At 39.2% G+C, this 144179-nt stretch overlaps 8 protein-coding genes and 2 long non-coding RNA genes across 12 annotated transcripts in view; 3 read left to right on the top strand and 7 right to left on the bottom strand.

Annotated features, from left to right (window-relative positions):
* The window catches only part of LOC146454723 (uncharacterized), a 3470-nt gene extending 624 nt beyond the window's left edge, over positions 1-2846 (bottom strand). The window contains exons 1-2 of the mRNA XM_085095136.1: positions 2695-2846; positions 1-1050 (exon numbers count right to left, since the gene is read on the bottom strand). The exon at positions 1-1050 is cut by the window's left edge and continues 624 nt beyond it. Of these exons, the coding sequence (XP_084951262.1) occupies positions 193-1050; positions 2695-2790 (954 nt within the window). The 5' untranslated portion in view covers positions 2791-2846 and the 3' untranslated portion in view covers positions 1-192. The remainder of the gene's footprint in view (positions 1051-2694) is intronic.
* A 759-nt stretch (positions 2847-3605) lies between these two features.
* LOC146454724 (protein rolling stone-like) lies at positions 3606-6552 on the bottom strand. The gene is made up of 2 exons (XM_085095092.1): positions 6069-6552; positions 3606-5049 (listed from the first exon to the last, which is right to left on the bottom strand). Exons 1-2 carry the CDS (start codon positions 6141-6143, stop codon positions 4321-4323), a joined length of 804 nt encoding a protein of 267 aa, XP_084951218.1. The 5' UTR covers positions 6144-6552; the 3' UTR covers positions 3606-4320.
* A 4055-nt stretch (positions 6553-10607) lies between these two features.
* LOC146454725 (protein rolling stone-like) lies at positions 10608-16297 on the bottom strand. Its single transcript, XM_085095093.1, has 2 exons — positions 15428-16297; positions 10608-11344 (listed from the first exon to the last, which is right to left on the bottom strand). The coding sequence occupies exons 1-2, from the start codon at positions 15500-15502 to the stop codon at positions 10616-10618; spliced, it is 804 nt and encodes a 267-aa protein (XP_084951219.1). The 5' UTR covers positions 15503-16297; the 3' UTR covers positions 10608-10615.
* Positions 16298-16377: 80 nt separating this feature from the next.
* On the bottom strand, positions 16378-21666 carry LOC146454726 (protein rolling stone-like). 2 transcript variants are annotated; one of them, XM_085095115.1, is made up of 2 exons: positions 21553-21666; positions 16378-19183 (listed from the first exon to the last, which is right to left on the bottom strand). In XM_085095115.1, exons 1-2 carry the CDS (start codon positions 21625-21627, stop codon positions 18287-18289), a joined length of 972 nt encoding a protein of 323 aa, XP_084951241.1. In that variant the 5' UTR covers positions 21628-21666; the 3' UTR covers positions 16378-18286. The 2 variants fall into 2 exon arrangements, with proteins under 2 accessions (XP_084951241.1, XP_084951242.1); XM_085095116.1 differs by having other exon boundaries at positions 16378-19040; positions 21553-21641.
* A 7187-nt stretch (positions 21667-28853) lies between these two features.
* On the bottom strand, positions 28854-41042 carry LOC146454727 (G/T mismatch-specific thymine DNA glycosylase-like). The gene is made up of 7 exons (XM_085095169.1): positions 40917-41042; positions 40387-40579; positions 38011-38080; positions 36209-36344; positions 30224-30306; positions 29482-29555; positions 28854-29158 (listed from the first exon to the last, which is right to left on the bottom strand). Exons 1-7 carry the CDS (start codon positions 40958-40960, stop codon positions 29009-29011), a joined length of 750 nt encoding a protein of 249 aa, XP_084951295.1. The 5' UTR covers positions 40961-41042; the 3' UTR covers positions 28854-29008.
* A 145-nt stretch (positions 41043-41187) lies between these two features.
* LOC146454728 (uncharacterized) lies at positions 41188-45427 on the top strand. The gene is made up of 2 exons (XR_014859203.1): positions 41188-41436; positions 44443-45427. It is a non-coding gene; the product is annotated as an uncharacterized LOC146454728 (long non-coding RNA).
* Positions 45428-45573: 146 nt separating this feature from the next.
* Positions 45574-48683, bottom strand: LOC146454729 (uncharacterized). 2 transcript variants are annotated; one of them, XR_014859202.1, is made up of 3 exons: positions 48311-48683; positions 45668-46576; positions 45574-45628 (listed from the first exon to the last, which is right to left on the bottom strand). It is a non-coding gene; the product is annotated as an uncharacterized LOC146454729 (long non-coding RNA). The 2 variants fall into 2 exon arrangements; XR_014859201.1 differs by having other exon boundaries at positions 45574-46576.
* Positions 48684-48734: 51 nt separating this feature from the next.
* On the top strand, positions 48735-60224 carry LOC146454730 (ubiquinol-cytochrome-c reductase complex assembly factor 6-like). Its single transcript, XM_085095103.1, has 3 exons — positions 48735-48952; positions 56336-56523; positions 59766-60224. Exons 2-3 carry the CDS (start codon positions 56416-56418, stop codon positions 59856-59858), a joined length of 201 nt encoding a protein of 66 aa, XP_084951229.1. The 5' UTR covers positions 48735-48952; positions 56336-56415; the 3' UTR covers positions 59859-60224.
* Positions 60225-65976: 5752 nt separating this feature from the next.
* LOC146454731 (uncharacterized) lies at positions 65977-78627 on the top strand. Its single transcript, XM_085095370.1, has 11 exons — positions 65977-66076; positions 66292-66509; positions 66641-66770; positions 67573-67804; positions 69463-69812; positions 70937-71162; positions 73146-73549; positions 74636-74870; positions 75522-75712; positions 76479-76682; positions 77497-78627. Exons 1-11 carry the CDS (start codon positions 65977-65979, stop codon positions 77745-77747), a joined length of 2541 nt encoding a protein of 846 aa, XP_084951496.1. The 3' UTR covers positions 77748-78627.
* Positions 78628-78700: 73 nt separating this feature from the next.
* LOC146454732 (uncharacterized) lies at positions 78701-98446 on the bottom strand. The gene is made up of 11 exons (XM_085095013.1): positions 98218-98446; positions 95012-95223; positions 91686-91815; positions 90773-91001; positions 89202-89593; positions 88498-88729; positions 84762-85159; positions 83523-83757; positions 83186-83376; positions 81738-81941; positions 78701-80439 (listed from the first exon to the last, which is right to left on the bottom strand). Exons 1-11 carry the CDS (start codon positions 98336-98338, stop codon positions 80189-80191), a joined length of 2595 nt encoding a protein of 864 aa, XP_084951139.1. The 5' UTR covers positions 98339-98446; the 3' UTR covers positions 78701-80188.
* Positions 98447-144179: the final 45733 nt, after the last annotated feature.

Here is a 144179-nt window from a genome sequence, read left to right on the forward strand (position 1 = left end):
CATGTCTTGTTCTTTACGACTGGAATGGGTCGTCACTTTAAAAGTAATTGTAAGTGTAACTCTACAGATTTTAGCCATGTTTAGCGCAGAATAAAGAAAACAAAGGTAAACTGCATGAAGTACTCTGTAGTCTCAGTGTGTGAGATGCGCTCCCCTTAAATTCCTCTTTGAGTCGTAACGGCAATGTTTACTCTACCAAATCAATTTTTTGCTGAATTTCCTTCTCAACAAATACCGGACACGAAAAACGATAAACAAGGCAAGCTGAGCCAGTGGATGACCAAGAAAAACGAATCCTAAGATAGTACCAACGCTTTTACTTGGGTGTCCATTGTAATCGAGTACAGAGTAAACAAAAGGTTGACCCAAGCTGTTCTTCCCTTGGCTTGCCCAGTACACAACAGTAAACATGACATAAGCAATGCTAAAAAGCATCGGATAAATTACGTGAAATAACCGCACAGGAACAGTTCCAAGCAACGTTTCTAGCAAAATAAAAACAGTGTTTAATATCTGGGTGGTAACTATTAAACCATCAACTTGATATCCCACATAATCACAGTCAGTTGCAGTGATAAGTAGGGCGGTATTGGCAGCAATGTTGTAAATTACCCACAAAGTTTCATGAAACCGTGACATAGGAATTTCTTGCATGACTTCTAACGGATTAACAGACACTTTAACTTGTTCGCGGCTTCGACCTTTCTCACGCGCTGTGTCCTTCTCACGTGATCCGGAGATCTCCTCGCGAGACTTCTCGCGTGAATCTATATCTGATGAACGCGATATTCCGGTGCGGTATTTCAAAGGAATTGGTTCAGGACTGCCCATTTCATACTCTCCTTGTTTGCATTCTTCTTTGTAATAGAATGCAGTTATTAAGGTGGAAAAGATAAAGTAAAGTGTCACAAACAGGAAACTCCAGTTTGTCAGGTAGATAAACCACTTTTCATGTCCATTCGATGGGTGGAAACCGCTGTATATGATCCAGGCACTGCAGTACACGGCGACCACCAAGCGAAAAACGAGGACCACAGGAACGCCAAACCACTGTAAACAGGGAGAAAACGAACGTCAGGCCTGTTCTTTTTATTAAACAATACTTTTAAAACGTTACATATCGTAAAGTAAGCACAAGGCTTACATTTGTTATTGCAGGCACTTATTTTTTGTTTTTAGGGCCTTATTTTTAGATGAAGGGGGAACTTGTTTTTAAGACCGATTAGGGGATTATATGCTGCAAGGAATTTTGCGTTTCAAAATGATCGGGCTTAACAATAAAAACAGCTTAAAACACTAAGATAGCAGCCTAAAGAGCTAAACCTAACTGTCTATACCGGATGGCTTATTTCATAGTTGGTCCATTTTCAGAGGGCCTCAGATAAGAATCTTAAGGCATTTGCAGGTCTTGGTTCGAGTATGCACACCAGCGACTTTCGTACAACCCAACTTCTGATTACTGAACGCAACAATGAAGGGTAACAACACGCCGCGCATCACGGTGGTTCAGCGGTCCTAAGAATTAAGGGTGCGTTTTTTGGGGAGAATCCAAAAACGGATTTGTGACCTCAGATCATTCGGATCATGGTGCATCAAAGGAACCGACGAATCCACTCTGGACAAGGATTCGTCGGTTCCTTTGATGAACCATGATCCGAATGATCTGAGATCACAAATCCCTTTTTTGGATTCTCCCAAAAACACGCACCCTTAATTGAGTCTTAATTTCTTCCCAGGGGACGGCCGCCATCGTTCCACAGTACACCCTCGGTTGGCACGGTTTTCAATATTGACCTCATTGTGGTTTGTAAGAGCTCGGTACATAGTCAGGTACTTACCTCGCAAATTCTCGAATACAGTTTATCTGGATGACATTTCAATACTGGGAATTTTTTTTACTTTTCTTCCACAGAAACGTATTTTGAAGTGCATTAATTATCGTCTGCAAGTCCGAGCGCGTTTACACTGTTTATCTTAAAACAGAAGAAAACAAGGCATATAATTATCCTCGCCCCAATTTCCGGTAGAGACGTGTCAAAACACGCGAGCGCCGATGAACTACCCGATCGCTCAATGCTTTTACTAATTCCCGAGTATTAAACGTCTTCGAAGGACCCTCTCAAGTTCACAGCAACATACCGTGTACCGAATACTTAATGTGATATTTTTCTTATCAGGTGCTCAAATTTCGATTTTCAGTGTTTGAAACCTTTGAAGTGAGATTAATCAACGGTATTATAACATGCGGTTGTGTGATAAAAGAATGAAATGACATTGCGAGTGAAAGTGTATGATGACATTCATGAGCCCGAGACACACATTACCAGTAGGGTTTCGAATGTTCTTGGGGGTCTGTCACCAAAGCAATGATTACTGGTTATAAAAGCCGAAATAAAATGAAAGCGGAACTCTTTGCTTTGCTATTCAGTTGACAATATCACGTACTTTAGTCTGACAGCTTAGCGCCAGCTTGCATACAAAAAAGTTCACTTAAACAGCCGAGGAGTGGAATTCCTTCATGCCAAACCTTTCAGGATCCTTCAGCGATTCTTCAAAAGCTTTGTAGCGAAAACCAACCGTATGATTAAGAACGAATCCAGAGTACCAAGAAGCAGAAATTTTGGTCGTATGCAAATAAGCGAATAATGGCGAAATTTACGTCTGCTCTTAGTGCTCTACTCTGGCTCTACTCACCGGAGTTTCGGCAAAGTCACCTGCGTTTGAGTACAGTAACCTGAATTGAATCAGCTGAAATTCCTCTTTCAATTCCTGGACTTCTGTCCTCCACATTTTACTCTCAAAATAAAATTACCCGAGCAGGCGAGGAAACTGAAGTTGAGACATAAATATGCATAAATTTGTGTTACGATCCGTGTTTATTGATTTGGTTAACAATAAGGTGGAGTCCCTGAGGAGATTTATTGTGACACCACGTGCTTATACCCGCGGTACGTCAAACCATGCTGTTTGATGTCAAAATTTGGAGGATTACCTGTTGTCGTTAAAACAGAAAACATTTAGCCGGCGATTCTTACCAAAAACGAGGATTTTGACCGAAAACAAGAATTTCATTAGCATTCAGAAATAATAAACGTGTAAACTTTCCTACAGGTCCTACAGGCTAGGGGGTGAAACGGACTTGTAACATTTGTTACAATTTGCAAAAAGTAGTTCTCAGTCTCATTCGAACAGTTTACTACGGGAAGGGCTTGGACGACAAGAGCTTTTTCCATCTTCATCTCGCCTTCCTATTTTCGCGCGTTGGGTTTTACGATAGAGATGAAACAAGAGAAACAATACCGTTGCAAAGAGCCAGATCGAGTGACAAAACCTCAGGGTGGAAAATCCTCGGAATTTTGGTGGGGGGATCTCCAAAACTACTATGTAGGCTTTCATTTTGTTTTCAATTGAAATCGTGGTGGATCTTTCAAAGAGATACGTATTTTGCACACGATCTAGCTTCACCGATAGATGACAGCTAACCTCCAAACTTAAAACAAGTGGCAAATTGGCACTGACTGTTCGAAAGGTGCTTATAACTTACCTTTAGTTACTAAACGGCCTAAAAAGTATAAATGCCAGGAAAAGTAAAGCTCCACTCAAAATCAATAGTATCCAGCTTTATTTTAAATAACAATACCTCGCAAAGTATGTTACAACGGGAATGAACAGTTTTGCATGTATTGCTATTATCATGTTACAATTCAAACGATTTATAAGGGACCCATCACTGTTGTTGACTACATGTGCTTTGTTTATTTTTCCTACTTATTTTTTTATTCTCTTTCAATTTGGACCAAGACTTCTAAGGTGAATATCTAAAATGGCACTATTACAGTCCGTGTTCATAGCCGGATATGCTATTACAACATACGACATACGGGTGGATATATGTAGTCAGGAGGCGGGCTCCCCTCCCCCCCCCCCCCCCTTACATTCACTATTCACATTCACATATCGGTTCCGGGATTGTAAGAATGTTAACAAAAGGAGTTAATGAATTTCCTAATTTTAGAAGTCGTCTCACCAAACTTATTGATTTTCAATCAGGTGGTTTCGTGCTCTAACTTTGCTTGCTAATTCAGTACAACACCAGTAGCCCATGGGCTCCTGGCAACACTTGATGTTCAACGCCAAAGGATATTTGTGTAAACGTACAGTTGGGACTTCATAGCCATTTTGGTAATTTGTTTACATCATCACAAAATTTGATATTCAAATATAAAAAAAAGGCTTGTGTAAAAGTATATTTGGGTGCTGGTAAAATAGTTAAATCATCTGTGCCGTTACAGTTGGCGGCATTGATTCAATCTTTGGTACTTATTGCTTGCTGCATTTAAAGCTCAGAAAACCTCGCAGTTTGTACAGGCCAAAAAGGATAGCTTGTACAAGAGGCTGCCCCACCAATACAAAGCCAACAATAATGCCTGTAGACATGGCTGGAGTGTTGTTATAATCTATGTATGAGTAAATATAAGGTTCGTCACGAGCATTGGTGCCTTTTGCTGCCCAAAATATCACAGTCAACATTGCGTACAAGAAACCTAATATCCACGGATAAACAACATGAAGAATTCTCACAGGAGTCGCACTCAACATAACATCAATCACGATTAAAACACTGTTAATCAGGTGGGTTGATATGTCCAAACCACTGGTCTTCCCGCCAAAAATCAGCGTCCAGTACAACAGGGTGATCACAATGGCGACATTGGCGGCAATGTTAAAGATTGCCCACAGTCCTTTGTGATACCAAGACATGTTCTCGACTGGTTGAACATTCCCTCCTTCCACGTCATTCCTGTCACTTTCCACAGCCTTCAATTGCATAGCGGTAACCTGTTGATTTGTTCCGCTAAGATGATGGAGAACGCAAACCACGGTAGCCCAGATGAAATACAGCGTAAGCAATGTAAAGCCCCAGTTAGTGAGGTATATAAACCACTTTTCTTCTCCATTGGCGGGATGAAAGCCACTGTAGATGATCCAACCGAGGCAGAATCCGGCGGAAATAGCTCGGAATATGGTCACTACTACATCTGGAAACCACTGCAACAGAAACAATGAAATAGATTGTTAGTTCTTTGATCATTACTCAGCCTGTTATCTTTCTCGAGACTCAAAAGCGAAGACGGCAAACGTAGGCAGACATGCCCCTCTCCACTCCCCCTGCCCCTCCCCCTACTCTTGAATCCCACTCCCTTAGCTTTTTGCAGCCCCTGAAGAAGGTTAGTTTCTTCTTACCGAAATAAAATTATCCTTTTTAGCTGTCCGATCGGCCTTGCATTTCACTTTACCCTCCCCCTATCCCCAACCCCGCCAAGAAAAAATGTGGACAAGTATGAGATTCAGGTCATTAGTATACTTAAGCTGGAAAACTGACACGCTTTGACAACTATCTATTCTACATTCTCGTTGAACCGCGGAAAAACGCCCGGGCCACGCCATGATATTCCCTATCACGCATATGCATCGATGTCACCCCGACGACTTGTGAAAAAAAGAAAATTTTTATAATCCAGTGGAATTATGTATCGATTATGGATAAAAACGGAGTTTCGTCAGCTGATCCTGGAAAAAATATTACGTTACTACAAAGTTATTTGTGACGTAATAAACCAATTATTTACAACACAAGGGTCACAGTACACTGTCTAGTAGTATGGCCTTATAAATGGCCTTGTCCGAGGTACGCTTCAACAATGTCAAGTCAGATTATCTGTAGCCTGTAACTTGTAGCAAAGCAAATTATGATAAAGCAAATTCAACAGAAGAAGGCTTCATTTGTGTATTTTAACTATTTTCATCTTCCCGCACGGCGTAGTCTGTTAACACAAGAATTTGGGTGTTTCTGTTTGGTCTAAAGAGAATTAAAATAAGAAATGTGTAGGGCCTGTAAATCAAAACATACTAACAGAACGTATCCTAGTATACTAATTTATTCAAGATATTGGAAATGATTTACATTTTTTTAGTAAATTAAACGGTATATAGGGCAGTGTAGAAGGTCACGATAAAACAACACAACACAAACTGATGCCTATAAAATATGGCAGAATTCAACTTACCAGCGACCTGATGAAATCTTTAGCGTCTGAATGCTTCAGTTTAACTTGAGAAAGACGAAATTCCTCACGACACATGGCTTCGAACTCTGTTTGTTAACGTAGCCTGCGTAGACGGCGCAAACGAGCAGTCTAAGCGAAATCTGAAATGCGTAACACCGGCGAGTTTTAGCATATTTAGGAAAAGATTAACCACAATTATCAATATCAACAAACACAATTAGCATGTTCTGACGTCATCCGTCCATTGTTGTATTGATAACGACAGGCTTTCCGCACGCACTCGCACCCCCGGGCTCGCACTTCTTTCAGTTTTTCGTTTGAGTTTGATTTTGTTTCGTTAATAGGAAAAAGTTCCAAACGAAACAAAACTGCGGCGGACCGTAGAGGACATGCTGCCTATATTTCATTTTCGCGCTTAAAAAAGAGTAGACGTTTGCGTGGATTTTGCCATTCAGATATCAATCCTGCGAGCAGAGGTTTCTCCACCGGATGGTACGCTATGTGGAACCAGTATACCATGGGTGCAGAGGCAGGCACAAGACACGCACGATGGAAGGGGCGCCCTCCCGTCGTGCGTGACTTGCGCTCCGCGCTCGCCTCGCTATTTTTTCGTGAGAGAAAACAAGAGAGCCGCGAAAATTATCCTCTTGGAGTCAGGGTATGTAGCGTGGCGACCCGGTGGAGAAACCACTGCTTGCAGGGTAGATCTTGACGGTGGATTTTGTACAAGCTGATTTTGTAGCGTGGCAACTTGATTTGGTCCAATAGGCCATTTCCACGATGGCGTCATTTACTACCGACTACCAGAATCCCTCCGTTTGTTGTTTTCTCTTGCAAATTAGGGATATTGTTTATGTGTAAACCTCACTAGGAATACAAAATTTAAATGAGAAAAGAGAAAAGAAGAGGATTATAGTAGTTGTAATTAAATAGCGTCATCGTGGAAATTAGCTCTGGGTAATGTAAAGCGGAAATATCTTCGACCTTGTGGAGAATTGAACCCATGACCTGAGTTAGCTTTGATACGAATGAAAGTAACATCATATTGTTGAGCTGTACCGTGGGAGATTTGAATAATTTGACTGGCAGCTCGTTTGTACGGTGTTCGAAGAAAATCACTAAAAATATCAGCTACTTTGATTCTTGCTTTGTTTTCTTGTCACTACAAATATCGATTTCGATTTTAAGGTTTCTTCTTTTATTGAAAAAAAAATCGCTTTGATTTATTTTGTGATTTTTGATTTCTCAAATGAAATTTTGATTTTTTTTTAATCATTTTGATTTATTTTGTTTCATTTTTGATTTCCCAAGTTAGGTTTGGATTTTTCAAAATGAGTTTTTGATTTCCAAAACTTGTCCGTTTGATTTCTTAAATGAGTATTGATTTCCAAAATTTGTCTTTTGATTTCTTAAATGAGTTTTTATTCAAAAAATAAAGGACTGATGTGTTATTTCCACGATGACAAACCGAGATCACCGAAAAATAACAACACATAAATTACAGAGCACCCGTTTTATACTTCATAAAAGACCGTTTTCCCGCTAACTAAACCAAGATTACAAATCTCAGATGATATTCATAATAATTATTAATTAGCGGTCCTGGAACTCGTAATTATTACGAGTTTCAGGACCGCTAAAACTATCGCCAAGACTTGATTGGCCGAACGAAACATTAGCGATGGGAGAAGGGGAGGAGAATTCTCCCTCTGGACGAATTGTTTGTTGCTGTTGTTGTTGTTGTTTTTTTTTTTTTTTTTTTTTAGCATCGCTTCTGCAGGAATCTTTTGCGGTTGAAATCGTCTGAACGAATATTTTTGAAGATAAAATTTGCGTAAACATTATTCAGCATTTTTGGGTCCGTTCCAGCTGGGAAAGGGCTCGGTGGAATTTCATGGATCTCTGTGAAATAAAATGACCCCTCCCTTTTTATTTTTGTCCATCTTATAAACTGCACTTCCTTGGCTACCTTCTCGAACTTATAAAATCTAGGTTACATTTTGTGTATCACTGAATGCAATTCATGTTTTCTTACATTGTCTAAGGCGCGGCTGAGTGTTTGTCCCTGGTATCCTGGTGAGATTGTTTGGGGATGCGTCCCTGGTCTCTTCGGTGGGGATCTCATTACTGTAAGGTCATCATCAAGGCAAACAGGACACTTGTTAAACCCTGTGATCCCTCTGTATTGACAAATGGCCTACCATTTCTTGGAGTGTGCCTCAGCCGGCTTGAAGCCCCTACACTAACACAGCAATTTGTCTGCAGCAACTATGGCTATAATGTTAGCTCATCTGAAATAGCTCTTTCCTTAGGTTAGGACTTACTAGAAACAAGACCTTTACTGATAATCTATCAGACCAAATTTGTAATTTCTCGGTACCCTTTTTGAGACCACTGTTTAATAATAAAACAATGATAATTTATAGAGCACCAAACTCTACTAGTCGTCTGCATCAATTTTAAAAATTAGTACGTAGCTCAAGCATTAAAGTAAATTATTAGAAAATACTTCAAATAATAAGCTATGTATGGATCAAAGGACATGGTCTCTAGAATTCATACTCATGCATTTCTTTAAAACAGACTTTCAGATCAAAATGGTTGCAATATATACTCATTTTCGAACAAAAACGCCTCAAAAACCATACCCTTTGCTGATATACATAGCTTATACAGTGGGATGCCCCCAATAATAATAACACTGAACAATTATAATTAATAGAGCACCAAACTCCACTAGTCATCTGCATCAATTTAAAAAATTAATAGTTCAACCATTAAAATAAATTAAATTTCCCATGTTCAAAGACTTCTGGTAGAAAATACCTGCCAAGCCGGACACTAGAATGGCATTCTTTGTACAATCAATAAATTATGGCCTGGATATTATTTCAAATTGAGCTACCATCCCAACCTGGGGATACTATAGCGACACTGTAACTATTAATAGTAGAACAAATATGGTTAATTAGTAAAATTATACCTACAATGTAATTAGTTTACTTGTCATTAGTCCGCCTTCTGTAATTAGTCTTAGTAAATTGTGTTAATACTGCGGAGATCTTTTAAAAAGCTCATTAGAGCTTGCTGGATCTCCTGCCTTATCCGATACTACATGTGTATGATTATGATGTATATGTTTGAATGAAAGAAGGCGAATAAAGAATACCCAGAGATTGTTTATTGTAACAATCTGAGAAACTCGATGTTTGTGTTCGTGAGCGGAAGCGAACAATCAGATAAAATCACGTACACGTAAGTTACATTAAATTAACATCAGCTGTGCAACTCTATTGCCTAATATTGACTTTATAACCAGTCTAACCTTAAATTCAGTCAACAACTGAAGCCATCAGAATTGCAAATGACTTACAGTGCTTTGCCTCTTCGTGACTGAAAGATGAAAATCTGGTCGCTGACTTGATGAAAATTTCCCAGCGCCTACAAGACTTCAGACTTTCCCAACAAAGACAATCAAACATTACAGTTTTTCTCGGCTTAGTACTGTGTACAGTACATACAATACATGTAAATGATGAAAAAGACTTTTCCTTCAAATTGACTTTGAAATTTTGCTGAGCAACACGCGCAATTGTAACTTGCCTTAATAAAGACCTCGTTTCAGCTCTGACGTCACTGGTGTACAGTTGTGTTTAGTTACATTACCTCTCTATAAGGCGGACACCTAGAGCTGGTCCCGCTTTAGAGAGAATTGACTGTATTTTTTATTGAAATCGTGGTTTTTGCACACGATTTAGCCCCACCGATAGATGACAGCTGATCTCCAAACTTAAAACAAGCGCCAATTTGGCACTGACTGTTCGAAAGGCACTTACAACTTACATTTCGTTACTTAACGGCCCAGAAAGTATAAATGCCAGGAAAAGTAAAGCTCCACTCAAATTTAACAGTATCCAGCTTTATTTCAAATAACGACACTTCGCAAAGTATGCTACAAAGGGAATGAACAGTTTTGCATGTATCGCTTTTATCTTGTTACAATTCAAACGATTTATGAGGAACCTATCACTGTTGTTGACTACATGTGCTTTGTACTTATGTTTTTATTCTCTTTCAATTTGGACCAAGACTTTTAAGGTGAAGATCTGATATGCTACTACAACACACGGTGGATATATCAAGGTACACCGGCTCCTGTTGTAGTCAGGGGTCGCTCCACCCCCCCCCCCCCCTTTTTCCTTATAGGATTGTAAAAATGTTAACGAAAGGAGTTCATGAATTTCCTATTTTTTAGAAGTCCTCTCACCAAACTAATTGATTTTCAATCACGTGGTTTCATGCTCTATCATGCTTGCTATTTCAGTATAACACCAGTAGCCCATGGGCTCCTGACAACACTTGGTTTTTAAAGCCAAACGTATATTTGGGACTTCATAGCTATTGTGGTAATTTTGTTTACTTCATCACAAAATTTGATATTCAAAGACAAAAAAAACTCAGTTGTGTGAAAGTATACTTGGGTGCTGGAAAAAAAGTTAAATCATCTGTGCCGTTACAGTTGGCGGCATTGATTCAATCTTTGGTACTTATTGCTTGCTGCATTTAAGGCTCAGGAAACCTCGCAGTTTGTACAAACCAAAAAGGATAGCTTGAACAAGAGGCTGCCCCACCAATACAGAGCCAACAATAATGCCGCTAGACACGGCTGGAGTGTTGTTATAATCTATGTCTGAGTAAATATAAGGCTCGTCAAGAGCATTGGTGCCTTTTACTGCCCAAAATATCACAGTCAACATTGCGTACAAGAAACCTAATATCCACGGATAAACAACGTGAAGAATTCTCACAGGAGCCGCGCTCAACATAAGGTCAATCAAGATTAAAACACTGTTAATCAGGTGGGTTGATATGTCCAAACCATTGATCTTCCCGCCAAAAATCAGCGTCCAGTACAACAGGGTGATCACAATGGCGACATTGGCAGCAATGTTAAAGATTACCCACAGTCCTTTGTGATACCAAGACATGTTCTCGACTGGTTGAACATTCCCTCCTTCCACATCATTCCTATCACTTTCCACAGCCTTCAATTGCATGGCGGTAACCTGTTGATTTGTTCCGTTAAGATGATGAAGAACGCAAACCACGGTAGCCCAGATGAAATACAGCGTAAGGAATGTAAAGCCCCAGTTAGTGAAGTATATAAACCACTTTTCTTCTCCATTGGAGGGATGAAAGCCACTGTAGATGATCCAACCGAGGCAGAATCCGGCGGAAATAGCTCGGAATATGGTCACTACTACATCTGGAAACCACTGCGACAGAAACAATTAAAAAGTGTGTTAGTTCTTTGATCATTACTCAGCCTGTTATCTTTCTCGAGACTCAAAAGCGAAGACGGCAAACGTAGGCAGACATGCCCCTCTCCACTCCCCCTGCCCCTCCCCCTACTTTTGAATCCCACTCCCTTAGCTTTTTGCAGCCCCTGAAGAAGGTTAGTTTCTTCTTACCGAAATATTGGGCAATAAATTACCCTTGTAAGCTGTCTGATCAGCCTAGCATTTCGTTTTATCCTCCCCTTACCTCCAACCCCCAGCGCCAAGAAAAAAATGTGGACAAGTATGAGATTTTTAACAAGCAAGCGAAAGCTTAAGGTCGTGTCTTTTTCGATTCAGGCCATTAGTGTACAATACTCATCAACTTCTTAAGCTGGAAAACGTGACACCCTTTGACAACTATCTATTACTCGGGCCGCAAGGCGGCACGAGTTAAGGTTTCGGTAGCATTATCAAATTCTTTTTTTATTTTTTTGGTCGCGATGGGCCGAGAGATAAGACTTCGGGCCATGAGTCATTGTTTTCGGTCTCGTTTTTTGTACTCGGGTGGCACGAGTAAAGTTTTCGGTCGCGTTTTCAAATTCTTCGCGTTCTTTGTACTCGGGCCGTAAGGTGCCGAGTTAAGTAATCAACGAAGGGGACGGGGGGGTCCCGAACTCCCTCATTTTTTTCGCTTCCTTAGCTCCCCCCTCCCTTTCCCCGAAGTATTCTGCGAGTCACTATTCTTTAGAATCAAAACATTTGGCGTCGGTTGTGAAGCGTTTGTGAACGTTTCCCTTAGCGCATGGAGGGTTCTGGAGTCGTTAGAACAAAAAGGTAAAGGCAATGAGAGCATGTCGAGTGGCAAAGAAAGCAAAAACGTAAGGATTAAAGCCCTTGGATATAGCATATTAAGGAGAAGAGGAGGCCGGCAGCTCGAACATGGTGCATTCCGTTTCGTCTGATTAGCGAGGGTGACATGAACCTTTGGAAGGTTTGTCGCACTAGCAGCAACCACATGAATTTAACTCCGCATGATGTAGATGGTGGGCATAGAAAACGCGAATGCGAAATCACTCGAAATCGATACAGAAAAGTATAGTGAGGTTTTGCAGCTTTCTTCGGGACCCTCGCAAGACACTGCAGAATGCTCAGAAAATTAAAAGAATTCCAAAGATTTGAATAGGACATTTTCACTATGGCGTCATTTTACTACAACTACCAGAATCCTTCTGGTTTTTCTTTTCTCATGCTAATTAGAGCTATTGTTCTTTGCTCTCCACTGGGATTACAAAATTTACATTTGAAAAGGAAAACGAAATGAATTCTGGTAGTTGTAGTAAAATGACGCCATCATGAAAATGGCCTATTCAGACCTCACTGCAAGCAACGCGAATGTTTTACAGAAGAAGAATGGTCATATCGAATCGAACGATCGATCGCAAGTGCACGCTGAGGAAGAGGGGAAAAGAGAGACAGTTTCTGACTCGGCGCTCGATGTTTAGGTGACTAGGATCCATTAACCCGTTTTAACTTTCAAAGGTCATCTTTAAGAAATGCCGAAATCCACATTTGAGAAAACTGCTGCTCTTTAGCTTTTTTTTAATGTCCACGCCTTAGGTTTTTATCTAGAGACTTACAAGTTCGAACTTCGCATAATAAACTCACAATAGTCCCAAAAGAAAGTTTCGCTGAATAGCTTTGATTTGGGTGACCACAGTAACACTTAATTTTCCAATTTGACTTTATAGAGATGTAATCGGTGACGCGATCGCTATCGTGTCACACTTAGTTCTGCGATGACAATTTTCGTGTTTGATTCCTCTGCTGGAAAAAATCCCGAACCTTAATTGGTTATCGCGCGGAGCATTTTTATTACGAAACGCGAAACAAGGCACGTTCAGAAAAATTGGCAGGCCAAGGAATACATCACGCACGACAATTTATCCGAAGGTACTTGCAATTTTGCCACTGATCAGTTTTTGAATTTGTTCAAGGAAACCGTTTTGTCAACAAACTTCTTGAAATTGTGCCGTTTTGTTTGGCTAAATCATGTTTCATATCGTTGATACTTCTGACTGAGTAAAAGAATTTGAGCTTATATTGATAAGTTGATATTGGAGTGTTTATGTCAGTGTATGCTAAGTATAGGAGATTTAATTTAGAAATTGTCAATTGTAAATAAATTTTTATCCATCGTCGACAAATGCTTCCCCAAGAACCTCCCATTAAACAAGATCTTCAACATACACACACTAAAACTCAGCTACTCGTGCATGCCAAACATGAAAACCATCATCGCATCACGTAAAAAACAGATACTCTCAAAGTAGCGACAACCCCAAACCAAAATCATGACCCTAGCTGCAACTGCAGGAAGAAAGCAGAATGTCCACTTGATGGTAAATGCCTCCAAGCGAACGACGGTAAGAACAACAGAATCGTACGTGGGACTGGCATCAAACTTTAAAGAAGACCAAAGAACGATACCGAAACCACAACACATTCTTCCGAAACGCCAACAGACGCAATGCAATTCAATTCAATAGGACATTTCCACTATGGCGTCATTTTACTACAACTACCAGAATCCTGGTTTTTGTTTTCTCATGCAAATTAGAGCTATTGTTCTTTGCTGTCCACTGGGATTACAAAATTTGAATTTGAAAAGGAAAACGAAATGAATTCTGGTAGTTGTAGTAAAATGACGCCATTATGAAAATGGCCTATTCAATTTTATATACACTTATTACAACGAAATACAATATATTTTACAGTAAGAAAAAATTAAAGGTACAGAGCAATTTACTTAATGATTTTACTTTCTACGGAAGAAGTGCGTAGTGGCCAAAGGAGCAAGGCTTTCGTGTTGGCCACTACCTCTGTGTAGGGGGAAGACGAATAGGCTCGGTGATGTTAATCTCGATTAACATCGCCGACTTCACTTAAAGGGGAAGAAAGTTGAATAGTACTTATACCCGCTTAAAATGAGCTCAACCCTAGAAAGTTAAGAGAAGTTTGGAACAAAGAATTTCTGCCGAACATCCGCAGTGAAATTCGCAAGGAGTTCGACTCTCTCAACGCAAGCGTTCGCAACTTAAACCGAAGATTCGATGAGCTCGAAAAAGCGCAGAACTTTATTTCAACGAAATATGATTCTGAGATGGAAGCAATACAAGCTTTGAAGAAGCAAAACCAAAGTGTAGAAAATCAGATTGATACGATTGAGGAAATATCTGGAACTATCTGAAACCATCTGAACAATATATGGACCCTAAAGGACGCAAACAAAACATTTCTAATTAAATGGAAAGTACTCAAAAAGTGCAAACCCGATAATAACACAAACAAGAAATGTAACCTACGTCTTCACGAAAAGTTTATGTCCGTAGAAAAGATCTTAGTAGCCTGAACAAACGCAATGAATTACCAAGTTCAAGCCCCCACAGAAATAGATATGTACTCAAAGTCTCTCGAATAAAATAACGTACAGTAACCGTTTGTATCATTGCACGTGAATTGTATCACGCCACGAGCATTATGGCACGTGAATTGTATCACGCCCCGATCATTAGTATTTTATCCGCCAAGCAAGTTCGAATGATTTCACAAGTCCATGCCCTCATATAACCTCTTGTATGACGTAACGTAACCGTTTGTATCATGGCACGTGAATTCTATCACGGCACGTGGAATTGCATTTTTATCGCCTAGCAGCCGCTTGCTTTAAATCGCCAGTTTTGAGTTACTTTATATAGCCAGCTTTTGAATCAGTTTACGGTCATTCGTTGAAGTTGCATGATGAGTGTGCTCAGCTCCTGACCATATACGAAACAGAGCTGTAGCCATAAAATGATGAATCACATTTAAAGCCTGAACTTTTTTTCCTGAGTGTATACCTCTATATCTATCGATTTTGGGGAGTTACCGATGCTGGAAGTTATCACTGCCAAAAGACCACGCACCACGCACCACGCACGACTTACGCACCACGCAGTCAAATATGGCTCGAGTATAAGCTGAAAACAGCTTCTTGTATCAAAACAAACTGATACCGATAAAATATGGCAGAATTCAACTTACCAGCGACCTGATGAAATCTTTAGCGTCTGAATGCTGCAGTTTAACTTGAGAAAGACGAAATTCCTCACGATACATGGCTTCGAACTCTGTTTGTTAACGTAGCCTGCGTGGATGGCGTAAACGAGCAGGCCCAGCAGTCTAGGCAAAATCTGAAATGCGTAACACCGGCGAGTTTAAAACATTAACTGCAATTAACAAATTACAAATTATCGACAAATTACAATTAGCATGTTCGGACGTCATTATCCATTGTTGTATTGATAACGACGGGCCGTTCCGCACGCACTCGCACGCCCGGGCTCGCACGTCTTCCAGTTTTTCGTTTGAGCTTGATTTTGTTTCGTGAATAGGAAAACGTTCCTAACGAAACAAAACTACGGCGGCCCATAGAGAACATGCTGCCTATATTTCATTTTTGCGACTAAAAAAGAGTAGACGTTTGCGTGGATTTTGCAGGTCATTCAATCCTGCAAGCCCCCAGGGGGGGAGGGGTATTCAACAGATGCTTCGGTAGGGAGGTGCGGCCCGGGCGTTTAAACCCTGGCCCTGTTTAAGACACAATTCTTTGTTTTCCCTATCCCGTTTAAGACAGAATTCAACCTCGTTCAGAAGGGAAAAGCCCTGGGAACGAGGTTGGACAGAATTCAACATTTTCAGACCCTATCTAAAGGCTGGTTTCCATATGATCGCGGATCGCAGATCGCAGATTGCAATAAGGTCTGCGATCGTCTCCGATCGTCTGCGATCATATGGAAACTACTTCTGCGATCGTCTGCGATCCTGCGATCGCGATCGCAGAAGATAGAACCATGTTCTATCTAAAGGCTGGTTTCCATATGATCGCAGACGATCGCAGACCTTATTGCGATCTGCGATCATATGGAAACCAGCCTTAAGACATAAAAATCATACCCTGTTTAAGACTAGAATGAAATAAGAATACACAGTAGTTTCTTACTGTGTTTTAATGCATTGGCAATCACAATCTACTTGAAATCATTGAAGATACCCCGTTCAAGACAAAACTTCCTGAAGGGAAGAGGAAGCGGGGGAGGCGGGAAAAAATGCCCAATGCCCCCTCATTTTTCCCGCCTCCCTCGCTCCCTCTCCCCTTCCCCGATGACGCCGGCCACACAGGCTGCATCCGGTAGCCTGCAGAACAGTCACGTGCACGTGCGTTTGGTAAACAACTGACTCGCGTTGGGTGTTCTACTTTTTGCTGTGCTACACCGTCGTGACGAGTGCCACTCAGCTCGAAACAGCTGTCCACGGTTGCATTTTTTAATTCTGGGTGTGGTCTCTGATCCTGTCGCTGTCCGGTTAAGTTTTGTAATTAAATAACGTCATCGTGAAAATTTTCTCTGGGTAATGAAAGAGGAAATATCTGCGACCTTGTGGAGAATATAATCCAGTGAGTTAGCTTTGATAAGAATGAAAGTAACATCATATTGTTGAGCCGAACCGTGGAAGATTTGAATAATTTGACTGGCAGCTCGTTTGAACGGTGTTCGAGGAAAATCACTAGAATTATTATCTGCTTTGATTCTTATCTTGTTTTCTTATCACTGCAAAAATTAACATCGATTTTGATTTTAGGCTTCTTCTTTGATTGAAAAAAAAAATCGCTTTGATTTATTTTGTGTGATTTTTGATTTCTCAAATGAAATATTTTGATTATTTTTAATTATTTTTGATTTCTCGAATAAGTTTTTTAATTCGAAAATTTGTCCGTTTAATTTCTTAAATGAGAATTGATTTCCAAATTTGTCTTTTGATTTCCAAAATGAGTGTTTGTTTTTCAAAAAATGCCGGAGGACGGAGGATGGTTACTGCTGGAAAGGACTGATGTATACCCCGTCTTTACTTATGAAAGACCGTTTTCCCGCTAACTAAAACCAAAGTTACAAATCTCAGGACCACTAAAACTATCGCTAACACTTGATTGGCCGAACGAAACATTATCGATGGGAGAACGGGAGGAGAATTCCCCCTCTTGACGAATTCATTTTTATGTTCGTTGTTGTTGTTGTTGTTGTTTTTTTTTACACATAGGTGATACTCCGCATTCTTATAAAAATCTAGGTTAGATTTTGTGTATCGCTGAATGCCATTCATGTATTCTGACACGGTCAAGCCCGAAATTTTGTCCCTGGTATCCGAGTGAGATTGTTTGGGGATGCGTCCCTGGTCTCTTCGGTGGGGATCTCATTACTGTAAGGTCATCATCAAGGCAAACAGGACACTTGGCGCATGGGTAAATTTTTAAACCCTGTGATCCCTCTGTGTTGACAGATGGCCTACCATTCCTTGAAGAAGACCAAATTTGTAATTTCCCAGTGCCCTTTTTGAGACCATGGTCTCAAGAATTCTTACTCATTTCTTTAAAACAGACTTCAATAATAACAATGATAATTTATAGAGCAGCAAACTCCACTAGTCGTCTGCATCAATTTAAAAATAGTTCAAGCATTAAAATAAATTATTAGCAAATACTTCAAATAATAAGCTATGTATGGCAGCAAGGATATGGTCTCTAGAATTCATACTAATTTCTTTAAAACAGACTTTCAGATCAAAATGGTTATAATCTATACTCATTTTCAACCAAAAACCATTCAAAAGCCATGCCCTTTGCTGATATACATAGCTTACATGGGGGAGTACCCCCAATGATAATAATAAAACAATTATAATTTATAGAGCACCAAACTCCATCAGTTGCCTGCATCAATTTAAAAATAGTTCAAACCATAGAGTAAATTATTACAGACTACTTAAAATAACATATTAAAATATAAACTTTGCATTCTGTTTGGTTCATTACATTGCTTGCATAATTTGCAAGCAACATGATTGGTATTAACTGTTTCGCAAAGTCTTCAAATAACTTCGAAGTCTGAATAATCCAAAATGAATCAGTTGTGCCACAGGAATCCCCACTAACCCATACAGGACAACCAATACAACAGTTGCATATGGTTTACCTCCATAGTCAAGGATTGGATAAATAAACCTATCACCATTGTCATTAGTCCCTCCTAGCAACCAATACACCACTGAAAAAAGTACGTACAAAACTCCATACAGCATGGCATATACCATATTAACAACGCGCACAGGGATGTTACTTAAACATGTTTCTGCCAGCATGAAAACTGAGTTCAAAAGATGAAAAGTAATATCTATCTCTCCAACCTGAAAGCCTGTGTACAACAGAGTCCAGTATACAACTGTAACAGGAAGAGAATTATTAGCAGCAATGATGAAGAGCAGCCATGATAATTTGTGGTACCAGGCTTGTGAGTAGCCCAAATCACATGCATGATCCGCATTTGTTGAAGTATCACTTTCAGTTTGTCTAATTTCCTGATCAGTATCATGGAGTTGCTCAGTGTCTTCAAATACATCAACGTATTGTTCTTCTAACAAGCCATCACTGCTGTCCAGACTAGCTGACTCTCTGGGTGTCAAATAACGGGAGCTTGCACTTGACTGTTCTCTTCTGAGGTTTCCTCTCTCTTCTGGAAGGCGCTGTTCCTCTGGTTCATGACTTGTAACTTTGCAGTTATGTATCCAGTGGATAACAGATATTACAGTGCTCCAAATGAAATAACTGGTAACACACAAAAAAGTCCAGTCTGTAAGGAAAATGAACCACTTCCCAGTGTTATCAGCAATTATGCTATAGATGATCAAACTTAAACAGTACAAGGCCAATAGCAGTCGATATCCCACCACAGCTGGCAAAGGAAACCACTAAAAAAATGGAACAAATTAAATTAAATGACTGGTGTAATTTATAAGAAGGCAGGAAGGAAGGAAGGAAGGAAGGAAGGAAGGAAGGAAGGAAGGAAGGAAGGAAGGAAGGAAGGAAGGAAGGAAGGAAGGAAGGAAGGAAGGAAGGAAGGAAGGAAGGAGCAAAATAGAGCTTATGAGATGCAGTTTTGATCTCAAGGCAAATTACACCTGTAACGTAGAACTACCTTCAGTTTGTAATGAACAAGTTGAAGTTTTAACACATTAGGATTATAAGAAAATATTGATTGAGTAGTTTTGGACTACAGCTTCTGCAACAAAGACGTTACTGTGAGAACATGACTAATGACTTCACCAATGGCAATCAAATTATGTTAAAAGCAAATTTGATGAAACTTTCATCTAATTATAAAGCAGTTCTATGCTGCAGGTATAATATAGAACACAAATCATGTTTCATTGAAATGGATAAGAGGGTTAGTTTCCAATAAAAGAAACTGTAGTGCTGTGTCAGTGGGGAGTAGAAACAGATGTTTGGTTTAATATCAACAGAGTTATAAATAATGGTAATTGAACTGAGTGGAGTGCAATTTGGTCTGAAATCATACACGTGATTTCAAAATTGAACGAGCGCGCAGCACGAGTTTGATTTGAAATCACAAATATGATTTCAGACCAAAATTGCACGACACAAAGTTCAATTACCACTTTATTACACCTATTTTGAAATCACAGAGTATCATTGTCAATATTAATATTCTATTTTTGTTACTTCATAATTTTCCATTTCGATGAGCTACAGAAAGGATGCGATTTAGAGCAAAAAATGGTGCAATTTGGGAATAAATCGCACTGTTGAGAGCCAATCAGATTGCAGGGATCACCAGTGATTTCAAAATGGGTGTAATAAATGTGGTAATTTGGCCACTGTAAAGAGATTTGAGTGTTGACAAGAATAAGTTCGTAAAATTATCATTCCACCAATTTATTCTTGTTTTGCATGTTACCATGCTCTCACCAATAGCACAGGTGCACTTCAACCGATCACTGTAAAACCACATACAACCCATAATTCCTTGAATCACTCTGACAAAGAGCTAATGCTCAAAATGTGAGGACCCAAATCTCGACAGTGGCCAATTTTTTTTATCAACTCTGTTGATAAAACCAAACTCTTGTTTCAGTGACTCAGCCAGGCAAACACTCAAATCAATGAAAAAATAAAACAAAGGTGAATCTGCTATTGTTCACTGTTTTAAACGTTGCAGTCTTGTACAGTGGAACCTTGATATATATATACATATATATATATACAGGGTTTGTTATACAGAGGTTTGTTAAATCAAGTCTCCACTGTAGATTTACATGTGGCCCATCAAGGCTGCCTAGCTTAGGTCTAGATGTAAAAAAAATAATTGAAACTAAATGTACCGGTATAAGAAATGATGTCTTTACTATGGAAACACCAATGTCAATCAACCTATCTTTTTGGAAAGTTCAATCAATTTTGGTGGCCAACTATCTCTGAAAGCAGGGTAGTAAAGGGGGGTGGGGGGGGGGTGGGGAGGGGACAAAGCACAAATCATGTGATTGTGTATTTTATAGCATTTCACGAATCATGGTGTATCATGGTGTATCAAAGGAACAGACGAATCCACTCAGAGTAAGGATTCGTCTGTACCTTTTTAAAAATATACATGTATGTTCCAGTTTATAGGACAATTGATTTTCTTTTTATTTGCACTTAGCAGCTGCAATGTAATTTTTAAACTAAAACAATTTGCATGCAAAGCGTTTAAATAATTTGATTGTTACGTTATAAGAAAAAAAAAGTTTAAGTGTATAAAGTTTAAATACAATGTCCAAATTCCCGAGTCCATTCCATTCTATAATTATTGATGAGGCGACGAAATTTGAGGATCATTTCCCGTCCGGGGATCATTTGCAGTCCAATTTGGGGATCATTTCCGGTCCGGGGATCATTTGCGGGCCGGGATCATTTGCGGGCCTGTACAGAGCTCTTTTCACGTGTCACGAGCTTTTTTTGCTCAAATCACGTGTCACGCAAAACCCCTTTACCACGGTCTTTACCACCGTGTGAAAGTGAGGTAAGCTTATCAGCCATTCCAACTGAGTTTGCGTACCAGTACTCCTTTAAAAATCTCCTTCCATAAATTTTCCTTTAGTACTTCGGAGATTCCCTACGGCTGAAAAACTGTTCCTTTTGCTATGAACTTTTTGGCTTAATGATTGTCAAAATAAAAATGCTACTGTTCGGGAATGCGCGACAAATAATTATGGAAGGCCTTCAATTCCTCCTCGATGTTAAAATTAAGGTTTCTACAGGTTCGTGAATAACAAGTACTGACCGGTGATACAGCAAAATCTTGTCCATTTGGATACGTAAGCTTGAAATTTCGGAGACGAAACTGATCGTTACACATTGCAGATTCGTCCGTGCCAGGCGTAATGTATATTTTAAAAGAAACACGCGACCACGCGAGAGTCATGAGGCACCTAGTCCCCAGGTCCCCCCGTCGCCTTCACGTGATGTGCGCACGGAGGGAGGAAAGAATAGCGACCTCTCTGCATGCGAACAGGCGTGCTACAAATTCTTTTCCTTCAGTGAGCGGGCCTATTTTTTTTTTTTTATGATAAATTTTGCGCATGTATTTTGGGGGATTTGGAAAAATAGATTCATCCGCAGACACCGTTTGAGCTCGTTACGCGATCTTTCCTCTCACGGACTGATTTCAAACAATTTGCAAATTCCCATAATTCAACCTTGGAGGGTTGTCCAATACACCCGCACTGTAAAGTCTGTAAAGGCTGGTTTCCATATGATCGGGGATCGCAGATGATCGCAATAAGGTCTGCGATCGTCTGCGATCATATGGAAACTATTTCTGCGATCGTCTGCGATCCTGCGATCGTGATCGCAGACGATCGCAGAAGATAGAACCATGTTCTATCTCCTGCGATCGTCTGCGATCAATTGCGATTGTTTGCGATCTGCGATCCGCGATCATATGGAAACCAGCCTTTAAGCCTGGTTCTCATATGCAGCCGACCTACCTGCGATGACCTGCGTTGTAGTCGCCGGTTGACGTGATTTTTCGACCCAGGTGCATCGCAGTGGTGGCGCAGATGTACCTGGGACGTGCCCCCGGTGAATTTAAAAAAGCGCGCTAAAATGATGTCGTTTGGCGCTCTTTTCAACAATCCTTCGAAAAGATGGATAGAGCTCTGGTAATTCGCTGCCAGTTTTCACTTGTTTTGTTGCTCGTGAGGAAATACATTAGAAGAAAACGTGAGGAAAAAAGAGAAAATCGAAAGCGGAGGTTTTGGGTGCGGCCTATGCTCAGAGAAAGAAGCCAGCACGGCCAGTTTCATACTTTGTTTGCCGAGTTGAAGCTTCATGACCGGGAATACTTCTTCAGGTAAATAGAATGGTTAATTTGTCTTCTTGAGTTTATCGTCTTATTTGGTAGATGATTTTTGTCTTGGTAGTATCTGACACGCTTATCTTTGCTATCATTAGAGGAAACACGATTGTATGGGCGGAAGAGAAAAAAAAGCAAAAGATATGGCTCAAGAAAAATGTATCCTTTATATATATTTGTAATTTTTCATTTGTATTTTTGTTTCTTCCTCTAGATACTTACGCATGTCTCCTGAAAGATTGGAGCACCTCTTAAGCCTGGTAGGACCCCTTATTACAAAGAAAAGTTGCCGAAGCAGGGACCCTATTTCATCGAAAGAAAGGCTGGTGTTAACTTTGAGGTATTTAGCTAGTGGAGACTCACAACAGTCTCAATCCTTCAACTTCAGGATTGGCAGAAGCACAGTCTGTGCAATTATCAAAGAAACTTGTGATGCCATTTGGACAGCATTAAAAGACCTCTATGTGAAGCTTCCTCAAAAAGAAGAAGACTGGAAACAAATTGCTGAAGAATTTGAAGAAGAATGGAATTTCCCACACTGCCTAGGGGCAATAGACGGGAAGCACATTTGCATAGACTGCCCGAAAAATTCAGGCTCAACCTTTTTCAATTATAAGAATTACCACAGTGTAGTACTAATGGCATGTGTTGATGCTAAGTATTGCTTTACATTTGTAGATATAGGAAGCTATGGGCGAGACAATGATGCTGCTATATTTTCCCAAACTGAATTTGCCATGGTATTTGAGAGTGGAAATTATTCTGTGCCTGAACCATCAAGTATTGGTGGTTACATGCTACCCTACGTACTAGTTGGGGATGATATTTTTCCTCTTAAGATCTGGCTGATGAAGCCATTTCCAGGGAAATCCCAAACAGAGGTTCAAGCCATTTACAACTACAGGTTGTCACGATGCAGGCGCATAGTAGAAAATGCATTCGGGATTATGGTAGCCCGATGGAGAATTTTTAGGCGCCCTATTCGTGCAAATGTTGAAACTGTTGACAGCCTTGTTCAAGCATGTGTTTCTCTGCATAACTACCTGCAACTCACTGACAATGCACATTATGTACCCAGAGGATTTATTGACTCTGAGGACAGTACTGGAACTTTAATTCGTGGGGAGTGGCGAAGCACAGTAAGCCATGATGAGGGTGCACTTCAGCCTCTAAGAAGGGTGGGAAGTAACAGTTACCCATACACAGCTAAGTCTGTTAGAGACAGCTTTGCAGCCTATTTCAGCAGCAAAGAAGGATCATTACCATGGCAACTCAATCATGTAAGAAATTGTGGCGCAACAATTAATTAGTTGTATCACTCAGAGGCTTGCTCTAAACAGTTGTGCCTAAGTGGCTTTTCATGTAAAATATCTCCCATAGAAATTGCTTACCCCTTTAAACACAAATAACAGCATGCATACAGTGTATTATCCGCAATGTTCTTCATACATTTCCTGTGGTACTTATGATGAGAATTCGTTCAACAATCGAAACTATTTTTACTTGGTGATAATTTCCTACACTTTCTTGGCCTTTATACTTGATTAAGTAGTGTTAATGAGAAAAATTGGATGCTGGTTATTTGGGTAAAAGGGTTTATAAGAAAAAAAGGTGTGGTAATGCTCTACCTTATATTTTCTTGTTGGGTTATCTTTATCATTGCCTTAACTGTAATCAGTTTGCTTAAATCTTAACATTGTGGTGTTTATTGGTATTCAACGTCTATTAAGAAACATCCATGCCATAATATTAATTTTATATCTTCTGTAAACTAAAGTGCATACCAAAAGTCTGAACTGGCCTACAGGACCGGTCATTTATGAAATGAAGTATTCTTTTTTAGAGTTTTCACTAAAAACCCATCACTTCTGTGTATACTATTTAGGGATAGACTGATCAGCTAGCTGGACAGTTGTGATTAATAGAGGAATTCTCCTTAAGAATGGACTGGTCTAGCTGGCCGGTTCTGACAAATGGTAAGCGCCCTAAGATTTATGACATAAATTAAGCTAAATCTGCTTATTTATAGATAACAATAATCCAACACCTTAGGCTCTGTCAAAGAACTAACTTAAACAGGGCCATCAGGATCCATAAACACAACTGTAGTCATGTTTAGCTTAGAGCTTCGCTTTCCCACATGTAAACATGAACATTAAATCATTTAACATTATGGTAAAGTTAAAACCCTACTTATGAACAAAACTAGCCCAAGGGAGCCTATATAAAGGTGGCATGGATGATCAACCAAACAGAAATGCTGAACGGGAGCAACAAAAGCTTACACAGTATTGCTTATCAATGTAAACCATCTAAGCTTTTACTCTGGTCCATAAACAGGAATGTTCCATTCATTTGTATAAGGAAGTGATAGAGTAATCAGATCATTTTTGTACAATGGGAGGTGTCTTGATAATCATGCTGAGGTTGATACAGCTGCTGTTGATACCACTGTCCCTGTGGTACCAGTGGTGCAAACTGATGTGGAGGTACAGGGGGTGGAGGAATTCCACTACCCTGGTCTATGGCCAGTTCCATATCATGAAATGCCTTTAGCACACTCAGCTGTAATGATGATCTATACTTCAATGGAATTCTTTTAAATTTTGGAACCAAGCTTAAGCAAAACAATGTATCCTCATCTTCATCATTACCTGGCCTTTTTTGGTCACCACCTTGCAAAACCGAATTAAATTGTTTCATTGTTTTGACAACTTCATTCTCAAAGGAAAAATCTGACCCACTTTGTTTGGACCATGGTCGTTTTCCACCTTTTTTTGTTGGATACTGACCAGGCTTGTTTAACTTAGTACTACTTGAATCACTATCCGTCGCTGTACTAGTACTGGCGTGTCTTTCATCGGAAGTTGACGCCCCATCGTTTGGTAGAGTTTTTTCGTCATGGACTGTCGCCATCATTTCATGTTGAAAGCCACTTTGAGTATCAATGATTTCACATGATGAATATTCATCGTCTTCATTTACGCCATCATCGGACTCCTTAATCGCGCAGGACGTTCCACTCGAACTGCCAGTGGAGATCGGAGAATCTGTCGATCTTTTCATGTTTGTACGGGTCTCCCGGTGCTTAATGTGTGAAATTAGCCAACGAAGGTACTCGTAGTCGGGTCTGATTTCCACTTCGTCTCGTCCACAGCCCGACTTCCCCTTTAAATTCTTGATATGCTTGGAAAAGTTGGTGCGTATTGTGTTATATCTCTGTTGAGCTGAGGACACCTCTATGTTCAGCTTTGTTGCCACAGCCTGCCAAGCATTTTTTTTTACCCTCTGGTCTTTATAGTCGGGACAAGATTTGTCGTAAATGGCCCTGAAATGCCTTATAGTATCCATTAAGACTCTGTTACTTGGGTAATTAGATCGCGCTTGTTCATCATCGTGTTCTACAACATCCGCCATTTTGGACGCGATGAATTGTGGGCTACATTTTCCGCTGATACATCGCCGACGATCGCCGGCTCCGTTCACATACAACGTTTTTTATCGCCGGCGTTCCGGAAGAACCGCCGACCTGCCTGCGAAGTTGACCTCAAGTCAACTTCGCAGGCTTGTCGGCGGCAAAGGCCTGCGATGGTTGTTGTTGCCGCCGGCGTATGTTCTCATATGTCGGAACAGTATCCCAGGCAGTACCGGCGGCTGTGTCGCAGGTAGTTCGGCGGCATATGAGAACCAGGCTTTAGATAGAACTTCTGCGATCGTCTGCGATCACGATCCGGCAGGATCGCAGACGATCGCAGAAGTAGTTTCCATATGATCGCAGACGATCGCAGACCTTATTGCGATCTGCGATCTGCGATCTGCGATCCGCGATCATATGGAAACCAGCCTTAACGGTCCTAACCGGGGGGGGGGGGTACTCCCCTATATGGGCTATACGGGGACGTGCCGCTGGATAGGGTATGGTTTTTGGCCCCTCTGCCCTGAACAGGGTATATAATTTCAAGCGAGTCTGTCCTGGTCCCGTCCTAGACAGGGTATGGTTACAAGACTGTCGTCGAGTATTTGTCAAGACGTTACTCTGCATTTATTTTAGTGAACAATGCTTCACGTCAATTGAGTTTCCACTTAAGGTTTACCGCTGTTAATGCGAAAGTTTGGGATTTTTCGCCATCACTTCTAGGAAGTGTATTATTTTATCTGTTGTGATTGGTATTCGCGTTTCAATGCGTGGAACATCACGTCCGGTAAGTGACAGTGGGCCTTTAATGTTACTACTACCGCCAATAAACACTTGTGTAACACAAGAGCTAGATGTTGTCCTTTGTCCTAAATTGGGTCTTAAAATAGAGGACATTGTCCTACACAGGGTAGGTATTTAAGGTTATTTTCGTCCTAAACAGGGTCAGAGTTTCAAACCCCCAGCGGCACCCCTATACCCAAACATGGGTCAAGTGCCCCCCCCCCCCCCCCTGGGGTAACACTATGTTTTCATGAAATGTAAATATATGAAACATATAATATTATGAACTGCGGATGAAAGACCAAATAGAAGAAAGATCCTCGCAGTTAGGACGCAATTTAATCAGTTGCGAAAAGAAAGCCTGAAAAAAATTCAGGCTTGAACGGGATTCGAACCGCCATGACCTCTGCGATGCCGGTGCAGTGCTCTACCAACTGAGCTATCAAGCCAACTGGGAGCTGGTCATATTGTGAGTTCGTAACTGTGATACCCGTACAGTTCGTTCGGTCTGTGAACTTCACTCACGGTCCGTAAGGAAGAGAGACTTAGAATATTTCAATGTCTTGATTACGATCAGAGTGGTAGCCTGTTTATATTGTTTTTTCATTGGAACTGTTTTATTACAAATTACGCGCACCAGTTACCGATCGAAGTGAAGTTTTTAAAAACAACTTTAAGCCGAGGAGCGGAAGTAGCTGTGACTCGATCTATCAAGACAGAACAAGACGCAGCTTCTTCTCTTCGCCTTCAAAGAACAAGAGGACGGTCTTCTTGATAAAACATGGTGCAAACGTGCAGCCTGTGGGCTGCCTCATGTCTCCTTATTATTTCTACGGGAATCGCCGGCTAATCAGACGTGATGACTCTGGAGCGTGATGCACATCAGCACGTTTTTGTTTCATTAAGGGTTTCTTTGAGAAAAGTGATTCTTCTTGCGTCCTAAGATGACCAATTTCTCGTTGGAGGTTTCTGTAATTTGACGTTTTGCTCGTGTGAACAGTTACCAACTGCAAGAGAAAAATTACAAAACCTACAAACAGACACAACAAAATAAAAGCTAATAAACATAGCTAAACTTGCTGCTGTGCAATACGACCAGTTGACAAAAAAACCGAATGTTGTTCCCGGGAAGTGCAGGATAGAATGAAAGGTATTTATCAACGGACAAATTAGCGGAAAAACGTTAACAAGCAAAATAATTGAGATTGAACTACATGATATTAGTTACGGAAACGCGCGAAACACGATGAACGATCAATGATCCTGATCTGGATCATTCCAAAGGAACGCACCCTAAAAAAAAACTTTTACCTCAGCATTTCTGTCGAGACAACGCTCTCTGTTTTTTTCACTTATGCGGCGTGTGCAACTCATAACCGGAAAGGCAATTGATCGATCGATTCAGTTCGTTACTAATCGATTGATTTCGATTGGTTTGAGCCAGTCCAGTCATACACAGTTGAAGTTCCCGTTTGTTATCGATTGCTAAAACCTCAGCATACGCGGCGCCTCCAGTGAACTGAACAGAAATTCTGGTTCATTTATTTCAGAACATTATTGTATCATGTAGTGGTTCCCAGGGAGTTACGTTATCATGACGAAGCAAGTTAGACGCAGACTAGCAATCAGACACCTCAGGTGTTTGGTGCGTACCAACTCTGTTTGTTTTCAGATGCCGTTGGTGCCTTTATAGAAGCTCTTGTGTACTGCAACTTGTTTCCTAGTATTTTAATCTTCTCACTCTCTCCTCCCCAGAGGCTACTTCATATAAAAAAAAGGAGCGAAAAGTAGGGAAAGGGAAGAAAAACAGAAATGGAGAAAAAGAAACCCAGGGGACGTTCCCATCGTTCCCCGCGCCCCTCGTTTTTTTACTTTCCCTGACTCTCCTTATTTGCCATATTTATCTTCGCTCACGCCCGAAAATTTAGAGGCCTCTGCGGAGGAGAGACATGTTATTTGCAGTACAGTTTCACTGTTTCAGGCCGGGCTCACACTTGTTTGTCCAACCAAGTTATAATGCCCATCACAACAATTGATACCCAAAATAAAAGCTCTTTCCTTCTTTTGAATTTTATTCATTTTAACTGCCTTCCCGCGACAAATAATAGTTAATAAATAGCTTAAAATGAGACTAAGATTGAAATAAAATTGTTTTGATTTGTCCTTCGTGCTTAAATTGCTGTTTTACTGTCCTTTGTCAACACAGGAATGGACCGCAGAGTTTCTCTTGAGCTCGTCTCGAAGAGTTTTAAGTTCCAAGAAAAATGGAAGTTTGTCACTTGCACGCGGGTAAGTTTGTGTTCTCCCGGATGTGGACGGCATGACGTAAACAACCTGTAAGATGAAAGCAAATAAGGTAATTACAAAATGGTAAACTTTAAAACAGGGAACCGCAGCCGTAAACTCCGTGATCACAAGCGTTGCTGTTACAGCATAGGAAAAAAATTCAAAACGTAAAAATAGCTAACTCTTACGGGCCAAAAAAAAAAAAAAAAAAGCGAGGACAACACGGCTGACAGCCCTGTGATCCACGAACCAGAGGAAACAAACAGTAACAAGAAAGAAAGGATGGGTGGGCTTTCGTGTTGATACGGCTGAATTTATTTCTGTGAAAAATCACCACCGTTTTTTTTACAGTCAACCTTCAGCTCACTCACCGAATTCGTTCCAGGGATTGGATCTTTTTGCCGGCCAACTGTACACTTGGAACCAGCGAAGAGTTCGTATATAACTGTTAAACAACAACAACAAAAAAAAACAACAACAACACTGAACAGTGTATCATGGAACTAATATCAATTCTGGCCCTGAAAAAGGTTTGAAACATTGACTCAATTAAAATTCCCCTTTGCTGTAGTGTCGGCCCTCCAATCAGTTTGGTTTGTTTACACGTGAAGTGACGTGTGGCAAGTGAATCTCCACAACAAGAGATCCAGCAGCGAAAAGTATACAGCACAGTTGACTTGTGCGTTGTGTGATCCTCTGCATTTAAAAGTTTCGTAATAACAGCCTCTGCGACTTCCTTACTTCAACTCAGCCTGTGTAGCAAGCCTTTCCTTGGGATTATAGTGTTTTTCGCTGTTTGAACGCGCGGAAATTGGGATGCGAGCGACACAAAAAACTGAGGAAGGGAAAGAGGGAACCCACCTTTAACCGGGTTCTACTGTTCAAGTGCCAAAGTTGTATTAAATTGACCCCCAATATGTCATATTTTCCTTCGTCGTCTCTCGTTATCTGCGGGGGTCCATACTTTCAATGCATGGGGAAAGGAGGAGTCGTTTTTGTTAGTAGCCCTTAGCCAATCAGAAAGGCGTAATCATTCAGCCATGAGATGAATCTTAAATCTTGTAAGGCAAAACAAAATAAACAAAAGCAACCGCTCATTGTAGGAGTGCTCACCTTTTCCGTTAAAACACACTATCGACGGCTTGTACTGCTGCACTTTTCTTATAAGTCCTTCCTTTCCATCTCTCATTTCCTTCCTTTCAAAGAACAACAAAAAAATCGAGTGTTGTCCAATACACACAAACGGAATCCAATGGAATGGATTGGCATTCTATTGGTACACCATTGGTAAATTGCATCTCATTAAGGAGCTTAGACTATTTTCGCTACGGTTCGGTTTGAGTACAGTGGGATTCCGTTCGTCCATTGATACCAATGGTACGATTGGTACCAATAGAATGACTTGGCATTCCATTGGTACACCATTGGTGAATTGCATCTCATTAAGGGGACTTAGACTATTTTCACTACGGTTCGGTTTGAGTACAGCTGGATTCCGTTCGTCCATTGGTACCAATGGTACGATTGGTACCAATAGAATGACTTGGCATTCCATTGGAACACCATTGGTGAATTGCATCTCATTAAGGGGACTTAAACTATTTTCGCTACAGTTTGGTTTCAGTACAGCTGGATTCCGTTCGTCCATTGGTACCAATGGTGCGATTGGTACCAATAGAGTGACTTGGCATTCCATTGGTACACCATTGGTGAATTGCATCTCATTAAGGAGACTTAGACTATTTTCACTACGGTTCGGTTTGAGTACAGCTGGATTCCGTTCGTCCATTGGTACCAATGGTACGATTGGTACCAATAGAATGACTTGGCATTCCATTGGAACACCATTGGTGAATTGCATCTCATTAAGGGGACTTAGACTATTTTCGCTACGGTTCGGTTTGAGTACAGTGGGATTCCGTTCGTCCATTGGTACCAATGGCACGATTGGTACCAATAGAATGACTTGGCATTCCATTGGAACACCATTGGTGAATTGCATCTCATTAAGGGGACTTAGACTATTTTCACTACGGTTCGGTTTGAGTACAGCTGGATTCCGTTCGTCTATTGGTACCAATGGTACGATTGGTACCAATAGAATGACTTGGCATTCCATTGGAACACCATTGGTGAATTGCATCTCATTAAGGGGACTTAGACTATTTTCGCTACGGTTCGGTTTGAGTACAGCTGGATTCCGTTCGTCCATTGGTACCAATGGTACGATTGGTATCAATAGAATGACTTGACATTCCATTGGAACACCATTGGTGAATTGCATCTCATTAAGGGGACTTAAACTATTTTCGCTACAGTTTGGTTTCAGTACAGCTGGATTCCGTTCGTCCATTGGTACCAATGGTGCGATTGGTACCAATAGAGTGACTTGGCATTCCATTGGTACACCATTGGTGAATTGCATCTCATTAAGGAGACTTAGACTATTTTCGCTACGGTTCGGTTTGAGTATAGTGGGATTCCGTTCGTCCATTGGTACCAATGGCACGATTGGTACCAATAGAATGACTTGGCATTCCATTGGAACACCATTAGTGAATTGCATCTCATTAAGGGGACTTAGACTATTTTCACTACGGTTCGGTTTGAGTACAGCTGGATTCCGTTCGTCCATTGGTACCAATGGTACGATTGGTACCAATAGAATGACTTGGCATTCCATTGGAACACCATTGGTGAATTGCCTCTCATTAAGGGGACTTAGACTATTTTCGCTACGGTTCGGTTTGAGTACAGCTGGATTCCGTTCGTCCATTGGTACCAATGGTACGATTGGTACTAATGGAATGACTTGGCATTCCATTAGAACACCGTTGGTGAATTGCATCTCATTAAGGGGACTTAGACTATTTTCGCCACGGTTCGGTTTGAGTACAGCTGGATTCCGTTCGTCCATTGGTACCAATGGTACGATTGGTACCAGTAGAGTGACTTGGCATTCCATTGGAACACCATTGGTGAATTGCATCTCATTAAGGGGACTTAGACTATTTTCGCTACAGTTCGGTTGGAGTACAGCTGGATTCCGTTCGTCCATTGGTACCAATGGTACGATTGGTACCAATAGAGTGACTTGGCATTCCATTGGTACACCATTGGTGAAATGCATATCATTAACACATGTAAGCCGTTTGAAACTTCAGAAACTTGAACGAATGGTCGATTGGTACCATTGGTACCAATGGTACAAATGGAGAAGTAGTCAGTCGATTGGTTAACCATTGGAATCTGCATCTCAAAACAAACGTCATGACTAGAATATAGGTCGATCTATAAGCAAAATACCCAGATTCTTTAATGCCATGAGCCGAACCAAGCGCGTACGCATGAATATAACTCGTTCTTTAATCCATGAACCGAAACAGGCGCGTTACGCATGAATATAACTCGTTAAAAGCGCGCTCCACATAAATATAATTCGTTCTTTAATCCATGAACTGAAACAAGCGCGCACGCATGAATATAACTCGTTCTTTAATCCATGAACCGAAACAAGCGCCTTGCGCATGAATATAACTCGTTCTTTAATCCATGAACCGAAACAAGCGTGCTACGCATGAATATAACTCGTTTTTAATCCATAAACCGAAACAAGCGCGATACGCATGAATACAACTTGTTATTTATTCCGAAACAAGCGTGCTACGCATTAATATTACCGGTAGTCGTTCTTTAATCCATGAATCGAAACAAGCGCGCTACACGTGAATATACCTTGTTCTTTAGTCCATCAACCGAAACAAGTGCGTTACACATAAATATAACTCGTTTTTTAATCCATGATCCGAAACAAGCACCCTACACATAAATCAAAATCGTTCTTTAATCCATGAACCGAAACAAGCGCGCTACACATCAATATACCTTGTTCTTTAATCGCTGGGCCGAAACCAGCGCGCAACACATGAATTTAACTCGTTCTTTAATCTATGAACCGAAACAAGCGCGCTACACATGAATATGACTCGTATATTCATGTGTAGCGTTCTTGTTTCGGTTCATGGATAAAGAACGATCGAGGTATATTCACGTATAGCGCACTTGTTTTGGTTAATGGATTAAAGAACGAGTACCAGTAATATTCATGCGTAGCACGCTTGTTTCGGTTCATTGATTAAAGAACGAGTTGTATTCATGTGTATCGCGCTTGTTTCGGTTTATGGATTAAAAAACGAGTTATATTCATGCGTAGCGCGCTTCTTTCGGTTCCTGAATTAAAGGACGAGTGATATTCATGCGTAGCGCGCTCGGTTTTGGTATAGCGCGTTAAAGTTTTGGTTCATGGATTAAAGAACGAGTTATATTCATGCGTAGCGCGCTTTTTTCGGGTCATGGATTAAATAACAAGTTATATTCATGTGTAGCGCGCTAGTTTCGGTTCATGGATTAAAGAAAGAGGTATATTCATGTGTAGTGCGCTTGTTTCGGTTTATAGATTAATGAACGAGACCGGTAATATTCATGCGTATCGCGCTTGTTTCGGTTCATGGATTAAAGAACGAGTTATATTCATGCGTAGCGCGCTCGGTTTTCGGTTAATGGATTAAGGAACGAGTTATATTCTGTGTAGAGCGCTTGTTTCAATTCATGGATTAAAGAACGAGTTACATTCATGCGTAGCGCGCTTGTTTCGGTTAATGGATTAAAGAACGAGGTATATTCATGTGTAGCGCGCTTGTTTTGGCTTATGGATTAAAGAACGAGGTATATTCATGTGCAGCGCGCTTGTCTTGGCTCATCGATTAAAGAACGAGGAATCTTCTTGTGTAGCGCGCTTGTTTTGGCCCATCGTGCATTAAAGAACGAGATATATTGATGCGTAGCATGCTTGTTTCGGCTCGTGGATTTAGGAACGAGATAGATTTATGTGTAGTGCACTTGTTTCATGTTGTTTCGGCTCATGCATTAAAGAACGAGGTATTTCGCTTATATATCAAGGAAGATTCAAGTCATGACGTTTGTCTTGAGATCCAGATTCCAATGGTGAACCAATCGACTGACTACTTTTCCATTTGTACCAATGGTACCAATGGTACCAATCGACCATTCGTTTTCGCATGGCTCACAAGCCAGTTAATGAGATGCAGTTTACAAATGGTATACCGATCGACTGAGGAGCTTACCATTCGTTCCAATGGTACGAATCGTAACCAATCGACTGACTACTTTTCCGTTTGTACCAATGGTACCAATCGACCATTCGTTTTCGCATGGCTCACAAGCCAGTTAATGAGATGCAGTTTACAAATGGTATACCGATCGACTGAGAAGCTTACCGTTCGTTCCAATGGTACGAATCGTAACCAATCGACTGACTACTTTTCCATTTGTACCAATGGTACCAATGGTACCAATCGACCATTCGTTTTTGCACGGCTTACAAGTGTTAATGAGATGCATTTCACCAATGGAATTCCGATCGAATGAGGAGCTTACCATTCGTTCCAATGGTACGAATCGTAAGGCGTCTTTGACAAATCGTAATCTTTTACCAATGGTACGATTGGTGAGGGTGTTTTGACGATTCGTATCCGTTTGTGTATATTGGACATGAGTGAAAAAATCTGAATGTTTCAACTAGATTTAAAGGATACCTTTCAACAAGGCAGGGGCACCTAACGGATCGTTTCAGTAAATTATCTGTTCGGAAGGCCCTTAATCCCCTACAATTTTCTACAAATAATTTTCGCCTCGAACTTTCGTGATATGGGAAATTTAAGGCCTGGTGTTTTCAGATTTTCGGGTACCGAAAAAAGGTCAGCTAAGATTTTCGGAAAGGAAATAAGACCTAAGTTTTTTGGGAAATGGACAAAAATGCCCTAGTAATTTCGAAAAGACTTAAGTTCACCTAGAATGACCGAACAGATAAAAATATTATAGCGCAGCTTTTAATGAATCTACAGAGCTTTAAAGGCACTCCAGATAGCCTAAAACAGCATTTCAAAGGATCTGAGAGAAAACTCCCATTGGGTGCCCCTGACAAGGATCCAGATATGTAAAACAGCCTGTAATAAATACCGCTTCGGCCTTGTTTTAAAAAACTTACAACTTACTGCTCTTAACTGTAAGCTTTGCCGGGATCAGTGCCTTAACTGTTTCTTCACATACTGTACGTTCAGCTAGAAATTGATTTATGAAACGCATTTCCTGAAAAATGACTATTTCATATCAAGAAATGGACGGCTTTTAGATCGTCTAGTCTACACCCAGATGTTTCAAGTTAGCTAAGATTGTGGTATTCATCGACGGTTGTTTTGTTTTTATTGTTTGCCTTCAAACAGTGAAAAATTTATTTATTTTTCACATACACAGTGAAACCCACTTGACGTATTCCATTGTATGGGAACCTTCATGCCTGATACGGCAATGTCTCCCCCGTTATGGACCAAACTTCGCGTTAAGAAAGCTTCCCTTCACTTTTTACGGGCACACTTGACCATCCTGAATTTGAACTACTGATACTTCACCGTCAGAGAAAATTCAGCCAAGATATTTCATACATTTACAAAAAGTTGATACAACTTTCAAATAAGCGTAGGTTTGATTGTAACCAAGGTCACAGGTAAGGCTACACTTATTCAAATCGGTAAAATTGTGAGAGTGTTCTTAAGAAAAATCACATAAAAGATTTCTGTTCAACAAAATTAATTCAAGATTAGCCTAAGTTTTCATTGATTCCTTAAGTCAAATGTTTACCAAACTGACTGAAACAAATGATGCTTTTATACCCTATACTGACGTAGAATTGGACCATACTGTTGATGAAAGTTTTTTCAAACTTGCTTCATGCAAACGATGTGTTCTTGAAAATCAAGGGGAGTCGCCTTCTGTTGAGCGTTTGCAGATTCCCACATGTCAAAGTGGTTGCAGGACATTTGAGCTTTCAAGTCAAATGTAGTTAAATGTGAAATAAATGTTTTTAGTATTCATAAGGAGGCCTAGAAGTTTATTAAGCATCACAAGAAGTGATTTGTATTATTACCTCGGCATATCCATTCCTAAGAACTGAGTCATATTAAATGAAGTGAATGATAATTATGACCTATTCAGTTTCTGAGAAATTGTAAAGTTTTTTACCTGGACAAATCAGCACTCCCTCTAGTGGTGCGTTCCACCATATTTGTTAAACCTATACCGAATGACGCTGGGCATCTAACATCATCAAGATATGTCAACTTCTCAGGAACCAGTCCTGATTCATACAGACACGGCCCTGTAGACACAAAGAAATTCAATTAATGGCTAACAAGTGCATACATACAAGAGGAACAAACAGAGCTGTTGCACATATATGAGAGTTGTTATTCATGCACCTCTCCACTCTGGTATATGTAATATACAGTGAAATACCAGGTGAGCTTTTGCGCGAAAACGTGATATCTTCACACGTGAAGATAACACGTTTTTTCCACACATGAAAATAACACCGTTACTATGGTTACATAATAAATCGCGCCTTTCGCAGCGAAAAGGAAATGGTTTGGTATTTCATTGGCGTTTATATAATAAATAGAATATTACATGGCCGCTTGGACATACGAAATTTCTCTTCTCGTGTTTTTTTCAACAATCGAAGAGAAATTTCGTATCTCCGCGTGGCCATGTAATATCTTCTATATTCTATGTAAATATTGAGTTTTACATGTCAGTAACCTCTGAACAGGCTTCCAAGTGTGGTATAGGGCGAAAAGAAAACCCGGCAAGCCAGCGAGTGGAGCACGGTATGGGGGTGACAAAGAAAGAAGGGAGCCTGTGGACATTCTTTGAATGCTGCCGTTCCATGATACCAAATTCTCTCGCACTTACATGAAAAGGTACTAGTAAGGAAATTCAATTATACCATGTTATTTATGAGATACTATATTTACGCCAACAAACTACACAACAAACCACTCCAAGACTACATTGACAAAGTGATAATTAAATACAGAATTGAAATGCTATAAAATAGGCATGAAAAATAACTCCTCTGACTTGATCAATGGAACTTATTATTTCTTGCGTTATTTCCTTTTTTTAGGTGTTTATGTGGGTGTGTGTGTGTGTGTGTGCGTGTGATGTATTAGAATTGTAAGTAGTGTAAGCATTGTAATTATTAGTAGTACAAGCATTGTATGGATGGTATTGATAGTATAGCTAATATTGTAAATAGTGCAAGTATAGTGAATGTTGTTAGTAGTATTTAGTATCAGTAGTGTTTAGTACTGTAAACATTTAATATATGTCTGTGAGGCAAATAAAAAAAAATGATACCAAATTCTGGTATCATGATCTGATTGGTTTGATAGATGATCGTTGACAGCTTTGCAAAAAATATTGACACATTGAATTGTTTGAATGTCACGCAGTGTACATTTGCATAAAATAATAAATTTCCTAAGAGTTCATGTATGATGAGTGGATATTTTGTTTTATAGTATACTCAGCAACAGGATAAAATGACAGTTACGTGAAGGAAAACAAGGGAAAGCATGCATTAAAGAAGAGAAATATATTTTTTCTCATTTCTTTTCATCATAAATATGGACTTTAGAAATAAAGTAGTGATAGTGTAACAATCATCATATTTTATTTCTTCATATACGCTTAGTGGGGAATAAATCAGATTGCTGAAAACTACAATATTCTGTACCTCTCTCTGTAGTGCTTTGTAATTAGACAAATTATAATCCCTTTAAGACGTGAACAAGAAGACAAATTAGGTTTGAAAATGCCCAACTTTTGTTTGAGTTATAAATGTACACTTTTCCATGCCACCAAATTTACAGATCAGATAATCCAAAGCTCTCTAATTGCATAATTATACATGTACCAACCTACATAAAATGGTGAAATATTATATAAAGAAATTTGATTGAAATAAAAGAAAATTTACCCACAGAAATGATTATTAGCTCCTGGATAGTGATGCCCTTTATAAGCTGACATTAAGCCTGGATTTATTCCTACCTGCAGCAGTAACAGAATTATTATAAATTAGTTTCACCTTCCACCAATGAGGACTGGGTTTATATCCCACGTGGACTCAGTGTCATTATAACCCAGTAGAGTTGAGACTTGCAGCAAGAGGTTTGCTCCAAGAGTTTTTCCACAGAATGCTGTTTTTCATCTATACATTGAAACCTACAGTGATTTCTAACATTAAAATTCATGGGAAGACCCATATACACCAATGCAAACTACAAAGGGGGGGAGGGGGGTTCTTAGCAGAAAAACAAGGATTACTTACTTCTTGTTAAGCAGTATTCTCAATAATTATTATAAATTATTTGTCAAAAGTGAAGAGGGGGATATTTATACATTTTGCTTTCATAACTGCTCAGACTGTAAAATATTTAGTTTTCATAAGCAGTGAATGAAACAAAATAGCCAGGTGTCTGTGAACAAATGATCACATACATGACTAGCTAACAAAATAGTTTTAAGGTAAACCTCCAAAGTCAGTCATTCCTTAAATAGAGGGGAGAGGAACGGGCAGTTAAATTTCTTTTCTCCCTAGTTTTTTTCCCTATTTTCTCCCTCCTCCCTAATTTTTTCCGCCGTTTCTCCCTCCTCCCTGATTTTTCACCTTTCTCCCTGATAAGTCTTTTAAGAGGCTTATTTTATTTGCTACTTAACCGCAGTGCCTCGTTTCCACACGTCTTAAAAAGAAGGAAAACATACGAAACACGTTTGTTATGTCGTTATATCTTGTTCTTCCCATACTACCTTTCGGTTTTGTCACGTAAGCTTGAAGCTTTCATGTTTACAACATATTACTATCGTGTAAAGATGGTAAAATAATGATTACAGGCCAAACACGGCTCCTATTGGTCGAGATAGGAAGAATATGATCTTCAAAGCTAATTTGCTCTCACGAGTACGTCTTTCTAAGATCTCCGTTTTCTGTACGAAAGTAGGGAAGGGTCTTTGTAGATCTCTCTTAGAAGATTTTGTCTTTCTATCGAGTGCCATTTACTCATCTGAATGGTTTTTAGATTAGGCACAGAAGGGCGATATTCTGTAACAAAGGGCAAAATGTTTTTGCGCCTCTTTTGTTTGTTTTGTAGGGCCGACATTCTTTCGGTGGAAATGACTTCTGAGAGAGTTTTATCTGTAAGGTTATCGGGGTAACCTCTGTAGCGTAGTCTCTGATTAAATAGAGTAATATTTTCTTCAAATGTTCTTTTTGAAGTGTTTTTTTAGAAGTCTTAAGGCTTCGCCTTTCACAAAGACTGTACTGGAAAGTTTCTGTCGGTTTGAAGTGCGTGCGCACGTCAAAAATTGATTCCTTTTTTTTTTTAATCTTTCGCCCTTGTGTACACATGTGTAAAGGAAAGTGATTTGGATGTTTGAAATTTTTTCCATATGTTCATTTAGTTTCGGTTCAGATGGACCGCATAGAGTGCCTTACTCGTAGTTTGTTTTACATCAGTGCTTTTCCGCGATTCAAGTCGTTGAATTCTGCGAAGTTTGATTGCGGTAATGTCTTTTGGAAGCACTGATGTGGATGCAGTGAGTGGTCCTTCTTCATTCATAATGTTATTTTCCTCCATAGTAACTATCAAGCAAGACTGCAGTTTCGATTCTGTCAGTGAATCTCATCAGTTGCTACTGTGTTAAGGTTTTGAGGAATGATTGTGAAGGATGGCCTCTTTCCGTAGAAAGTGAGGTGTGCAGCCGTTTAAGGAGACTTTTGTGATTCAATTTTAAATCAATCTTCAGTAACACCGTAAACAGCTTTCACATAAAAATAACATACACTCACCGTGATACTCAAAAACTCTGAAAACTTCAGATTCGCCAAAACCGACACCAAACAAAAGAAGTCACAAAAGCCCGGAAATCAGACAGATCCGAGTGCTGTCGTTACCGCTCGGTACGGTGAACAAATGATGATCTTACAAGACTCACAAGGGAAGGGCAAGAAATTGTTGAGACTACATGCGAGAAGTCTTACATACATTTTAACTTGCAGTTGAGTAAATGAGTCAGTAAGGTCCTTGAATTAAGAGCTACTAAGGCCTTAAACATTCATGCCACATTTATTTAAAGAAGATTCTCCGTCCTCCCTTTTTATGCTGGTTCTCCCGTCTCCCTATTTTTTTGCTTCCTTTCTCCCTCCTCCCTATCTTTTTTGGCCGTCTCTCCCTCCTCCCTAAACCGTTCCTCTCCCCTCTAAATAAACTTTGTTATGGGCTGTATATATACAGTCATGTAACTTGCTAGTATTAGTTCAATTCATAACTTTTATGTCCTTTAAATTACACTCTTACAAATAATATATCCAGGTTGTGGCCAAGATGTTCAGGTAAAGTCCGTTTGAGTACATCTTCTTCAGACATCTCTCCAAATCTATTGGCCGGTCGCCTGGGTTTCTTTGGGGATTTCCCTGACTCTTTTTCTTGCCTTCCACTAGCATCCTCCTTACTAACACCAGCTGCTTGACTTGCTGGTGATTTTTTTATACTGCATCAGAAGCGAAGGATCACAACTTAGATAAACAATCTCTAGCACGTATTGTGAATAGTCAACTGCTGTTCTGTATAGTAACAAATGAACTACAACAACAGCAATGGGGGCCTATAAACAGTACAGACACCTAAACAAGTTTTTAAGCCATTACAATTCTTCTTAAAGATAATAAATTGATCAATCCACATAAAGCGTATATTGCGTTTTGTGCGGAATGCTGAATAAAATAATTCATGAGTGCGGCTGTCGAAGAACTGATCTTGCCGGGCGTGATCGCTTCATTGAAGTACTAAAATTCAAATAATATTAAGACAAAACGTATTCCACTTACAAATATGGGCTGTATCGAACACTATCTTCTGGATTCTGTGTCATTGTATTGCGTTAAATTGTCGAAAATATGGATCGAAAACAAAATGTATTCTCCGGTGATCCTGTCTTGTTTACATCAACTTTTGAGACTGCAGTCATGAGATCGTTGAGAAAAGATAACATCGGCCTAAGGGAGGTGACGTCATCGAGTTATTCTTCGGAGCAGCCACGAACCGAGATCCGATTATACCGGAAATTGACCTGCATTCACTCTCTTTCAGTATGGCGGACGACGTCGGGGAAATAAAGACTTCGAACGTTTGTTAGGATTCGTTATGGTAGAATACAGAGTTCTTTCTACTTTCGTTTCTCGGCGTCTGAACACTGACCTCAAGGATTTTACGTTCGATTTGTGGAAGAAACGTGGAACTATGAAAACAGTCAAGACTTGCTCAGGTAACATCGGCCTACGGGAGGTTAACATCGACCTAAAGGAGGTTAACATCGGCCTACGGGAGGTTAACATCGACCTAAGGGAGGTACGTTTTATAGCACCACGTTTGTATCGTATGTGTTATACTGGCACAATCGTACACATGGAAAGCTTATTTGCAAGCATTAAAACTTACAATCTTGCAGGAGCTTTTCTAATCATTGACCTGAGTGTGATTTCATTTATTGCCAACTCATAACATCCACCTACAGGAGGTTAACATCTACCTAAGGGAGGTACAGTGGCTCACAGTGTACATTTTATAACTTATGTATTATAAAAGTCAATTCATAGGCATAGAAGCTTACTCTCTAGCAGGGAAACTTGGGATCATAAGGATCTTTTCTATCATTGACTTGAATTTCATAATTTTCATTTTTACCAACTCATAACATCCGCCTATAGGAGGTAAACATCTACCTAAGGGAGGTTATGGTATTATAATAAGGAAGGATGGACTTGAAGAAAGCTTACGAATCTTAAGGGGCTTTTGCATTTCATGTACATGCCATTTTAGAATAAATTTATTTATAAATAATCATAACAATTATTAATATTATTATTATTATTATTATTATTTTTATTTGAAAAGCCTTTTAATCTCACTAGAATGAGATAAATGAGAGTTTTCTCATTTTTTTATTTACACTCATAACATGGAATACAGTGAAATGCAATTGTTCTCTTGTTGTTGTTGTCATTTTTTTCTTGGTTGACCCCATCAACCTGTAATTTCCACATTAAATTTTGCTAGAAGTGACTGTTTATGACTGTAGAAATGATAGATCATTTTTAAAAAATATAACCCTTAATATGTCAGAATTTATTTTAATTTAATTTGTGATCACTTACAAGAGGTTTGACTGTTTGACTGCTTCATTTTTTATTTGCCATTAACAAAAAAATACAACATAAATACATTAAAGATGATACACAATATTCCTACTAAACTATTAACAAGATGAAATTTGTTAAAGGCTAGGAAGCCTATATAGAAGCCTGGGGCTTATTAACTATAGGTGTCCTGGAACTATAGGATAAACCATAGAAGTTAATGGTACTGAATGAAAATTCCAATTAATTTTTTTTAAAAGAAGAAAAAAAAAAGAAAAGAAAAAGGTGTGTAGCTCAATAAAGAGTCAATTTAACTTAGAAAGAAGGAATTTTCTAAGTCTTTTGCCAAACTGATACTTTCACTGTTTTGAATTTCACGACTAAGCGAGTTGAAAAGCGTAGGACCTTGAAACCGAATTGAGAATTTTCGAAGCAGGCCAGTAGCAGGGGGGAGGGGCGGGGGGGCTTGAGCCCCCCCAGAATTTTTGGAAGTTACAAAACAGTTTGCCAAAATAATAAATAATTAAACAATATTAATGTGCAGCAATCAGTCTTAAACTCTGAAGCTGCAAATGCCTTTTCACAGCCCTTTAAAAATGTGTTTACTACCTTTCAGTTTCCTTCGCTAACAGTTTGTTTTTATATACAACAACAACAATAACAACAACAAAGGTACTCCTAGCTTGTGAATCATAAATAAGAACCAAAATGGATCGAAATCAACCAATCTTAAGCCCCTAAAAGCTGTTAAAATAAACTACTTGTTTATTAAGGCAACCGCTCAATACAAATGTCCTTAGACCTCCTTAGTGTATAACAATTTAGTGTTCGCGCGTTTTCGAAAGACTCACAAATATTTCCTCTCAAGAGCCAGAGAAAAAATTCTCCCACAGTCGGATTCTTACTGCCCGATTACACATGTAAAGCCAAATTTTAAAAGAGAAAGAAAATTTTGTCGTCGTTTGTATACGGTCCTCCTTCAAACGTGAAATTAGGAAACTTCACATGGTAGTCCACGTAAAAGAAACGGCCAAAAAATAATGTACCAAAAAGTGTGATGCAGGTGCAAAGTTATTGTTTTACTTACTAAATCTACTTTTTTTTTTTTTTTTATGTTCTGATTTTTGGGGGGTGACGGGGGGGGGGGGGGGGTAGTTTTGTTTAACCATTTTGCTGAGCCCCCTCAGTTGTTTTAGCCTTGCTACAGGCCTGCGAAGATTAGTTCGACAATAAGGTATATAGAAAAGGTTGGAATTTCTTGTATTATAAGAATGTATCTGGCTTGCAAGAGTAAACATATCGCGAAAATAATTTGGAAGTAAGCTTCTTTTAAAAAGATACATAAATTTACCTATTTGGTATAAAAAAATGTCAGAGAATTTTAAAATCTCCTGTTCTTTAAAAAGAACACCAGTATGAGCATCAAAAGAAACTTTAGATATTATTCTGATTATCTTCTTTTGCAGAACAATAATCCGATTTAAATTAGACTGATATGTCGATCCCCACACAGAAACACAATAAATTAAGTAACGGTAAACTAGACCATAGTACAAGGAGCGTAAGGAGGTTTTGGGAAGGCAAAAACTAGACTTATAAATAATACCTATTGATTTTGAAATTTTTCTAGAAACACTAAGAATGTGAGGCTTCCATGACAAATGCTCATCGAGGATAACACCTAAAAATACTGTCTCTTTCACACGTTCAATTGCATTGTTGTCAATTTGAATAGATATATCAAGTGTTTTCCTCCTTTGGGGTGGTCTAAAAACCATAAAATTTGATTTTTTAAAGTTAATGGACAGCTTGTTTGCTCGACACCATTGAGTTAATTTAAGCATTTCAGAATTCAAGATTCCAGGAAGCAAGTTAAAATCTTTGTGGGAGAAAAATATGTTTGTATCATCTGCAAAAAGAATAAAATCCACGACCGTTGACTTGAATCAAAATGTTATGATCAACGATGTCAAAGGCCTTGGACAAGTCTATAAAAATACCAACTGTGCATTCCTTATTGTCAATGGCGGAAGAGATTTTGTCATATAAACAAGTAAGAGCATAAGCGCTAGCCGTGGAGTGATGCTTGCGAAAACCATACTGATTGTCAGAGAGAATGTTATGATTATTAAGAAACCTTAAAAGACGATTGTACATTACTCTCTCATTGCTTACTACAGTACATTAACAATATTGGTTTTATTTTATTTCTTTTCAGAATGCAATACTTAAACTGCACAGACCGCTGAAGAAACAGCTACTTCAAAGACACCTATGACTCATTAATTCCACAAAAGACATTGTGTACTCAATTCATACGCACAGAAGCTTACTCTTCAGTAGGGAAACTTGGGATCATAAGGAGCTTTTTTATCATTGACTTGAATTTCATTTTATTTTTACCAAGTGATAACAATTCCACCTACGTATACAGGAGGTAAACATCTACCTGAGGGAGGTCATGATGTTTATAGCACCATGCAAGTATGTATTATAATAGGGAAGAAATTGACTTGAAGAAAGCTTATGAATTTTAAGGGGCTTTTGCACTTCATGCACAAGGCCCTCAAATTTGGAATGACAACCCTCTTGATTTAGGTAATTCGCTTACTATCTCGAATTGTAGACAAAAACTTAAAGATTACTTCCAATCAAATTGTGAATTCATGTCCTTTTGAACTCTCGTATGCACGGCTTAGCTTAATTTAATATTTTATTTGTTATTTATTTAATTTTTTTTTCATTTAAGTTATTATTATTATTATTATTATTATCACCACTATTATTAACATTAATATTTATCTATTTATTTATTTATTTATTTGTAAACTGTAAAGTAATTGCACCATTTTGACCAATCTCCTGTATGAATTGTGCCATATAAGCCCCCGGCTTCGGCATCTCAATATCGATTTACAGGTATTACTTATTACCATGCACTCTCTTGTACTATCATTATGAATAAAGAGCATTGTATATTATATTGTCTCAGTTGTTCAATAATTATTGTATTCAAACAGAAGAAAAAAAAAAAGAGAAAAGTCCAAATTCTCCAATGCCAAAGGTACAGGGTAAATTCAGTTCAATTTCTCTACCCCTGCCAAATTCAATTCCCTTCTTCCCAGGCATGGTACATGGTCAAATGCCATGTGGTAGGGGGGGGGGGGGGGGGACAAGGCATTTATTTTTTGTTCAAATTTGACTTGTTCTCCAACTCATGACAAAGTTCCACCCGTATTTAGAAGCATAGAGCTTACTTGATAACAAATGACACGTCATGAGCTTAAAACATGAAAATGAAAACATTTAGGGGTGGTCATTTGGATCTTTTGAAAAGCACACTCAAAGGTTCATGGCATGGCTCAATTTCATTTTGACCTTTACTTGAGGTACAGATTTGTTGACTTACAAAATAATAGCTCTTTATGTCATATCTTTTTGACTCAATAGCCATAAAGGTTAGCAACCATAACTGTAATTGAATATGGATATTTGAAAGATACATTTCAATATCAGGTGAAAGATTAAGTAGAAGAAAGACCCTCAGTTATTTTTTTGGGATTTCTTTTCACAACTGCTTAAGGACGGTGCCTACTAATAGCGAAGTATTTTTGCATGGTTTATCACTATGCGGGAAAAGCAGATCTTGGTAGCGGGTATTGAAAGCCAAATTTAAGGAAATTGGGGGCAACCACGCATTTTTTAGAGATAACCAAGCAACAACTTTTTTATTATTCTAAAAAGCAGCAAAATACAATGCAATGTATGGCGCTATTTTCCAAATTGAAGCTTTATTATCTCTGAAAAATGCATGATTTCCCCCCAATTTTCTTTTTGGATACCAAAATCACTTGCCAAGTTCTCCTTTCTCCGCATAGTTTTAAAGTGCGCAAAAATATCCCTGTAATAGTAGGCACCACCCATAGGAAACCCGAGTATCTCCAGATGCACAGAACGTATGCGCAGTAACAATAGTAGGCACCGTCCTCAAGTTCTAGAAAGGACTGAGAATCTTTCTTCCAATTAAACATTACTTAAAAATGTTGGTCATTTTGTATCTTTGCACTCTAAGTGGTACATATATACCAATCTACACAATTTCCTGCCAGAGAGGAACAAAATTATGACCATTTGCATCCAATCCATCATTATATGGGAGATCCTCCGTCAATTAACCCTACAAACTTGAATATCAAATTTTACATAATTTTGCCACATGACGAGAGGTCAAGCTTGACAATAACAGTTCAACAACATCTGTTGTACACAATGTCTTTTGAGGAATTGATGAGTCATAGGTGCCTTTGAAGTAGCAGTTTCTTCAGCGGTCTGCACAGTTTAAGTATTGCATTCTGAAAAAAAATAAAATAAAACCAATATTGTTAATGTACTGTAGTAAGCAGTCAAACAGTCAAACCTCTTGTAAGTGATCACAAATTAAATTAAAATAAATTCTGACATATTAAGGGTTATATTTTTAAAAATGATCTATCATTTCAACAGTCATAAACAGTCACTTCTAGCAAAATTTAATGTGGAAATTACAGGTTGATGGGGTCAACCAAGAAAAAACGACAACAACACAAGAAAACAATTGCCTTTAATCATCATAACAGCTATTATGCTATTTTAATGCACCTGCATTTTTTCTATTTAAACCCATAACACCTCTCACAGCAAATCTTTATGACTGTAAAATTGTTTCATTAGATGAATATAAATGGCCCAGCATAGGTCAGTGTGTTGCCAAAAAATAATATTCATTTGATAATAATATATTTTAGTATATACCACACAAGTGAATAGTGCTTGTAGCGCGCGCTGATTGGCTAGCTCGGAGGTGATTAGCCAAGTACTATTCACCTCCGAGCAACCGAAGAGAAACAAGATGGCTTCCCGTTTCGCCACGGTCACTTAAGAGGAAAATATTTCTTTAAAAAAGACGGCTATTACAAAAAATACAAAAATGGCAACAAATTTTGGTTTGACGACATTACATGGTAAGTTATTAAATCTTTCAAACCTCATATTCCTAGGCGAAAAATAAAAATACCATGCATTTTTTACGAAACGGTCGAGCACCATAATTACAATGTAAACAAAGAAACATCTAATGTTTTGCAGTGTGGTTTCAACAATAGGACAAATTTCACACAACAATCGAAAAAAATACATGTGAGCAACTAAACAAGTGCCTCCAGAAGTTTTAGTTGTCTGCAAGAAAGCGAGACGGAACTTTCTACGATAACAAATCGATTACCGCGCGGCGCGCGAGATTTAAAATTTCCTGCCATTTGTCGGTATATTGTCAAAATTAAAGTAATTTTTGGTCCACTTCTTATTCAGCGGGTGTGGTATATACTAAAACAATTATTCACCTCAGTGTCGGTGAAGGTGACGGATATTTACCTTGCCGCTTCGCGGCTCGGTAAATATCCATCACTATTCACCTCCACTTCGGTGAATTAAATTGTTAAATATTCCATGTTATGAGTGTAAATAAAAAAATGAGAAAACTCTCATTAATCTCGTTCTAGTGAGATTAAAAGGCTTTTCAAATAATAATAATAATAATAATAATAATAATAATTCTTTATAAATAAATTTATTCTAAAACGGCATGTACACAAAATGCAAAAGCCCCTTAAGATTCGTAAGCTTTCTTCAAGTCCATCCTTCCTTATTATAATACCATAACCTCCCTTAGGTAGATGTTTACCTCCTATAGGCGGATGTTATGAGTTGGTAAAAATGAAAATATTTATGAAATTCAAGTCAATAATAGAAAAGATCCTTATGATGAGTTTCCCTGCTAGAGAGTAAGCTTCTATGCCTATGAATTGACTTTTGTGATACATAAGTTATAAAATATACACTGTAAGCCACTGTACCTCCCTTAGGTAGATGTTAACCTCCTGTAGGTGGATGTTATGAGTTGGTAATAAAATTAATGAAATCACACTCAGGTCAATGATTAGAAAAGCTCCTGCAAGATTGTAAGTTTTAATGCTTGCAAATAAGCTTTCCATGTGTACGATTGTGCCAGTATAACACATACGATACAAACGTGGTGCTATAAAACGTACCTCCCTTAGGTCGATGTTAACCTCCCGTAGGCCGATGTTAACCTCCTTTAGGTCGATGTTAACCTCCCGTAGGCCGATGTTACCTGAGCAAGTCTTGACTGTTTTCATAGTTCCACGTTTCTTCCACAAATCGAACGTAAAATCCTTGAGGTCAGTGTTCAGACGCCGAGAAACGAAAGTAGAAAGAACTCTGTATTCTACCATAACGAATCCTAACAAACGCTCGAAGTCTTTATTTCCCCGACGTCGTCCGCCATTACTACTGAAAGAGAGTGAATGCAGGTCAATTTCCGGTATAATCGGATCTCGGTTCGTGGCTGCTCCGAAGAATAACTCGATGACGTCACCTCCCTTAGGCCGATGTTATCTTTTCTCAACCCATGAGACACGCTCCAAGAAGTACTTTGAGTAGTATCATTAAAGTGTATCGTAAATCCAACATGGCGGCCATCACGCTTGAAGTGCATACTCGGTTTTTACATGGTTGAAGGCGTAATTTACAGTTTGAGTTCATGCTGCAGAGGAAACTATCAGCATTTAATAGACGGCTTGGTGTCTATAAATTTTTACCAATTTTTTTCTTCATTGGAGCTGGTATTGAGCTGTTTATGATAAAGGTCCGCGTCGGAAGAGAGACTTTCTGTAAGTATTTCAGCTGAATGATGCAATCTTTACTCCCGGCGATTCTAATCAATGAGAATTAATAATAAATATAATCAATAGTTATCAATTAAAATCAATAGTAATCCATTGATTGATTTTGAAAATCAATAATAATCAGTGATTTTCGATTTTCATTGAATGTCATTGAATTCAATGGCGTTGATTTTTATAGATTTTCAATATCAATCAATTATTGATTACTATTTATACTATAACCATTGATTATATTGATTATTGATTCTCATTGACTGGAATCACTGGGGGAATAAGCAAATTTGAATTGAAATTACATTTATCAATCTCTACAGGCAATGTGTGGTTCCAGAAAAGATCCATACCCCACCCACCGAAGGGATATTTCATATAGCCCCCACTCCCCTCTGGATTTTCCAAAATCAGCCCACAAAATTCACCCCTCCCCCCCCCCCTCCAGAAATTTCAATTTTTTCCGCACACCCCCTTAAAATATTCCTATTTCTAGTTAAAGCACAAAATAAGCTCATTTATTGTTCAAGAGGCTGAATTTTGATGCTTACGTGTGTTTTCTAGTAAATAAACATATACTGTGACTAACATATGAGCAGAAGTCGCGTGGTAACGCACTCATCAAAAATGCATATCTTCATTACAACCAATTCCGCTTCATTATCCTGACAAAACAGCAACACTTCAATATAAACGAACAGATATCAAAATGCAAGTTCACATTCAAGGGCGCTGGGGAAAGAAACGCTTTCCACTGCACCAGTAAAAACAAAACAATCAAAACAGTATCAAATTTCCATGCCAAATATTTACGTATTTCAGAAAGAATATGGTGTCTCAGATTACATGGAAAATCTAATCTTTCTTGGCCTTTAACGAAGATTCTGCTGTTTTTAATGTTTTCCAATGAGATAAGGTTCTCCAAGCCGTTCTTTTAAACTGTTACATTTGTGTCACGAAATAAAACCTTCCATCTTTGATCTTGTCGCGTACAGTTGCGTACAGTCAGGTACAGTGTAATTCAATCTTTTTTCCGCAACAATATTTAGCGCCGTCTGATGGTCAAAATTTGACATGTCGCCGATTTCGGAACTTGCATAAGTTTTCTTTTATTTATGACTGTTTGACTATGGTAAACTGCCTACTCTGGAGACCTGGCAGAGCTAGAAAATCGTTATACTAGATTTTTTCCATTCAAAGTTTAGCCGAAAATGACGTTGCAAGCAGCACGCCTGCGTTTGAAAACATTTCAACGCACGTGTTGGAATGTTCTGTAAACCAAATTGTGTGAATAATGTTCGTGTTACACAGTTACCTGTAAATTACTTGGGATGCCTTTTGTAATATGCAAATGTAATGATTTAATCATTAACACAGCGTGATTTGCCATGGGTATCGAAGAAATTTTTCCCGTCTGTTATGCGAAAATATATTTAATGTTTTGAGTTAAAATTCGTGAAGCAACAAGACATTGTTTATTTATCTGATTTATATTGCACGTGGCTTGTTAATTTTGACAAATAATATTTGCCTCCTGAACTATAATTGTCTTACTGTGTTTTTACTTAGTTCTCGAAAAATTATTTTTATCGGGATAAGAGAACTGTTTTCTGTTGATTCCAAATTACTACAGTCACTGTAGTTCAATGTTGATCATGCAATAATTCAGTTCAAACAACATGTATCACGCTGGCGAATGGCAACGAAAAAATGCGACGTAAATGTGTGCCAGCAGAGACAATATAGTTCGAAGTGACAGAAGTAGCTAGTTAAATATGTGTGGCAGATCAAGCGAGTGTAACTTACAGGAATTATTTGTCTTATTTCCACAATATGGGCTTCGCGTACCAGCCGCTGTTCAGGAAAATCACCGGACTCGAGCAGTGACAGAAATCAAGCCAAACCACAATGAAAATATCCATTTTGTGCTGTGCACGATTTATTTTTGCTTCCGCGGCTCGGGAGCAAAATGCAAACAAACGAAAATTGAACATACCGGTCGGTCTGGAAAAAACAAATATATTATTGATACAACCCCCCCTCCCCTCAGGAATTTCCTAGACCGTTGACCCCCCCCCACCCCTCTGGAATTTCCAATCCCTTCCGTGGGGGAGGTATTGATATTTTCTGGAACCACCCAATTTAACTTACGCTGAAATATTTGTATTATGTGGACAGAGTGGGCTAACAAGATCCACCTAGAGGTGGCCAAGCTGGCCCCTTCCATTGAAAACTTTAAATACGTTCCCGCATTCTCCCCTCTTTTCGGAGACTGAAAACACTTGGCCTTCCTTTACTTGAAATGGACAGAGTTAATATCCTTTGACTACACAGGATATAGAAATCTTCACAGACATAGCATCGTTGTTGTGTTTACAAATGCGTTAAATCTAGCAAATGCCTTTGTAGCCAAGATTTTACTGTTGCACAATCAGCTGTTGGTTATCAATAGAAATCAATAAAAATCAATAAAATTAAGACGAGAGTAATTTTGGTTTTTATTGATTATGCAAATTAATCAATATTAATTGATTATTATTGATTTTTATTGATTATATTGATTGCAATCAATGATTGATTTTAATTTATTGGAATCGCCGGGCTTTACTGTCTCCTCAAGCTGGATCGAGTCGTCTCGATACAAGTCACACAGATCAATTCGATACAACTTTGAAAATCAGCCAAAAAATTGACCTACAAAAATTGTACAGCTCTACACTATCACCTAACTCTGACTGATGGTTGCCAAAAAACTTGTCACTATTTAGCAAAATAGTTTATTGTGTAAGGTTGTACAATTTCGGTTGACTTTATAAACTTTTGACGCTGCACCGTATTGAAAGTAAAATTCCAAGCTTTTGACTCTGCTAGAGTCTTGTTCACAGTGATTTTGTCAGATATGTGACCTGACCAGCCTTGTCCACATCGCTGGAAGGTTGTATCTCACCCCGTCTTTATTTAGGGTCAGCTTGTAGGCTCGGCTGTAAATTGCCTCCCGAACTCCTCTCGAAACCAGTCTGAATCTCTGTTCAAAATCTGTGCCTTGTCGATGTGGACATCGTGTTCTGGCTTGTCTTTGTTGATGTGTCAAGACACTTCTAAGGAGGTGTAGCTCGCTCTTCTATGTTCTAAGAAACGCACCTTGAGTGATCTTTCTGTTTCTCCAATGTAGGTTTCATTGCATTCCTTACCTCCGCCTCCTCCACACACGATCTGAGGATTTCCTTGGGCTTTCTTGTTGGCTTGATGTATGACTTAATGCAGCACAAATTGATCACTTTTTTGATTTTCTCTTTCATGCCTTTCATGTAGGGGATGCCGACTGTTGTTCTTTCCGTGGCCCATCCTCAACCGGAGTTGGATGCACCCGGTTTTGGAAGCTTCCCAGGGTTGTAATGCCTTGTTAAATGCCCATGTTGGATACCCACACTCATGTAAAGCTTCATTGATGTGTTGTTTTTCCTGATGCAGGGCTTCAGTGTCTGATATTACACAGTCCGCTCTATGATGTAATGTGCATACAATGGAGACCTTGTACTCTAATTGGTTGGTTTGATTTGAAAATCAAGTACTGGTCCGTGTGTCTAGGTTTTCTGTACACTTCAGTTAATCTTTAGGTTTCCATCTGGCTCTCTAACTTTCAGGGTGTCAGGAAAATAAAGTGCATTGTTTCCTCCAATTCATTTGTGAACTTAATGTCATTGTCTATTGAGTTTAGATGGTCTGCCGTGGTAAACTCTTGCACGTATTGCACCTTCTGCTTCGTGTGTGTGTCACCCACATAGCAAAACCACCAGCTCGGGGATGTGCTGCTGTGTTTAAGGCCTTATTTTCAAACTCTTCCATAAAGACATTGCAAACAACCGGAGATACTGGTGAACCCATAGCCGCGCCATTAACTTGTATGTAAAACTCACATCTGAACACAAAATAAGGGTATTTTTAAAAGATACAGTTCCAGGAGGGATGTGAATTGGAGGAAAAGGTTGGTCCTGTCCGCCAGTGTTCTGTCCTCCTCTAGATGCTGTCTGATGATCATGAGGGCTTTATTTACTGGTACACTGGCGAATGTCTGCGTCATTCGGTGTACTGGCACATGATCATGGTCTTTGGCATGAAGCAGTGTAAGATGGTGGTAATGCTTTTGATTATGACAAAAAATTACTTAGTAGGTTTTTGGAAACAACTTTTTTTGTCCAAACTATCCAGGGTTTCTCCCCTGGTGCAGGAATTAGAGTCCACTGGCAGTCAACATAATTAAAAACAGTTTCCAACAAACAAGCTTGAAAGTAAAAATTTCGCTGAAGCTAATAATAATAATAATACTCGAATATTTATACAGGATGATCCTTCGGTATAGAATACTGTTATCAACGGGTTCCTGGTGACTAAGAATTAAAAACTTACAAATAAGAATAACTAAAATATGTAAAAGCAAAACATGCACTGAATGTCACGATTTCTAATTGGACTATGTGCATTCAAATGAAGTACAGAAAAATTCGGGTTGAAATGCTCAGTAGAGATTTTAGCATTAATTTCATCTTCGACAAAATAGTTACTAGAAGTAGAACAGAATGAAAAGTTTCCGCCTGGGTCAAGTTGACTAGTATAAAAGTCAGAAGACTTCGATTGATCAGTTGGGTTAAATAAAAGACTGTTTAATTGTTCAGTGTCATAGTTTAAAGGTCCATGAGATAATTCGTATAAAACTGTGTTGAAAGAAGCATTGTCTAAGTGACTGAAAGGAAGAGATGACAGATCAGAATCATTTGCGATCGACATATATACGCAAAATGTTGATAATTTATAAATCAGTCAACTTATCTTGAGCTGGTCTGCGGTTCAGCGAGACGCTGAAGTTCAGTGTGGTTGCTGATCTTTACTGGACGGGAAGCTGCAGACTTCTGCAGGAAGATACATGTAGAACAGTTCTTCACCCAGCAAAAACTGTAGCGATGTTGCTCTTAAAACTTCATCGCATCAATGAGCATTCTCTGAGTCTTCGGGGTTAAATGATCATATACCGCAGCTTGAGATAAGGACAGTTCAGTTGATAGTCCAAGGAGACTTGGAGAAACCACTCTGATTTCTCGACGCCGATTGATAACTTGGTCTTGTGAACTTAATAAAATGATCGGGGTAGAGCCTGAAGAAGCGTTTCTGGTCGGAATACGGTGGGTGATATCGACATCTTGCAGGGAAATTTCAACTCCCATATCTTTAAATAATTTGACGCATAAAGTAGATGTATCCAAAGCATGTTCAGGAGAATTCGCTTCAGGAATCCCAACTATTTTGACGTTGTACTGATAACTATAGTGATCAATGGCATCGATAGCTTCGCCAATTTTTCCTACTTGCTCCACTAGACTGTTTAACTTCTTTGTAAGACCCTGAAGTTGTTCTTTAGCTTCCTTTGAAAGGCAGACAGAGAATCATAACCTGCACTAAGAAACTCAAGACATTTAACTGACTCGAGGTCGTCGTTGTTGTGCGAGCCGCCATTACTCTCAGATGCAGCTTGTACTTCTCTGTCAGCGAGGGAAGATTCCAAGTTCTTGAACTCATTCTGTAGCACCTCCAATTGCGCTTGTAATTTGTCGTTTCTCTTCCTGAGACTTTTAACTGTGTCTGTAGGCATCCCTGGCAAAGTAGTGTTAAGTTATGTCAAAATACTTTGGAGCGGTTAACAACACGTCTGCAGCGGACAACTACTTTTATGGATGTATGTCGTGGTGAATAAATATGTATATATAATTTAGAGCTACAGTAAAAATTTACAGGTAAAAATCGTCGAAGGCTTTCCTGAATAAAAATCTAGATATAATTGATTGAATAGAATTGATAGAATAGAATTGATCCTTGCATCATATTTGATCTGCCAGCAAGGACATATGTTTGTTATGTAAGATTATGTGATTATACCATTAATTTTTTTCCATTAAAATAGAAAGAAAAACAGACAAAAAGCTTTCCTAAATGAAAAATTGATTCAGTTGTTTAGGTCTAAGTCTATGTACAGTTTTTCGCTCGAAGGCAAGCAACACACAAGCAGTTTGAAGGAATTGTAAGTTAATGTTGAAGTTAATTTATCGACCTGTGCAGGCACAGTTTTCAAAAATTTCTTGGAAACTGTTAGGGGTATGTTGGGTATGCAGAGTATGGCAAGACTTCACAAGATTTCGCTAAGCAGAGCCATTTCATAAAAGAAATCAGATAAACAGGAATTTCTGAAAACTCATCAGCACACTTTCCATTACTCTGCAGACTGGCTGAGATCTAAATCACCCTCACAGTGATGTCTTCAAGCACCCTTTGGAATTATTAGGAAGATACAATCCAGGCTTGTTTTAACCAACTCAGTTTCACAAGAGGAAAAATTATGGGAAAAGAAACAAAAAAATTCATTGGGTTGTCTGGCTTGGCTGATTGTTCATTACCTTCTTCTTTTCCCATTTAAGCCTGAATAGAAAACAATATGGATTTTGAGAATGATGATTATTCTAGAAAGTGACGCAGGCATACTCGGAAAAAAGAAATCCAAGTGCTCCTATCAGGAGTCGAACCTAAGACCTTCCGATTACTAGTTCGGATGCTCTACCACTGAGTTACAGGAGACTCGTGGGAGCTAAGGCCATTAAACTAGGTTCATGGGACAAACATCCTGCATACTGCTAGGATTTGAATGTCAAACGTGTGGTATATGGAAATATACCATCACATTTCTTTCATATACCACACGTTTGACATTCAAATCCTAGCAGTATGCAGGATGTTTGTCCCATGAACCTAGTTTAATGGCCTTAGCTCCCACGAGTCTCCTTTAGCTCAGTGGTAGAGCATCCGAACTAGTAATCGGAAGGTCTTAGGTTCGACTCCTGATAGGAGCACTCGGATTTCTTTTTTCCGAGTATGCCTGCGTCACTTTCTAGAAAAATCATCATTCTCATTCATTCACCAGGCTGGAAATATACCATCACATTTCTTTCATATACCACACATTTGACATTCAAATCCTAGCAGTATGCAGGATGTTTGTCCCATGAACCTAGTTTAATGGCCTTAGCTCCCACGAGTCTCCTGTAGCTCAGTGGTAGAGCATCCGAACTAGTAATCGGAAGGTCTTAGGTTCGACTCCTGATAGGAGCACTCGGATTTCTTTTTTCCGAGTATGCCTGCGTCACTTTCTAGAAAAATCATCATTCTCATTCATTCACCAGGCTGGAAATATACCATCACATTTCTTTCATAATATGGATTTTTTTCATAATAAGTCTTGCCAGTTTTTGCAGGTACTAGACCAATGAATTCAGGATGGGTGAGCTTGTACATGTATCTGCATGAAATGATTGTGCCTTTGTCTATGTATTTTAGATGACGTTTACGTCAGAAAAGAGTCAGAAAGACAACTGGAAAGAAGAAATCAAGAAGAGGAGGAGTGTTGATTGATCATCATGCCAGCTGGAGTTTCATGGACAAGATATTTAACTTTCTTTGCTGCCGCCTTAGCATCAGCATTAGCAGGAAGTCAAATGGTTCACTTGTACTACAAACCAAGTCTGGTAAGTTTTTATTTTTCTGTTAAATTGTGCAATTCCAGAAAAAAGGTCATCAGAAATTCCTAAGGGGAGGGGGATCTTAAAAGTCAAAATTTTAGAAGCAAAGTACAAAGTTTAACTGGAATTTCCTAGGGGGAGGGGTTGCAAAACAAAAAACCTTCCGTGGGAGGAGTATGGATAATTTCTGGAAGTGCACAATTTACAATAATAATTATTTATTATTATTGTTAATTTAAGCTTAATATAAACCAAACTCTGGGATCAAAGCACACAGAGGTAGTGAGGGTGCCTACCCTTTGTCAACTTCTGTTAAAAATAATGTTGGCTTCTCACTAGTCTTAGATGTAAGAAAAAGAACAGCCCTTGCATATATAACTATTGGTAACTTGCAACTGCTGGCATTTTAGTGACAATTCAGCAGGGCTTTTATTAAGTATTGAGCCATGCATTGAATTGAGCTTCACTCCTGATACAGACTTGTTGCTTTGAACGTACAATAGTCATGATCAGCCATAACATCAAGGGAGTGATTAAAATCTGCGGGTCAGCGAGCCATGCGAGCCAAGGTGTGAGCCATGCGAGTCATGTGAGCCGTGCGAGCCATGCGAGTCACGCGAGTCATGCGAGCCACAGTACAAATGTTAAGAATTTTTATTTGTTATATTTACATTCACATGAGAACAAGAACAAGTTAGAGCATCGGAACAAGATGAATAAGATCGCAATATTTAATTCTTACAGTAGGACAACGCAAACCATCAAGAAGGACGTTTTTTGAATCAGCCAATCAGAAGCCAAGATGAAAACAATCAAATACAACTGTAGGTACCAATTTTACTTCTGGCTAAAATGCCTCACTGAAAACCGTCAGTTGGGTATTTTTAAAGGAAAAGTGTATGTAAGTGTATGCACAACTGTCACCCTCACTAGTTTGTTAATCAGACGAAACCGGATGCACCATGTTCAAATTACCTCCTCTTCTCTTATGCTATGTCCACGGGCTTTAAACCTTATATTTTCGCTTTCTTCGCCACTCGACAAGCTATCATTGCCATCACCTTTTTGTTCTAACGACTCCAGAACCCTCTCTGCGCTAAGGGAAACATTCACGAACGCTTCACAACCGACGCCAAATGTTTTGATTCGAAAGAATAGTGACTCACAGAATACATCGGGGAAAGGGAGAGGGAGCTAAGGAAGCGAAAATAATGAGGGAGTTCGGGACCCTCCCCTCCCCTTCCCCGATTACTTAACTTCTCGGTGCCTCACGGCCTGAGTACAAAGAACGCGAAGAATTTGATAACGCGACCGAAAACTTTACTCGTGCCATCCGAGTACAAAAAACGAGACCGGGAACTTAACTCATGGCCCGAAGTCTTATCTCTCGGCCCATCGCGACTCCAAAAAATAAAAAACGAATTTGATAAGGTGTGCCGCCTTACGGCCCGAGTAAAAAATTCGTGCAAAATGTTCTCATACGAATGTAAATAAGACAAATAAAAATTCTTAATATTTGTACTGTAGCTCGCATTACTCACGTGACTCGCATGGCTCGAACGGTGGCTCGCATGGCTCGCACACTGGCTCGCAGATTTTGCAGACCCACATCAAGGTCCCATCAAGGGTATTTTGGTGGTATACTGTAGGTTATAACCTGTAATGACAGTTCTGCTGTTGTTATCAGGTGCATCTATAACACGGACATGTCATATTTGTATAATCATATAGCCTAAAGGGTGTGAGTGATGTTTTAAAATTTCTCAAAATTGAACAAGTCTTTTTGGGGAAGTACAATAACCCTCTCAGTTGATTAATATGTTCCCAGCCCCACCCCCCTCTCATCCCTGCACTCTCCCCTCACCTCCCTTACTCTGATGACAAATCAAATTTCTCTCAAGATTTTATGAAGCATTTGTTTGTAGCTGGTAAAACTGACATTGCCTGTCATCTGACCACATCAGATGTATGACATTGCCATACATCTGATGTAATAAAATAATATGCTTGACAGTTGCCAGACCAAATATGTAATATAATATTTCTAATATTTATTATCAGTACAAACATAGTTAGTAGAGTCATGTGATGATGATGTTTACCGAGCTTCACAACCAGTCTCCTTCAATCATTTAAATATCAATGTGTCTTAGAAAGTTTATAAATTCCAGTATACCTGAAAACTGGGATAAAATCCATTACTATGTTGCATAAACTTAGCATGGTCTTGTATCAACTTAACAGTAGCACAGGGCCCTCACATCTGTTATGAATAAAAGTTTGAGTGTCTTTGTTGTTGTTTGTGTATTTTGAGCTACCGGCAGCCATTTTTGATTAACTTAGGCACAGTTGTCTATTGTGAGGAATGGGAGCAAACTGTGTAATATTTGAATTTCTCAGAGTTTTACCAGCACTTATTTCATGAATCACACATTTTCTTTTGTTATTCAACATCCTTTATTTAACTTACATACTTCATGAAATTATATTAAACTAACTGAAACGAGGGATTTATACAGATAAATCCCTCATTTACTGTATAAATCCCTCATTTACATTAGCAGTACTGCAAGAAACGCACACATCAGGTTGCTTCTATTGTTCTCCGTTTCTCACCTAAGTGTGACGGTACTAATTAGCCGGCGTTTGTCCCCTTGAACAAAGGAATAATTTCATGAAATAAGTCAGATAAATACCTCGAACGTCGGTATTAATCCATATACATCCCTCGGGCCTACGGCCCTCGGGATGTATATGGATTAATACCTCCGTTCTCGGTATTTATCTCTTACATACCAAGAATAATAAAATTACTTTATTAGAATTCTGAATGGTTTCCAAAGGAAACTATGTCCCATTCCTCGTGACAGTTGACTACGTCTAAACTTTTCAAAATGGCCAGCAGTTTGCAGCAACTTTCGTTTTGCACTTTTAACAGAGTTATAAAAAAAATGATGTGAGCACTCCCTCTGTGGTAAGGAAATAATAAGTTTCCAAAGATTCATCTTCTAATATTCAATAAATATTCTTAAAGCTCAGTGTCATTTCCTTGTTTACTTTAAAGTAAGTGGTGGTCAACTAGAAAGCCTTTGCTACTTTGACCACCACACACATTTTATAATTTGTACTGTATTTATTTTTATCTTGTAATTATCTGTTGTAATACTTTACTTTCTATGTTAATGTTGTGTAAATAGTGCGAAATAAATGAACCTTGAAACAATAATGCATTTTCTCTATTCAAACAGGAAATTCCAGAAGTTCCACCAAATCCTAAGGAATTACCTGAATCTCAGCAACAGACTGGCTGGAGAAAATACGTTTCAATAAAGAAGGACTAACAGATAAAATATAATTTGCCTTGTGGGTCATCACAGTACATCAGTCCAGCAAATTTGTTTCCTGTTCAATTTGACAGATTATGTTTGTTTGCCGAATTTTTGTGACACGGTCAGTGCTTGATGGCTCAGCCTATTACAGTTTTTGTAAATAATATTAATACATTGGGGATTGAGTGATAATTCTCTTAGTATGCACTGAACTAAAATTCCACTTTAAAAAAACTGCAAAACCATCACACGTGTAAGTGAGAATTTGAGTAAAGAAAATCAGTTTTGAATCGGAATTGTTGTATTTTTAAGAACTTAGCAATGCAACATTTTTGCTTCTAAACTTATAGTTTGGAACAATATACCTTTACATATGGTTATGGCCACTTCTTTGCCAATAAACTCAGTCAAAGCAGAAATGATTTTGTTTGGTTTGGTTTGGTTTGTTTGAGGCAACAGGGCATGAAGTTATGGACAAAGTCTCCAAAATTATTGGATTTGCCTAATAAGAATTCCTAGCCTTGTAATGTATATGAAACGCATGGCAAAAAATTACAATTCTGGACCAAAAAAATCCTCAAATGACCCTACAATAATACTGTGAATGCTTGACCTTGGAGTCTTAAACAATTGTATGGAAAACTCTTCTCTCTAGGTCTACTAATGTTGAAGCATTGAAGCTTTCGACTGTTCCTCACAGTCTTCATCAGTAAATGCTGTCTTCAGTGTTGTCACGTTGTCAGTATTTCCTGAAGAAATTTGTGAGAAACAGTCGAAAGCTTCATTGCTTCAATATTAGACCATATTAGTAGACCTTGAGAGAAGAGTTTTCCACTACAGTAGTTTGCAGAAAGCCTTTCAAGTTTGTTAGCATTATTTCAACCACTGTCTCAACCATTTACATGAACAATATTATTTTGTTTCTGGTGTGCCTGGGAATCCAGACTTAATGAGATGTGAAATGTTGTTATGCAATCAACTACGTACCCTGATGTGGCGAAATAAAGCTACCACAACAATCTCTGTTTTCCTGTTTAGATTGGAAGCAAAATGAAGGGAGGACACGGTCCAATACTAAAGACTAAAAAAAACATCTTATTAAAGATCTTCGTTTAAAGTGCCCATGTACTAATTTTTTTTTTTTTTTTTATTTTCTCACCTGAGTCTGCACATCACCCAAAGAACTAATACGAAAAACATTTGCGTTTTGCATGAAAACCCGATTTTGTCACATAATTTTTTTTTTTACATCTCATAATACGGAGTATGTGAACTAGATTTTGCCATATAAAATCCTGTTTCTTGCGAGGATGGTTGCAGACTAAGTAAACTATTGTTACATTGAGGATAAGCTAAAAATGAAAAAATTTGCCATTTTACAGATTTTAGCGTTAGTTTAGTGAAATGCGGTCGATAGTAAAAAGTTAAGTTAATTTGTGAAGTAGATTTTACTAAAAATTCCCGCTATCTCTACGCCATTAGCTAGCACTTTCTACGATGAGAACGCCGTTGTCCAGTAACTACGATCAAGGAACCAACGAATCCCTGGGGGACTCTCATATGAAAGGGGCGAAGATGCTCGTCGTCTCGCTTAGGGGTGTAAATTTGGGATTTTGGTCTCACTTAGGGTGTTCTGGGCAAAACGCCATTATACACCTTTTGCTGTTCATTTACGCAAAATATACATTCATTTACGCCAACAGTTGAAACTATACGGCAAATATACGTTCATTAGCACTTCCATGAACTTCATTAACGCGAACGAACTTTCAATAACGCTACTTGAATATGTATTAATATTCAATAGCATCAACGATTGAACAATTGCACCTTTGGACAATCAAAGATAGCAAATACACTTTCAATCTCGCGCAGTGGTTAATCATTAACACCAATAGAAAATCAATCGCATCGGTATGACAATCAACTGCGTATTAGAGACAAACAAGGTCAAACAATAATGCAATTTGCATAAAGACGCACAATCAATTGCACCTTCATACAATCGTTTATTCGAAATGGTCAATCATTAACATGAAGTGACAAACATGTGTGTAGTAATAACAATCAACTATGGAAAAAGAAATTTCAAAATTGTTCGATAGTAGCGGCAACCGTCAAATAATCTTCTTTAACATCTTCGAAGGCTTGAATAATTCTTTTTCGCTGTTCAAGTAAGATTCTGTTCCTTTGTGGCTTGATTTTCTTCGGTTCTTTCTGTCTCCAATGCGTCTACTTGTTCACACAGCGTACTCTGTTTGTTACAGTACTGTAGATGTACAGTAAAATGTTTGTCATTTTATATCTGCTTCAGCAAAAGATTGTGCAAAAAAAAAAAATGTTCATGATAATGTATATACTCTTGTGTTTTTGTTCAGTATTTTAAAATACATGTAACTACAATGAATGACCCTAACGAATATTTTTTTCTCCCTATCGCAGAGATGCCAACCTCTGAAGATCTGAAATCTGGAGATTTTATCTTCTGAGCCCCCCCCCCCCCCCCCCCCCCACCTTGAGGGCACAAAATTCGCACAACGCTAGAGCTTTTTTTGTCCTGCTCTTTAATTGGTTGAACGTTTATCCAATCAGAAAGTCGTTTATATTGCAATGATGACAAAAAGCGTATTTTCTTTGGTTTCCGTCAAAGTTTGTGGCAGACTGGGTAAAACAGGTATAGAAATGAAGCCATGAAACAATATTTCGTAAATTTATGGAGCATTTGAGTTGAAATACTGGCATATTATACAAATAAGACGCCAAGTCGTTTTTATCCGGGAGGTTTAGTCACCCGTACGGGAGACCGGGAGATTCGTTCCGTATCCGGGAGAGTTGGCATGAGTGCTATCGTTTATTCGAAAAATACTAACGTTTGTCAGTTCATGTTAATGATTGACCATTTCGAATAAACGATTGTATGAAGGTGCAATTGATTGTGCGTCTTTATGCAAATTGCATTATTGTTTGTCTCTAATACGCAGTTGATTGTCATACCATGCAACTAATTTTCTATTGGTGTTAATGATTAACCATTGCACGAGATTGAGAGTGTATTTGCTCTCTTTGATTGTCCAAAGGTGCAATTGTTCATCCGTTGATGCTATTGAATGTTAATACATATTCAAGTAGCGTTATTGAAAGTTCGTTCGCGTTAATGAAGTTCATGGAAGTGCTAATGAACGTATATTTGCCGTATAGTTTCAACTGTTGGCGTAAATGAATGTATATTTTGCGTAAATGAACAGCAAAAGATGTATTTAGCCGTGAAGGCCTCGTTTAGGCTTGCACGCGAAGAAATATAAAAATATATATTTGTCTGTGTTTTAAAATGGTCTATTTTAGGGGTCAAAAAGAGCTTGGACCACGCTCAGATTGGTCTTCTTTAGGGCTTTTTAAAATTCAAAATTTCCGATGAGCATCTCACCCGCACCTCCCCCCCCCCCCCCCCGCCCCGGGGGCACAGGGGCAGTGAATTTCTCTTTGAACATCGCGCATCGTCAAGTCAAATACACGATTTCGGTTGAAATAGAACCAATAATCTTCAGTGTACCATGTGTGGACAACAGCAGATGGGAATCAGAGTCGTATATCGTAATTTCTGCCCTGTACGACTATAAATTAGAGTGGTGCATTTATAAGTATGTTGATAGTATTGCATAGCTGGTAAGTAGCTTGTTGCCGAGTGACATTGATCTGTTATTTATTCTCAACGTTGTTTGTTCACATAGCACAGTATGATGGCAATCTCAGAATACATAAACAGGTGCTATGGTATGTAATAAAGCACTCCCTGTGAAATCCGCAAGCATTAGCTCTTAAAATTTCAAGATACTTAATGGCCAATCGCAAACTGCTAATCGTACCTCGCTTAAGACTACTCTAACTCTCGATAAGTTCGTAATGTACATTCGTATAATTTGTTCTTCTACAAATGGCTGCAGTTGTTATGGCAATCTACGGTGAAAGTATGTCCCTAACCGGCTGTGGAACTCTCTGCCAAAACATATTAAATCGTCCGAACCTTTAATTTGTTAATATAGGAAACACAATGACACTATTCAGATCAAAACTGCGCCGCATAAACTTCGCTATTGTTATCAGTATTAATTATTGTATGCATGAATCAGAATGAAGCCTTATGATCCACGGGGGAGGATGAACTTGAGCTGGTCTCATGACTGAGTGCCAGTGCATGCACAGCAACATGAAGAATATAGCTTCTATAGCGGCTTTCGTAGTCTATATTGCAGTCGTCGAATCTTCACCTTACAGAAGTCCCTGCAGCAGGATAGGAAAATTTACTTCCATTGTGAAAGGTTAGAAAGCAGCTGTTTCTTAAGGCCTGTTTAATCGGTTTCAACATTTGCCCAACATTCGTTCGATAAAAGTTGAACGGATGTTGGGCAAACTGTTGGATGAACGGAGCGTTCAAACGGTTTCAACGCCATTCAACATTTTCAAGAACAAAGAAAATGTTGAATCGATGTTGAGTGAAAGTTTTAACCAATTTAAATATAATTCGAGACACTTTCAACGAGTTTTCAACATTTTTTTACGCTTTCAACAACATTGAACGACCTGTTCAAACGCCCCCGACATTTGGTTCAACAACTGTGTTGAACGCATGTTGAAGCAAATGTTGAAACCGTTTAAACGGCCATTTAGAGAACTAAATAATGATGCATTACAAAAAAACAGAGGGAATATTAACTGAGTCAGGTTATCAGATATCAGTGTAAAGAAGAATGCAAGGGCAGAACAATTTATTTTAGTTCTACTTACATAGATGCTTATTTTACAGTGAATCTGTTAGTATTCCGCAGAAGTGATGATCTGGCCAGCCAAGACATACAGTATCATTTCATCTGGGGGAATGGCATGACAAAGAACTTTGATTTTAAACGTCAGTCAATCGTTAACTCGAAGCAATTTTGCGAAAATTACTCGTTTGGCCGTTTCGTAATGAAAACAATTTACTAAAATATAAAATGTTTTCCGTCAAAAATGGTCATTTAAGTCTTGACTAACATTCACGATCACCTGGATCTTTCGCAAAAGGTAAACCGCACGAAGTAATTACTGTACATTATATTTGATTCTCTTATTCTTGGTCATAAAATCAAGATAAATGTGAAGTATGAGCCAGCGCTTTACTCCTATCCCATACAAATACAGCAGGAGGAGAATTGAAGCAAGAAGACGAGGTCTCTTACAGGGAACTTAATCAAACCTGTGAAAGCCTAAATTGCGCCTGAAAAAGTAAAACTGAGGATCTTTCGGGAAACTAGACGTTGGTTGTAAGCTCCTGTATGACATTAAAGATTCTCGATAGTTGTATTGTTTCATAAATATTGTTAAAATATACTTTAATAATTCATGATCATATTATCCTATCAGAAGTTGGAAATCAGTCATATGCATGCATCTTTATACCCGGTGAAGAATGGTCATTCTGAAAAGCCCGGAGAGGGTTTTGATTGTCGGTCTCTGAGGAAATCGGGGTTCAATACAGAAAGGAAAATATCACTGAATTATTAATGAAAATATAGAGAGTAATCTATATATATAGAGAGAGCACTAGTGATCTATATAGATGGCAGACTGATCCTAACGGTGGATGAGGCGAACTTGATCGAAATAAACAAAAAAGTCTAGAATAACTGAAATATATTTTGGCCCATATTTCAGTTTGCAATACTTCCTCGGAGGCTGAGTAGTCTATACGTAAAATAATATAAGCTTCAAAAAAATATATAAAATAACAGACAAATACCAATATAAACACCGAAACTTTTGTTCCAAGGTAGACCAAAAATATGTTTCCAAACTTTATAATTACTTCAAGAAAAAAGAAAAACACAGGGATTCTACGCTGATGTTTACAATATTCGTTTCTAAAGTTTAAATGTCGTCCAGTTCGACTGAAAAAAAACCCTGCTTCTTCCAAGGTTGGGTACATTAATTTTTTCTTGATTTTTGCCACTCACAAAATATTTTGAAGGACCACTTTGTGAGCATACTGCGTAGCTCGTCTTCGTCTTTCGCCTACACACTAGCAGTACTCGCCTCTGCTTGCAGGCTACAAAGCGCCAAACGAAGTCGCGGCAGATCTTCGGGTCACAGGTGTTACATGGGCTGCAGTGGAGTTAACTGCGCACAAAAGGAGTCGTTGGGAATCACTGGAATCATACTTAGTTCCATAAGGAGCAGACAACTTGAAAGAGGAGACAGTAAGAATAAAATCTGCAGGGATTTATCAATAGTCAAGTCAAACTAGACGGTTATATGAATAAACTAAGGAAAACGACCACCGAGAAGAGTTGTTCGACAATATAATGCAATTCTATACTTGTAACTAAGCATTGCAAAATTATTAGCGGTCAAAAACGTTCACAGAACAATTCCTCGATTAGCAGCTTTGATACTTATTTTGATGTTTTAATAGGTTATGTTCTCCATGGTCATGTGATCTCCAAGTCGCACGTGACTTCAAGGATTGACTGCTCGTTTGACTGTCTGAGTGACCAGCGGTGTGCTTCGTACAATTATGAAGAAGGGGACAAACCAAGCCATGAGTGTGAACTAAACAGCGAAAGTAAAGAAACAAAGTCATCTGACTTAATAAGCAAGCATGGTTATTCATATTATGGAACAGAAATAAACGTAAGTCCACAACTGTAAGGTTGCTGTATTATTTAGGAATATTAAGGAAACTAAACATTTCAAGAAAACCGAACTAGATGAGCTTAGTGTAGAAAGCTGTTGGTTAAATTTTTTACGATTTTTACCTTCAGGTTCCTGCCGCATGTGCCTCATCGCCATGTATTAATGACGGTACTTGCGTGGATTCTTGCATGAAAGGTTCTGGGTACAAGTGTTTGTGTATTGCTGGAAGGATTGGTGACAAATGTCAGAACTGGGCTGGTAAGAGAGTGCTTCGTGATACATACGACATTTCACATTCACTGGCACTCCATTAAGTTTTAGTAAATTAATTTTGACATCTTTTGGAAAACGTTTTGGTAAAATAGCAAATCCTTTCTGACACCACTATTTTCATCTTTAAAGTCAAAAAATTTATCTGAGAAACAAAGAAACGACCGTTTAGAAAAAAACTAGACGCTTAAATGTAATTTATCGACTAGCGGAATCTCTTCACTTGGTTGCTGATTGATTTGTAGCCGAAAAGCAAGGATGACGTTTGGCACAAAGTCAGTAAACAGGTGTTGTGCTTTAAACTGTCACTTAATTTGGATTAATACAAGAGGACTTGAATATAAGTTGTATGTTTTTCTAACGTAAGGATCAGTTGCCCTTTTTTAATTCTTCTATGGCTTTTCTGCACCAATTAGGTATGAGAAACACTTAATACAGTTTACCGTTTGAGAGAAATTAATTCATAATGCAGTTAATGTTACAGCTGAGGTTAGAATTTTGTTCCGTGTCATTTTACATTGGCCAATGGGCAAGGCGTGGACAGCACACACGCATTGGCAAACAAAGACGATCATTATCATCTTCGTCCCAGAGCCTAAGATCTTTTTATCAGCGGTTGAATCGTAGCTACAGTTTAAAAAAACCCCAGTCATTCTCTGGAGTCGAGAATGATATTTGTGTAGTAGTGCATTCTCCTTTCAAACAAAGACTCGGGCTAGCTTCTTCTTTTGAAGGTTTCAATTGTCTAACCTTGTTTTCTTACATCTTATATGTCTCATTTTGCTTTCAGTAAATGCCCATAATTACACAGCTGTATTCCCAAAGAAGAGTAACAGTGATTACCTTGAGACCGACATTCATCAAGCGCTGTCACAGTTTACTGTGTGTATGTGGCTTAAGACGTCGACAAGGTCTATATGGATGACATTCCTGTCTCTTGTTACGGCGAGCAACGAAATAGATTTGAAAATCAATTGTTTGGACACCAGACAGTGCAGAGTGGCTATCAAAATTAACAGCAGGTCAGCATTTAAGAAATTATTGATGTTAAATGAATAAATAGTATGATTAAAACAAGGAAGAAAAAATGATCATTTGAACTGTGGATGCGAGAATTAACGAATGAGAGACCATCGCAATTATGTACGCAGCTAAGGCTGTTGTGAAAGGAAAGCCTGAAAAATGTTCAAGCTTAAACGAGACTCGAACCAATAACATCAGCGATACCCGTGTTAGGTATTTCCACTAAGTAACCTATCTAGCCAACTGGGAACTGGTCATTTTTTGAGCTCATACTATACCGAGGGTCCCCAATAGGTTTTGTCGGGATCCGGGATTTGGCTTTTTTAAAGGTCGGGATTCGGGATCTTAATGGAAAAGAGCGACAATATTCGGGATTAGAATTAGTGACGGGACGCGGGATTTGACGCTTTTACAAAGCGGGATGCGAGAAATGTTACTCTAAAGAAACGAGATCCGGGAACTCCGGTCTGGAAAATGTTCAATGAAAATCTGTTTGTCACCGTGCTGGAAGAGAAAAGAAATTCATTACGACTTCTATGTCTTAACAGATAAAATCTCTATACCCATAGAAGATGAAGAAATAAAGATAAAATGGTTTAGTGAAATAGTTTGAAAAGAGATGGTTTTTTTTTTGGCGTTTTTTAATCTCTTCTTGTTTAATCTTTTGTTGGGAGAAGAAGTATCTGCTATCTGAATCGTTTTCGCCAACAACATGAACGGATACTTCTTCTGCTTTATGAGTTTTCGCTGGGACCAACGTACATATAGAACAGAAAACTAGTTTCATGTGTTGTTAATTTTGAAAAAGTAGGCTCGTGAGCACCATTCTAATATGAAGGAAGTAAATCAATCTTTTCTTTCATCAGCCCAGCTGGATAACTCTGAACTGAATTGGCCAATAATGGAAAACTTCTAGGGTAACTGTAATATTAAGAACAATCTTACAGCCGAGGGAATATTATACAGTATACCAGCAAGCCGAAGAGGAGAATATTTTATAATCAACCAATTATTTTTTCTGAAAAGTGCGCGGTTTATTGTGGAAGAAACAAAACCGCTAGTGATGGTGCGGAGTGATTACCGATAACTAAATGTAAAGTGACTAGTTTCTTGATTTTATTATGCTGTGCCTTTCTTCCTTCGTCTTTTTCTCGTCGAAAAAATGGGACGACGGTTAACTTCTGTTATTATTCAACTAGGAGCCATAGTCACGGCTCCTCTATTTTTAAACACAACGTAACATTGCCCAATTATGGACATGGTGCACTGAATATTCGTCGTCCGCAGTCAACAGATATTTCGTGCGTCGGGGAGAAAAAAGGCAAAATAAAAATCGTCTCCACCTTTTCTGCAATGAAACTGTGCTTTGTTATCAATGCGTTGAATAATACAACAATTCAAAATCCTGCGAAATCGCGCGGAATATCGCCTGATACTTAGCCGACGAGGCCGTTGGCTGAGACCAGAGGATATTCCGCAAGATAACCGCTGTATGATTTTATACCACGTGGGGTGTTTCGTTCAATGAGAGCGTGCGGACAGTTATCAACAGGTTTTTAAAACCTGACCGGATAAACGATTATTTCAGCTGTTTTGGTCGCGGGAAGACGTTCAGTTCGATTTTGCTCAGATTACCTGGCTTTCTATTATGTCTCAGGCGTATCGATGTGTTCCCGTTCAACAATGGCTTATGGCATCACTTATGCGTGGCTTGGGCGAGTGTCACTGGTGACTGGAGTGTCATCCTTGATGGCTCCATTATGGGAGCCGGAACAAATTGGGGGACAGGAGTGGTGGTTGGCCCGGGAAGGCTCATTGTTGGCCAGACACACCTTGGAGAAGTAACATCAGTAAACTTATGGGATAGAAAAATGACCAATACAAAAATCAAGGAGATGGCTCGGTCATACAGTCAGGAATTAGGAAATGTCACGGATTGGAGGATGTTTAGACATGGTGTTCGGGGAGACGTCGAGATTCGCTACCCTGGAAGCCCTGTTTCCATTGGTGAGCAGTTTCTTAACACGACACAGCACAGGCGTAAAATGAAATAGTCATAGACGTTAGCTAGGCAAAATGGCTAAAATTTTAATACAGTCGGACCTCCCGTAAGGGACCACCCAAAATGTCTAAACTGAGTGGTCGCTAATGGGAGGTGGTCGCATACGAGAGATCAGACCATAGGGGGTCTAAATTTTTCTTCATTAGCATATTGGTAACTGCAAAGACTTACCCCATGCACCAATTCTCATTCAAACCCATATGATAATTTTTAGTAGCCACATAAACGAATTTCAAGATCAAAACTTTATTGGGTTGCCCCTAATTATCTTAACAACCTTACCCAAAATGACGAACGGGATGAGTCTCATTATAGCTACAACTTGAATCTATTGATACCTTTGTGTTACCTGACTTAAGTCTGCGTTGCGTTGAGAATGCGATAATTTTACAGCCACACATTATTATCCGTTAAGTGGTCGCTTACAAGAGGTTGAAAAGAAAAGAAAATTCCAAACTTTCTGCTCTAAAAAGTGGTCGCGGATTCCAGCTATAGTAATTTGACTTGGATTTTTGGGGTATTTTAGAAGACTGGTCGCTTTAGAGAGGCGATCGCAAAGGGAGGTTTGACTGTATTCTTTTGTCTGCATTCAAATTAGCCTTAGACTAGCCTCTACATCAGCCTGTCAGCTTAAAAATGTGCTTTTAGAATTAGAAAGACCAGAAAACAAGTATGTTGCTTAACTGATATTCTCGTTTGTTAGTACCCTTGTTGCATTAGCTACATCTCAGTAATAAAGATAGCCAGTCAATGACGTCGTAGCAGCCCGAAAAATACACCATGGGCCGGTTATTAAATGCATCCGTGTAAATTACAGAAAAGAATCCAAAATAGAGCTTGTTCTACCATTTTAATTTTATAATTGTTCTACTATTTTACACAACTCGTTGAACAACGGTTAGATTTTCTATTAGCATTTACTGACTTTTCTTGTAGCAAATGAATTTTCCCAGCTTTCAACCCTTCTCGGGAAGGCTACAATAAAAATAAATACCAAAGTGTGATTTAGAGGATGTCACTTCACTTCATGACCCTGCACTTGAATGCTAATGGAACATTTTTATTTTAGTTTCAGACACTGAGTTTGTCCTGGAATTTCCATCACGAAATATTAACAGCTACGTACAGCCTTCCACTGTATCAGGATCATTTAAACAATTAACGGTGTCATTTTGGATCAGAAAAGTGATCATCAATAAAATGGCAATTTTTTCTTATACAACCAGTCAAATTATTAGCGCGCTCCAACTACGGATTGGTCCAACCGGTTCGTTGAACCTTCTTGTTGTGTCAAGGTAAGTCATGTTGTTGTTTATCTTGACATCCTGATAATGATAACCTTGTATTAAATTTGGCTAGTGATCAGCCTTCTCGGGATTGGTGAAGTTTTCAAAACGTCGTCGTGTTTATTAGTTTTCTCCTGCATAAAGTCCTAAAGTGATCACGTCACAAAAACTAAATTTTGGAATTTATGGGATCATGATTAGACAATATATTAGAAAAAATTATGATGAAAATCGTGATGCCTACTTGCCACGCAAAGGCATCTTGTTGCAATTTGGGGATGAGATATCTGCACTTTTATACTCAGATTATTTCACACAAACCATTTTATTTTGCCTCAGTTTTCTTTTTATTGAGGAGTTTCTTCCATAGGAGTCGCGCCGTTCCATAAGTATCGGTAGTTCTTTACAGGATGGACCGGAGTCGTCTTCAAGTTGTACGTTATAAGTTCGAGCTGGACTACCTCTAGACCTTTTTCCATGCAATGGTTCTCAAAGTAACAAGTCCGAGCATATTCCTGTTCTGTTCGCCAGCAGTGACCACAAAAGTTAAGTCTATGTTCCCTTAGCGTTGCTGAGATTGGAGAAAGGTCTCTGTTAAGGTCTCCGTCGGAAACGTTATCTCGCCAACTCACTTTTAACGCAGCTCTAAGGAGCTTTGTGTAACAGCCATCTAAGCTTTGCTTTAGTGACTTGCTTATAATCCATGTCCCTGCTCCGTACAACAGTGCGCTTTCCACAGATACTCTAAAAAACCTGAGACACTTTCCTTGTTGCGGTAGGTGACTGACCAGAGCTTCCTTTCAGAGTTTTGGAAACGGGCTAGCAGCTTGCACTCTTTCAGTAGCTTGCCACCAACATCGAATGAACCGACTTGGGCGTTCAAGTCATCTCCAGTTACCTTGCTGTTTTGTTTTGGTATTGCGCTAATCTGGTAACTGCTTCATCATTCGGGGAGCAATTTGTTGGTCTGTAGCACATTATCACTACCATAATACGTGAATTTATTTTGTCGATACACTCAAGGGTATTGTGGGCAGTAGGACTCACGTGCATACCAATGCCAACCTTCTGTTACTGGTATTTTTTGTGCAGGAAGCAGTACCCAGCATCCAACCTTAAATGCACGTCTATCGAGTCATAGAACCAGCAATGTTCCTGCATACACGTTATGTCGATTTTTTTCTGTACTGTTCACCTCGCTTCTCGATGGGGTTGGGAGTTCTTACGTTCAGCGCTGAAACAATTGCGTATTTCTTGCAACTGATTAGTTTGGAACCAGTAACCATCTCCCACTGAGGGAGGCGGCCCTTGTTGACCCAGGAGACTTCTTTGGTAGATTACTCATCAACATCAGTGTTTCAGGTCAAATTGGACAGTTCTGTGAATTGCAACAGCCAAATTAAGTAATGAAGAAGGGCTGTTAAGAACCAGCCATTTTGTTATTGACACAATTATGTAGAGAAGCTCATATCTTAATTCAACTCAAACCTGCTGGAGATAAAAGAACAACCCTACTTACATCCAGAAACATTAGTAATCGTTAAAATGATTGGCAGTTTGTTTAGAAAATTATCACGTTTTTGAAGCAAGTCATGTCGAAAACATTTATCTGCACATTATGGGACTTATCGGTCCGAGCAGTTCCAAACTCTCAGATCTCACAAATGAGAAGTTTTTGTTGTTTGTTGTTGTTGTTTCCACAGTTATCCGACCGCAGAACTAGTTTTTGTGCCACGCATGCATCATGCATCATATGCTGGTTATTTTCCCTTTTTCTCCTTCCTCTTGTCTCTCAGTTTCAGTCAGGTTATCTCTTCCAATTGAACATAATAATCTTCAGTTCGACTACCAAACCGCACATAGATGAATTAATTCAATACCAACAACTGCATTGGAAACACCGTTCGGCTTCTATCCGCTTTAAACAATGATCAATAGAATCTTGAGTAAAAACGCAGGAGCATTGCTTTGTATTTACTTATTGAATTGCAGTGAATACACACAATTTAAAGTACCTGAGTTAGTTGATGACATCTGGCATCATCTGAGTGTTACCTGGACAAACGTGGACGGTAAGGTGCAATGGTTCCTTGATGGAGTTCTTAAATATTCCGTAACAGGATATCAAAGTAGCGTTACTGTCCCTGGTGGCGGAGTTTTACGACTTGGGCAGAGACAAACGGCGTTTGGTGGAAGTCATGATAACAATTTTCCGTTTCAAGGAATGCTTACAAGAATCAACATCTGGAGCACACTCTTAGCGGATTCAGCAATCGAGGCACTAGCAAAAGAGCCTGGGCCCGAGATTGGAAATTTAGTATCCTGGAGAGACCTGCGTACATCTGCATTCAACGGAGAAGTGACAGCAAAAGATGGCGCTGGCTTGCATTTAATGGGTAAAAGCACAACATAAATAGTAGATGAAAAAGTTACACATTAATTGATGCAGCGCAAGTGGTCAAAAGGTCCATGTAAGATGGTTTGGAATCAATGGAAGAACCACGCGGGATACTGCTATTTTCATAAATTCATAAAGCGTACATGAGAGAAACAATGAGCATGTATACCCTCAAATAATGGTACTGTCATATCAACTGAAAACCCTCTTTAAATTCTCTTCCCATTGGACAAGGGACTGGAAACCTATGATTCTATTTTAACCTCGTCTAAGAATACAAGATAAGTGGTAACATGTTATGTACACAGAACACAAGATTATTCAAACCGCCTGTATCCCTTGGGGATCCTCCACTGCAACGTGATAAGATGGTTTTGTGTCGTGCATCGTATATTTGATGCTTAGATGCTAGGCTCCCTCGTCACCGGGAAAGAAAATTTCCCAGGAGGCCACTCCTGGAGCCACATTTATCACCTGTTTGACTGCCGCATGTTATCGCATCCGATTGGTATGCGGGAGATGTGGGTTCTAACCCCAATCAGGGCAAATTTTCTCCCTAGAATTTATTCAGTAGATATGAGTTATAATTGCAGTTTGAGTTGTAGCCAAAGTAAAATTGTGGGACTAAAAGAGATCAACAGGAATCCACAAGATTCAAAGTTGCTGCTAATTCTAGATTATTTTTACTCTGTTTTGAACAACAGACCCCAGTTTAACAACAAATGTCACAAATTTAATATTCACTATGTCATGATTATAGGCCAAAGAAAAAAAAATAGGAGTTCACGAGGGGAATTCAAGCCATCACTGACCCATACCCTTGAGCACACTGGTCAGATATCTAACTAGTAATCGACTGGGAGACTCTTAACAAGCTGGGTCATTTGCTAGGTTCATATGTGTCATCCGTCCTGCATATACTGCTAGGATTTGCATTGACGGTGCAACATCGCACGAAATTTCGTGCGCGTTGTCGCATCGTGTGTCCACCGTGATTTCGTCGTGAGATGTTGCATGCTGTACATGTGCTGTTGCAGTGAGAGAACTGGGCAAAATCCATTAAACTCAATTATTCTTTTTTTAGCCAAAGAAAGTGATTTCGACATTGTGTTCGCCTCAAAGGCGACTACCAACTACGCAACCTACAGCTCGTTACCTTCCCTGACAAAGTTCACTGCCTGTCTGTGGATGAAGACATCTCATCCCGGAGTGCATTATTTCTTCTCATACTCCACCAGTTCTTACCCCGATGCTTTGGTCCTCGGGTATAATTCTAATGAAAAACAGCTTGATTTTAATATCAACTCAGCTGATTGGAAGTAAGTGTTGTTTTGTAGTAATTCGTGGATGAGCGTGAGCATGCCAGCAAGTGATCAGTTGTGCTATGTGTCGAAGCTTGAGATCGAAGGCGCTGTTACACTTGGCAATTTTTCTTGTAACCTGTCTCGCAATTTTGTTGCGACACAAGTTGCACGAATCGTTGCTTAATGTAGCATGCCCTGAGAGGAACATTTGTCGCAATTTTTTGCTGTCGCAATCATTGCGAGAAGGAGAAGTCGGTTCTACTTCGTGCAACACTGTGACTGCAACAAAACGTTGCGAGGCATGTTCATTTTAGGGCATGTTACACTAGGTAACGATCCGTGTAACTTGTGTCACAACGGCGCAACGAAATTGCGAGAAAAGTTGGCAGAAAAATTGCCAAGTGTAACAGCGCCTTAAGGTGGATAACATAAACTTCAGCCCACGGGAACATTGAATCCAATAGTGCAGCGACTTTGTACAAAACATCACTGCTACAGTGGTGGTTGCGTGAAAGAAATATTTTGTAACTTAGCGATTCAGCACTCGCACCTAACACAAGCACCGTCTAGCGACACAGCAGAAAACTTCTCATTCCTCACTGAATTTTTTATTCCTGTAACTACATTAACAGCAGCTCATTTTCCTGGGTTTTTTTTTTTGTGCAGGAAACGGCCTCTTTCAAGCTCCTTTATGCATGACAGCGGGTGGCATCATGTGTGTGCAACGTGGAAAAGTGATGATGGCAAATGGTGCATATATGTGAATGGTGATAGGTATTGTGATACAAATTATAAAACAGGACAGACTATCCAGGGAAATGGAAAGTTTTTCCTCGGACAGGAGCAAGACTCTTATGGTATTAAAGTTTGCTGTACCTTTTTTGGCCATGTTATTGTTATTTTGTATGGATCCTTGGTCTGTAGATTCCTGTAGAACTTGTTTCTCTACACGTTTAATAGAATAGAATTTTATCAGTTATCTATAGTGAGGGTTCTGAAGGGGTAATATAGGATTCCAGTTTGATTTCCAACTATGATTCCAGTTTAATTACAAACTAATAAATTGTTCTTCAAAAAGATTTTTGTCCCTCAGTTTTGACTTGGACTTTTCTTTACCATTAGCTTAAAAGTAGCTTTTAAAAACATTTTTTAACGAGTGAGATGAAAACCTCGGTTAACTTTTAAACGTGGATTTCGAACAACCGGGCCCAGCAGTATAGCGATGGAAACGATCAACACCTATGCTACACAATCGTGAGACAAACGATTAATTTGAGCTATCATCTTTTATCTCGTACGAAACTGTTAATAATGAACATCTTTTTCTTGAAATAACCTGACAATACTCTCCCTTGGAAATCAGCACGTCAAAGAGAGCGAGTTTTTCCGTTTTTAGGATTGCGGAGGAAATATAAATATGCTAGATACAAAATAAAGTTGCGAGGTAGGTACACAAAACTGGAATCCCATTTTCCAGGTCATTAGCACAAGTGATCCAGCTTTGACTTATTCATCAATGCAGTTGGTCTACACCGTGACTTAAAAGCCTAAGACTCGGACAAGCCAAAAAAGCTTGATTTAGGCATCTAAAGATTAATATTTATTTGTTACTTTATTCGGAAGGTGGAGGGTTTTCCCAGTCTCAGGCGTTTTTTGGAAGGATAAGCAGAATGAATATTTGGAATGATGTACTTCAACAAGCGGCGATAGCATTAATATCCAAGGGCTGCGGATCACTGGCGGGAAATGTAGTCGCTTGGTATCATTTTAAGAACAGGATTTTTGGAAACGTGAAAGTCGAGACTCCCTCTTGGTGTTCAGCAATTGGTAAGGTCATGAAGAGAAACGCTTTAGTTTAGTACTAACTTAAACAAGTGTCTTCTCTATAATATCCTTTGCTGATTAGTAATATCTAAGTAGATGTTCCTCAGTAGATCTAGTTATGAGCGATTTAGAAATATTAATATTTGGGGAGGAATTTTTTGCAATTCTTGTTTTCCCGTTGGATTATCAGAAAGCTGCACCCTCCGGAATTGGTGACATTCTTCGTTGCGGTTGATTTCACAAATAGAGACTGTTTTTGAGGTTGCCGGACTGATCGCTGTGTGGTAAAGTCAAAGGGACTTGTGTAATTTCGGAGGAGAAAACTGGGAAAAATAATCACATTTTACAAATTGATATCACAAGATCTCACAAGATCACCAGATATCACAAGGCTCAAAGCACTGCCGTAATATGCGATCCACTGGATTAAAACAAGCCTGGTGGACTTCAATCATTACTCAAAATTTCTATTAAGTTTAAACGGAATCAACTCCAAGCGTCTAGAAAATATCTTTTACAGTGCGACTACTATTACCGGGGTCTCTTTTAAAAACAAAACTGACCAGTCAGATTACAGGATACGAACAGTGAATAACGCAAAACTTGGTTCAATCGGCTCTGCTTGAAATTCATTGTTCTTATTCTGTAATCTGATTGGTCAGTTATGTTTAAGTGACCCCGGCAACAGTAGTCGCACTGTAAAGTGAGACCCTACCACAATTCTGTCTTGTAGATTTTACATTTACGGTGAGAATAATCCGCGACCTTAACAGCATCAGTTTGTCTTGCACTAAAATTTATTGTATTTTCCTTACAGGTCCTACACAACAAACCAAACTGGACGAGTGGTGTCAAAACACATACTCGAGTTCATCCTGTGACGGCTTCTCTGGAACAACCACTAGAGCAGTTTTTTCGAAGAAGTTTAATCAAGTTGGAAAATTGTGGAGGTGTTTCTATACACATGCCCTCGTAATGGAATCAACAGGATACGAATATGACACAGGAAAGAATTCAGGTTGTTTACATACAAAGGACAGTGAATTACGAGGCCTGATACTCGAGTAAAACTTAGTTCCAAAGTACCCAGCTGCAGGCTCGTACACACTAATGCCTTTTCAAAACACTTCGTTCAGTTTCATTTTACGCAAAACGTGTCAAACCTTCGCATCAACACTATCGTTGTGCAGCCTTTTCCTCAGTCCACACGAAAACGCTCGAATACGGCGCTGATATGAGGAAATGTTACAACAGTCATCAGCGCGTCTTCGATGTTTTTAGCATTTTCCGTGTTAGCGTTTGTGGAAGCCTCCATTTTCGCTGTACTCCCCGGCACTGCTACGATAGGGCTTTGTTTTCAAATGTCTTTACCCTGGAGAACGTTTCCGAATGTTTGAGTTTTCGATCGTTTTATTGTGGATGCAAGGCCAAAATACACCGAAATTTTTCTAACGGAATCACGTTTTCAAATGGAACACATACTGTGGACGGTACCTCAGTATTTTGGCATATCATCTATTTTACATTGTTTTTCAGACTCAACCATTGAAAAAACGCTACGAAAGTAAATAGGCTTTTGAGCACAGATTTACCAGAGGTCGGAATTTCCCTTTAACCAAATGAAGGCGAGCCGCTGATTTCACTGAAGAGTAAAGATGTTCACAGCATTGTACTCGCATATCATACCAACAATAATGGTTTTCTTATTCTTCTATTCTTAAACACAATCATGAAGCACTGAAAAACGCAAATGCAAATGCAAATGCAAATGCAAGCACAAAATTGCGAGCGGTGCCAGAACAACGCAATACCAGAAATACCAGAAATTCAAAAGGTTCTGAAACTAGTTTGTTGAAAGTGAGTTCCTGAGATTTTTCGCCTGTCTTGTAAACTTTCGCGCTTTCAATCCGACCTCGTCCCTTCCAGACTCCCCCCCCCCCCCCCCTCCCCCGGGTCTCCAAGAAAATAAAGCGGCTCGTTAATCTGGAGCGTACTTCAGTACACCACTCATCACCATTACATAACTGTTACATAACTGTTTATTATAAATACTATGTTAACTATACTATGCTACATAACTGTTTATTATAAATGATAAATCACAGCACTATTTATCAGTGAAAAATTGCTCTTCCTTTTGTTGTTTTTGTTCTTGTTGTCGTTTTTACAGAGGCCAAGAATATACTGTTCTGTCATCTTCAGTGTTACTAAGCCTTTTTGAAAGCTTCTAATCAGTTAATTAATCCAATCTAATGAATAAATTAAATGTAGAAATAAACAAACTTTACACTTCCCAGCACGTTTTTCTATTTCAGTCAGCGATAATCATATGCTCATCAGCCCTTTTTATCCCTAAGTTTCTAAGAGTAAACAACTTTTAGAACTTTTTCTTGTTCATGGTTTGTTAAAGAAGCGTTTAAAATAACTGTCGGCGTGCGTATTTCCACACATTTTTTTTTTTACATAGCCCCCCAGACCTTGTTCAAAATTTATCTATAACAAAGTTTGTCCGTGACAATCGCTTAACAAATGCCTCACATATGACATGTTATGTATGAAATAATATAACAAAATTTGATTTCCATCTATTTGTTTCCTTTATCATTGCCCCAATAATGGAGGCATTATATCCTTCTAAAAAATGTTCGGTTAAGTTCGTTTATTTGACTTATCTATCGATTTCATTCCGTGCCCTTTTCATGCTAAAAAATTATGTTGAGCTTCCGTACTCTTCGTTGTTTTTTGTCTGTCTTTTTTTTTTAATACCTTCCCCATCTCAGTACTTTTTATTGAATAAAGATTAGTACTGGTACCTGCAGAGTACTATATTGGTATCTGTAATTGCCATTGTATTTATGATATCAATTTTTATCAACAGATACATCTTGGTCTGCTTGATAAGAATGAAAACAAAAGCCACGAAATGCTTTGTCTTTACAAATGAACTCTCCCGCGATTTCTTATCAAATCATACTAAAGACATCCCACATTTTGCTTACTTTTGGTAAAACCTGACGTCGCAAATATAAAAAGAAATTGAAAATAAAATAGCGGAGACCTATCAATCAACCCTCTTTTTCCCAGAATAACTTAAACCACATGTTTTTGTTAGTTTACCAAAAGGCAAAAAGTGGTGCTATTTCTGTGATTGCTATAACGATAGTTCTTGAATGCTTATTTAAGTCTCCGAATGAGAAAAATAGGGTTGAAAAAAAAAAACACGCAAAAAATACATAACTGTCCAATAAACGACAGGACATAAATTAATGATAAACATCTGCAGACAAAAAAGTCGGGTCTTGAATGCCGTGGAAGGCAGCTTTGAAAATCTATAGGAGGGGCGTCGAGGACTGTTTAAAAAAAGGCAGCTAAGGAAAAAGGAGCTCGGGCTTAAATATAAACGATGGGGAGTAGTAGACGCATGTCGGCCGCAAAACACGACTTGTGCTGCACGCTAACTAGGCCTAGTGATAGGTCATGATGCCGGCCTTAGTCATCATTTTCCGTTACTACTCCACAAGAGCCAACAAATCACCTTCAACAGAATGCATGCATGTAGAACTGTTTGCCGTGTCGTAAACATAGAGATTTGAGTGTGAGTCCTGAGTGAGTGCTGCATCATAAAAGCAGCGCCATAATTTCCCAACTTGCGAATGTTTTCTATCAAAGACTGCTCTCAACGTCGTCCCACAATTTGGTGAAAGGTTGCTTGAATATCGGCTTTGACAGTAAGCATCTCTTTTGGCTTGTACTGTAGACACTAAAGACATAAACAGAATGTAATCAAGTTTTAGCTTAAAATAAGTAATTAAATATCCCATCAATATCGGGTCGATTCAGTCTCTCTCTCGGCTGCGAGACTTTCTACCATTCCGCGTGAGGAACGCGGACAGCGGCTGATAATCGAGCCTAGATTTTCCCACTATGTCTTGATACCTTAAAATAATTAATAAAGTAGTATTTCAGTTGAATCGAGAGTAATTATTATGGTTGGAAGGCAATTTGAAGCGTTATGAGCGTTAGAATCTTCTTTGACCGTCAAGTTGTCTACGAGGATCTGAAAAACTACTTAAGGGGAGTACGTAGCACCGAAACGCAACACAATTCGTTAAAAGGATACCCAAAACCAATCGGCTGATGACAAGTTTTGCTAGGCGTGCTGGTTTTAGGAGAAATGCAAAACAAAAATATAGAGGATGATAGGATGGGAAAGCTAAACAATCAAAATAGTTTATGACAGTCAACGAGGTTAGAAAAAAGTTCGTAGTGTCACTTCAGGAGAATCGCGAATGAAAACACCCAATATCTGACGTAGTTACGCATCAGTCAATGCCATCAGTGCCCATCCCCCCCCCCCCCCACAAGGGCCGACCCCCGGGTATTAGGATATTTTGAAAATCAGCTGGCAAATGCCCTCACGGCCGGGACAAAAACGTTGTTCAAATGCCTCGGGGTAGGGACTCAAAGATGCTTTCTTTTCTTCCTTTCTTGACTTATTTTCAATAAAATGTAAGGTAATTCAGGCCAAATTTAGTCCTATCTAGGTCTTGTTTCCCGTATTTAGTGTCAAAATAGGTCATTCTGCAGCTCTAGCGTCCTTCTAGACGTATTATAGGAGAAAATTACTCAATTTGCCAATGAATTGGTCATTAGAAGAAGCGACAATGTTATAAGGTAAAAAAGTGAGATGGTCAAATGCCCCCGGGGTAATTGGGTGGAAGGCTAATGCTCGACCCCCGGGATGGAAAGTGTGGGAAAATGCCCCACTATTGCCCGGGGGAATGGGCACAACTGGAATTGACTGATGCATTACGAAAGATCGTTTTTATCGTTCGACAAATCAAATTCGTTTCCTCTCTCCATGGAATCGTTTAACTTTATTGTTTTCCCTCTACTTTAGTTTCCCTGAAACAGAAACAAGTCTAGGTCGTCTAGGGGAAAGGTATTTTCCACAAATCCAAGTGAAAAAATCTGTTATTCCATTATTACAATTAACATTTTTTCAAATCATTATTACAAATAGCCAGCACTTGACAATCAACAAAACACTAAACTTACCTGCAAGTGAACATGATGAAGGCTTGATGACCTGCAAGTTTCCAACAATGCCACTCTTAAAGTTGAACCAAGCGATGGCATTTCCACTCCATAACCCACAACCCTTGGACATCTCTCTTACAACCCCATCGTACACTACATAGCTCCATACATTTACTCTGCTCATCCTTCCGTAGAAGGCCTGGCTTGAGTCAAATGCTCCTCCTTTTGATAGAATACACAACATGATTTTACAGATTTTTCGGCTTTACAGTGCTGTTAGGAAGGGCGGATAAAGGCGGCTGGATCTGGTTTCCATCACCTTGCAGCACTTTTACTTTGATAGATTAATAGGACCATTCTTGATACAACAACAATGGTGTCAAAAACTTGCCGATGCATTTATGAACAAACTTTAAAATTTTCGAAAATTTAAGGTGACCCTGAACCTCCCTGGTAGAATTTTTTTAAACTTTGCAAAAAAGTGTATTGCAACATGCTGATTACAGTTCCATAAAAAATGGGGGTCACTGAGCTATAGCCACATAGCTAGATAAAATTTGGGCTGTCTTTACAGGTTGTACTGTTGTACTTCGTTTTTCGATATCATTATTGTTGTATCAACTGATAAAGAATGGTAGTATCGATCCGTCAAAGTGGTAAGTGTTGGAAAGTAATGGGCACCGGGGCCAGGCACCTTAATGCAAAGTAAGGAAAAAAGCTAACCGAAACTTCTGAGTAAAAAATATTAAATGCCGTATTTACCTCCTCGAGCCCCTCGGAGAATCTCCCCTCCCCTCCGCTCACATAATCTTTAACTTAACTTTTGTGGAAACTTTAAAATTATTATTCCTTTGTCTGGCTTTCATTGGAATGGTTACCCTTGAGTTCACCTCAGGGCACACTCAAAAATTAAAACCACCTTTCACGGCATAACGACACCACACTGAGGAAAGCACAACTCGAATTTTGAATGGTTCGAGGTTTTACTTTGGAAATGAAGGATTCAATCAACCAATTAACCTAACTTCGTTTAAAGCCTTAAAGGAACCAACGTGCGTCACTGAATACCCACCGAGAAATTGACAATCTTTGCTGGTGACGTCGTGCTACAAGTTCATCCCTTCAGGGAGTGGGGTTAGGAAATTATTGCGAAAACCACGAAAACTGACATTTTTGTCAACATACCACAACCTAAAATTCTGCCGGAAAATTGAGAGGATTATTCTCCGTAAAAACATTGCGACGCAATCCACCATACCGATTAAGATGGGGACTGGTACATTTTCCCACAATTCTTAGCGTAAAAATGCTCATTAAAACGTACAGAAAAATTCTTAAAACCTCAAATAAATAATGTTGTTAGTACAGAGAGGAATTTCGCCAAAAAAAAATCTGGCTTATTGCCCCTTTTAGGCTCGCAAGGTATTGCGGTAAAATGCACAGCCGGCATGTTTTTTCGTACATACCGTAAGCGTCTTGTTCTTGACCAAGAATAAACTTTCCATTTCCATTAATAGTCTGGCCAGTTCTGTAGCTATTGAAACAAGCCAACTTCTCGCCATTTACAAACGGACACAGTTTCCCATTAACGTTTGTCCACGTAAAACTCAAGTGATGCCAACCATTGTCGTGCAATGCATTTGATAAAACAATGGTTCTGCGAAAGAGGAAAAATAATTAATTTCTTCAAAAGACATTGACACTCAAGGAAATCAAAACAAATTTATTGATGAGATTGTTTGTTCGTTCATTAAAAGAAATTGTTTTTTAAAACTTAATTGAAACAGAAGAGAGGGGACGTACCTCCAATCAGGGGCTTTGATGTTGAAGTACAGTTCAGTAGTAGTAGCATGATAACCTAAAGCGATGGCTTCTGCGGACGTGCTAGAGGCGTAGGTGAAAATGTAGTGCACAGACGCATGTGTCAGCCTGATCCACACACTGGCCGTCAGCATAGTCAGCGAAGGCATGGAATTGTACACAGCATAATTAACAGTAGATTTGGTTGGAAAAACCAGATCAAAGTCATTCTCTTGGGCTAAAATAACAAGCGAAATAAAACACTTTAAAAATTACAGATCGATGTAACGTCAACTCCCGATATAAAACCAAAGTTAGGTTTTTGACAAATCATCTGTGTTGGAGACAAATAGATTATGGTAGAACACAAAGTTCTTCAAAAGACTGATAACTGAAACGAAAACACTGAGAACGCCATCTGCTACCATTGTGTCAAGCTTTCCCTTTAACGTAACCTCCAACCTCCAACCTCCAACCTCCAACCTCCAACCTCCAACCTCGAACCATTCTACCTCTTACGAGTAGAATGTACCGAAAAAATGTCGAAATACCCGTTTCAGTGGAGGACAACTTGTAAGCTGTTTCGTTTTTTAAACTATCTCTGCCTTATCTTTTTCACAAAAAAGCCAGACAAATGCTGACCATGCATATTACATATACCTATATTTAGTCAAATCAGGATTAGTGTTAAGGGGGAACTAAGTTAAATGCCATATTGTTGCTATGGAAAGTTCCTAATCGTCATATTGTGGATACCGTAACCTCCACATATAAGAAAGGTCTAAAATTCAAATGGCGTACACCTGCAAAAACGTTAGAAACAGTTAAAAATCGCCAAGATGCAAATCGTGAGGTTTTGATTTTTTGTAAAATTTGAATTTTTATAAAAGTTATGACGTGCGTGTATCAATCCATTTTCGTCAGTAAAAGAAGATTGAAATATCTCTTGGAATATCCCCGACTCGTGAAAAAATCGGAACCCTTCTTGTTGTTCTCCAAGTTTAGAGAATTTTCTCTCTGATGCGCGGTTAGTGACTGGCACTAGTTACATGTGCACAATAACGATTTTTAAAATCCACATGTTCGTCCTCAAACATTTCACCAATCTAGCGGCACAAGACCCTGTAAAACATAGTATGACAAGATACCATCCGTAAATATTCCTTAGCAACAACTCTTGGTTAGTCCCCCTTTAAGGACACTTTCTATTTTGTTAAATAATAGCAGTGTTCAGTTTTTCACCTGTAAGCTGTAAGTTTGAGGCCTCTTCTGTCGCAACATTCCCATGAGTCATTGCGCGCAAGTTTCTCCAAGAAACGACATCTCCATTCTCAGCACCAGGTCCTTTTGACAACGCGACAATCATCGAATCAGTGAACACATTACTCCATATGTTTAAGTGCGCCAGTTTTCCATGGTACATGTGATTACGGTTTTGGTTTCCACCTAAAACTTCTTGCCTTTGCCCAATTAGCAGTATCCCACCACTCGGAATAGTGAAGTTGATCCGAAATCCCGTCTTGGATTTTATCAGAACACCGTCAAAATATACTGGGCTTTTGCCATCCTCATTTGACCACGTGACACAGATATGATGCCAGAGATCATCAACGGTTGGCACTAAGTAGTAATGATTGGGCCTGTGATCAAACAGTGAATTGTGTTAGTCGACAGACAACTATTTATTCGACATTCCTCCGTAAAAACTAAAATCTTAAACTAAGATTTTACCTTACGTTTCCCGTCTTATGCAAGACCACCACCACATTAAATTGAGACGGTGATCATCTTATTTTAACACAGGAGATCTTAAATGAAGACTATCGGAGTCTCAGTCAGTATATAAGATAAAAGATCGTCTTAAATATTGTCTTTAAATCGTCTTCATTTGAGAAGCGCTTATCTTAATCAACATTGAGGCATCTTACTTTAAGAAAGACCAGTCTTAATTATATTAATCTGAGTCGATGGGGTCCTTATTTTAAGATGTTTTTTGGTCTTGTGGAAATTTTAAGACGTCGAAGCAGGCTATAAGATACTGCCATCCTACGTAAGATGTAATACGCCTTAAGCTGGCGACACACCTGGGCATTTTATACGACGATCGCAGCGAATTTGATCGCCAGCGAAAATCGCAAGTGATTTTCGCTACCGATTGATGCGGACACACCTGGCGATTTTGTTTTCGCCGATCGCGGCGTTGTTCATGTGATAAAACCGCCCAACCTGACTGATTGACTTTACTGGCAATTCGCAGCGATGAGCGTAAAAAAATCGCGGGAACGGGCACACTTGGCGAATTTAATCGCCGATATCTGACATGCCAGATATCGGCGATTTAATACGCCGATCTCTACTCTCACCATTTTAGTTCTCGGTAAAAAATATATATATATAAAAAAAGGCTAACTTGGAAGAAATAGAAAACGCCATTTTTCGCGCGGTCCTTGCTCGGAAACAGCACGGAAACGCTTGCTATGCGCGCAGGCTACAACACAAAAGGATCCAAATTTTGCAAAGCCCTTCCTGATTGGTTCATTTAAAAATTGCAGACCTCATAGGAAACAGGACTTCTTTTCTGATTGGTTGATTTTGATCCAAACTCTGCAGACACGGAGTCTGGAGGTTTGATCCATCGCAAACTCTCACCTTGCTTGGAACAAGCTGATTTACCGTAATATACTCCTCATGATCAAGCAGCGGAAAGTGGAGAATTTACAAGAATTTCGAGACAGCAACTTCAATATTCAAATAACAAGACATCTGGACGTAAAATACGGGCTAAAGCCCCGGTAAACGTGGTAACTTACACGAATTCGACGGCATGCGCGAGACAGAAGATTGAAAATGGAAATGAAGAAGTTACTGTCGCTTTTTATTGAAAACCAAAGATGAGTCCAACAATTCTACTGCATCACCGATCAGAGGAATGAGTGTAGTGACAATCTGCACCCGGTGGGGGGGGGGGGGGGGTACTTGGGTTCAGTTTTGCTGGGTATGTGCCGCTGGCCTCTCAGAGCCCCTGCCCCATTATAGTCTTTTTTTGTGGCCAGCTATAGACCCCATCTTAGTCACTTTTTGGGAAAATGTAATTTTCGCGATCCCAACTAAGTCGCTTTCTATTTATTTTTTTTTTCTTACCCCAAAAATCCGAAAATGTGCGACCCCATTCTAGTAACTGTACTGAAAATGCAACCCCATTCTAGTCAATCCAGTCGTGAAAATGCGACCCCATCCAGCGGCACATCCCCATTAGCCTCTTATAAGGAAGTACCCCCCCCCCCCCCCCCGGGAATCTGCATTCCCTGCTATTAGAGGTCTCTATGATTTAAAGGACTTTAAGACCAACAAAACAGTAGTTATTGGCCGCGGCCCGGCCTCTGTTTTCCAGTGAATTTACGGTAAGCTGACTTCGATAAGTTGTCTCATTTAAATTAGATTTGGTGTAATAAAGTGCTATGGATTGAAATTCGTTGTGTTTTCGTTGCTCCATATATCATGTTCAAGCTTAATGGTATTAAACGCTCTCTGTCAGTTTTAATGTAGTGACCGTTGCAGTTAGATTTATACCTTGCTTCGAAACTTAAATCAGTTGAGAATCTAAAGCATCTAGAATAAGATTGTTCAAATCTTGAGTTAAGATGAAAATATGACTTATCACTGCACTTTGAATCTAAGAAAAAATCATCTTAATCTAAGACGCCATCATCGTATAAATAAGAAGAAAGTCGTCTTATCCTAAGATGAATCGTCTTCAAATGAGATTTACGCGCTGTCTTACCACAGCACCAGAATTAAGTGTAAAAAAGGTCTTAAAGTAAGATTTTAGTTTTTACGGAGTCTTTTTACCATAAACAGAACACCGGGGTTCCATGCCATCCCCATCACAGGTCTCAAATTTCCCAGGTAAATTAATTAAAGGGAGTATCTCAAACTAGTTTTAGTATCGCGTTGAAAAGAAAAGAAATTTCTTCAATTGAAGTCCAAAAATAATGTCCCAATCTTATTACAAATGGTTGTACTAATGCACTCCATTTGGGGGCAGGTCACTATTTTAGTACGAAAATAAAAATTAAATAAGTAAGGATTTAGACAAAAAGTTTGAAATAGAAATTGGCGCAAAGAGACTACCAGTTTCAAAGACATCCTGGCTTCATTTTCAAGTCAAAGAAGGGTCAATGTTTAAGTGGAGTTAATTTATACAATTTGAAGCGTCAAAACTTGTTGCGGATTTCACGGGCGTCAATGATTGAACGTGTCGGTGCTGAAGAATGTTAAAAATACCCGTAGAAGATGAAGAGATAGAGCCGAAATAAAGATCATATATTTGGAGTCCGGATAAAATAATTTTAATTTTAATTTTATCCGGACTCCAAATAAGTGAGAGACCATCCTAGTTATGTACACAACTTGGGCAATTGCGAAAAGAAACCCTAAAAAAACTGAAATCTGCGATACCAATGCAGTGGTCTACAACCCGACCTGTCAAACCGTTTCGGAATTCGTAAAATACCCAATGATTATTGTATTTATTGTATACTGACGCAGTTGAAATACATGACATTTCTCGTACACTTTATATCTTTGGCTATCGATGGCCAGGATGAAAATGGATTTCGCTCGACCGTTTTTTTTTTTTTTTTACCCTGTGTCTTACACAAAAGTTAGTAAGCTCGTTTAATACACTGGTGGGTGGTGAATCGTTGGTGGTGTAATAGCATTTTATCTTGGAGGCGAGGAAAAATTGATAAAAGTTACCAACGGTTCCATTACAAAGAAATAAGGATCCGGAATGCCAACAAACCCCAATCCCCAAGGCTATCTTAGCACCTGGGTGGAGAAAGACATTCTATCCCAACGTCTTCCCCACCCCCATTCTACTCCACGTGGCCCCCACTTCCTCCCTTTGTGTTATACCGCTTACCAAGCAGACAGTAACGAGTTTTCTAAAAACAACAACAACAATACAATGACTTACTCACTATCCAAGATCCTTAAATTGAAGCCGCCATGGGAACCCAGTTGAATGAACAGTGAGTCAACACTTTGTGTTGTGGCGTACGAGAAGATTCCAGCGGTGAGATCGCCGTCGTAACCTCGCTTCATCCAAAACGAAATAGTAATCTTGTGCAGGGTCTGTGAAATGGTTGTTTCGACGTAGCTGGAATTCTCACGTGATGGGAAACTAAACAGAAATTCATTGTCTGCGGCTGCAAGTAAACAATTTTCAGAACATCAATAACTTTTACAGCAGAAAGAAACTTTTATGGAATAATGGAAAGGATAAGTGCCTTTATTTATTTATTTATTTATTTATTTATTTATTTATTTATAACAACTTTATTTAAGAAGAAGAAGAAGAGGAAGAAGAAGAAAAGGGTTACAACAAAGAAGAACGAAATCCCCATATTGAAGTTGTACTCCTTTGATGAGTCACTTTGAAATTTCTATCAAAGTTTGCGATGTTTTACTACTTTGTCAGAGCAGCAGAAAATTGTTCGTTTATGCTGTGAAGCAGAGAGTTTCCCTAACTTGTTTGTTAGACTGTTTGTGTGCATCATGGGCGAGTAAAGGGTTTTACCGAAAAAAGAATTGAGGGAGAGAAAAAAAGGAGCACGAGGAACAAGGGAGTTCTGAACATAAATAGCCTGGTTTCCACTATGCAAGCAAAACTGTACATACCATGAGATACACAACTGGTAGGGGAGTGAATCTCGACGTCCCCCTGAACACCATGTCTAAACATTCTCCAGTCTGTAACATTTCCTAACCCCTGCCGACTGCAGTTCCTCGCCATCTCCTTGATTTTGTTGTTATCTATTTTCGTGTCCCAATAGTTCACGAAGGAGACTTTCCCCGAAAATGACTCACTCAAATTAAATCCTCCGCCATAAATGGATTGCCTTTGACCAACTACTAATTTTCCTGGACGAAGGTTGAGATTCTGTTGCCAGGCGCGTCCGTGGGTTATTACTCTACCATCTATGATTACATCCCATAGACCTTTGCTATTCTCCCAGCTGATACAAATATGGTGCCACAAGCCATCGTTGAAAGGAATCACATGAAAGTACCTAACAAAAGATGGAAACAAACAGGCTTGTGTAAGTTTTCTGTCCGTTTGATTATTGGTTGATAAATTGAGAACTTTATCAATCAATCAATAAATTAATTAACTAAAAAAATGCATGATGGAGTGAGCGCTTGAGTGAGTGAGCAAATGACAGATTTACAAGAGAAGGCATCCAACAACCAGAAGAAAAGCGGTTAACATTAACAGGCCTGTTGTAGAATTTTATGCTCATCGAGGAGAGGAAGTACTTGTTACTACTTCTTATAATATTTTCAGTATTCGATTAACCAACATATTCAATCTTGCAAAGCTACATAGACGCAAACTCAGACTTTGCAAATAAAGGTCATCAAATTAGAAACAGTTAAATGTGGAATTTCAATCTAGTCTTTGTGGAGTTGTGACAAACGCAATTTACAGTTTCATTAGTACCTCGGTAATTGAAAATAGAAACTTTAACAAAGAGAAATATAACTGACAGCTTTCAAAACGATCGACGATTAAAGGACGAGTGATAAACTTACATGCAAGCGACTGTACACAGATTTATTGCGCTTCTTTAGCTAATCTTTGTTATACATACCACACCAGGGATAGCTTTTTTAGCGCCCTCTGATTGGCTGCTCAAACTCACAAGGGTTGACAATTAATCTCCCTGATATCCAGTGATAATCAACGCGCTTAAGCCGGTGAACATCGATTAGTAGAATAATTGTGTTATTAAAACTCTCGAACCCAGTTGCTGAGAGTCTGAACAAACAAGTGAAAGAAAGGAAGCTGAGACAAAAAGAAAACAAGTGTCGAGCAAACTTAAGGGGCGCCAAAAATTTGCGACAGCGTTTCTTGACATAACTTAATTGACTCTATTAAACTGCTCCAAGAGAAACGAGGACGTGTAATTTTTAGAAAAAGTGCTCAAATTATCGTTCCCCTTTCAGCTCCTGTCACGCAGGCTAACATTCACCAGACAGAGAACTTGGCGTGTGAACTGGCTCCCAAGTGGGGTGTAGGGCGAAGAGAAAAATCGAGCTCGGTCTGGGAAGAAAAATAAAGACCGCGCTCTTTTCTATCCACTCCGTTCGTTCCGCTCCCTTCATCTTTGTCCTATGCTCCACCTTGGGAGCTTGTTCCCAGGCTACAGAGAACTGGGCTTTTTAAACAACCGGGATCTGGGTCTTACTTTGTCTCGTTAAGCAATCCAAACTGACACCTCGTCATGTTGTCACATCTGAACATCAACTCTTCGTTATTTCTGGGAGTCACGTGGGAAATCAAAGTGCTCCATCCGGTAGAAGTAAGGTTCACCCACATGCAACAGGTGAATTGGGCCAAAGTTTGGTTTATTTCACTCTCAATGTAATCTGTGATACTTTCTTTGTTGAAAACAACTTCGTAATCCTGGGCAGTGCCTAAAACAAGTGAAACAATTTATAGACTCTTATAGATTCTTAGGACTAACGAATGAGTTATAAAATATTTTTTCATACTTTCATCTACTTGAATGGTCTCAGAATTCAGTCTTGGTATGATTGTCTATATTGCTAACCCTGGCAGTCTTAACCGAGACTTGATTAAAAATATCCTTTAACGTAAAGTATCGCCGAAGCAATGCGGGAATAGAGATATATTTTTTTCAAATGTTTAAACAATTATACAACACATCTGTTTGTTGATTGCTGATAGCTATTGTTGACTGGCAACTTCAAGTGGGACTTCTTGTAAACGAAACCAGTCAACATCGGACATCGATGAATCCTGTCCTAATGTAGCGCTATCAGTCTACGACGATGATAGCGATAATGACGATGATGATGATGATGATGATGATGATGATGATGATGATAATGTCGTAATTCCCGTCCTCGTGTCCTGTAGACTTTCTCATAGTCTGAAATGTCAGCCGTCTCCTCCCCCCAACCCACAGGGGGCTTTCCGACGGCTGATATTTAAGACTAACTTTCTCACAGTCCTTCGCTACTCTTTTTAGTCTAGAGGGTTCCTTCCAAAATAAAATTCTCCTGAGCTCGACTTGTGGCCACGTCTACATGTACCAGTACACCAAGGCACAACCCATTTTAGTATCACCTACTTACCTGTCCAGTCCTGACACTTGTTACCAGTCCTGCCATCTACACACAAACACTTGAATCCAGACCTCCCAAAGCATACATCCTTACACGTTCCATCATTTAAACACGGTGACGAGGCACATGCACTAGGAACCTTGAACACAATTATAAAAAGAAACGAGTTTTTCCTAATTTTTTTATTTATGTCTTATTTTTAGACATACGTATACAATTTAATAAAAGTAAGTAAGTAAGTAAGTAAGTAAGTAAGTAAGTAAGTAAGTAATTAAGCAAGTAATCGGTCTATGAACAGGGTTTCCACGTAGTGGCTCTTCATCTGTTACTAACTAAAAGAAAAAATATTTACAATGTTCTTATGAATAAAACTTAAAAACAATCAAGATAAGCTGGCCTGTGCCCGATTCTTTAAGAATTAAAAAACGCGCGAAGAAAATAGATTAAAATCATCACACTTTTAAGATTATCAGGAAGGTTTTTTATAAAAAGGGCAGCATGGCAGGATTAAAAAAAACAAGGGACTCTCCTCGGTAATTAAATATAATCAGCAAAACGTGCATGCAACAATACAACAACAATAATAAAACACATAGCAATAGAGGGGTTCTCAATTGATTGCCGAAAGTAATTTCGCGTTTGTTTGGTTTTTCTTTATAGCGATCCGTGATTAGTCAGCAAACTTAGCGGCACTTTCTCGAACAAGAACAAGCAAAACCTAAACCAATCGTGACCTGCTCACACGCGTTTGGCGCTGGTGAAGCGTAATCACCTCGAGTTCTGATTGGTTTATTGCGATGTCTGCGTCTGTTGTGATTGGTGTTGTGATTAATTACCTTGGTTTTGGTTTTCCGATGATTAATTGGAAACATCTCTAAAAGATGACCAAACTCTAGTCTTGAAGAGAGCAATGGATCATGAAAAATGATGACCCGCCTTCAGGCACTAAGTTTTGTTTAAAATGTTTTCTCACCTCCCACCAAGAGTCCCGAAAAACCGTATTTTCTAGACAGTGAAGTTAACGTGTCTCTTAGTTTTTAAACAAAAGTCACTCAACGAGTAACCTGAAAACTGTCCGAAGTGACAAGTGCAGATTGTTAAAGGGGCAGCGTCATTGCTTTTTACTGTGCCTTTGAGTAGAAAAAAAAACATATTTGTATCGATGGAAATGTTGAAATAATGGTTCAGTATTGTTAACAATTACCCCACATGTATACATAAACTAGTATATGTTATCTTTTGCTGCGGATGACTTTTTTCAAGTTTTTCATGTGTATTTTCGAAAAATTGCTAAAAATTGTTTTACAGTATGTTCTTCATAAGTACGTAAATTATGATCATCCGGGTGAGTGTAGTCCTCAGAAGGACTGTTTGTGGTGACTCTGACTGACGTTTCGACAACCTGAGCGGAAGTCATCTTCAGAGTCAAGTGAATTGTGGAACGTCGGTAGGTGGTATATACGTCTCTGGTTGTTAACCTGATTGGTCAACGAAGCCCAGATGTTATTGGTCGTTTGTCAGTAAGCCGTGATGTTATTGGCTGTGAAGACTGTAAAAAGTGATTGGTGCGTTTCGATCCGTCTTTTGTTAGTCAAAAAGTCCGTGGGTCTATTGTTAGTAAAATGTCTATTGTTTGTCTGTTTCGTTGTTGTTGTCAATAAGTCGTTTGTATGGTGCAGGTAATTGTACGGAACGGTTGAGTGGCGTTTGTTCTAAGTTAGTAAACCAGCTTTCCAGAGTGAGTCGTTGGTAATAATTTGTACAGTAGGTGATGCACTTGGCAGAGTCCCAGTCGATTCTGTGGTTCGTTTGTAAATGGTGCTCAGCAATGTGATTGTTGATATCACCATTTTTAGTTGCTCGTTTGTGTTCAGTCAGTCGTACGTTTAAATTCCTGCCGGTGGCCTGGCAGTCGCAGCATTTGATCTCGTAAACTGCTCCCTGTCTGCGGTTCGGTTCGTCTTTGTCCTTTACTTTCGTCAGTAGTTGTCGTAAAGTGGTTATAGGTTTGTGAGCTACACGGATATTGTAGGGTTGTAAAATCCGTGCGATAGTCTCAGAAGTGCCCCTTACGTAAGGTATAGTTACAGTGGTTACGGGAGTCGGGTCGTTGTTTGTGACGTTAGGTTCAGTGTTCTTGTAAGTGTTACGTCTAACAAAGTCCTTGTTGTAGTTGTTCTTGTTGAAAACGTTGTCTAAGTAGTTGTTTTCGTCTGCGAGTCTGTCAGGTGAGTCACAAACCAGTTGTGCTCGCCTTGTTAAGGTCTGTATAGTCGTTGCTTTGTGAGAAGTAGGGTTGTAGGATGACTGGTCCAGTAGTCTGTCAGTATGTGTTGGTTTCCTGTAAACCGTAGTACTTAGTTTGTTGTCGTTACGGGTAACTAAGCAGTCTAGAAAAGGTATTTTACCATTTTCTTCGATCTCCTTAGTAAACTGTATGTCAGCGTTCTGTCTGTTAAGGTGTTCGTGAAAATCGTCGATTTCGTCTTTGTGTACTGCTGTAAAGGTGTCGTCTCCGTATCGTAACCAGAGCGGTAGTGTCCGTTTGTAGGTTGCTAGGGCTTGTTCCTCGATGTTCTGCATCTGCATAGCAGTACAGTCTAGAGCCAGTTGAAGTGGAATACTAGTGAACAGTGATTTCACATCAAAAGACACAAGTTTGTGGTCGTCAGGTATTTGTACCGTCTTGATAGCGTCAATAAAGGTCTCGGTAGACTGCAGTTTGTGTCGGGATTCGTTTGTCAACGGTTTCAGTATAGTAGTCAAGTTTTGGATAGTTCGTAAGTCGGGGACCCACAGAACAAGACTATGGGTCGCATGGGTATGTTAGGTTTGTGTAGTTTTGGTAGTCCGTAGAGTTTAGGTGGTTGCGGTACACGGCACCTCAGTCTGTTGTAACGTCGTATGTCAATAACGTCAGTTTTCTTAAGGTCAAGTAGCTTACTGTTAAGTTTACGTTGAAGTGATGGCGTCGGGTCTCGTTTCAGTTGTTCGTATGTCTGTTTGTCGTTAACTAGAGTGTCCATTTTGTCGTAGTAGTCTGTCTTGTCCATAACAACAGTCACTCGTCCTTTGTCAGCGGGGAGTATGACGATGTTTTCGTCAGTTTTCAGTCGTTTCAGTGCTTGTCGTTCGTCTTTAGTCAAGTTACTGTCAGTTAGGGAGGATGATTGTATAGTAGAAGTATTTACAAGTTTTTTCTTCGTTGAAAAAATCTCCTTCCGGTGCTCTACGAACAATTTCATGTTAGAGGAAAAGTTCTATGTAAATCAGTTTGAGTAGCTTTGGTCAAAATACAGCAAAATCTCCTTTAAGCAAAAGGAGTAATCACTTACGTTGGTGCCATAATATGAATAACCGTGCTTGCTTATTAAATCAGATGACTTTGTTTCTTTACTTTCGCTGTTTAGTTCACACTCATGGCTTGGTTTGTCTCCTTCTTCATAGTTGTACGAAACACACCGCTGGTCACTCAGACAGTCAAACGAGCAGTCAATCCTTGAAGTCACGTGCGACTTGGAGATCACATGACCATCGAGAACATAACCTATCACATCAAAGGAAATAAATGGAGTCAACAGTAGGGTCAACCCTCAAGGAACATAATGGAGGCACTCGGGGGAAAACTAGACTGACTGTTCGTATTTTCAATCAAATTCATCCACAAATTCTTCAAGGTTTCCAATTTTGCAATTTGCATAACAGTGACTCAATTTACTTGTCTGTCTCAGAACAAATAAACACTTAAATTTGCGAGTTCATAATAAATAGGTTGTAATTTTTTTTATTACTCCCTACGTCTATCTTTATTTCCTATATATATTATAGGTTAGCCACCTAAAACTGTTCATTCCTATGCAGTGACAGCTTAGTTGTGGTTAATTTCCTGTAGGTTGCTCTACTAGAGAAAAACTACTTTACAAAGTAGTTCCTGAGAGTTTCTGTGGTTGGAAAACCGAGTACGTGGAATAGAGTAGCCGATGACTAAAGCAACACTAGAAATATCAGCATTGAGGGGTTAGGATAAGCCTGCTGCCACTGTGAAGTGATTCCTGAACATCCTATTTAGAGTCAAGTGTTAAAACATGACCAAACATCTAAAACTGTAATATTTTTGTCGTTACAATACACTGCTTGGTGTCACAGCAGTGACAATATCAAGCGTTTTTCGTTAAATTGCTTCAGGGCCAAACCTTTGTAATAAAACACCTTCTAATATTACAATAGCACACAACACAAGAGGATTGAAAACAGCATTCAAAAAGTATTAGGTGGAAACTTAAAATCATTCCTAGACTATACATCGATCACGTAGACCAAATAACCCTGTGTGCACGGTGTTAATTTACAGGTCGATCCCCATCCAATAAGCCCTCGTGGATTCTAACGGATTCCCTGCCTTTAGTTCAGCATAAAAGTAATTAAATTTGTGTGGCAAATGAAAATTTAATAAAGTAAAAAGTTACAGTGACGTAATTTAACAGAAGCAGCAAAGACAGCCGGAATGACAGAAAACGTGCAACGAGGAGCTGTGGGAAAATCGAATGAACTCAAATAAATTGTTGGAAGAAGCATCGCCCAGAATGCTATTGTCTTTCGTGATGAATTTTTGTGAAAGTTTCCTCATTAAAGATTGTCATTATTATTATTATGTGTACTTACAGCGCCCAGTTTTTTCATTGCGCGGTATAATAATTTGCATATCCAGAACTAGTCGGTTGTGATTGGTCAATAAATTCAGCTTTGGGAATACCCGAGTCTCTTCAAGATTTCTGCTACTGTCAATCAAACGCTTGAATGCGTGAAGTGAAATCCCAAGACGCGATGTAGATAACAAAGGCACTCTGGTTAAAGGCGGGATGCGAATCGATCTAAAGCACTTATTCAACAAGTTTGCGTGCAGCGATATCTTTTAATTTGTCCCGATGGACTCCCAATGGTGAAAACGTTATCCGAAATTTTACATAGAATGAGGGTGCTAGTTTTAGTGCAAAAGCTTAATGGGTAACTGCAGAATACACTGCCACTACAGCTTTTCGGGCTCGCGACATTTTTGGGGGAGTTTTTAAAAACGCACGCCAAGGCTGAGTCGTTTGTAACTGCGTAGCTGGTGGTTTTGTTTGAGAGCGCGCGTGCGAACGGCGAGGCTAAATGTCATACAAAACGTTTTTATATGACATTTGGCAAGGGTAAGAGAAAATACTGCCAATAAGCCTTCAAACTGTTCCTAAGCTGATAACCTGTCAGCTAAAAAGATTGTGGGAGTTTACTGGGAAAAGGCCCATAAAATAAAACCCATTATTTACCAGAGAACGTTGCCAATCGCCGAATGGAAATAACATTCTGCTCAGCATGGCTTTACTGAAGACACTAAAACGAACTTAAGATATAATTACTGTATACCTCTGCAGTGCACGAGTATAAAATTCACAGTAAAAACAACATAATGACACATAACTAGAGTGGGGCTTTTCAGGAATAATGGAACAAACTGGACACAAACAAATATTTCAAATAGAACATAAATAAATGTCCGGTCCCTAACAGAGATATGAATCTGTCTCATTATTTTAAAAAAGAACTTCATCTCCGAAGTTCACCTTGTCCATGTAATTAACAATCCTCCACTTTTAAAGCAAAAGTAGTTTGATTAAACTTCGAGTCTTACACTTGTCGACGTCTATTAATACTTTATCTACGAAAATGTTCAGTCTTGTAATTTTCGGACGATAAACTACGCACATTTCGGACGTTTCTTTTTAACGTTTTGGACATAACTCTCTGAAAGTGTTAATAATGTTTGGAATTGACATTCAAATACAGTGATGTATTTATTTTTTGTTAATTCTTCTGGACACAGTGCTATTAAGACAGTTCAGTTTCTAAACAACAATCTTCACGACTTAACAAAGAAGATCAAAATCTTCTATGTTGTTCTATAAAATTTCAAAACTCGCAGTTTGAAGAAGAAAACGATCATTAATTTTTAAATTTGTTATCAGGGCGAATGGAGTGACACTTTCCTTAAGCCTTGCTTGTTGTAAAATGCTTAAAGCTGCAGTATTTTGCACATGATCGAAAACGATCGGACGGTAAAATATTCGGACAATGTTTATGTATAGACGGAAACATTTACGGACATTTTCCTCGTCCGAAAGCTTATTCCTTTGAACATTTTTATGATTAAAGTAGCCGAGTTCTGCATATAAATGGTGACTGCTTTTATTGTACAATGGATTTTCACTCTCATGAGCTAACATGATGAGTGCCAAACCGATTTGAATCAAACTTGTCTACCCCGGCGGCAAGAGCTAACTTTGCTGCTAATTTAATTAACTACGATAGCATGAAACACTGAAATATCATCACGGGTAAGTTCCTTGTAGTGGGTTTTGATATGAATGGTAACATTTTAATATTTATATACAGACTTCAAAGGTAGAAGATTGCTGGCGGTTATGTGAGTGACTGGTTGATATTGTGTGTTAAAGGGTTGATATTAACAAAACTTGACCAGCACCAGATTACTGATATGTCTTACCTTTCGTGGGAGATGGGAAGTTTCCATTCTTAAAGTGTGTGCCTCTGTATGGTGGACATACTGCACATGCAAACGACACATTGGACAAATAAAAAACAAACAAAACAGCCACAATCTTCATGACTCTTCTCGTACGACGAAATCTTTTCTACAAACTAGATTCTGTTATATTCCAGCACACGATTACTGCATTCAAATATCTATAATCAACTTTTACGGCATCAGTGACGCCCAGAATTGCTGTTTTGAGAAGCAATCCGTGATGTAAATTATTTATGACTTTAACTATTCTTAGAAAACAAAATTAGTTGTTTTATTAGTTATACCTTAATTAACCAGCGCACTAGGGTGGAATAATTTCAAACATAATACAACAACCCGATACATAGGAGTTTTGTGGTTTAATTAAAATGCTAACGTCCCACGCTAGCCACTTTCCGTTTTTTTTTTTTTTTTTGAAACTCAGAGAAGTCATGATATGATCTATTTTCCATCAAAATTCACCACGAATTGCCACGACTGCTAAACTTCAAAACAAAAATATGAAATGCAGATTAATTTGTAAAGTATTCAAAACGGGCCATGATAAAACACTCCTCAATGGCTGTCAGTTTAACAAATTACACTTGCAAGTGGCAAATGAAAATTTAATATTTGCATCTTATCATTTGACTCAAGGTTTAACTTTACAGTGAAAGCATTAATAGAAACATTTCCATGGAGATGTATTGAAAGCCAGCTGAGGAATCTTGAACCAGTGGTCCCACATCTTAAAGTTAGTACGGAAAAAGCGATGTAACACCCCAACGCACCTGCTTCTTAGCGCAGTTTGCAAACATTCATTTTGTTATTTAAATAAGTCTCTGGTTGGTATATCAATATCAATAGGTTGATGTCAACATTCTGACACGACAACGACGCCAGTTGTGTCTATCAATTTAATCTGTTAAATTAGCTTCTGAGACGGCGCTGACGCCCAGTTTAAATTTACCTAACATAATTCTAAGATTCAAATGGAAGAATTTTATCCATTTGAATGTTTTACACAGACTTAGATGTTGTTCTGTAAGGATTTTACGAGAGCTGGGACATAACGACCAGGAACACGTTAACATGTCTTTATTTATATATTAAATAAAAATAACCAGGGGAAGACCCTCTGCTAATGGGGGACTAGACATTGCAAGGTGGCACCCATTATAACTGTTGTCTCAAAGACTGATCAACACTAACTTTTTTCAAGCCTTGTTGAAGAACCTGGTTTATTGTTTGGAATAATGACACCCGCTGTGGGTTCTCTACGATAAGCGACGAAATAAATAACTTTCGGAGAAAGAGAACGTTAGTACGAAAAAAAAATTGCAAAATTTGGTGCGTGTTGGTTGAAGATGTGCGCGAAGACAAAAAGAATTCGCGTTGAAGCCGCAAGAGAATGATACTCCCTCTTCACGGTTGCACCGCCCGGCTGCCAAAACTTGGCCACCACCCGAACATTGCCGCCAGCTACACAGGCTAACTATATAGTCGAAGACAAACGGAGAAAATTAGTAAACCTTGTTTATCGGAGCTTTTGTGCAAGTCATTTGCTGAAATCTTTGAAACAATCATGGCTGCTTTGGTTTGTGGGACATGAAATTTTTCGTAGGGTAAGAAATCTTGAAGCTAACCCTGTGAAATGAAGACGTTGCAATGTTTTATAGCCGTGGAGACTTGGTAGTGACTCTCGTAGAGCACTAGAGCGCAGAGTTAATCTTTGGTATGAAACCAACAAAAGAAAGATGAGCGGGTCGGGGACCTGTTTGAGGCGTTTGCAATTGAAGCCCGCCTCGAGCGAAAAAAACACTTCGAAAAATCTAGCACGGGAAGTGCAAAGTAAGTCATGAAAAGAACATAAAATTTTAGCCCAAAGATGTGAATTTTATGTTCTCATAGCAAGTTCTTAGATCTCGTACTGTCCTTGTCAATAGAACTAAATTACATCTTCCGTCGGGTAATACTCTCTCTCTACGCTGCAGCCAGTGGTGATTGCAATCTCTTCATCAAGGCCTTCGTGAGGCTGGAGACGAGGTTGTGGTGATTGAAGGTACTCAAAGCCTGGTTAAGAGACCGCAAGGTGATATGGGTAATTTATTGATGCCTTTAACTCAGCCATGATCCACACCTACAGAAAATAAAGCACAGAGGCAAATATTTATGGTATTTTCTGCTGTCAGGCCGTCAAGCTGCCTTTAGCGTCATATTATCGTACGAATGGGTACACTTAAATCACGGTCATAAATCTCGTGTCCCCTCACTCTGGTGCAAATGAGATTGACATAAAACGAGAACACAGAATCGCCTGTTTACAGCTAGTCCATGAATTTTCCGATTGATTTTATTTGCTTTCTTACGTTTAAACCGCTTTCGCTTATTTAGGTTCAAAACCCTAACCAAAATCATATAGATGGCTAAGAGGGCGAGTAAAGGTCGACAAAGATTGGAGACTGGGAGTTATCTTGATATTTCAGGCTCCATTTGAAAAAGACTTCATGTATTGGTACATTGCCTCTAAAGGCAGCTTGAATCACTTTCGTTCAGAAAAAGTAGTCGTTTAAAAATATTGGTTTCGGTGCAAAACCAGAAGAGCTGACAACGGAATGGAGAACGAGGAAAAGCCGAAACATTCCATCGCAGTCTAGTTCTCCCTACCCGGCATTGATGTTCAGAGAAACGACCTGAAAAATTTTTGCAGGAATTTCAAGTACTGTTACTTCCGGTGATTTTCAGAAATTTATCTGGGAAAAATTGGACAAAACATTTCCGGAAATTCCGTAACAGCATCAAATGAAACGATAATTTTCGAAAAGTCCGTTTCGAAAATTTTGTTTTGAACGTCTGGACGTTGCAGTTTTATCCGGAAATTTAGAAATTCATGACGTTTTCTGTTCCATTAGCGATTTTTATTTCGGTCAGACACTCGGCGCAACTCGACGCTGGCTAGAGAAGCCGTTGAAACAAAAAATCCACGAAATTGCCTCAGATCGACCCAAAAACCACACAGGACACAAAAGGAACCACAATAGAGTTAAGGTGAGGGGTGGGGGTGAGGAGTGGGGGTAGGGGGTGAGGGTAAGGGGATGCCTTGTTAGGCAGGCAACTGCCAAACGTTTAATTGGTTCATGGGGCGCGCTGTGGGGATCTGCGATCCACAAAACATGCCGTGAGAACTTCAACAATATTGAATTAAGCAAAGTTCGAGAAACACATAAAAGTAATCCAAACTGTGGCTATCGTTTATTGTACTGCTTTTTTTTTTAGACTCGTAAGATCTAACATCTGACACGGCAAAGCACGCGAGTATTTGCTTGGATCGACTAAATGATACAACCTTTGTTACATATGTGTAAAAATGTAATATCGAAATCAAAACATTCATCGAACAAAAACGTTGGTCAAAGATCACATAACTTGAGCGCTAAACGTTCTAACTTTGTTGAACCAACAAATGTTGCACAACATTAAGCCGGTGCTTACCATCGCTATATTCACAAGCGTTCTTCTTTTGAGTTATGAATCGTGTACTGTCATATATATTGGTTTTGATTCTTCAAACTGTAACAACACTGTAACTGTATATATACAAATAAACAGGAGTGGAATAGAGCTGGCTGGGAACTGAATACCCGGGGGGGGGGGGGACTCCCATATGGAACAGACGGGGATGCTCGTCAGAAATTTTGAATTCAACCCCTAAAGGAGACCATCTGGGCGTAGCTCAAGCTTTTTGTGACCCCTAAAGGAGACCAATCTGGGCGTGGCTTAAGCAAATTTTGACCCCTAATGCGGTAAACAAAACAAGTTAAAAAGAAGTTACGTGGGTAAACAGTGCAGTTAAATGCTGGCGTTTCCAGTTCCAGCTTTATATGAACACTGAGTGGTAACTTCCGTACATCCTCCTTCGCAATTATCAAATACAAATCTTTTAGTTTTTGGGGTGCTTCAGCCTTCCTCATTGAGCGATAACATTTTGCTTTTACAACACAACTGAACACAACAATCATCAGAAAACAAGATATTGACTCCCTCAAGGTACATTTCCAGGTAGTACTTGTCCCCTTTTTTCTTTCGACCCACCTTTTCGAAATGTCCACAATATCTCTAATGAAATTTCCATTCTGTGCCACTTTCTCCTCCATACTTTCTGCCATATTGAAAACTCTATACACTCAGTTCCCAGTCCTCTCTCGGCCGGCGCCAATTTGGAGAAGGGTCTATTACTCAGGGTTTCAGTAATCAAGAAATGGACATTAGGTCATCACAATATGAAGGGGAAATTAAATTAGTCAACGCCGCTGAGCGCTAATTTCTACGGCCTACGTTCCCGTGAGCGATGCGGAAAGAGTGGTTTAATTGCAGCGGCCAATTTTGGCGCATAATATGCAGTGAATTGCTTGCATTGATACAATCCTCTGTAAAGCTGTAAATTTGCTTTCTTCTAAAGCGAGTGATGGCAGCCGATGGCGAATTACAGCGTGAATTTCAAGGGAAAATCACCGTAAATGGAGGTCCATGTTGTCTTTCAAGAAAATTCAAGAAAATATGTTGCCTATTTTACCCATCAATTAAGATGGCCGAAACACTGTCCACTTCATTGACCGTTTAGTTTATTTACAAATGATAAAACAAAAGCCACATATATTTTTGTAGAGTCGAATAAATGTTTTAACTTTGGAGTAAGTCTTAAGTTGTAGGGTATTAATAGACTTAAGAAGACTTAAGAAGACTTAAGATGTAAGACTTTATCTTACATTTGGCACTCAGTTTCACAGCAGGTTCTGAGTTCCAAATTGGCGTTTGTCGTGCCAACAAACATCTGACGTTACCATGGCAACAATGAAGTTAGGACGTTAAAGGCGAAGTATCATGGGGTTTTTGATATCTTTTGTTCAAAATGGTGAAATATGAGCTTAAATCAACTGCCAAATAATTCTAGAATGACGAGAGGAAAGAAATCAACTCAATGCTTGACAGGAACAACTCGTGATCTGTTCTAGCGCATTTTGGAAACAAAATTGGGAGAACTTGTTAAACATCAGCCTAACATTTTTCAAGTTTCAATCCATACCGGCCTACTCTGTCTCTGGCCAGAGGCACTAATCGACAGTTTTATTACACTGGGGTGATAGTGTATAAGAAACTTGACAATTATTTCGTTGTTTTTGCTGACAGACAAACATTTTTGGGTTTTCAAATGACAGCAAGTAAGAACATCCCCCCTGAAGAACTATTTGCATGCCAAATTTGAGAGTGGGGTAAAAAGTTTTCATTTCCCACTTTGTTTGATTTTACAGAGAAGTGTTCTTTAAGGTGTAAAAGAAAGCTATCGAAGATTATTTTACTAACACATACTGACTCGAAGAGAAAATATGACACTTTCCGATCAGAAAGAAGTAATTAATTGAAAAGCCTACTGTACAACACAACGCAACTTCAATACAGATCCTCCCTACAAATGCGATTATTTCTCGTTTTAAACGGTTTGATTTGTTTATACCGACGATATTTAAGGGATTTTAAGGTTCATTTTATGTGGTTTATACAATTTATCACTTTCAAAAAAAAAAAAAAAGTTTGAGGATTTTGATTGGCGGTCTTATCCTTGGAATATATTTTCGAGGATGTTGCAGATTGCTTTTAATATCTCCAAAGATTAAACTTTTAATTCTTTCGACGCACACGGTGCATCAAAAGTTAAAATGATAATCCGTGATCATATATATTATATAAAATATTTTATGTATATTAATCGAAGATTATTTTACTAACACGTATACTCGAAGAGAAAATATGACGCTCTCCGATCAGAAAGAAGTTATTAATTTAAAAGCCTACCGTACAACACGACAAAACTTGCTATGAAGATCCTTCCCTTCAAATCATTTGCTCACGTACAAATGCGATTATTTCTCGTTTGAACGGTTTGATTTGTTTTTACCGACCATATTAAAAAGATTTTAAGGTTCCTTTTATGTGGCTTATATAATTTATCATTTTCATAAAAAACACATGTTTGATTATTTTGATTGGCGGTTTTATCCTTGCAATATATATTCGAGGGTGTTGCAGATTGCTTTTAATATCTCCAAAGATTAAAGTTTTAAATTTCCCTCGAGGAGCACGGTACATCAAAGTGAAAATGATAATCCATGAACATGCATCTAGACTTTAAATAATCAGTTTACACTACTGAGGCGTTCAATAATTGCTTGCTATTGCTTGCTGTTGTAACATCAAAAGCAATCAAAGAAAAATGATGAATTCGAGCGCAACGTCTGATCCCCAGATAACACCATCTGAATGTGAAATACTAATTTTTCTACAAGGCCGAGGACATGGCCAAACTGCCTTAGAGGTTTACGTGGTGCTTGTGTTAATAGCATTCGTGAACGTAATAACGTGCCCATTTACAATTGTCTTGAACACACTTGTCATCATGTCTGTAAACAACAAACCGCGACTGAAAACCAACTCTAACCTTGTACTTGGTTGCTTAGCGACCACAGATTGGGTTATGGGAATCATAGGACAGCCTCTTTTCGTCGCTTGGGTCGCTATAGTCTTACAAGGAAAGGCTTCTAGCGTAGACTGTTCTGTAATGCAGCTTGCTATATCTGCTATCAGGGTATTGGCTTTGACATCAATCCTTCACTTGGCCTTGATGAACGTGGAGCGATGCATAGCGATAAAACACTCTTTCAGATACATAGCCATGATAACCAAAGCCCGCATAGTTGTGTGTTCAATTCTTGTGTGGATCACAACTTTACTTTTAACTATACCCGTAGCCACTATAGACGAGGCCATTTATGGTAGGATAAGTAGTTATCTCCTGCTCTCTTCTATAGCAATAATTATTTTCATGCAGGTCGTGATTTTCTTCGAGGTTCGTCGCCACAAAAAGGCAATAGCAGTCCAGCAAGTGTCATTGGATGCCAGAAAAAAATTCTTAGAGGAGAAAAAGGCTTTTAAAGTAACAACTATTGTAGTTATTACCGTGCTGCTGACTTATATGCCTATACTTGTCCTCCGAATACTAGCAAGTTTGTCTGTCATTAGCTCAGTAACTGTTTTACAGATTGCCTATTTTATAGCAATCTGTATGTCAATTCTGTGTTCCACCATGAACCCAATAATTTACTGTATCAGAATAAGACAGTTTCGGATAGCTTTCATTGAAATACTTTTAAGAAAGAGCAACGCACTGGCTGAAGAAATTGAAATGAAGCATTTTGGAAAATTGAACGCTGTTGTGCCGCTTGAAGTAGGACCACCAACATATCAAACAGAAAATGATGAACTCGAAGATTTTGGCTAACACCGACAACAACAACAACAGAAGCAACAAGAACGATTGCAAAAATTGCTGCGAGAGAACGACAATGGCTGTGATAATAGCAATGACAACAGCAACTTTTTTTCCGATCACAAAGAAGCAATTAACTTAAAAGCCTACCGTAGAACACGACGGAACTTGCAATCAAGATCATTCAATACAAATAATTTGCTCACGTAGAAATGCGATTATTTCTCGTTTAAACAGTTTGATTTGTTTTTACCGACGATATTAAGTATTAGATAAAATATGAGCGGGAGATCTGTATGGGCGTTCACAATGGCGAGCCGAAGGCGAGCCATTGTAAAGCCCATACAGATCGGACGCGGATATTTTGTCGTACTTGTGAAAAGAAGCGATATAATGAAGGCAAAGTATTTTTATGCGATTCGGTCATTGGACATACATGTCAAAATATCATAGGTCCCACAGGAGAGAGCGCACGGGACAAAAAACTATTAACAATTCATAATCTTCAGTCACTGGTAAACCGTGGGTATGGCGACAGGTCGTTTTCGGAAGAAATTGCCTTACTTTCTGAAACAGTACCTAAAAATACGAAATGCAATACAAAATGGACGGTGAACCTAGCAGAACACGAGATTGAACAAAAAAGCGCAGTTGGAAACAGTTGGAGGGAACGGACTTGAGAGAACTGTTGTCGAGGACTTGTCAACTCCACTCGAGCACATGTCCGGAAAAAGTTTAAACTTCTGACTGTGCAAACTAATTTGTGAAGTAGCGAAGCAAACAGGGGAAACGGTACCCTCCTAAGACGCCCTACCTCCTTGTTTGCGGAAAGTAAAATTAACGGGAAAATCAATGAAATTATATGATGAAAATATGTCCACTGTGTTTTTCATTTTAAGCAGTAGAGATCTGTATCAAAACTTAATGAATAGTAATTAGCTGAGCAGGAGTTTGCATCAACAATTAATTCTACTGGTTAACCATTCATCAACCCCAGCCTTTCCCTGCTACCTATTCAATCCCTCCCCGTGCTTTCAGACATTTGATTTGTATTGGGATTTACAGAGGTGTACATGTGACTCAAATACTACCTATTGATTGCTCATAACTTTGATGAATAATTTATGATTTTTACAAAGGGATGTTAAGTTTCATTTTATGTGGTTTATTTAATTTATCATTTTCATAAAAAAGACATGTTTGATGATTTTGATAAGCGGTTTTATCCTTGCAATACAGTTTCGAGATTGTTCGAGATTGCTTTTAATATCTCCAAAGATTAAATTTTTAATTTCTTTCGGGGCGCACGGTACATCAAAATGAAAATGATAATCCGTGAACATGTATCGAGTAAAAATATCTGACTTAACGACCTTTAAATGATCAGCTTACACTGAGAGGCGTTCAATAGGTAGCTACTGCTTGCTGTTGTAACATCAAAAGCAATCAAAGGAAAATGATGAATTCAAGCGCAACATCTGACGCCCAGATAACACCATCTGAATGTGAAATACAAAGTTATCTACAAGGAGGACAAGGCCAAACTGCCTTAGAGGTTTACGTGGTGCTTGTGTTGATAGCATTCGTAAACGTAATGACGTGCCCATGGTTACACTATATAGGCACAAGTACGCATCGCGTACTTATTTTACAATACTGCTGCGAGCGTCTCTTTTAGTAGCACATTTCAACCCATACTTGGAGCGCGTATGGAAATGATTTTATTAGCTAACTGTGTACGTTATCAAAAGAAACAGTGCGTTTCGCTTTTCCTGAAGCGGCAGGGAGGCTTGATGAGTTAATTGGCACAAAAGAGGAGGAAATGAACTAGTAGACATATCTTGCTTAAGCCTGGTACTGCAGAGAAGCTTCACTTGCCTTTTTAATTTCAAGCTGCGACTCCGTGAGATTTTTTGTGGGAGTTTCATTGGCACAAAACGCGCAATTGATTGTTTAGGATTGTTTGGGAAACCCGAAAGAGCAGAGACGTTTTGAGCTTCCAAAATTCTGTTTGTCTTTCCAAACTGTTTACGGCCTCCAAAATGAGATTGCTCAGTCAACGATATTGCCACACGTGGCATTCCAATCCTATCAGTATGCAGGATGTTTGTCCCATGAACCTAGTTTAATGGCCTTAGGTAGAGCATCCGAACTACACTGTAGTAATCGGAAGGTCTTAGGTTCGACTCCTGATAGGAGCACTCGGATTTTTTTTCCAAGTATGTCTGTGCCACTCTGAATAATACGTCATTCTCAGAAATTGAAACTGTTACTGACAGTTATCAGTCTCAGCAACTAATTTGAATTTGCACTCGTTTCTCGTGAGGAGGCATTTTAAAAACGGTTAGCCTTGGGAGACTAAGGTACGCAGAAAAGAGCTTAAACCTCGCTGTCGATGTTTTCCAGTCCAAGTGTAAAATAGCCACAGCAACTAAACCACCATTTCAGAAGAGCACGTTGCTTTTGTCATAGTTTGAATCAAAATAATTTTGCTTTCAAACAAACATTAAGCCGCAGCTGGTTAGACGAGTATACTTGCTACTTCGTTAAGAGAAGATAAATTTTAAAAGAAATCTCTCACAGTGAAGGCTAGTTTTTAGGCTTTTATTGTTATCTACTTACTATTTTTTTTTTTTACTTTTTGGGTAGTTGAATACATGCACGCCTTAAGCTCTCAAACGTTTGTATTTTTTGATGGAGTTGACAAACACTTAGCTTAGTATACGAAGTAGGAGTCATAGCAATTCGATTTTTAGCGGTGCAACCAACGAGAACAATTATGGCAGACACTTAAAATACTTATTTAAAAGCATTGTTGTGTAAACTATCCCAGTTTGATATGTTGGTATTCTTTAGTTAAAATAAAATAAATAAAAGTAAATCATCGAAAATTTTAGAAAAAGCAATCTTATTTTCTCCGAATTCCGAGTTTGTTTCGGCTTTCGAAGCTAGCTGACCTAGAATGGTGAATTATCCTAGAAAGTAACACAGGCACACTCGGAAAAAAGAAATCCGAGTGCTCCTATCAGGAGTCTGATAGGAGCACTCGGATTTCTTTTTTCCGAGTGTGCCTGTGTCACTTTCTAGGATAATTCACCATTCTCATTCATTCACCAGGCTGGAAATATACCATCACATTTATTTAATGGCTGACCTAATTTTGCTTCTTAAAAGACATTTTTGGCCCTCCGAATACAAATAATACATTTATTTATTTTTGCAGTGCTGTGGAAGTTTGCGAAGATCTTTTCGGGGAAAAGTTCCCGATTTTCCTTACAATTTATTTTCAGATTTTTTTTTAGGCTTCTTAGGTCTTCCGAACAGATACTCCACCAAAACAAACCATAGGGTGTCCCTATTTTTAACGTACTTCTCAGGAGAAAGTATTTAAAGACCTTTCATACTTTTTAAGCGGCGATCTGGGGGAAAAGCTAATGGAAAAAGAAAATTAAACGTAATGCCGATGTTTTACAGTTGAATTGTTTAATACCGACAGGGGTCCTTGATTTAAGAGGCGAGTGAATTTTGTTAGTCGTAGCATGAACCTAATCATTTTACTTTCCAACCAAAAAGCCGTGGTAATGGAGATAATAATAGAATTTTAATGGTTAAGAGAAATTATGAAATTATTTAATGAATAATTTAGCAATAAAGTAAGTTTGTTTATTTACCTACGGAGAATCATCCGTTGAGCTAAAAGTTAAAACTAAAATCTAATTAAAACTGCCCTACCTGATTGCTGTGTGAGAATCCGATATGTCAGATACCTTCTTGAGATTAAAGTGCCCAAAAGAGCGAGCGTTTTTTAAGTCTCGGGGCAAGTTATTCTACAGATGACCCCGCTATAGCAAAAGCTTCGTTTCAGGTTATTGGTATTTAGCTTGGGCAAAGAGACTTTCCCTTAGTAGTATATAGGCTGCAGTATAGCCGGTAGCCAATCAAAGAGCCGTATTTGGGTCACATGATGCTAAAAATGACCATATATGGTAAGCATGATGACGTCAAAATGACGTATTGCATTCCAAAGTATGATGTAATGTTGTTAGTATGTAAATGAGGTGTGTCAAAAAAGTTTTTAGCCCGTAACCAATCAGAAAGCAGGGTCAAAGGTGAAATAAGACGACACGTAATGTCCAAGCAGCAACAAATATTTTTAATGACGTTTTAACAATTGTGCAAGCGGCACTTTGGCCTATGTTATCTTGGAGATGAGACTGTGTAGTGTGGCTCTGCTGTCCAGCCATAGTCCACCTTTGCTACTGTTTTTCAGGATTCTTTTGGCCTTTCTTCTGCCGATCTTTTTTCTTGGGAAAACAGGTACGTCTAGTGTGGCCAGGGTACTCAAAGCATCTAGATCATCTTGGATGGTTTTTGTCTTCTTTCCTCCATCAACGCTGATTTTGGGTAATCCTCGTCTTCTTTTTCGTGAAGTAGGACCAGCTACGACGGCCGTGGTACTCATGGTTCGTCATGGTTTTCTTTGTTTCCGTCGTGGTTGTCTGTCAGCTTCAGCTAAGGCACTCATCAAATACGCGGTATCTTGGTCAGATCCGATGGTGGGAATGTCACTCAATTGATCGATGTTGGTGTACAAATCTGCGCAAAGAATACAACTTGCTGTTGAAAACTGCGCTTTACTTCATTTTGGGTTACAAACTGGCTTTTGCCAAATTTTAAGCATCTTTTGCCAAAAAATTCGTTTTGCGTCGAATCTGCGTAAACAATACAACTCGGGTGGCGTCCAACCATTCCGTTCAGAAGAAGGTTTCAACTTTTGAGGCATATAACAAGTTTCGTTTTGTGTGTCTTCTTTTTATAGTAAATCCTCGAGTCTATGGGAAACCTAGCCCAGCGACTCGAAAGACAGACTGACTACTTAGTGATTGTGTTGTGGTGTTTGTGGAATAATCATACCTTTGTTGGTTATAGACTTTTGCAGATTTGGTTGAGTCCGAAGACCCTGGGTGGTTTTGTTGTCCATTCCACGAATCACTGGTCAAAGCATTGATGGCATCAAAATCTCGTCTACGTTTGACATGGATGATCTGGTGTCCAAACACGCTACATCTCGAACATATGAACACCATAGAAGATGTCGGTTCACATGGACTGTTCCAGGGTAGGGTCGCATACTGAGTGTAAGGACAAACCCATAATTTGTGAAGTTCTTTCATCACAGCTTTCATCTTATCACGTTGTTCGGCTACACTTTTCCAAACTAAAATATACTCTTGCATCTCCAGTGGCATGACATCCCAATAACTCATCATCTCTTTTGTCATCTTGACTGACTCACTCACTGCAGACTGAGGGACTCATTTCACTCCTTCGCTTAAATAAGATTCTCACTTCTCTCCTCGAATTGATTTGTGGGTGAGAGAAAAGAGGGGGGATAGGGGGTATCCCCCTTTGAAAATGAGAGGGGAATGGCACCAGGAGGGGATTGGTGGGCGAATGGCATATGAAAAGCGCACGATGCCCCAACGGGTCAGTTTCTTAGTCGATCACCATACCTTACGCTTCGAAAGAGAAGGAACGTGAGAGAGATAGGAGAAGAGGGAAAGAGAAAGGGAGAAGAGAGAAAACGATGGAAAGAAAAAAGAAGTGGAGAAAAGCGAATCCGGAAAAGCTGCGAGAACAGAAGAGAAGATAGAGGGAAAGGCAGAAAGCCAAAGCTCGTGGGTTCCTTATTGACGATCGTGTACACCCCTTGCTATGCGTGAGCAATGCTCAGAAAGGCCTTTTAGATCTAGCCCTAAAACGGTTGAAGAAAAACGAACTACTGCAACGAAAAAGAAAAGAAAAGAAACAAACAGTACCAGTACCCTGCTTTCATTGAACTCAAAGAAAAGCGAGGCCAGTGCAACCTGTGTCAACTGTACAACCACTACAAACAGTACAACTTGTGAAAACTGTAAAACAAAAGAAAAAACAAAAGAAGAGAAAAGACTGTGGTGACTGTGGAGTGTGCATTGGGTGTGGTGGGTTTGAGGCCCTTTGGAAATCGGTTGATGACTGGGCGAGGCAGAATGCAGACACCTTGGACACCACGGACACCTTGTCCTCCTGTTCTTCCTCGGAGGTGGATGACGATATGACAGGGCGCCTGGATCGTCTACTCGAGGACTCATTCAGCTCCGAGGATGAAGAAGAAGACAAGGTGCCACCTGCAACTCCTTCTCATCGATCGTTGCGCCTTTCCTTAAAACCACATATGCATTACGAGGAAGAGCCGGAAGATCATGTTGCTCGTGTGCGGCAACTACACCCACGAGCGGTGGAAAAGACCCTGGAGCGTTGGCGAGACAATACCTATATGGTAAAGATCCAAAGCGAAATGCAGTCCCTTGAATCCAACCGGGAGCTGGATCGTTTTGCTGCCCAACTCGAACGAGAAGTTGAACCCGTTCCGTTGTATTCAGAGGAAGAGATGGCTGTGGAATGTATAGTGGACAAGGAACTGTTGGATCAAATCGAACAGCAATTGTGAATTGTATGTAAATAACGACAAGTTGTAGAGTAAAGAATAACAACAATGTAAATATTTATTTTGTTTTCCAAAAACACGAACTGAAAGGTGTTTTCACATTAAAAAAAAAAACGTCTTTCTGCTGGGTAAACGACCAATGGCTTTCACCATTTTTTCATCCGCTTTCCAGTTGTCACGAATGTTCTTGGCTTTCGAATAGTCAATGTCGTGTTGCTTGGCAATGCGATCCAATCGATTCTTGCCTGGGTCACCTCGCTTCAATCGTTTTTCCAATTTGGTGCCAGGACCCATGTACTGGTAACCAGGTGGGTGAAATTTGACGCCCAGTTTGGTTATTCATTTTTGTACGTCCACACCTCTACCGCGTTGTTGCTTACGTCTTTTCCTTCTTCGTGGTGGTTGCTTTCGTCTGTTGACCATCTTGTTTTAAAAGTCGTCTTTCAACTTGTGCTTGACGGGTTTGTCCCAGATCGTCCAACCAGGAATGGTTTTCAACTTTTTGAGTTCTGTCTTTCTCGCTCTCACTTTTTTTCGCAATGCCTCGGTCTGCTTATGAAGTTCCTCCGAGTAAGAAGAAGACTTGGGTGTGGCAGGTGTTGCACTCTTGCCAGAAGCAGGTGTTTTGATTTCTTTCTTCACTTCCTTCACGATCTCCACGACGTCTTTTTTCGAGGGCGTGGCTTTTATCAATTTTTTGATGACCTGTTCTATGGGACCGGTGACCAAAGCATCTTCGTCCTCCTCTTCCCCCTCTTCCAGGATGCCACCCAGACCGCGTCTGACTCTTTTGGTTGGGTGGTGTAACTCTCTGGAAAGAGGTTTGACTTTGGCCTTGATGATGCCAGCCGGTAGTTTGCTTTTCAACAGAAGATCTCGTTTGGCAGCCAGTCTCGCCGCATTGTTGAGCAAGGCATTCTCGGTCTATTCTCCCTTGTAGTACCAAACTAATCTTTCCATTTCTTTGGGAGGAACCATTAACACTTCTTCCATATCTTGTCGAACTTAGTAGAACACTGTTTGCAAATTTCACCTTCTCTCATACAGCAGTCTTCGCACAATAGAGAAAATTTCAGGTGAATGAGTTCTTCCTCGAGTCTCTTATATCGTCTTTGCAAGTCCCTATGTTTCTCTGCCAAGACGTCGTACTTCTCGTTGCTTTCTTGTAACAAACCCACCAAAGACTTAAATGTTTCAGCAAACATTGACAGAGCAGATGGTTCATCGACGTCCACAAACCACTCCCTCTCTGTCTCATCAACACCTCGCGTCGTCGCTTGACCGAGTTTTTCTTCTTACCTATCTCACGCAGCGCCCTTTTATGTCGTCTCAACTGGGCCATCAAAGGCGGTTGAACAGGAATCTTGTTTTTCAACAGGTTAAGCACGATTTCACTGACGGCATTGATCTGATCCTTATTGGTATGCGTCAACATCTCTTGTCTCTTGTAACGATTGGCTTGACGAAAAATCGATTTGATCAAGGGTAAATTACGTTTGATGGTCTTCATACTGCCCACGGTCTTGGATTTGACTTGTAATGGCCTCTGGCTCCGATGGCTCCCGTTCTTTTATAACGTTTATCTCTTCCTAGTTTCAAGCCCAACTTGACAGCAGCCCCCAGTGAACTCAACAATCCACCTCGTCCCCCTTGCCGTTGTCGCCGTTGCCTCTTTCGTCGTCGCCGTCGTCTGGGTTGGTTCGACATCACGCCTTTCGTCTAAACTTTCCATCGGCTGAGTAGATGAAACCACCTCTCTTATATTCTTTAGGTCCGGTCCAAAATTCTTTGGTGAAAAGATGGTCCTCTCTCTTGAGATGTTTTTTGAAACCGTGACCTGCAGCTGCACTCACAGCACCCGAAGCGGCCGCCTTGCCGATCAGAGCGACCAATGGAATGAGAAAAGGCGCTATACCCCCTTCCTGTTTTCCCCTCTTCCTCCTACTGTTCTTGATTCGTCGTGCCATGCTTTACATGTGGGTCAGAGTGGAAGAAGTGCTTTTATATGTCTTCCAAGGGGACTTACATGAACGTGGCATCGTACTTTTGAGAACATCGGTCGGTGACGGGTCCCGCAAAATCCGAAATGGTTTCGTCCAAGGTCTGCACTTGATAAGAAACCCATCCAATTCCTCTAGCGGTAATCATCTCACGTGGGTTCTCAGTTCTATCAAAACTTTTTCGTAGGTCGTGAAAGCAAATTTGGACATGTCCACTTTCAAGGCAATTTTTTTGAAATCGCTCCAACCTTTGATGACCGTACCTACTGCTGACAAAATGGTAACGATGATACTGTTCTGGAACACGGATCCCACAATCATGCCAATGGCCATGACCAAGAGCGAAGCCCCATTGAGAAGATCGTGACAACGTCTGAAATGATAATACATCCTGGGATGACACCACCACTGCTTGTGATAAAAACAATACAACGAATCTAATTTTTGAAGGAGGTCCGGTTTCAAGGTCTCGTCCACGCACAAATCCTCCGTCAGACACACTTTGGTAGCCATTGTTTTCAACCGGATACTCTCGAGGACGATCTGCTGACTGTTGGTGCACCTCTGTCTTTATAGGTGGTCGTGATGGTATTGGTGGTCGTGATGCCAGCAATTCGACGTCCCGCAGCCGTTTGTCTTTGATCGTTGAGCAACATTTGAAGTTGTCGTTGCATATCGTCTTGATTCATGGGTGATGTTGGTGTGGTTGGAGTACCACCAGCCGTGGTACGTGGAGTTCTTCTTCTTCCTCTCCCTTTTCCACCCACAGTCGTCGTAGTGGCTGTCGTAGCGGTTCTACCTCGGTCCTATCTACGTCTTTCCCTACGTCTGCGAGTTGCAGTCAGGGGTGATGGTAATTGACTTGGACTTGGAGCTGACCATGGCCCACGGGTGGGAGAAGGATTAGGTTCCCTGGGACGCATAGGCACCCCGATGCCAGCTGGTCTGACAGTAGGCGTAGCTGTTGATGTCAAGGGTGCTATAGGTGAGGGTGACCCCAATCCAGCTGGACTGTAGGTTGATGGATCGAGGTCAATGTTGGCTTGTGACAAGGCATCTTGAAGAATGTTTCGGGTCACCGTTCGTCTCACTGCTTGCGTACCACCGGTTCCCACCCCAGCTGGATGAAGGGGTGTGTAGATTCTTGTTACTCGGCGAGTGGAGAGGTCTGCTGCCGTCCCAGTGGCAGCTGAAGCCAGGGTTCTTTCTCTCTCTCGTTGCAAATCCAGGTCGAAGTCAGAGGGTGATGCGTAAGGATCGTCTGCCATTCCTCTTTAGCTTGTCTCTCTATTCACGATACTCTTTTTCTGAAGAGATAGGATTGTCTTTCCACGTACGGTTTCATCTGTTCTTATCTCTGACTCTCGATAATACGTTTTGGAGAGAAATGTGAACGAAATTCACAAATTCGTCTCTCTCAAGCTTGTTGCTGTTATGCCTTATGGATTCCATGTAACTTTCCATCTGTTTCATCAACACTTTCTGGTAAAGCAGCTTCTTAGCTTTGTCCATCAGAGTTAGCACGAGTTCTCTCAAGTACGTTTGGTTAACGTTTTCCACGTAGGGACCTATTCTTTCCCACTGCTGAGTCTTGATGAGATTGAGGATGTTTTGCATGTCCCAGTAATCCATAGCCTTAGTAGACGTATTTTTGAGATAAGCTAAAAAGGTGTCTTGCAATATCTGTTCAAACGGACACAATTCTTTGATGATGATATCGTCCCACTCGTGTTCACTCCTCTCCATGTTGACTTCTGTCATAGTTCTCTGTTGGAGTGGGGGTGCATCCCGTTCCGCGATGAATTAACAGCATGCTAGGCCACTTAATCGATCTTCTGTCATTGATCACCAAGTCCAAAGGGAGTCAGGCAACCCAAATTACAAAATCATTATTTTCACTAGAAAACTAATACTAGCGTTTACCTCGAAAGATTTTTCAAAATGATTATCCAATATGCTTACAAGCAAACTCGAATACTATGTTAGAAAAGAAAATTCAGTTTTCCTGGCGAGGGCAACTGCCCCTCTGCCCTCTCGCTATGTACGGTCCTGTGTACAGTCTTAGGTGTACTTTGCGAGGTTTTCAATCGATTCGTGGTTTCACAAACTCGGAGGTGAACCACCTCTGTGGTTCAAGCCACAGACCTCGAGGTTTATGCCACCGTTGTGGATGTGAGGTTGGCGAACCGTCATCGTGTAGTTTTACCGTTACGTGGTTAAACAGTGCAGCTAAATGCTGCAACGGCCAATAGCCCATTTTACAGTTTCGTTCTTAGTGACCTGGCCTTTGATTGAAAGCGAGGCTGGGGGTGACCTTGTTTTGATACAAACCTCACTGCTTTTCATATGTAGATCATGCTGTTCTTATGCTAACTAGTTTGCATTTACATTTGAAAAACACTGAGTGGTAACTTCCGTAAATCCTTCTTCGCAATTATCAAATACAATTCTTCGTTTATGGGGTGCTTCAGCCCTCTTCGTTGAGCAATAACATTTTGCTTTTACAACACAACAATCATCAGAAAACAAGATATTGACTCCCTTAAGGTACGTTTCCATGTAGCACTTGTCCCCCTTTTTCTTTTCCTTTTTGCTTTCGACCCACCTTTTCGAAAAGTCCACAATATCTCTAATGAAATTTCCATTCTGTTCCACTTTCTCCTCCATACTTTCCGCCATATTGAAAACTCTGTACACCCAGTTCTCAGTCCTCTCTAGGCCGATGCCAATTTGGAAAAGGGTCTATTACTCATTACTCAGGGTTTCAGTAATCAAGAAATGGACTTTAGGTCATCACAATATGAAGGGAAAATTAATTTACTCAACGCCGCTGATCGCTAATTTCTATGTTCCCGTGAGCGATACGGAAAGAGTGGTTTAATTGCAACGGCCAATAGCCCATTTTACAGTTTTGTTCTTAGTGACCTGGCCTTGGATTGAAAGCGAGGCTGGGGGTGACCTTGTTTTGATACAAACCTCACTGCTTTTCATATGTAGATCATGCTGTTCTTATGCTAACTAGTTTGCATTTACATTTGAAAAACAGTGAGGTCTGTATCAAAACAAGGTCACCCCCAGCCTCACTTCCAATCCAAGGCCAGGTCACTAAGCACACAACTGTAAAATGGCCTATTTTGGCGCATAGCATGCAGTGAATTGCTTGCATTGATACAATCCTTCGCAAAGCTGTAAATTTTCTTTCTTCTAAAGCGAGTGATGGCAGCCGATGGCGAGTTACACTGGTTACAGCGTGAATTTCAAGGGAAAATCACCGTAAAAAGAGGTCCATGTTGTCTTCAAGAAAATTCAAGAAAATATGTTGCCTATTTTACCCATCAATTAAGATGGCGGAAACACTGTCTACTTTTTTGACCGTTTAGTTTATTTACAAATGATAAAACAAAAGCCACATATATTTTTGTAGAGTCGAATAAATGTTTTAACCTTGGTGTAAGTCTTAAGTTGTAGGGTTTTAATAAACTTAAGAAATGATATGTTACATTTGGCACTCAGTCTCACAACAGGTTCTGAGTTCCAAATTGGCGTTTGTCGTGCCAACAAACATCTGACGTTACCATGGCAACAATGAAGTTAGGACGTTAAAGGCGAAGTATCATGGGGTTTTTGATATCTTTTGTTCAAAATGGTGAAATATGAGCTTAAATCAGCTGCCAAATAATTCTAGAATGACGAGAGGAAAGAAATCAACTCAATGCTTGACAGGAACAACTCGTGATCTGTTCTAGCGCATTTTGAAAACAAACTTGGGAGAACTTGATAAACATTATCCTAACATTTTTCAAGTTCCAATCCATACCGACCTACTCTGTCTCTGGCCGGAGGCACTAATCGACAGTTTTATTACACTGGGGACAAGCCCTTTATATAATCTGAATCTGTAAATAAATTGTTGTTGTTGTTGTTGTTGTTGTTGTTGTTGTTGTTGTTGTTGTAGTAGTAGTGTATCAGAAACTTGACAATTATTTCGTTGTTTCTGCTGACAGACAAACATTTTTAGGTTTTCAAATGACAGCAAGTAAGAACATCCCCCCTGAGGAGCTATTTACATGCCAAATTTGAGAGTGGGGTCGAAAATTTTCATTTACCACTTTGTTTGAATTTTACAGAGAAGTGTTCTTAAAGGTGTAAAAGAAAGCTATCGAAGATTATTTACTAACACATACTGACTCGAAGAGAAAACATGACACTTTCCGATCAGAAAGAAGTAATTAATTTAAAAGCCCACTGTACAACACAACTCAACGTCAATACAGATCCTCCGTACAAATTATTTGCTCACGTACAAATGCGATTATTTCTCGTTTTAAACGGTTTGATTTGTTTATACCGACGATATTAAAGGAATTTTAAGGTCCATTTTGTGTGGTTTATATAACTTATCACTTTCATAAAAAAAAAACATGTTTGAGGATTTTGATTGGCGGTCTTATCCTTGCAATATATTTTCGAGGGTGTTGCAAATTGCTTTTAATATCCCCAAAGATTAAACTTTTAATTCTTTCGACGCCCACGGTACATCAAAAGTTAAAATGATAATCCGTGATCATGTATATTATATAATATATATATTATGTATATTAATCGAAAATTATTTTACTAACACATATACTCGAAGAGAAAATATGACACTTTCCGATCAGAAAGAAGTTATTAATTTAAAAGCCTACCGTACAACACGACAAAATTTGCTATCAAGATCCTTCCCTTCAAATCATTTGCTCACGTACAAATGCGATTATTTCTAGTTTAAACGGTTTGATTTGCTTTGACTGACCACATTAAAAGGATTTTAAGGTTCCTTTTATGTGGCTTATATGATTTATCATTTTCCTAAAAAAAACACATGTTTGATTATTTTGATTGGCGGTTTTATCCTTGCAATATATATTCGAGGGTGTTGCAGATTGCTTTTAATATCTCCAAAGATTAAAGTTTTAAATTTCCCTCGAGGAGCACGGTACATCAAAGTGAAAATGATAATCCGTGAACATGCATCTAGACTTTAAATAATCATTTTACACTACTGAGACGTTCAATAGGTAGCTATTGCTTGCTGTTGTAACATCAAAAGCAATCAAAGAAAAAATGATGAATTCGAGCGCAACGTCTGATCCCCAGATAACACCATCTGAATGTGAAATACCTAGCTTTCTACAAGGAGGACATGGCCAAACTGCCTTAGAGGTTTACGTGGTGCTTGTGTTAATAGCATTCGTGAACGTGATAACGTGCCCATTTACAATTGTCTTGAACACACTTGTCATCATGTCTGTAAACAACAAACCGCGACTGAAAACCAACTCCAACCTTGTACTTGGTTGCTTAGCGACCACAGATTGGGTTATGGGAATCATAGGACAGCCTCTTTTCGTCGCTTGGATTGCTATAGTTTTACAAGGAAAGGCTTCTAGTGTAAACTGTTCTGTAATGCAGCTTGCTATGTCTACTATCAGGGTATTGGCTTCGGCATCAATCCTTCACTTGGCCTTGATGAACGTGGAGCGATGCATAGCGATAAAACGCTCTTTCAGATACATAGCCATGATAACCAAAGCCCGCATAGTTGTGTGTTCAATTCTTGTGTGGATCACAACTTTACTCTTAACTATACCCGTAGCCATTATAGACGAGTTCATTTATGGTATAATAAGTAGTTATCTTTTGATCTCTTCTATAGCAATTATTATTTTCATCCAGGTCGTGATTTTCTTCGAGGTTCGTCGCCACAAAAAAGCAATAGCAGTCCAGCAAGTGTCATTGGATGCCAGAAAAAAATTCTTAGAGGAGAAAAAGGCTTTTAAAGTAACAACTATTGTTGTTATTACCGTGCTGCTGACTTATATGCCTATATTCGTCCTCCGAATACTAGCAAAACTGTCTGTCATTAGCTCAGTAACTGTTTTACAGATTGCTTATTTTATAGCAATCTCTATGTTAATTCTGTGTTCGACCATGAACCCAATAATTTACTGTTTCAGAATAAGACAGTTTCGGATAGCTTTCATTGAAATACTTTTAAGAAAGAGCAACGCACTGGCTGAGGAAATTGAAAAGAAGCATTTTGGAAAATTGAACGCTGTTGTGCCGCTTGAAGTGGGACCACCAACACTTGGCATACCAAGAAGAAAATGATGAATTCGAAGATTTTGGCTAACACCGACAACAACAACAACAACAACAACAGAAGCAACCAGAACGGTTGCAAAAATTGTTGCGAGAGAAGGACAATGGCTGTGATAATAGCAACGACAACAGCAGCTTTTTTCCTACAAGAAAGAAGCAATTAACTTAAAAGCCTACCGTAGAACACGACGGAACTTTGCTATCAAGATCCTTCAATATAAATAATTTGCTCACGTAGAAATGCGATTATTTCTCGTTTAAACAGCTTGATTTGTTTTTACCGACGATATTAAGTATTAAATAAAATATGAGCGGGAGATCTGTATGGGCGTTTACAATGGCGAGCCGAAGGCGAGCCATTGTAAGGCTCATACAGATCGGACGCGGGCTTGTGAAAAGAAACATCATCTGGAAGGCAAAGTATTTTTTATGCGATTCGGTCATTGGACATACATGTCAAAATATCATAGGTCCCACAGGAGAGAGCGCACGGGACAAAAAACTATTAACAATTCATAATCTTCAGTCACTGGTAAACCGTGGGTATAGCGACAGGTCGTTTTCGGAAAAAAATTGCCTTACTTTCTGAAACAGTACCTAAAAATACGAAATGCAATACAAAATGGACGGCGAACCTGGCAGAACACGAGATTGAACAAAAAAGCGCAGTTGGAAAGAGTTGGAGGGAACGGACTTGAGAGAACTGTTGTCGAGGACTTGTCAACTCCACTCGAGCACATGTCCGGAAAAAGTTTAAACTTCTGACTGTGCAAACTAATTTGTGAAGTAGCGAAGCAAACAGGGGAACGGTACCCTCCTAAGACGCTCTACCTCCTTGTTTGCGGAAAGTAAAATTAACGGGAAAATCAATGAATTTATATGATAAAAATATCTCCACTGTGTTTTGCATTTTAATCAGTAGAGATCTGTATAAGTAAAGGTTTGGTTATACATAGACAAGTAAAGATAAACGATAAAAAGGAACAACGTTTCGGGGTCGTCATGACGCCATTATCAAGTTCGAAGTGATAGAAATAATTGAAGTCAATGTCAGAAATAGTTCACCAAACATTATATATTCAGACATTATGTTAATTTTTTGGTGAACTATTTCTGACATTGACTTCAATTATTTCTATCACTTCGAACTTGATAATGGCGTCATGACGACCCCGAAACGTTGTTCCTTTTTATCAGAGATCTGTATCAAAACTTAATGAATAGTAATTAGCTGAGCAGGAGTTTGTATCAACAATTAATTCTACTGTTTAACAATTCATCAACCCCAGCCTTTCCCTGCTTCCTATTCAGCTTTCAGACAGTTGATTTGTATTGGGATTTACAGAGGTGTACATGTGACTCAAATACTACCTATTGATTGGTCATGACTTTGATGAATAATTTATGATTTTTAAAAAGGGATTTTAAGGTTCATTTTATGTGGTTTATTTAATTTATTATTTTCATTAAAAAAAGACATGTTTGATGATTTTGATAAGCGGTTTTATCCTTGCGATACAGTTTCGAGATTTTTCCAGATTGCTTTTAATATCTCCAAATATTAAATTTTAATTTCTTTCGGGGCGCACGGTACATCAAAATGAAAATGATAATCTGTGAACATGTATCGAGTAAAAATATCTGACTTAAAACGACCTTCAAATGATCAGCCTACACTGAGAGGCGTTCAATAGGTAGCTACTGCTTGCTGTTGTAATATCAAAAGCAATCAAAGGAAAAATGATGAATTCAAGCGCAACATCTGACGCCCAGATAACACCATCTGAATGTGAAATACAAAGTTATCTACAAGGAGGACATTGCCAAACTGCCTTAAAGGTTTACGTGGTGCTTGTGTTGATGGCATTCGTGAACGTAATAACGTGCCTATGGTTACACTATATAGGCGCATGCACGCATTGCGTACTTATTTTACATTACTGCTGCGAGCGTCTCTTTTAGTAGCACATTTCAACCCATACTTGGAGCGCGTATGGAAATTTTTTTTTAGCTAACTGTGTATGCTATCAAAAGAAACAGTGCGTGTTTCTTTTCCTGAAGCGGCAGGGAGGATTGATGAGTTAATAGGCGAAAAAGAGGGGGAAATGAACTTGTAATCTCGTACCCTGGTCTTGGTCGTAACGGGAATGTCGAAATGTGAGATCTTCCCTCCGCCTGACCGTGGGAGATCTGGGTACGAGATTAATGAACTAGTGGACATATCTTGCTTAAGCCTGGTACTGCAGAAAAGCTTCACTTGCCTTTTTAATTTCAAGCTGCGACTCCGTGAGATTTTTTCTTGGAGTTTCATTGGCGCAAAACGCGCAATTGATTGTTTACGATTGTTTGGGAAACTCGAAAGGGCAGAGACGTTTTGAGCTTCAAAAATTCTGTTTGTCTTACCTAACTATTTACGGACTCCAAAATGAGATTGCTTTGATTTCCATCTGTCATTGATATTGCCACACATGACATTCCAATCCTAGCAGTATTCAGGATGTTTGTCCCATGAACCTAGTTTGATGGCCTTAGCTCCCACGAGTCTCCTGTAGCTCAGTGGTAGATCATCCGAACTAGTAATCGGAAAGTCTTAGGTTCGACTCCTGATAGGATCACTCGGATTTTTTTTCCGAGTATGTCGAACGTGTTGTATACTGATAGGAGCACTCGGATTTCTTTTTTCCGGACATGCCTGTGTCACTTTCTAGAATAATTCACCATTCTCATTCATTCACCAGGCTGGAAATACACCATCACATTTATTTAATAGCTGACCTAATTTCGCTTCTTAAAAGGCATTTTTAATCCTCCGAAAACAAATAATACATTTATTTATTTATTTTTGCAGTGCTGTGGAAGTTTGCGAAGATCTTTTCTGGGAAAAGTTCCCGATTTTCATTACAATTTATTTTCAGATTTTTTTTAGGCTTCTTAGATCTTTCGAACAGATATTCCACCAAAACAAACCATAGTGTGGCCCTATTTTTAACGTATTTCTCAGGAGAAAGTATTTAAAAACCTTTTCGAATAAGATTACATTTAGTTAAACATCTAATGAAACGTAGTGTGAGACTTCTTTCGCTAATTTTTATCATTAGACGTAAAAACCTTTTATATTTTTTAAGCTTCGATCTGGGAGAAAAGCTAATGGAAAAAGAAAATTAAACGTAATGCCGATGTTTTGCAGTTGAATTGTTTAATACCGACAGGGGTCCTTGATTTAAGAGGCGAGTGAGTTTTTTTAGTCGTAGCATGAGTTTAAAACTCCATTTGCAGTTGACAGAAAACTGATATTTGGGACTGAATAGAGAACAAGCAAAGAGGAACTCAGACGAAGGATAAAATGAATTCAAGCACGATTCCTTAGAGCCAAGCAAATGTTTTTGAATGTGAACTTTACAATCGACTAGGAAGAAAAATTGATCATAATACAAGGGAAGCTTACGTGGTTTTACTGCTCATAGTGATTATAAACATAATCACTTGTCCCTTCACAGTTGTTTTAAACGTACTAGTCATAGTCGCTGTGAAAATCAAACCACGACTCAAAACAACAAGTCCAACATTTTTCTGGCTTGTTTGGCGACCACTGATGGGTTAATGGGACTGATTGGACAACCTTGATCTTTATATCGCAGAAATAACAGCAGTCCTACAAGAAGAGGTCTCCAACTTTCACTGTTCTGTAATAGAGCTATCAGTGTAGTAGCATTCTAAGGTTCTTAGCTGGGGCATCACTCTTGCACTTGGTATTCATGAGCCTGGAGTGGTTCATGGCCATTAAGAACTCGTTCATGTACACAACCATAGTCACTAAATCTTATATTTTTTTCACTCTTCTACTGTTGCGTGGATCACAACCTTGATCCTTACAATGCCTTCTGTCGTTACAGAAGAAATTATTTTCAGAATTATTTGCAGTGTTATCGTTTCCTTAAGTATAATCATTACAAGCGTTTTTCAAGTCATTCTTTACTTGGAGGCTCGACGTCATGAGAAAGAAATCGCTTCACAACACGTCTCAATGGAAGCCAGACAAAATTTTTTAAAGGAGAAGAAAGATTTTAAGGTTACAACAACGGTACTTGTTTTTCTGTTGTTGACTTATTTACCTGTGATTATGGCTCATGTACTAGTAGGAAAATCTATTATCGACTCGGTTAATCTGCGTTACATTAGTGTCTTTATTGCGAACACTATGACAATTCTAAAGTCGCTTATTAACCCAATTATTTACTGCATTAGAATAACACAATTTCGCGTAGCGTTTATTGAAATACTTTTAAGAAAGAGTAAAGTATAAGCTGAGACAAATGAAAAGCACGTTTTTGGAACATTGCACGCTGAGGTACCAGTTGAAGACGGGTTGAAAGGAAATGAGACAAAATAATCAACAGGAAACCTCTAAAACTGGTACTGGTCCGGGAGTAATGGAAATCTGAGTGATGATGACCTACCAATGACTTAACAACAAAGGGAATTAAAATAAAAAGAATGACAAGAACAAGGAATACTAATAACAATAATTACAGCCACAGAAATGCTGAAAATAGAAAAACAACTGGAATCCCAACAGGAATAAATGAGCATAACTAGGACAAGAACAGCAGTAAAAATGATTTTTTTTTCTTCTCCAGAAGCAACATTAAAAACACTAAAAGAAGTCATCCAATAAAACAATAACAGCTGGGATAAAGCAGAAATTTAGAACGAACTAAATATATAAAAAAGAAACATTTTGTTTCAGTAAGCATCCTGGGGACAGGTCCAAATGGCATTTCCCAGCTCAAATTTGTACTAAATCCCAGTTCCCAGCTTCATTCCCATTCCTAGTGCTACAAATCTCACTGCATCTTGAGAATGGTCACGCTGCAAACCTTGAAAATATCGTCAGTTTTTCCCTCTAATGCAAGCAAGAGCTGCAACAGCTTCACGACTGGATTTCGTTATCCCGAACATTAGTTGAGAAAATCTTCGTATACACCAGGTGAGCCTAAAACAATCTACTTCTTAGGATATTGCGAACATTCTGGTGTGAATCAGTCTCATCTGCCACCAAATTGACTAACTGATCAGTCTGTCCAGTCTTTTTACATTGCAAATCGTCTTCTTTTGTATTCTTACTTGCTGTTACTTTTGCAGCGTGAGTAACTTCATTTAGTGATCTTGATGGACGCCTTAACACAGACCCTAAGCCCACAGGATTAAAGAGCCGTCCTCTATAAATATCGACTATCGTCGTTTGGACGAAGAAAAATGAAATCCCTCAAACTTTCTCAGAAGAATGGTCTATTTTTAAATAGGAAAATACGAATCGAACTGAGCTGAAAGTAATATTTGTGTGAATCACTTTTACCATCTTGGTTTTGCCACTCTGATGGCTTTCAGTGGCCGTCAGAATAATTATTGACTTAAACCTGAAGAGTAGAGGGGAGGGGAGGAGGAGGAGGAGGAGGAGGAGGAGGAGAAGGAGGAGAGGGTGGGGGATTGCTTAATCAGTAGCTATCTTGTTTTCTGTTCTCTTTCCCGTTGGCCGGCTGCACACACGTCAAAAATTGTCAGTTTTTTTCGTTGAATGGTGTTCCGGTAAAAACTGAGTAAACTGGGAGACTGGGAGTTGAACGAAACTTGTAAAGGATAATAATGGCAGTCAGGTTGAAAATGTGTTCGTGTAAACGAACAAGTTTTCGATAGCAAATTTACTTTTCTCCTATATGCAAAATCTGGAATGCTCAATAAGTTAGACCGATGCGGAAAACACGACGGAAAAACGTGTTTCCAGTAGGGAGAAAAGAATGAGTTTCATTGATCGATGGGTATAAGAACAAAATTAAAGGAACGCAAGAAACAGTGGTTTTGAAGAAGTCTTACATAAGGCAGCATACTTTCGATTGGCCAAAAAAGCTAGTCAGAAACGGATCGTTATGGGCAAACAGACTCAATATCGAAATGTAAATTTATCGACGAAGATAATTTAATGAATATATGAGAAGGGTTTTCAATAATATTTCTAATGACCTCTCATCAGATTTTTCTCCTACCTTTCCATGCACAAGAAAGTGATTTTCTTCGACGAAATTCATTCTTTCAACTATATTTTTCAGTCGTATTTGTAAATTTTGACCGGAGCAAAATGTAAAACATGGAAAATAACCTTTTTAAGATCATCGATCGGAATTGTGCCATTTACCTGAAAATAGTTGAGGTACAAAAAGATGAACTATTACATCCAAAGTAAAGAGTAGATTTTAAAGAATCGCTGTTCACTCGTAGCACACAAAACGTAACTGAACGAAAATTATTTTACAAATTTGCGACCCTAGGATCTAACGTAAAATACTAGCGCTGGCTTAGTTACGTTTGCAAACTTCTGAATTGAAATCGAAATTCCTGGCCACAAAAGCAATGTTCTTCAAGAACAGACAAAGAGGATGTTTTTCCTTGGAAATTATTATTTTAATAAATAATTTTTACATTTTGTAGCAATTGATTCTATATGCTCCCATGTTTGTCTCTGAATATTTTGAGCCTGTTTATGTCTAACTTTTGGCAGTTTCAAGTGCTAGGGGCACTTTATTAGTTAGTCTGTTTCTTTTACTGCCTTTCACAAAAGCAGTCTCTTTATTAAATCAATTTCTCATGAGCATCTTTGTTCATCAATGTCAAAACATACTGCACTTTAAAATACAGAAATTTAGAGATGAAACTGCTCAAAATAGTTTGCTAAATGCTCAAAACAAATCGACTGATAAGCTAAAAAAATCATTTTTGAGCCACCCATTTTTAAGTGGTTTCAAAGAAGAAGTTTTGCATGAGAAATATTGGCAGCGGAGGAAGCAACTTGAATTTGCGTGCATCTTAGGTGAAAATATGAGAAAAGTCCTCTTTTCGGGTGATTTGTCTTTTCCGCACTGCTTTTCACAAGAGCGTAAATTGTTGTTAGAAATCATTAGTCATTTCTGAATTTGCTTTAGTCTCCTTTCTTTCAAGTGAGTCCAGCTGCAAAGCTTTTCATTTAATTGGAGATTACTTCTATTTGCATGTGAATGAAAACTCGTGTTCAAAAGAAAGTCTCTGCAAAGCGTTTTCCTGGCTTTGAGAAGAGCGCTTGAAATAACTTGGAAATGGCCTATTTAACGAGCACTTTTGCATTCATTGGGAGCCTCTAGCTAAAAGCAGGAATATGTGGGCTTGATTTGTTCCTATCATGCAAGAGATTTTTAACAGAACTGTCGATTAGAAGGAGGAAGATCGCAAGCAGAAAACATAAGTGGAGGGGACGAAACTGAATTTAGGCGCAATTTCCTATCCCACAGCCAGGCAACTCCTTGAGGATGCGATCTTTATCAGTTCCCTGAAATGTTGCCGTGGTAATCATGTGTTGACAGCAATTATAAATCAAATTACTTGTCTGTACCACTTCTGTAGTCAAAACACTTCATGCCGTGGTCGATGGGGTAAAAGTAAACCAAGTCCAACGCTGCCTGTCCTGACTGGCCTGGATTGGTGAACATTTTTTGAAGGAATCATTGCCTTTGAAGGCCTATATCAACCAGTTACTTAAGGATTTTGGAGGTAAATTTTTATTCAGATGCAACCTCGATCCTTATGATTGAAAAACTTATTCCAAATTTTACAATGAGCTTCTTCAGTGGTGGGTGGATTTTAGAGCGTCTTTCGCAACAAATCCTTTCATCTCCAAAAGTATTATTTGAAATAATAAAGATATTAAAACAGACGGTAAACCTATATATTATCCAAACTATGTAAAAGCTGGGATTTTATTTTTCTACCATCGCAATTTGATAATAATAAATAATCACTTGTTAGTGTCCGAAAAAGCAAAACCTTCCAGAGCCTTTATAAAACTGACAGAGGATTTTAGCCTTGATGACTCCACTACTTCGAAAGCATTTCTTAATATAAAGTCACTTTCATCTTAAACTTCTATCAGAAGCTTTCAATTCAAAATAGTAAACGACATTACTTTTACGAACTATCGCCTAGCTAAAATAGGTTATGTCAGGAATGATCGTGGCACTTTTTGTGAAACTGGATCAGAAACGGTTCATCGCCTACTTAACGGATGTTCTTTTTTTGATCTCTTTTGGAAATATTTGGAGAGTTTCTGAGTTTACGCTCTCAGGTCAACATGAAGATTTCACCTTTAAAGATGTTTTTGTTGGAAGGTTAGCTGAGGATTACGACTTACTGAACTATTTTTCCATTCTCGCAAAATTAATCCCCAACATTGAAACTTTAATAGGAATGGCTGATTTTTAAAAAATACAGAACAGATATGTAAATAGCGACAAAGAATAATAGGATAAAAAAATTTCAGACTAAATGGCAAAAGACCATTGATACCATGTAGGGAGGTCGTTGGGCCTAAGAAATTATTATTATTACATGGAGACAATTTTTATTGTCATGTAGGTGTCACTGGAAACAAGTTAATCATTAATTTTTATTGATAGTATTGTACTTGTAACTATAAATGGCTCTTCTGGAAATAAAATGTAGGAAAAAATAAAGAGAAAGCGCCAATTAAAAAAGATAAGTCCAAAGCTGCACTCGCTTATTATGCCAACACAGTTGAGGGTTATGGTAGGTTTTCATACGGCATTCACTGTTAAAAAATAGCCAGTGCTTAGAAAATAGACCTCTAAGCTGTAATGACTTAAAATATGTGAATTTTTTTCAGTGAAGTGAATTTTAGTAAATACATATTTATTTGGAAACTTTAACAATCTTTATATGTAACTAAGGTAAAGGAGGCTGACAGTTCAAAGAAAAAAAAGTTTATATTTGAGTCGAACCGCTTATATCATCATCGTACACCTCTATATCAAGATTCAATGGCCGGCATCATTCAAAACCCTCATGTTAACAAATCATTTATGCAACATTCAATTAGTTTGCCTATCTATTGATCAGATCAACCGTAGTCACGGTCTCAAAGTTCGTTTAGGACTTGATCATGTTGTTGAAACATAAAAGCCGCTAGTTTGACAGAACAAAGGAACCTTGGCTTGTTTTGGATCACTGTATTGTATTTTGAGATGATGCATTTTAAGTGCAAGTGATCAAATTATAAATCATCTGTGAAAACAATGGAAATGTTCGAAAATGTGCTGCAGTGGCAATAATTTGTTGCTCATGACAACTGAAGAAGATTATGCGGTCAATTCATTTGGGACTTTTCGATCAGAACGGCCAAACAAAGTGTCGACTTGCATGCATCGTTCAAATAAAATTAAATCCGGTCTTCCTATATTTGAGTTAATGGATTTCGGAAATGGCAGCTCTTAGCTTTGTACTCTCACTGTTTTTGAGGACGAAGGGGCTACAAGGCCTCTATTAAGGTCTCTATATATTTTTCTCTGCCCTTGCTGTTACTTTGAGGCCTATTATTGGGTTAACCCTCCTTTTTTCTGATAATTTGTCTGTTTTCTTTTTTCACAGGGCCGTAATCAGTTCATGGAGAAAATGATTTTATCCCCACGAATTGTTGACTGAGTTGCAAGGAATTATTTAAAGCAAACGGAGTGTGATTCAGATCAGATCAAATCAAACCTACATTAGGCAACTGACGGAAAACTGATGTCTTAGTCAAACGAAACAGAGAACAAGCAAAAAAGAAACACAGACCAAGAAATGAATTCAAGCGCGCTTTCTCCGAGACATGAAAATGTTTTTGAATGCGAGTTTTTTACTCACCTGGGAGGAAGAATTGACCCTGATTCCACAAAAGAAGCTTACGTGGTTTTAGTGTTAGTAGTGATTATAAACATAATCACTTGTCCTTTCACAGTTGTTTTAAACGTACTTGTTATGGTTTCTGTGAAAATCAAACCACGACTGAAAACTAACTCCAACATTGCCCTTGCTTGTTTGGCGACCACTGATGGAATATTGGGACTGATTGGACAACCTCTTTTTATCGCGGAAATAACAGCAGTCCTGCAAGAAGACGTCTCCAGCGTGCACTGTACTGTAATACAGATATGTAGCAGCACTCTATCGGTTTTAGCTGGGGCATCACTTTTACACTTGGTATTGGTGAGCATGGAGCGGTACATGGCCATAAAACACTCGTTGACGTACACAACCATGGTCACTAAATCTCGTATATTCTACTCGTCTTCTATTGCGTGGATCACAACCTTGATCATAACAGTGACCCGTACCATAACAAAAAATTTCATTTCCAGATTTATTTCCATGATTATCGTTTCCTTAAGTATAATCATTACAATCGTTTTTCAAGTCATTCTTTACTTGGAGGCTCGACGTCATGAGAAAGAAATTGCTTCACAACAAGTCTCAAAGGAAGCCAGACAAAATTTTTTAAAGGAGAAGAAAGCTTTTAAGGTAACAACAACTGTTGTTGTTTTCCTGTTGTTGACTTATTTACCTTTTTATGCGGTTGCGGTACTATTAGAAAAAAATGTCATCGACTCGCCTAATATGCGTTATATTGTTCTCTTCATTGCGAGCAGTATGGTAGTTCTAAACTCGCTTATTAACCCAATAATTTACTGCATTAGAATAAGACAGTTTCGGGTAGCGTTCGTTGAAATACTTTTAGGAAAGAGTAATGCGCCTGCTGAGCAAATTGAAGAACAAGGTTTTGGAGCATCAAACGCTGTCGCACCACTATAAGACTTGTGGATAAAAGCAGCTGTATTCAAAACAACAGGTGTTCTTCTGGATTTTTTAAATTTAAATCGTAGCGTGAAAAAGGGGGGCCCACTATCTCCCCATCTTTTATTTTATGCGCTGAAGTCGTAGGCAATGCAGTGAGAAAAGATAAAGAAATTCGTGGTATTAAAATAGCTACCACTGATTTCAAACTCTCACAATGTGCAGCTGACACTACAATGATCTTAGTTAGCTCTGAACTCTCGTTCTACAAGACCCTCAATTTATTTGACAAATTTGCAAACATATCTGGTTTAAAAGTTAATTACGAAAAAACTGAAGCTCTCTGGGCAGGTTCATGAAAAAGTTCCAGCAGGATTGATCCGTCCTCTTGGGAGGGGAGGAAAGTCTATACCCTGGGCGTTTGGTCTTCGACTCTAGGAGTCAATGACATTGACGAAACTTTTGCTGAGAAAATTAAAAAATAAATAAATAAATTATAGGCAGCTGGTCAGTTAGGAAAGAAACCCTACTGAGTAAGATGAAGTCCTCAAGTCCCCTGCTGTATCACAAATACTTTATGTTTTGTCTTCTCTTGCATCACCACGGGGAGTTCTGAACGAAGTAAACTCACTACAATACAACTTCCTTTGAGGCGGTAAAAGTGATGAAATCAAGAGAACAGAAACTATTAACGACTATGACAAAGGAGGGCTAAGAATGATTGACTTCCAAAGCCTTAATCAATCCTTAAAATGAAACAGACACGGTGCTAATCATGGAAAATGGAAATCGTTTTTTCAGTTTCCTTAGGCAATTTAAGACAGCAAGATGCTCAATTGCTCAATCTTTTTGACCCATTCCTGATCGAGAAAATAGAATACTGGAGCACTTTAAATTATGAAAACTTAAATTTCAATTCTACTCAAATTTGGCACAGCTCCCTGATAAGCATTGACAATAGGCCGTCCTTTTATAAATCGTGGTTTAAGGCAGGAGTAAAAGAAGGCACTAAGTCGGTTTGCCAAGAAACAGCTTACGGAACCATTGAAACCTACCGTACCAACATCACTTCTTTAACAGATGATAGGAACCGATCTGTTTGAATTTCAAGGGGAACACTATTTACTCTCCGTGTGTCATTGCAGCAAGTTCCCAGCAGTTACCAAAATGGAGTATTTGAGAAGCAGTGCTGTAGTAGAAGAGCTGAAGAGGCAATTTGGAGTCCATAGCATCCCAGCAGAAGCGCGTTCCTTTGAAGAGGAGTCCATCTGCTGTTGCAACTTCGTCACGGAATGTCCAGTATTGTCTTGCCGCAAAGAGCTGCTGCTTGGTGTCTTTCCAACCATTTCTCACCATGGTTAGGACTGCTTGTAACTCTGAGTCTTCTTTGGTCTTTTTCTGGAACTCTTCACAACGCTCCTCTGATACGGACAGGACCATATTGATTTCTTGGAATTCTTCATAAGCGTCACTGTCAACAGCCACTGCAGCTGCTCGGCTCAGAGTGTCTCCAAGGACTTGTTTTCAACCAGGAAGGTAGCAAATCTCACTATCAAAGCCTCGCAAACTAAGCAAAATTTTCTGCAACCCCAGCGGAGCTTGTGACAGTGGTTTGGTACTGATTGGTTGTAACGGCTTGTGGTCCGTCTCCATAACAACACTTCTGCCATAGATGTACTGGTGGAACTTACGGCAAGCGAAGACAACTGGCAGCATTTCAGCTTCAATGGGTGCATACCTTGACTCAGCACCTGTAAGCGCTCGAGAGGCATAACACACAGGTTTTTCGTCTTGTAAAAGCACTGCTCCGAGGCCTTTTCCACCTGCATCGCACTGAATTTTCACTGGTTTCGGTACATCATAATATTTCAGTACTAGTGCTTCCGATACCACCTTCTTCATCTTTTCAAAGCTCTCTTTTTGTGGGTGGTCCTAAAGAAACAACACGTCTGCTTTCTCCAACTCTCTCAGCGGAGCATCCACGGTCGACAAGCTGGGAAGGGACCGGCTCAGAAATTGGACTATTCCAAGAAGGCGTTTCACATCTTCTTTGCTTTGCGGCTCGGGCATTTCTTGAACTGCCTTAACCTTTCAGGGACCAATCTTTAAACCGTCTAAAGTTAGCAAATGTCCTACATAGGGAATTTGCGTCTGACGGATCTTGCATTCTCTTTGTCAAGCTTTAAACCCTGCTTCGATGCTCTGCTCTTTCAGGAATTTCTGCAACCGTTCGTTATGTGTTGTTTCATCGTTGGCCACTATTACATCATCCATAATGACCGCCACGCCATCCAAATCTTCAAACATTCGATCCATGGTCCTTTGGGAGATTTTAGGGGCGCATTTAACTCCAAAGGGGAGCCTTGTAAATCTGTACCGGCCGATGGGAGTGTTAAATGTGCAGATACGCAAAGACTCTTCATCTAACTTAAGCTGCCAGAAGCCACTTGCGGCATTCCGATTGCTGAAATTCGTGGCACCTTGAAGACGACTGGCCGCTTCATCAATAGTGTTCATGGGGTAATGGGGTTATTTTTATGGCAAGATTTAGATCCCCCGCATCAATGCACAGTCTCACTGCACCAGTAGGCTTCTGTACTACAACAAGTGAGTTGACCCATTCAGTCGGTTCTTCCTGGCGCACGATTACTGGCGCACGATTACTCCATCCTTTTTAGTTCCTCTACAACATTCGCTCTCTTTGGAACTGGTACCTCTCTTGGGGCATGGACTACAGGCACAGCTCCTTCTGCCAGGTCTATGTGATAAGTACCGGGCAAACAACCTAATCCAGTGAACAATTTTAGATAGTCCCACAGCTCCACTCGTTTGAATGGCAGCTCTTGACTTGTCAGCTGATAAACTCTTTTCAGTAGAAACGCTTAGTGCAGGAGTTTCCACTAAGCACAGATTCCACCTCAGTATCCACAACAATGAATTTGACGTTTTTCACTTTATCTTTGTATCGAGTGGTCAACACAACTTCTCCTCGAGGCTTCAGTTTGTGCTTAGAAAAAGAAATCAGTACAGTTCTTGGGGTGGTACGAGTCTACGCTTGAGGCTGCTGTAGCTCTTGAAGGAAATAACATTGGTTTTCGCACCGCTATTGAGCTGGAACCGAAATTGCTTGAGTGTCCTCTACCTCAACAGTTTCGTGGAAATTTTTCATCCTCAGCTGCACTGTTTGATTCAACCAAGTATACAAATAGGGGTAACTCATCGCCACTGTCTCCTGTATCGTCTGAACTAACTTGTGAATCATCCTCTTCTTGCAGGTGATGCACTTGTTTTGATCTACAGAACTTGGAATAATGATTCATCTTTTTGAAGAAACTCCTCTGTTGTCCCATTACTGGACAGTTCCTGTGGATGTTGTCGTAAACACACCTCCCACTCTTGTCCTTCTCGTCTGGTCTTTCTTTTCCTTCCGGTGTCTTGCTTGTTTGTGCCTTTATTTGAACGCTTACAACGACTCCGATCTTGGCTTCTTTCTTTGTTTACAATATACTGTCGGGTCTTCGTCTTTTTTCGAACTTCTTTAGGCTGTTTAGATTCGTTTCATGGTTGCGACCAATTTCCACAGCTTTCTCGACAGTCAACTCATCGGCTAAATCAAGGCACTTTCCACGAACTTTAGTGCGCTAAAAGTCAAGGAAAATGGCTCTCGGAAGATGAGGTTATTAGAAAGCTGGAGATTAATTGGGAAAATACTTATCGTCTTCCTTTTCTGTGCGCAACTGAAACAAAACTAGGAGCTTTCCAGTTTAAGTTTCTCCACAGACGAATAGCTACTAATGACTTTCGCCACAAAATTGGCGTAAAACAGGTAGACTCTTGTTCTTTTTGTGATGATACTACGGAAACCCTTGTTCACCTTTTTTGGAACTGCGAGTATAGTACGTTTTTTTGGAAAACCACTTTGCAGTGGATTTCCCAAAATCTTCCTCTTACAAAAGAAGCCTCTTTCTCTCCTGGTCTTTGCTTTGGTCACATTGACAACATATCTAACCTACTCCTTCACCATTTTCTTCTAATCGCCAGAGACCATATATACACCTGCAGACTAAGACGCACTTTCCCTATTTTAGAAGGATACATACAACTGTTTATGCACTCCATGGACATTGAAAAACAGATAGCTTTTAACAGCAATACTATTACCTCTTTCAACAAGAAATAGGCTCCTTTTAAATACTGCTCCTCAGACAAAAAGTAATTTTTTTTATCAAATCAAAATGGAATCTGGGTATTTGAGTAGCCAGGATACCCAGTGGAATTCATTACTAATTATTGTAATCAGTATTGTAAGTAATTAAGTTGTATAGTAAGACTTGTAGTAAGATTGTATTGTATTGTAAATATTGTTAGTATTGTAACAGATTGTACGTAGTGTAGGTGTTGTGAGTATTATTAAGAATGGTAAGTACAGTTAGTATTGTAAATATAGTAAGCATTGTTAGTAGAAAAAAGTATTGTTGATATTGCAAATCAGATTTAAATTATTGTAAGTACTGTAACTAGTGTGTAGTATTGTAAACACTGTTTTCTGTAGTATACAAAGCCAATTAATAAATAAAACTTGTGGAAAGGAAAGCAGGTTATAATAACCAACAGGAAAGCTTTAAAAATCGTCCTAGTCCAGCTAACGGGGCTGATGGCGGTGATAATAATCTCATTGAATTTCAAGCACTAATCAACTTCTGTAAAACCTACAATTTAAACTAGATAGTCACTCAGTCAACTTGCACAGCGGATTCTGCGGAATCTTTAATATATGTTTTTTCTTGCCATGCCAAAAGCGAAGCAAATTATCGAAACTGAAGGTCTGTTCTACGTTTGTCACCACAAGGAGTTTCAAAAACTACTCCCCAGATAGATTTTTGAAAGATATCACGTCTGCACCTTGGTCGTTGTTAGAAACCTTCGACGACCCTGATGACAAGCTACACGCTTTCAACCTACTATTTAATAACATACTGGAGAAACACGCGCCTGTTAAAGCAATTCGTTTGCAAGGACGACCGAATCCCTCTATCACCGACGATATTCCTAAACTGATGGCGACAAGAGATAAGTGGAAGCGCGATTTTAAACAAACTAAAGATCCGTTAGCTTGGTCTATTTATAAGAATCTTAGCCGGGAGCTTAAACGGGAAATACATCTAGTCGAAAAGGGATTTATTTGGGTCGTAAAGAGGTATGTTTTTTCCTCAATGATCCGTTTTTCACCACTTTTTTCTGATCCTTGATCCCCAAATTTCAGTGGCTTATGATTCCTGATCCCCCAAAATTGAAATGTTCCCGTGGGGAACAAAAATGATCCGTGGTAAAAATAAAAATAATCCCATTAAAAAATATATATATATATTTCGCCGAAAAGAGTCGCTCGACTCATTTCATTGCAACGTATACGATGTACGAGCGTGAATAGGCTGAAAGTGGGGAAATAAAGCTTTTTCCTCTTTTTAGAGGTATCCAACTGATCATCTTGATTGTGTAATTTTCCCCTCATGTAATTCAAGCTTTCTTTAATTTACTGTGGTAACTTATGGTTTTGGGAATAATGAAAATACAATTGAAATAACCCTTTCAGGGGCTGGGTAATTTGCGAGTTGTGGAGTTGCGAGTTGCAGTAGCGAGTGGCGAGTTGCGAGTTTCGAGTTGCAAGTTGCGAGTTGCAGTTGCGAGTTGCCAAAACTAAAATATGAAAATTTCTAATGAGGATAACGTTATATCAAAGTTAGGGATCGCAAAGACGTAAAGATGTAAAGGGAAAAACCTCAGGAGGAAAAATTCGCCGGAAAAAAAGCAAAATCGAGGGAAACTTTTCTAAGGTAGCCTGGATAGTAAATACTTCAGAAGCTGCGAAAAAATACTACGGTATCGTCAGCATACATTAGAATACTGCACTCCACGAACGCGCAGGGAAGACCGTTCAGGTGGAGAATAAACAACAGCGGCCCCAAGATTCACCCCTGTGGGACACCAACAGATACAGGTTTAGCAGCACTAGACACACCCTGAAATTCTACAATTTGGGTACGGTTCTGAAGGTAGTTTCTAAACCACCCATGTTCAACATCCAACCCTGCAAGACCCCACGGTTTATTCAGCAGCACTTCGTGATTGACGGTATCGAATGCTTTCCGCAAAGTCAATAAAAACCGCACCAGTCAACCGCCCTTGGAAGGAGGAGAGGGTGGGAGAATTGCTTAATCAGTAGCTATCTTTTTTCGGTTATTGGTTCTCTTTCCCGTTGGCAAGCTGCGCACCACGAATTTTCTTATTGAAAAAAAAATGGATTTCAGAAATGTTGAATCCTGACTTTTACGTCGAAAACTGTCAGTGTTTTGGTTGAATGGTGTTCCGGTATAAACTTAGTAAACTGGGAGACTGGGAGTTGAACAACGAAACTTGTAGAGGATAATAATGGCAGTCAGGTTGAAAATGTGTTCGTGTTATCGAACAAGTTTTCGATAGCAAATTTACTTTTTCCCTATATGCAAAATCTGGAATGTTCAACAAGTGAAACCGATGCCGAAAACACAACGGCAACACATGATTCCGGTGGGGAGAAAGAATGAGTTTCATTGATCGATGTCTATATGAACAAAATTTAAGAAACGCAAGAAGCAGTGGTTTTGAAGAAGTCTTACATAAAGCAGCATACTTTTGATTGGCCAAAAAAGCTAGTCAGAAACGGATCGTTAAGGGTAAACAGACTCAATAACGAAATGTAAATTAATCGACCGAAGATAATTTAATGAATATATGAGAAGGGTTGTCAATAATATTTCTAATGACCTCTCATCAGATTTTTGTCTTACCTTTCTCCTCACAAGAAAGTAATTTTCTTCGACGAAATCCATTTTTCTTCTATATTTTTCAGTCGTATTTGTAAATTTTGACCGGAGCAAAGTGTAAAACATGGGAAATATCCTTTTTAAGATCATCGATCGGAAATCTGTCATTTACCTGAAAATAGTTTGAAAATCATTTTTACAAATTCGATAACCTAGGATCTAACGTAAAATAATAGTGCTGATCTAGTAACGTTTGGAAATTTCCGAATTGAAGCCGAAATTCCTGGCCACAAAAGCGATGTTCTTCAAGAACAGACAAAGAGGAAGTTTTTTCCTTGGAAATTATTATTTTAATAAATAATTTTTACATTTTGTAGCAATTGATTCTATATGATATGATTCTATATGATATGATTAATTCATTTTTTAGAATTTTCTAGAATCTAGTTAGGTGTCCACTATTAGTAGAGGGGACTTCTCCCGTCAGCTACATTTCTTGACACGTTAATAAAGTTATTATTATTATTATTATTATTATTATTATTATTATTATCTCTTTTGAAAATATTTTGAGAGTTTTTGAGTTCACGCTCTCAGGTCAACATGAAGATTTCACCTTTAAAGATGTTTTGGTTGGAAGGTTAGCTGAGGATTGCGACTTACTGAACTATTTTTGCATTCTCGCAAAATTAATCCCCAACATTGAAACTTTAATAGGAATGGTTGATTTTTAAAAAATACAGAACAGATATGTATACATAGCGACAAAGAATAATAGGATAAAAAGATTTCAGACTAAATGGCAAAAGTTCATTGATACCATGTACTGAGAGAGCTCGTTGGGCCTAAGAAATTATTATTTCAGGAAGGCAACTTTTATTGTTAGGTAGGTGTCACTGGAAACAAGTTAATCTTTATTTTTATTAATAGTATTGTACTTGTAACTATAAATGGCTCTTCTGGAAATAAAATGTGGGAAAAAATAAAGAAGCGCCCATTAAAAAAGGAAAGTCCAAAGCTGCACTCGCTTATTATGCGACCACAGATGAGGGTAATGGTAGGTTTTCATACGGTATTTACGGTAACAAATAGCCAGAGCTTAGAAACTAACCCTCTAAGCTAAGAATGCACTGTCTATACTGGCTTAAAAATTTGGGAATTTTTTTTTTTAATGGAGTTAATTTTAGTAAATACACATTTATTTGTAAACTTTAACTATCTCTATATGTAATTAAGGTAAAGGAGGCTGACAGTTCAAAGAAAAAAAAAAGTTTATATTCGAGTCGAACTGTTATCATCATCGTACACCTTCATATCAAGATTCAATGGCCGGAATTATTCACTTAAAGAGTTCATTTCCCGTGCGTTTTAAAACTCGATGAGACCATTAAGGTGTTAAATTCAATGAATTATGTGTAAATTTGAAAGTTGCAGCTAAAAGTGAAAACAGAATCAGAGAGGCGCGCGTAATAAAAAAAAATCGGACTACTATTCGAATTCGTTTACACGGGTCTGCGAGAAAATTTGTTATTCGTCACGGTCTCGAAATTCGTTTAGCACTTGATCATGTTGTTGAAAGATAAAAGCCGCTAGTTTGACTGAAAAAAGGAACCTTAGCTTGTTTTGGATCACTGTATTATATTTTGAGATGAAGCATTCTAAGTGCAAACGATCCAATAACAAACATCTGTGAGAACTTCAATGGAAATGTTCGAAAATGTGCTGAAGTGGCAATAGTTTGTTGCTCATGACAACTGCAGAAGATTATTCGCCTCAATTCAATTGGGACTTTTCGATCATAACGGCCAAACAGAGTGTCGACTTGCATACATAGTTAAAATCAAATTAAATCCGATCTTCCTATATTTAAGTTAATGGATTCGGAAATGGCTTTTAAACAGGTTTTTGCTTGGAGCCCTAAGCTTTGTACTATCACTGTTTTTGCAGAGGAAGGAGTTGCAAGGCCTCTGTTAAGTTCTCTACATATTTTTCTCTGCCCTTGTTGTTACTTTGAGGCCGATTACTGGATTAACCGTCCTCTTTTCTGATAATTTGTCTTTTTTCCTTTTTTCACAGGGCCGTTATCAGTTCATAGAGAAAATGAGTTTACCCCCACGAATTGTGGACTGAATTGCAAGGAATTATTTCAAACGAACAGAGTGTGATTCAGATCAGGCAGAGAACAAGCAAAAACGAAACACAGACCAAGAAATGAATTCAAGCGCGCTTTCTCCGAGCCAGGAAAATGTTTTTGAATGCCAGTTTTTTACTCAACTGGGAGGAAGAATTGACCCTGATTCCACAAAAGAAGCTTACGTGGTTTTAGTGTTCATAATGATTATTAACATAATCACTTGTCCCTTCACAGTTGTTTTAAACGTACTTGTTATGGTTTCTGTGAAAATCAAACCACGACTAAAAACTAAGTCTAACATTGCCCTTGCTTGTTTGGCGACCACTGATGGGATAATGGGACTGATTGGACAACCTCTTTTTATCGCGGAAATAACAGCAGTCCTGCAAGAAGAGGTCTCCAGCATACACTGTACAGCAATACAGATATGTAGCAGCACTCTATCGGTCTTAGCTGGAGCATCACTCTTACACTTGGTATTGATGAACCTGGAGCGGTACATGGCCATAAAGCACTCGTTGATGTACGCAACCATGGTTACTAAATCTCGTATATTTTACTCGTTTGCTATTGCGTGGATCACAACCTTGATCATAACAGTGCCCCCTACCATTACAAAAAAATTCATTTTCAGATTTATTTCCATGATTATCGGTTCCTTATCTATAATCATTACAATTGTTTGTCAAGTCATGCTTTACTTGGAGGCTCGACGTCATGAGAAAGAAATCGCCTCACAACAAGTCTCAATTGAAGCCAGACAAAAATTTTTAAAGGAGAAGAAAGCTTTTAAGGTAACAACAACTGTTGTTGTTTTCCTGTTGTTGACTTATTTACCTTTATATGCGGTTGTGGTACTATTAGAAGAATATGTCATCAACTCGGTTAATATGCGTTACATTGTTCTATTCATTACAAGCAGTATGGTAGTTCTAAACTCGCTTATTAACCCAATTATTTACTGCATTAGAATAAGACAGTTTCGGGTAGCGTTCGTTGAAATACTTTTAGGAAAGAGTAATGCGCAAGCTGAGGAAATTGAAGAACAAGGTTTTGGAGCATCGAACGCTGTGGTACCACTATAAGACTTGTGGATATAAGCAGATGTATTCAAAACAACAGGTGTTCTTCTGGATTTTTTAATTTAAAACGTGGCGTGAAACAGGGGTGCCCACTATTTCCTTATCTTTTATTTTATGCGCTGAAGTCTTAGGCAATGCAGTGAGAAAAGATAAAGAAATTCGTGGTATTAAAATAGCTACCACCGATTGCAAACTCTCACAATATGCAGCTGACACTACAATGATCTTAGTTAGCTCTGAACTCTCGTTCTCCAAGACCCTCAATTTATTTGACCAATTTGCAAACATATCTGGTTTAAAAGTTAATTACGAAAAAACTGAAGCTCTCTGGATAGGTTCATGCAAAAGCTCCAGCAGGATTATTCCGTCATCTTGGGCGTTTGGTCTTCGACTCTAGGAGTCAATGACATTGACGAAACTATTGCTGTCTTTTGCTGTTTTTGCAATCCTCGAGTCCCTTGCTGTATCACAAATACTTTATGTTTTGTCTCCTCTTGCATCACAACGAGGAGTTATGAACGAAGTAAACTCACTACTATACAACTTCCTTTGGGGCGGTAAAAGTGATGAAATCAAGAGAACAGAAATTATTAACGACTATGACAAAGGAGGGCTAAGAATGATTGACTTCCAAAGCCTTAATCAATCCTTAAAAATGAAATGGACACGGTACTAATCATGGAAAATGGAAATCGTTTTATTAGTTTTCTTAGGCAATTTACGACAGCAAGATGCTCAATTGCTCAATCTACTTTACCCATTCCTGATCGAAACAATAGAATACTGGAGCACTTTAAATTATAGACATGAAGAACATAAATTTCAATTCTACTCAAATTTGGCACAACTCCCTGATAAGGATTGACAACAGGCCGTCCTTTTATAAATCGTGGTTTAAGGTAGGAGTAAGAGAAGTTAGGCACTTAGTCGATGGAGACCAGGATTTCATGGGTTACACTACCTTCAAGGCTAAGTGCAAAATTCAGACTAAGTATCTAGAGTACTATAAAGTACTATCAGCCTTAAAAGATTTTAGAAAAAGGTGTTCTGGCCTCAATAACCATAACGCAAAAGACACAGCTGTAAGCCTTCTATTATCTTTGAGCGTTTGTAAAAGGGTTTACAAATGCCTTATTGAAAAAAAAGTATCAACCCCTTGTAAGATATTTAAACACAATAGTAAAGATGGCTGACCAGCTAAAAGCACTTTATTCGTCGTGTACGTCACGTGATACACAATGACAAATAAGGACGCACTAGGGTGGTCTAAGCATTTATGTCACATCCTTCCTTTAAAAGAAAAATGAAATAAATCTGCACTTTAAAAAAAATTAATTTCAGTCCTGGGATTTTTCAATGGAAAAAAAAGCTGAAAATGGTTCTTAGTCCCTAGTTTGGTCTAGAGGTCCAACCGCTCTGGTTTTACTACTCGTCTGCCACTTCGGGTAACATAAGGCTCTGAACTGTCCGCCTTTGGTGGTTCAGGGTCATGGTGTCGCTCCTGGAGTGGAATTACAGGCGACACTGGTGGGGCTGCGGCATGGTTAGGCTCGTCCCTGGGTAGGTTCTGGTGTGCACTACTCTCAAGAGACGGTTCTGCATTTAAACTTCCATGTCCTGGAGCTGGGCAAACTCGTAGGTCCTGTCTGTTACGACGATACTTTCTGCCATCTTCTGCTTGAACTACATAAGACCTTGGTGTGTGATGATGTCTGACTACCGTGGAATTGGAATTGGTCCAGGGCTGCATTCGCACCTTCGTACCCGGCTGTAGTTCCTCCACTTCACTTCTAGCATGTCGGTCATCGTACTTCTTCTGATCCTGCTTGGTCTTCTTCAGGTACCTGGAAACATCCTTGTGGTTGACACTAGCAGGTTGAAGCAAGCTGTCCAGCATCGGTAACTCGTCTCTCGTCCCATCAGCAGTTGTTCTGACGACAGTTCAATGGCTAGAACTGGTGTAGTCCGATAGTCAAGAAAGGCCAGATGTTTGTCACTGTTCTTTCGCCATAGATTTTTGACAGTCTGAATGGCTCTCTCCGCCTCCCCAGTTCTCCCTTTGGGTAGTCCGGCGATCGGGTGACATGCTTGAAACTGTACTCTTTCGCAAATTATTGAAATTTGATGCTGCTGAAATGGGGGCCATTATCCGAGACCACTTCTGCTGGGAGCCCGTGGACTCCAAATTGCCTCTTCAGCTCTTCTACTACAGCACTGCTTCTCAACTACTCCATTTTGTAACTTCTAAGAACTTGCTCCAATAACACACGGAGAGTAAATAGTGTTCCCCTTGAAATTCAAACAGATCAGTTCCTATCTTATGTTAAGGAAGTGACGGTGGTACAGTAGGTTTCAATGGTTCCTAGATGACTCTTGTGAATCTGGCGAAGCATTTAAGGTCTCATAACCTTTGGGACAATCAAGTGCGTTCCTTTGAGGAGGAGTCCATCTGATGTTGCGACTTCGTCAAGGAATGTCCAGTATGGTCTTGCCTCTAAGGGTTGCTGCTTGGTGTCTTTCCAACCATTTCTCACCATGGTTAGGACTGCTTGTAACTCTGGGTCTTCTTTGGTCTCCTCCTGGAACTCTTCATACCGCTCCTCTGGTACGGACAGGACCATATTGATTTCTTGGAATTCTCCATAAGCGTCACTGTCAACAGTCACTGCAGCTGCTCGGCTCAGAGTGTCTGCAAGGACTTGTTTACAACCGGGAAGGTAGCAAATCTCAACATCATAGCCTCGCAAACTAAGCAACATTTTCTGCAACCCCAGCGGAGCTTGTGACCGTGGTTTGGTACTGATTGCTTGTAACGGCTTGTGGTCCGTCTGCATAACAACACTTCTGCCATAGATTTACTGGTGAAACTAGCGAAGACAACTGCCAGCATTTCAGCTTCGATGGGTGCATACCTTGACTCAGCACCTGTAAGCTCTCGAGAGGCAAAACATACAGGTTTTTCGTCTTGTAAAAGCACTGCTCCGAGGCCTTTTCCACCTGCATCGCACTGAATTTTCACTGGTTTCATGACATCATAATATTTCAGTACTGGTGCTAATACAAGCTTCAGTGCAACAACACGTCTGCTTTCTACAACTCTCTCAGCAGAGCATCCACAGTGGCCAAGCTGGGAAGGTAACGACTCAGAAATTGTACAAATCCAAGAAGGCGTTTCACATCTTCTTTGCTTTGCGGCTCGGGCATTTCTTGAACTGCCTTAACCTTTCAGGGACCAATCTTTAAACCGTCTGAAGTTAGCAAATGTCCTACATAGTGAATTTGCGTCTGACGGATCTTGCATTCTCTTTGTCAAGCTTTAAACC

This window comes from Pavona decussata, unplaced genomic scaffold (assembly GCF_977016875.1).
Source record: "Pavona decussata unplaced genomic scaffold, jaPavDecu1.1 SCAFFOLD_300, whole genome shotgun sequence".
Classification (NCBI taxonomy): domain Eukaryota; kingdom Metazoa; phylum Cnidaria; class Anthozoa; order Scleractinia; family Agariciidae; genus Pavona; species Pavona decussata.

Coding starts and splice junctions, on each gene's coding strand:
- LOC146454724 (XM_085095092.1), bottom strand. CDS start 6,143: ATGTGTCGTGAGGAATTTCGTCTTTCTCAAGTTAAACTGAAGCATTCA. Junction 5,050..6,068: donor AAGATTTCATCAGGTCGCTG/GTAAGTTGAATT, acceptor TTTCTGTTGCAG/TGGTTTCCAGATGTAGTAGT.
- LOC146454725 (XM_085095093.1), bottom strand. CDS start 15,502: ATGTATCGTGAGGAATTTCGTCTTTCTCAAGTTAAACTGCAGCATTCA. Junction 11,345..15,427: donor AAGATTTCATCAGGTCGCTG/GTAAGTTGAATT, acceptor TTTCTGTCGCAG/TGGTTTCCAGATGTAGTAGT.
- LOC146454726 (XM_085095115.1), bottom strand. CDS start 21,627: ATGTGTAACGATCAGTTTCGTCTCCGAAATTTCAAGCTTACGTATCCA. Junction 19,184..21,552: donor AAGATTTTGCTGTATCACCG/GTCAGTACTTGT, acceptor CCATTTTTTTAG/TGGTTTCCTTTGCCAGCTGT.
- LOC146454727 (XM_085095169.1), bottom strand. CDS start 40,960: ATGACACAGAATCCAGAAGATAGTGTTCGATACAGCCCATATTT. Junction 40,580..40,916: donor GTTCGATACAGCCCATATTT/GTAAGTGGAATA, acceptor CTTCTGATGCAG/TATAAAAAAATCACCAGCAA. Junction 36,345..38,010: donor AGGAGCTAATAATCATTTCT/GTGGGTAAATTT, acceptor TTGTGTCTACAG/GGCCGTGTCTGTATGAATCA.
- LOC146454730 (XM_085095103.1), top strand. CDS start 56,416: ATGCCAGCTGGAGTTTCATGGACAAGATATTTAACTTTCTTTGCTGCC. Junction 56,524..59,765: donor TGTACTACAAACCAAGTCTG/GTAAGTTTTTAT, acceptor CTATTCAAACAG/GAAATTCCAGAAGTTCCACC.
- LOC146454731 (XM_085095370.1), top strand. CDS start 65,977: ATGGGCTGCAGTGGAGTTAACTGCGCACAAAAGGAGTCGTTGGGAATC. Junction 66,510..66,640: donor ATTATGGAACAGAAATAAAC/GTAAGTCCACAA, acceptor TTTTACCTTCAG/GTTCCTGCCGCATGTGCCTC. Junction 74,871..75,521: donor ATCAACTCAGCTGATTGGAA/GTAAGTGTTGTT, acceptor TTTTTTGTGCAG/GAAACGGCCTCTTTCAAGCT.
- LOC146454732 (XM_085095013.1), bottom strand. CDS start 98,338: ATGAAGATTGTGGCTGTTTTGTTTGTTTTTTATTTGTCCAATGTGTCG. Junction 91,002..91,685: donor CAAGTGTCAGGACTGGACAG/GTAAGTAGGTGA, acceptor CACTTGTTTTAG/GCACTGCCCAGGATTACGAA. Junction 88,730..89,201: donor TACCAGTTGTGTATCTCATG/GTATGTACAGTT, acceptor GTTTACTTGCAG/CCGCAGACAATGAATTTCTG.